Source organism: Lutjanus erythropterus, chromosome 4 (genome assembly GCF_056507025.1).
Source record: "Lutjanus erythropterus isolate fLutEry1 chromosome 4, fLutEry1.hap2, whole genome shotgun sequence".
Lineage (NCBI taxonomy): Eukaryota > Metazoa > Chordata > Actinopteri > Lutjaniformes > Lutjanidae > Lutjanus > Lutjanus erythropterus.
The window spans coordinates 40,242,717-40,386,895 of NC_139320.1; the positions used below are offsets into that span (position 1 = coordinate 40,242,717).

General features: G+C 38.8%; 6 protein-coding genes across 7 annotated transcripts in view; 3 read left to right on the plus strand and 3 right to left on the minus strand.

Moving 5' to 3' along the window:
* Positions 1-13,922: 13,922 nt before the first annotated feature.
* Positions 13,923-65,056, minus strand: traf4a (tnf receptor-associated factor 4a). The gene is made up of 7 exons (XM_084717972.1): positions 64,488-65,056; positions 24,084-24,135; positions 19,229-19,333; positions 18,858-19,019; positions 17,423-17,584; positions 16,004-16,159; positions 13,923-14,950 (listed from the first exon to the last, which is right to left on the minus strand). The coding sequence occupies exons 1-7, from the start codon at positions 64,628-64,630 to the stop codon at positions 14,318-14,320; spliced, it is 1,413 nt and encodes a 470-aa protein (XP_084574098.1). The 5' UTR covers positions 64,631-65,056; the 3' UTR covers positions 13,923-14,317.
* A 1,075-nt stretch (positions 65,057-66,131) lies between these two features.
* Positions 66,132-87,239, minus strand: nek8 (NIMA-related kinase 8). The gene is made up of 15 exons (XM_084717973.1): positions 87,145-87,239; positions 85,532-85,737; positions 84,079-84,311; positions 83,840-83,971; positions 83,154-83,362; positions 82,379-82,458; positions 82,093-82,277; positions 80,456-80,603; positions 79,637-79,713; positions 78,372-78,489; positions 78,095-78,245; positions 75,383-75,546; positions 74,930-75,082; positions 72,284-72,442; positions 66,132-69,908 (listed from the first exon to the last, which is right to left on the minus strand). Exons 1-15 carry the CDS (start codon positions 87,189-87,191, stop codon positions 69,880-69,882), a joined length of 2,091 nt encoding a protein of 696 aa, XP_084574099.1. The 5' UTR covers positions 87,192-87,239; the 3' UTR covers positions 66,132-69,879.
* Positions 87,240-97,920: 10,681 nt separating this feature from the next.
* Positions 97,921-109,617, plus strand: tlcd1 (TLC domain containing 1). Its single transcript, XM_084717974.1, has 4 exons — positions 97,921-98,555; positions 100,738-100,820; positions 105,597-105,679; positions 108,872-109,617. The coding sequence occupies exons 1-4, from the start codon at positions 98,350-98,352 to the stop codon at positions 109,277-109,279; spliced, it is 780 nt and encodes a 259-aa protein (XP_084574100.1). The 5' UTR covers positions 97,921-98,349; the 3' UTR covers positions 109,280-109,617.
* Positions 109,618-113,763: 4,146 nt separating this feature from the next.
* Positions 113,764-123,132, plus strand: LOC146328994 (ras-related protein Rab-34-like). 2 transcript variants are annotated; one of them, XM_084717975.1, is made up of 11 exons: positions 113,764-114,009; positions 115,439-115,517; positions 115,610-115,701; positions 115,799-115,867; positions 118,201-118,302; positions 118,400-118,464; positions 118,597-118,648; positions 119,573-119,654; positions 121,612-121,702; positions 121,873-121,980; positions 122,070-123,132. In XM_084717975.1, the coding sequence occupies exons 2-11, from the start codon at positions 115,443-115,445 to the stop codon at positions 122,135-122,137; spliced, it is 804 nt and encodes a 267-aa protein (XP_084574101.1). In that variant the 5' UTR covers positions 113,764-114,009; positions 115,439-115,442; the 3' UTR covers positions 122,138-123,132. The 2 variants fall into 2 exon arrangements, with proteins under 2 accessions (XP_084574101.1, XP_084574103.1); XM_084717977.1 differs by having other exon boundaries at positions 113,766-114,009; positions 115,802-115,867.
* A 1,565-nt stretch (positions 123,133-124,697) lies between these two features.
* On the minus strand, positions 124,698-129,050 carry LOC146328995 (uncharacterized). Its single transcript, XM_084716596.1, has 5 exons — positions 128,785-129,050; positions 128,540-128,633; positions 128,155-128,301; positions 125,183-125,278; positions 124,698-125,094 (listed from the first exon to the last, which is right to left on the minus strand). Exons 1-5 carry the CDS (start codon positions 128,905-128,907, stop codon positions 124,952-124,954), a joined length of 603 nt encoding a protein of 200 aa, XP_084572722.1. The 5' UTR covers positions 128,908-129,050; the 3' UTR covers positions 124,698-124,951.
* Positions 129,051-137,947: 8,897 nt separating this feature from the next.
* Positions 137,948-144,179, plus strand: part of proca1 (protein interacting with cyclin A1) — a 6,722-nt gene continuing 490 nt past the window's right edge. The window contains exons 1-4 of the mRNA XM_084717978.1: positions 137,948-139,355; positions 140,291-140,423; positions 142,483-142,617; positions 142,725-144,179. The exon at positions 142,725-144,179 is cut by the window's right edge and continues 490 nt beyond it. Of these exons, the coding sequence (XP_084574104.1) occupies positions 138,833-139,355; positions 140,291-140,423; positions 142,483-142,617; positions 142,725-144,179 (2,246 nt within the window). The 5' untranslated portion in view covers positions 137,948-138,832. The remainder of the gene's footprint in view (positions 139,356-140,290; positions 140,424-142,482; positions 142,618-142,724) is intronic.

Sequence of the window (144,179 nt, forward strand, 5' to 3'; positions counted from 1 at the left end):
GGGGAATTTGGAAAATAATGTAGAGGAGGATACAAAGCCACAGGGACGCACAGTACAGTCAGAGTGACATTCTTCTTCTGAAGTTTTGATGTGGATGACCAGGAAGCCTCCAAAGGTTCACATGCTGCTGGGGTGATTTGTCATCATGAATGTCGACTCATGTAAGCAGCGGTCACTGAAGGGCCCTTTCAGGTTCACCGACTCAATCCGCAAACACACTGAACACATGACCATGAAAGTTAAACATGCACTGTTTTATCTGAGAGGGTGCTTATTAAAATGCCAAACCCTGGGAGGGAGTTTTATTCTCAGATGTACACAGAGAAAAGAACTTAAAATAAATTCCCACACTGCATGGAGGTAATCTAACGCAACGGGTGACATTGAATTTTTGGCAATGCAAGAGAAACCTTTGTCCTGGTTTTTTTCTCACAAAATATTTTTGCACGATTGAGCCACAGTTACTAAAGTCTTTAGTTCTGCTTTGCTTGCTATAATAGTTAAACTGAAATTGTGTTAAATTACACAATGCAGCAAGAGAGAAATATTATAGCTGAATATCAGGGATTATTATAACAGGCTCATTTAAAAATGAAAAATTAGTATGTCAATATTTTTCACAGCCGAGAGCCACCTCTGCAGATTTTTTTTTTCTACTTTGGCCTTTAGGTTACAGTAGTTTACAAACTTAACATCACATACACATATTACAGTTTCTGTGTAGTGTTTAGAAAGCAACAGATTTCAATAAACACATCAGAAAAACACACTTTTCTCCCTCACAGTATACAAACAGCGGTTGACAGACTGTCACACCTCTCTGGATGTTTGTACGTGTCAAATACTGGTTGTTTTTATCATTTAAACCCCTTAAAATATCATTGATTTATATAATGTTCTTACATGTGCTGCTAGAAAAAATATATTAGTCCAGTGGATTAGCGATAAGGGCCCTTCTGTTAGCGGCTGGCGTAAAGTGATATTTGAATTGGTCCCTTTGGAATATCTTACATGTATCTTACATGTTAAGTAGAGCAATTCTACAAAATATGGCAGCCCTATCTGAATTATATTGGACCTGACCTCTCCTCCACGATCTTACGAGTCTCCTGAACATGAACTCAATACTATATACTATATATGTATACATATATATATATATATATATATGTATATATATATATATATATATATATATATATATATATACATATATCATTGATGAGCAGAATTTAGTCAAATGCTTTTGCATGCCCTTATATCCATGTGCAATGCATCTTTCGTTAGTAGTTTCTTATTAAAGAAGTGAGAGGACAGGAATAGATAGTGAGATGTGAACAATTATGAGTCCAAATATGAGTCCAAATATGGTTCAAATTTAAGGTCAAGCAGAGAAATATGAAACAAATGCTCATAACTTGACTAAACATAACAGAGCAGACCTTACTTAAACATGTAATAATTGTTTTTCTTTCTTTTTGGACACTTTCGGGTGGCAGAAACAAGCTGCAAATGGGTCAAACAAACAAAGGACTCTGACCCAGGAGACCGCTGTTTGTCTCCCATGTGAAACCAATAGCTGATGTGTTTTTAACTTACATAACATATTACATAAGTTATGTATAATTAACATAACTAACATTCTTATTTTATTCCAAATCATGGTCTTTTCCCAAACTTAAGAATGCAGTTTTGATTTTCCGCTTCATTTCACAACATTAATCACATTTATTATGTTCCTCAGCAGGCATTAATTTTAAAGTCTACTTGGATGTTGCATATTTATTATTGCTAACTTGACCGCAGAGCCATGCACGTGCAAAACTGATACTAGAGCCTCATAGTTTGAAGCCAGGCTGCTGACCAGCCTCCCATATTTGATGAGTTGCTGGATTCTGTTCACCTAATAAATATACAAGTAGAAAATTTACTCTTTTAGCTCTGGTTTTGGGCTCCACTAGATCTGGGTATTGTTTGACTGGAGAAGTTTTGAACATATTTGGTGCAGAATATTTCAACCCATACCTGAAGGGAACTGACTACTAATATCCAGCATTTCCAACGACCCATTCTAAATACAAGTAATCATGCCTCAGACTGTTAGTATAAAACACTGATTTCAGCCACTTTCATTTTTAAAATTACATTATTCAAAATAAAAAGCAAATTTGTCACAGCAAATAATAATGTCCACAGCCCATGTCATTTTCCTGTGATGTGTAATCTTGTTAATCAGAATCTGGTGGGAGTGGATGTTAATGAAACCAGTGACATGTTCGACAACTCCAAGGCGTTGAATTTTTTTTTTTTTATTTAATAAAACAGCAGCTGGAGTCTTGGAGTTTTTGTTAGTGTGTCTCAATAATAACAAAATATTATTGCATATTTTATCTGTTACGTTTGTGTGTTTTAACTTTCAATGCTGAGTTCACTCTGCCACTATAATCCTGTTTAGTAGAACCAACCATTCAGTATTTGTAGCACATTTATTATGATCAGTCAGATGCGTCTTTTTGATGTGTCTGGGTGAACGTACAGCCTGTGAACGCCTCCAGGTTCCTTCCCTCGGGGCCAGCGTGTTACTCCAGTAATCCAGGCCAGGAATTGATCCAGGCCTGGCAGCAGTGTACTGCTGGCAGGTAGTCACAGTGGGTCTGCCTGACCTCTGGCCCCAGGTCACTGCTTCTGGTCTTACTCGACTGGCTTTAAAAAGAAATGAAAACTATCAATCACTTGCTGGATGGATGCACATCAGAGGGAATACATAAATCAATACCTAAGAAAGGCAGGTTTTTTTCTTTCCAAATAGTAAATCAGCTGTAATTTACTGGTTTTTCAGATTCTGTGCAGTCCAGCTGCTGTGTCAGAGACGCCATCTTGGTCAGCAAGGTCAGTGTGGTCAGACAACCTTATCATAAACAGCTGTGGTCTACGACTCTGTGTCATCCTGTCCGTGATCCAAGAGAAAGGTGGGAACTTTGATGTTTATGGAGAATTAAGAGAAATCAAGTCTCCCATATGAGTAACATCTGTAGTCTAAAATATATAATCAATGTAAATATGATGACTCACATAGAAAATAGCATCTTCTGAAGCAAGAGATGCTGCACAGTCACAGTATCAAACAGGCTTCTCATTAAATGTGATGACTCATATGTGGTCAGGGTCTCAGTTCAGCGTTTCAGATATTTTTTAATGATTTATGTATGAAATGCTGACATGCTCTCATTCCCAATATGGCAACTTGGTCAGTGCCCTTATCATTAAAACTATGACACTGTAGGTACCCCTCAAACATAACTTTCCTGAGGCATCCATCCAGCCTTATGTGTGGTTGTGCCATTAAAATCTGGTGACGTATTATAAACAGCAAGAAAGTCTGTGTTTGGAGGAGGTGGGATGGATGGATTGGTCATGCAAACACAAGACTTTCCCAGAGGAGCCTGGGGGTCCCGTCCCGTGTGAAACCAATAGTCAACATTGACCTCTTTTTAACTTGCATGCTTTCAGCTGCATTTCAGCTGCATTATTTCATACATTAACAACGAGGTGGTGGAGGAAATACTTAATTCTTAGATGCATCACAATGCAGACATGGTAGATTCTGAATTGATTCATAAATGTTGAAAATCTACATGTCAATGAATATGATGTTGATTGAGCGAAAGAGGCAGAACTTGGCTGCAAAGGCAACGCAGCACCTGGCCAGGGTACAGCAAGCACACGCTAGAGTTAGCATTGGTTAACGTACTGCTCAGTCTGTTTCACCTATAAAACTCTGCGGCTGCTCTGCATACTGGACAGCGATGTCTTTCATCAGAGCAAATGGTGCAGCAGAGAGGCTGCTCACCACTGCTGGAGACACAATGTTAGTAGCGAAACACTCAGCCCCACCCTCATTTTGTTATTCTCATACAAACTGGAGACTGTAAGATGCCTTCAAATTAATAAATTCATTAATTAATGCAGTTAAACTTTTTGAAATAAAAAGGCTAGGGACCATTTAATTACCAGTTAGGTTTTATATTGTATTTCATTGAAACTGTAGCAAGAGACTGAAAATTGTACCCTCTTTTGTATTCATTCAGTCAAGAACAGATTATGAGTAAAGTCAGACAAAAAGATTCCCATGCCTAAATGCCTAACATGTGCATCATGTTACTTCTAAACGAGGCTGCTGGTTTAGTTTTGTGAGGATGGCTAAACGTGAGCAGCTGCAGATAAATACAATCCAACCGGCACCCCTTGGCTTAAAAGGTTTGAATTTTGATGCATCAAGATGCATCGAGAATTGTTTTATCACTGAATGGTAGCCCTCTGAATCAGAATCAAAAGGTACCCAGAGATTCCCATCCCTATTCTTCTGTATGTTATGTTATTAGGGCTGTGTATCTCACTGACTGAGACTGATATGATACGTATCTCGATACATGTTCAACGATACAATATGTCTTATAAATCTTTAAATTGCCAACGATTCGGTTCTTTCACCCAGGAGACCACAGCTGGAGTCCCCTGTGAAACCAAAATTCAATGCTGACTTTCTTAAAACTCACGTACATTAACTTTAAATTACGCTAACTTACAATACATTAGAATGTTATGCTGACTTATGTAACTTGCATACAATTTATTTTAACCCAAACCTAGACTCACAAGTCCATCTCTTAGTTTAAAAAACCTCCAGTGCGGAACCAGTCCCAAGGTTTGGTTTGGACTAGGTTTGCCTTGGTTGGCAAGACATTACTGCAGCCCACTTGGAGAGGGGTTGGGCTCCGTTTGGCCCCACTCAAGAGTAAGTCTATCTCGAGTGCAGTTCAGTGCAGCTTGGCGTGATAAAAGTCTTAATGGAAATACAAATCAGTGCAGCATGGTTTGACTAGGCACTGCCAACAGTGCTAGTGGATTTGAATTGTTGAATTGTTTCTGGTGATGTTGGAACAATATTGTGCTCATATCACAATATTCACAAATGACATACAATCATTTTACTTCTTTGCAGGTACTCCACTTATTGTTACAGATAAGTGGAATTATATCAGTGACTCACAGGTAATACCTTTTAATTTGGAGGGATGGGTGGGGCGGAGCTGCCTGTGACTAACAGAAGATTAGATTTTGGATAATCCAGGACAGATCATGCAAGAAGGTTAAATTACTTGACAAGGTGATTCTGCATCGCATCAGCTTTCAGACTGACTTGATCATTGTAGAGAATCTGTTGAACATTTAAGCCCACATTTACTTTGAAAAATCTTTTCCTTTATCAAAATTATTAACTTAAATGCTCATGAACATAAAGACACAGAATGACATTGCACTCTATAACGTTTGCATTATTGAGATCTGTGTGATCTGGTGGCTGGGATTTTGTGATGTGAATTGTTTGTCCCGAATGAATCACTGACACTTAGAAACGAGATCGGACAGATGTATGAATTAAGATCACAATTTTTTTTTTTTTACAATTAATCTTTCAGCCCTAACTGTAAATGCAAAAGTTTAAAGAATGAGTTGGTAAAAACTTAAGTTTGGCTTTTTTGAAGTGGAGGTGTATGAGGTACTTACCCATAGTCAGTATATTACGTACCTACAGTAGGTGAAGGGTATCACACCCCATGTTTGGAGAAGCAACGGGAATACTGGTGTAGGAAACTAAGAAATGCACTGCTGTGGACAGGATCAAAAATTTAAAGAAAAAAGTTAGCCACCTAAATAAATCAGTATCAGTGTACACTATATTTAGAATATTTAAATTGTGTTACTTTTGTGTCAGACAGTTTTCCAACAGGAATAAGCCAAGTATCACTCTTTCCAAACCAACCAGACTCCTTTTGGAAAAAGAGTAGTCACAGAACACATGGTTAGTGTGTTTCTGTTATTGTGTGACTTTGGTGAATGAAAACTAACCTTTTAAAACACCAGAGTCACACACTAGACAACTCCTGTGAAAAAATGACTTGTTTCACCAATGGAGCTTGCTTGGTTTGGAGAGAGTGCCATTTGGCTTAAATAACAGCATTTTCCCTTTTGAGAACCATGTCTGATAGCAAGGGAAAGCTGTGAAGATATTCTAAATTAATATTGATTTTTAGGTGGATATCTTTTTTTAAGTGGTTAAATTTCATATTGCTACTCACCCTGTCGACAGAGGTACATTATTTAGCTTCCATGCTGGTACGCTTCTCTGAAGGAGAGGCCAACCTCCATCTACCGTAGGTGATTCACTGACTATTGATAAGGACCTCATAAAACCCCACTTTAAATAATCCGAATTATCCCTAGCTGCAATTAAATTGTACTGAAAGTATGTACTACAACTCAGTAATTACAGGGCACGGTAATACTGTTGCCAAGCGATGGGTAAACATGATAACAGTTTGGATGTAATGAAATTATTTACATTATCAGATATTTTAAACAGCCATACCATCTAATTCTGTCATAAATACTGAGTAATGTAAAATGCAATAATTTAATCTATTATAGGTCTCTCTTAAATGAAAATTTGTTAGTCCCTAATTTCCTGGAATAATTCCCAGTAAGAATTTCATTGTACCCTCCATAAACAAAATATTTCCACTAAAATTTGAGGGCTGTAATCTAAACTCTTTATGAGATTTTCATCTTAATGAAACAGCAATGAGCTTGACAAAAGAGTCTTAACTCAAGGTTTTTCCAGAGCCATCAACCACTTCTCACAGCCTGCCTCAGTGATGCAGGACCTTAAGTTCAGGGTTTTTTTTGTTTCTAGGGTCAATTCTCAAGCTGTGAGCTTCTTGTCTGATGATGAGCCTGACTCATGAGTGAACTCATGCTGTGCAGCTCAGATGTTTCTCTCCTGAGAGTTTTAGGAGACAGATTCACAGATTCACTCACTTATACCACCCCGGTTCAGTTCCTGCACTGAGGCAGAATTGTTTAACTTCAGTATGAGGGACGACAGCATGGCACCGCTTCATAAACCACAGCTCCTCTTTGATGTGTTGGTTTTTTTTATGGGCAAGGAAAGCCTTATGGGTTGGGCCTTTCTCCGCCTCCACCACCACCACGTCCTCCTCCTCCTTTAACCCAGCTGGCATCTGACTTGCAGCATACGTTGACCAAAGGTTGGGTGAGCTCACCACACAGGAACGACTCTGATGTGTGTATGAGAATGTGACTGTACCTGCAAATCATTTACCAAGCGAGCGGAGGGTCATTTGAAAGAGAGCAAAGCCAAAGGGCAGCACTGTACACCGAGCTGCACGTGACTCGGCTCTGCATGGGAAACATGGAGCTTGCTAACATGTAATTAGCTGTTACTATTTTCATTCTGCATCGCCCTGAAGCAGCACAGGGCTGCTGGTTGTTCACTGGGTGCCAGGAAAGTTTGAGGCTGTCAGGCAACTTTAGCTATGGACTCTCTGTTTTGGTCTGAAGAGAGACAGAGGGGACTGTCCTGACCACAGGACCCCTCCCTGAAATTAATGAATGACCCCTCTCACTGTGCGGAAACTTAAAAACAGCTACCCTGAATCAAAAACAAGTCACTAATTAAGCTTTTTTCTTCAAGGATATTGGCAATATCCTCAAAAAGGACCTCTATAAAAATCATATTCAACTAATCTGTTATCATTAACTTAACATAAGAATACACATTTTATTCATTCAAGTTAAACTTAAATTTCTAGAATTCATTTTCAGAACTCACAAACATGAGTTCTTTCAAGTTGAAGTCTTTTAACTTGAAATGATGAGTTGAATGACTGTGATGTACAGAGTTCAGTCAACTCATTAAATTAAGATTCTAGAGAAACAGGATCAGAGAGTTAAAACTCTTCAGAAACCCTTCCTTTTATATAGTTTGAAAAAAAAACATGTATGATGAAAACTCCTACCTGTCTTAGACCTAAAATGTATTAAATTCACTGGGAGCAGTTGTTCTTACTGGCACTTTGGCACACTTCCAAGGGAAAACAGTGTATATCTCCAAGCTTAAATCGCAGTATAATAGTTACTGTTTTGCCACCACAGAAAAGAAATAAAAAGTCTCTGTTTCTGTAACACTTCTACGGGTTCTTTTTGTATTTGTCACAGCAGAGCTGGTCCGTGAAAAACTGACTTATATAGTTTGCAGCTGCAGAAAAATGCAACCAATCACTCAATTGCTTTTGCTATACTACCCACAGCTTCCAGCTCTGAAAAGTATCTGGACGACCTCCAGTTTTAGTCGATTTTTAATTGTCCTGAGCCTGACTCATAGCAGGTAACAAGCTTGCTCACTTTTGAAACAAACCCCTCTAGACCTCTATCATACAGGTTACTCACAAGCCCACCTGCCTTAAAAGGGCTAAGCCAATCAGTGTGCATAATTCAACTAATTTACTTAAGCAACAGTACTAATGCCACACGTTGAAAATACTCCACTACAAGTAAAAGTTCTGAATTCTAAACTAACAAAGTAAAAATCTGTCAATATTATAGCAAAATGTACTTAAAGTGTCAAGATGATTATATTATTTCAAAGCTACATCGGCCAGGCCTACTATGGGGTCTAATTTAAGCCTATTGAACATATTTTCTCAAGTATAAATGAATTAATAACAAGTTTATTGGACTAGAAATTTGTACTTGCTTTAATTCATTACCAAATTTTAAGGCAGCCAGGACACTAACTTTTTTAAGTTAAAAAATACACTAGTTTATTTTTACAGTGATGACATTGTACAGACACAAAGAAAAGCCCAGCTGTATCCCTAAAACAGATGTTGTTTTCATTTTCAAGGGAAAAAAGTGGACTGAGAGGGTTGAGATTATACGTTTTAGAGAGACTCTGACCAGCTATTGTACAGTAAGTGGAAAACAGGACTGTCCTCCTGAGGGACCTCTCAGTGACTTTTACGTTAAAAGCTCATTTTCCTCTTCCCTAAATCCTGCTGCACTGAACATCATCCAAACTGCAAGCTAATGCAAACTCCTGGCATCGCTTCAAAGCAGGGCTGGTGTCTGCCTCACTTCCTCTGCCCCCTTTCCTCTGCTCCTTTGGTTCCCTCCATCTCGAGCAGCGTCGGAGCAGAGACTACAGAAAGGGCAAGACAGAAACGGCTTTCACCTCTGACCTAGATCACTGAGTAGGTGTTGAGATGGAAATAAAACAAATTGGCTCCTGTGGGCTGTGCAGAAAAGAAGCAGCGCCTCTTCTTGGACTTGAGTATACTTTATAAAAGTTTTTCCCTTTTAATAATCACGAAAACTGCCCAAACTTTGCACATCTCACAAGAAAACAAAGTGGATTATTAAGATGGACTGTGAGGCTATTAACCAATCCTTTTACATGCAACTAGCCTTGAATATTAATGAATGAAGAGGACAGGACAGGAAACAGGTTTTTCTCAGATGAGACTTTTAAAGAAGACAAACAAACACTTTAAAGTAATAAATTGGCTGCTCTGCATCACTGAGCTGAATGTAAAATTTTGGATGAGCTTTATAGTTTCTCAGTATCACTAAGAATTCATACTGATAATATATTTCATCAATAATTCAATGATGTTTTAAGTCAAAACACATTCAGTACTTCCTACTGTAGCTAATTCAGGAAAACAGTATACAGCTTCATCAGCAAGGACGTTGGAACCACACGCTGGTACACTGACTGGCAGCCAACAGCACAATAACTTAATTCACCTGCATCTCAACAGGATTTACAGTACAGGAGGACTCGAGGCAAGAAAGCAGCACAAGAAATTCACCTGTATCTCAACAGCAGAGGATTTGCAGCCAATGTACACTCGTTTATAGCCAACAGCTCCTTAACAAAACACACTGCTGTCAACCACAGTTATGAGAAACGTTTAAACCACCTTTAACATTAACAATAATAATGCACACACATAGCAAAAACATTAAGACTTTATAAGCTGTCATTAATCATAAAATAGTCTTATCATGATGTAATACATTTTCCCTGGATCTGCTCTGTGCAAACTCATTCACATGTCAATGGATTTCTCAATTTGCTCTCAATTGCTAATTTTTAATTGGATCAAATAGGTATACCAAGCAAATGGACATAATTTTATCTCTGTTGTAATAGCCCAGGTATGGCTTTTTGGAACTCCATCATATTTTTGAATCAACCTTTTGACTTTTGGTCTTGATTTCATTTCATTTCCCGCATGACCTCTTAAGTAACAGAAAACATAACTCACGTTTCGGCATCAGTCCTGGACCTAGGCCAGCAGTTTATGGTCTGAAAGATGAAACCAGATGACAGCAGAGCAGAAATCCATGTCAGAAGTCTATGAACAGTTCTCAGGAAGCACAAACTGTCCACTCCGGGTCAGCAATGGCGTCCTCTCATCCAGCAACATCTCCGACTTTAGCTTAAATCAGCTTAAATTAGCTTAAATTAGCACCGACATGCTAGCATAAAACGTTCGCTCCAGACCCATGTATGGTTCACCCCAATCAATGTGATTAAGTAAAAAATATGTGTTAATGCCCGTAGCTACCGTTTCCTTCTGTTGACTTAAAAAATCATAGCATTTCTCAGCATTTCTTTAGGTAATACTTTCTCTTCACTCCTGTCTTGTTTTTCTTTCTCTCTATCGTAATTGTTGGCCCCGCCCACTCCCATTCTCGTCTTTACCTACAGCCAATTACAACAGGTGGTTCTGACTGACAACCACAGCAACCAATCAAACAACACAGTTGGACCTAAAGGCACGATGTAAGTTTTTTGTTATGTAGTTTTACTACTTCAGTTACAAGTTCTTGTATACCATAACGCGTGCAGGATTCACTTAAAGTCACAAACCATTATGCAGGTGGAGAGATATTATAACTTCAACGTGAAACTAGCTCTAAAAGACCAAAAGGTTTTCTCTTATATGATTTGTACCTGTTTTAGAGATTCTCGGATATTAATTGTTTTTAAATGGAGGGCATGTATTCACATGGTTCAATTTTTTTAAATTGGAAAATGCACATCTGCTATTATTTCAGATTTTACCAGGTGAGATTTATAAATATGGTGCCAGCCAGTGCTGTTTGACTTTGCAATTTTATCTGATGAAGTTCTGATGATTAAGAAAAGTAGGTGTGCACAATGTGCTGATTTTTTTTCTCCAGAGTCTGCACTGTACAAAATACCAATCAGTAGAACAACTATAATATATGGTATTTTATTTCAATTAAGAAATTGACAAGCACTCATCAATCAACATATTAAAACATTTGTGCCATCTGTGCAAACTCACATGACGGCTCCTTAAAATAAATACTTTTAAGAGGAAATAATACAGACAGAATATGTGAGGCTCAAACCACAAGTACAAACAAATTATCCAAATGTCCAAAGAGACGAAAGGGTCTGAAAATTCCCAAAGTCAACCCCGACTCTCCAACAAAAAGTGTTTGTATAAAACAGCTAAGTATTTTTAAAAATACAGAATCTTACAAAAAGTTTTTTTTTCATCTTCTCACTTCTTTAAATCACTGTAAAATATCAGCTGGTATTATGACAAGAAATCATGAATTTTTCCATGTATAATAATAAAAAGACAGAATGTGCTTCTGCATTTTTACATTAGTATTCACATACATCATGAGTGTACTGTATCATCAAAGTCCTCCACTCCTCTGATGGTGCTGTGATGGAGACAGGTGTATCGCACAGGGCCACGTCCCTCCTTTTTGTCACACTGTCTGCCGAGCTGAAGATAGACACTGGTGACCATGCCAACAACGAAGGTATAATAAGTCCCGAGAACACCCACATATTTGCAGATCTTTTTGAACAGTGCACCGTCCATGCCCGGGCTATATGTAAAACAATACACTTCACAGCCAAGTGTTCATTGTCTTTATAGGTTATATTACCAACAGCGTTCACATTTTCCGTATATAAAAACAAAAAAACTTAAAAAAAAAACCTATTCTTTTTGACAATTTGTCAACTTTCAAATGGTCCAAAAAAAAGAGACAAAATAGCCATCAACGGGAGAGGATTTCAAGAATACAGGTTACAGTACAAAAATGTGGTCCAGGTGGTAGCACATGAAGCATGCATGTGTTTATGTTGCCCTGCTCACCCCTAAAACCCTCATGCAAAGACATACTGTATAAAAAGGCCACATGGCTTTTCCTTCACTATTTAATGCGTGTGTACTCCGACAATAACTGGCCTCTTTGTCTGCTCTGTTCATTCGAAGACCGACAAAAGGTGCTTTTTTCCCCCCTCCACAATAGATACGAAGCCTCACAGGGTCACTATAAAGTTTATGTTTGGTACATCTGCACGCTCCTGAAGCTTTTTACGACTGGGTCGAACTACTGACAGACACAAGTCACAGACAGTTCCTGTGATGGGAACAGTTAACTAGAAGAGACAGATCTGTAACTTCAACGTTTTTAGTGCTATTTTAAAAGCCCAAACATAAAGGAATAGTTTGACATTTTGGGAAATACCGTTATTTACTTATTATGCTGAGACTTAGATGAGAACATTGATACCACTCTCAAAATCTGTTCAATAAGGGTGCCCTTATAGCTCAGTTGGTAGGGCGCGTGCACCGTGTGTTGAGGCTATCAATACTCTGCAACAGCTACCAGTTGGATTCCCACCTGCAGCATATTTGCTGTGCGTCAACCCCCTTTCCTGTCATATCTATAGCTGTCCTATCCTAATAAAGGCAAAAAGCCCCAAAAATAATAATAAATAATTCAAGAAAATCTGTTCAATAAAAGGCAACAACCAGCAACTAGTTAGCTTAGTCTAGCATAAATACTTAAAACAAGAGGAAACAGTAAGCATGTGTCCAAAGATTTTTCTGTGGATTAAACACACTAGATATAAAGTGGTAAATTAGTCAGCTTTGGAAGTGTTGGCTGATGGATTAGCTTGCTGTTTTCAGTCTTCTTTCTAAACTAGGGTGATTTTACTGCCTGTTGGCTATAGCTTTATGATTAGCCTGGCGTACAGACATGACTGTTATCAATCTTCTCATCTAACTCTTGGAAAGAAAGTGAACAAGAGTGTTTCCTACAATTCTTTGTGGGAAACCATTATTTTAAATATTAATCTATAGCCAGAAGACAGTTAGCTTGGCAAGACATAGCATAAAGGCTAGAAACAGGAGGAAACAGCTATCTCTAATTTTTGTATAGATTAATCAAACAAGATGAGTGAACAAAAGTGGCAAAATGTTTAGATGTGTTCATAGATGGATTAACTAGCTGTATGCTAAGCTAATTTAACTGTACATTAAATCTCACTTGTTAAATCTGTAAAAAAAAAAAAAAAAAAAAAAAAAGGGTAAAATTACAATTGGCCACGTTACAGAGGGCTGTTTTTTTAGAGCAGTTGCCTGGCAACCAGTGATACTCCTGGAAGTTACAGCCAATAGATAGCTGCATATAACCCCATGCAAAACAGTAAACTGTACTTTTTATATTTTAGTTTTTATATAGATTAGACAGACAAGATAAAAAGTTTTAATTATTGAGCTTCAAGTTGTTGGTATGTGGATTTTGTTACCTTTGGGACAGAGTCTTTGCACTAAGCTAAGCTAACCAGTGCTGTTAGCCTGCTACTGAAGACACACGTGTGAGCGCGGCATTGATCTTCTCATTCAATTCAATCAAAATGTCAAACTTTTCCGTTAAGACATGAAGATCACCAGAACTGAAGCTGCATGTTTCTCACTTGAAACCATCGATCTGATGCTTGTGTGTACACAAACCTCACGAGTAGTCTCTTACCAGGGGCTCTGTGTTTGTTAAGGGATCAATGAGGGTATACTGTATGAGCATGTAAACAAAAGGCAGTTGGGCTTGAGCTTGAGTCTGTTGAGCTCCCTCTTCTTTAGATCGTCTCTAACCAGCTTCTGACCTTCTCTCTACTCTAAGTGCAGAGGCTTAGCGAAGCCCTTCACCCCTTATTTTTATATCTATTCCATAATCTTTTAACATCTGTACTGCGGAAATAACAACAAAAATATAACTTAAGATAAACTCTCTAGGCACTGTTTGATTTCCAAGGCTTTTTGTTGTAGACTGTGATAAAAGGTCAGCAAACAGATAAAAAAAATTAATAAAAAGAAACACCAGAGAGTGATGGTTCTGCAGACCAAACACTTTCTCCTCTGTGATATATCAAGGTCCTCCGAGTCAGCTCACACAGCCAAACAGACTCGCTTCAAGCTCTGTGGTGGAGAGGCTGGCAGGGCAGTAAGTATCTAAAGGGTAAGTGTGTAGAAGTTTTCAAGGTTAAGTGTCATTTCCAGTCTTTTAACCTCTCTTTCTCCTTCATAAAAACAAAAAAACAAAGATTTTAAGCCATTATCTTCTGGGGGATCTCTATAGAAGCCTTGATGAAGATGCAGTTGTCTCGGATGTAGTTCCTCTTCTTGATCTCCTCGTGTGAGATGAACTTGGGGTAGCCGAAGCCCAGGGTGCTCTCGTCCAGCGAGTTGCGGCTGCTGCAGGGCTTCTGGAAGTTCTTCCAATTGGGGTCAGGATTGAAGGTCTCGGTGATGTGCTGGGGTTTGGACAGCGACGGGTCGCTCTGGTCCAGGATGGAGAAAGTCACCTTGTAGGAGAAGGGCCACTCCAACAGGCTGTCGTACTCGCCGGGCAGCACGCGGATGTAGACGGAGAGGTGAGAGCCCTCGCCGCTGCCGTTGCCATTGAGGAAGGCCGACACCTGCAGCTTGTAGCCATAGCGGTGGGTGTAGAAGGGCGGGCTGAAGAACTCGTGGTTGCTGCGGAGTTTGGCCTCCTGAAGTTTGCGGGAGTAGTCGTTGAGCTTCCAGATGAGAACGCCGTCGTGACTGACGGACAGCTCCTCCATCTCCCTCCTCAGCTCCAGGATCTCCTGCCGCTGACGCCCCACCAGGTTGCACATCATGGTCAGGTGAGACTTGGTGGTGTCCTCCAGGTGACGGCCGATAGCCAGTTTGGGGCACTGCCAGAGAAATGGCAAAGAGATTAGTTATGTCAAAGCAGCTGCACAGTTAGTACTTAAAGATTTAACACATATGTTTTTGAATATGTGAATTATGCTATGTAAAACCAGAAAATCTGTTTATTTCTGTTATCATTTTCAACTATAACTGCAGTTTAAAGACACATAGTTAAACACGGTGGTCTGACCTGTCTCTCGTTCCTACTGTACTTATTTATGTGCCGTGTTGCTTTGCTAGCATCGATGATAAACCAAATCTAGACCGAACGTTAGTGAAAGTATAAAACATGTATTTTAGATGAATGAAATGTCTATACTTTGAAATAACATCATGAAAAAAGGAAACATTCAATACGTTGCTGCCATTAAATTGTACATACATGATACATGGGTTTTCTACCATAAAGTTTTTGTCAACAAACATAAATAAAAATATAAAGAATTATAGAAATAAATATAAATGAAAAAAAAATGTTTCTGCTGTCCATATCTATTCATTTTAGAGTGCATTATCTGTTCAAACATTCCCAATATAGAGCTGACAACTGGACACTGCATCCACAGACTGGCAAGCACTGAACATAATAAACATTTGGACATTTGGATTATTATATTTAATGGTCGCTCTGCTGTGTTTTCTTTCTTTGCATCAGGCCATCTGTAAATGTTATACATCCAGCCTTCCAGATGCTTTGTAATTCTTAACAGACCGAGGAGCCGACAACACAGAGCATGATGCTCATCTGCCGCTCTTCCTCGAGCGTGTCCACATTTTCTCAAATTGACGTCAGTTGCAAAAATAGACAGAAACGCGCTGTCAGAATATAGAAGTGTTGCTCTCATTAAAATAGAGCCTACAGGCACAGCACTGTATGTTCAGAAAGAGAACAATCATCATGTACTGTGGACACAGTGGGGATATACAGAGAATATAATGAAAAGAAGCACATAAACAAACAACTTCATTAGCATATATCAACAGTAGTGTTGCAGAAAGTTTCCTCCAGAGACAGAAATAATCTTTAAAGGTTCAATAAAGCAGGGCAGTCTTACTCTGTGTTTGCAGCCGGCGTCTTTGAAGGGGCAGAGGACGAGTGCGCTGCCGCAGTTGTCCTTCACATGGTTAGCCAGATCCTCTCGGGCGATGTTGGGTGTGCCACACTGGTTTGGGCACTGGACAGGAAACCGAGGGCAGTGGTACTGGTGGTTCTGCAGGGGGAAGTCAGGGACAGCGTTACTGTGTGCTCTGCTGACCGACAGCGTGACTGATATGAACGCACGCTGCACAGAGGGGTCACAAATTAATGGCTGCACAGGGAAAAAAATCTCCTTGAAAGTTTCAAAATAACACATGTGGTATTAAAAATCGAGGCTGCAAAAATAGAGCAGCAAAAAAATAGAAAATAAATAATAACGCAGCCTGAAGCCACAGAACATGTTGGGACCACGCTGCCAATAACATTCACAAGCCCAGTGAATCTTGCATCAACACAAATCTTGCAATCAGTGTTATAAAACACTCAATAACTGACTGGATTGACAGATAATTTGCCAAAGTGATAATCGATTAACAGTTAATGTCTTTTTTTTTTCCATTTCCTTTTCTTAAGTGACAGTAAACTCAATATATTTGGGTTTAATTTTATTGTTTCAACAAACTGCAACAGAAATTTTTCTCAATTATCTGTGATCTGTGATCAACTTATTATTGATTATATGAGAAAAGGAAGGCAACATCCCAGTAAAAGTATCACAACAATTTCTTTGCCTCTCATTTCTTTGTTTTCTTCCCTCCGCCCTCTAACACTGACATGATGAACCTGTGCATTAGTGCTACTGTAGCATTAGACTAGTTGTTGTAGCACTGCTACAAAAACTAGCCGATTAATCAATCAGTCAATGGAGAGAAAATTAATTGGCAGTCACGTGCAATGAAAATGTATCATCTAATATAAACATGAAGTCATATAGAATCCCTAAACATCCTATCAGGAGGTAAAATGCCCTCTGAAAAAGTTATTCCACAACTGTTTTATGTAAAGATAAAATGAGTTTGAAATTAAATGAAAAAAAAAAGAGACTGGTGTATTATATCTTAGTACTAAAATGTAGGGGAGGGGAGAGTGACAGCGACTGTTCAGCCTCTGGCCAGATGTGTACAGAGGCAGGTGCTTTCACATAAAAGACCAGACAGCAGAACAGCAGCTCTCACTAACATCCAGCTGCCACAGGACAGAGACACCATGAATCCTGCAGCTGCAGCTGCTCTGCTGAGGCTGGAGACCCTCTGTGAGCCACACACAGGACGGATGACAGGTACGATCATAGTGACAGGAGGCACATTCTGACAGAAAATACGTCTTGACACTTAACTGGCTCCACCATGCCAAATATAACCAAGTTATTTCATAATTTAAGTGTCATTTGGGAAAAAACGAGAGACCCTGATGGTGGAGTTTGTGTGAAACCGACCTGGATTGTGTCGAAGACGAACTCCTTGCCGCAGTACTTGCAGGGCTGCGTGCGTTTGGGACACTCGGCCATGCCGTGCTGGGACAGCAGACGACGCATCATCCTCGCCCCGCACTTGTTCTCACAGTAAACGCTCTCCTGAGGACACACACCCTGGTGGTTCTGGGAAAGAAAGGAAGCACATGATAACAATTTAGAGCTGGTTTATAAAGTCAACACATAACAAACACCGAAGATACAACAAGTGTTACTGTGACTCAAATGCAGTTTATATACTGCAGGTTTCATAGTTGAGAATCTATTTAAATGAACAAAATACAGACAATAATTCTGACCACAATGAAGCTGAAAGTGAACTTGTCTGTGAGAACTATGATTACATGCAGTAAGAAAGAACAAATATGAAGCAAGTAACAGGCAAAATAATGCATCTCATAATGATGTTTCACCTCAATAATATAGAGGTGCATTGTCACTATCAAACATAAATCTTTCAGTACCAACCAGGATATCTCAGTAAAACAAAGTTTTGCAGTACAGAATATTAAAAGATAAAAATTTGCTGCTGATTTTAGCAGGTGTGTCCAACCAAATGTTTCCAAACAAACAGCACAACCATCTATCTGTATTCTAGTTCCTACACAAACTTCAAATATTGAACTTTAGCACTGAATGTGGACAGATTTATAACCATATTTTCAATCAAATACTGCCTGATTTAAATAAAAGTTTACTTCAGTCTATGTTGTGGCGCTCGCCAATAACCGCATTTATGAAATTACTGACATCGTGAAACTTTTTACCAACCTAAATTTACTCTGATGGCTTTACAATCTTCATTCTGTATTTCTTCCTTATAATTCAATCAGTAAAGAAGTTCAGAAAATGTATCAGTTTAGACAAACTCACATGACAAATGAATCGTCTCATCATATAGATTTTTTACTTGATAATGAGTTATCAGTTTTTTATTCAAGTCATTTGTCAGAGGTATTGAAAGGTTCTGAGTGTAGTAAACATGAGCGTATAATTCCAGTGTGAGAGCCAAAATGTGGATTAATGTCCTGTATCTGTGTGCAGAGGAGGGACCATGCAGGCCAGAGTAAACAGAGGAGGGGGAGCATGGCAGAAATGACAGAGGTGTTAGTGAGGAGACTCTGAGGTCCTTCAGCCCGCTCACATTCAGTATGAAAGAGCCAGTCAAAGCTTCTTTCCTTCTGCCAACACACGTGTTATTTCAAAACAGTCCGGGGCTCTCTGAAGGCGGCGACACACGTGCATTAGTCTGTCCTGCTGCTTTTCACAAAGACTCTTTCATATATGGATGGAAATTATGTGGCCGTGCTCGGGGTTGTTTACGTCAAACTCCCGCTATGTTGCAACAGGCCAAAAAAAAAAAAAGAGGAATAAGAACAGGTTTGAAGTCAGTGTTTACCTCGTAGGCTTCTCCAGTGAACTCGCTGCCACAGAACTCGCACTTGACCTTGCGCTTGGGGCAGTCGTGCTGCAGGTGGTCAGGCAAGTCGCGGCGCGTCAGTTTGACAGAGCAACGATTGGGGCAGGGAATCACATTGAAGGCGCAGGTGGAGAAGTGGCCCTGAGGGAGACACAACCACAGAGAGGCGTTAGACTCACACACACACACACACCCAAACGATGGGCATCCAGCCAGACCGCTGTCAGTAAACAACAAGAGGTAACGGGGAAGGAGGGTGGCAACAGGTATCAGGAGGAGAAACGCAAGTCAGAGTGTTTGATAAGGCAGCAGAGAGAAAAAAAAAAAAAAAAGATGGAAGGGAAACACACCTGCAGCTGCTTCATCTGTCCGGTCCAGCGGCAGCCCTCCTCACTGTGGATGCAGCGGATCGGCAGCGCCAGGATCTGCTGCTCCAGCTCCGGGTCCGGATAGATCTGAAGAAGAAAAGGAGGACCAGGTCACAAAGTGTTCAGACAGGACTGTAATCTACCACTTTCATCTCAGGAAAGCATACAGGAAGAAAAGGCACAACTAAAATCATCAAGAAAGGGTGAAGGTAGCAAGAAAGGAAGAATACAGGGATAAAACAAAGAAAAATTAACAATTGACAATGAGACATATAAATAAACAAAGAAAGAAAAGACAAGAAATAAATAAGAGTAACAGCAATAAATTAAATTATAAATTAAACATTGGAACTGTCTTGTCAGTATTAAAAGACAATAACATAAAAGTTCTTTGGAGCAAATTCCAGGTAATTCCAGATAAACTAAAGGATTAAGTTTTCCTTTATGGGTTAGGAAGTTTATTCCTACTCCATGAGCTATATTAAAAATCCATTATATTAACATAAAAAAGCAAAGTTATGAAGCTTAGCACATAAAAAGTTTTGTCCCATCAAAAACTGAAGCGGTAGTCACTGCTACACTGCTAAGCTAACCTGAGGTTAGTTAGTTTTAAGCAGGACTAATTTCCCTGTTTTTATTTTTCATGACTGGATTTAATTTCTGCCTCACTTATGTAGGATAACAACCTAAATTCTACAGATGACAGTCCACTGAAATTTAGATATTGTTTTAGAGTTTGGGGGACTTTAGTCAAAGCTAGCTGTGGATATCTCTTTATAGCTTTAACTGGATTTGTCCCCCTTACTTTTGCTAGCTGTGTAGTTGACTGTTTTTGTTGTAACTGCATGTTTGATTTTATAGAATGTCTATGACATAAAAGGGTGTTTCATGGTAAAATAAGAGGAGCACCACACAATTTACATTTTACTCTGTTGTCTTTCTAGAGGAAATGTTCCCACACAAAGCTTAATTTTTAGCATTAGACTGCTAGCTTTCGTAGCCGTTAGTGGAGTGTGTGTGTATGCAAATTACCCTATATAACAGTTAACTGTTTACATCCCTAATAGTTTTAAATCATTTTTACAATGACAGTAACATTGATGGATTTCTGCATCATATCAAACAAGGCAGGATGCTGAGTTAAATGAAGAATCCTTCATCTACAAACGCTCTGAAAAGTCAAACTGATTGTGTTAGAAAACTGCAGCAATGAGTTGACCAAGCCACTGCAGTGATAATGAGTTAGTTTATGGGTTTACGGGGCCTTTGAGAGGGAGTCAAAGAGAGATGGAGAGCAGAGGAAAAGATTTATTTTGCCTCAGTCACTGAGCGATGTGGATGAGTCAGTTTTCTGCCCAAACACCCCAAATCCTCCCCTACAGTACGCTGTCCTGAGGATTTACAGCTCTGCTCTGCATCTCCATCCCCCCATGCTGTCACACGGGCAGAGCGCTGGTCAAACAAGAAAAGCCACTTCCTCAAAATGTCACAACAGCCCTCTGAACAAATAACAGCTCGCTAACAGCACCACTGCGCTCACTCACGTGCCGGCGTGCCGAAACATGGGAGCCATTTGGAAAATCATCTACAATAAAACACTTCCGCTTATCTCGCTCGTGTGGTGGGACACAGACGCCTCTGCCAGACTAAATAAGTGCATTAAGGTCTAATCTTAACCTGTTAAATGTACTCTGCAGAAATATATCTAACATTAAGAAACATGCTTGACTTGCTGCACTCCACTTTTTTTGCTGCCATAATCACATTCTTTCAAGAGAGGCAAGGAGGGAAAAATCCTCTCAAGCAAACTGAAACACTCTCTCATTGTTCCAGTCTTGGAATCTGCAGGGAGACGGCAATAATGACCTTTTAATAACTTAGTCCCAGGCAGATCGGGGGGGTTAAGCTCTTTGGAGCTCCAACTTGGGGGTTTATTCTGTCTGCTTTAGCCATTGTTAGTCCCACACTACTACTATGACTACTACAGCAGGCGGCTCAATCCCTTAATGACTGCAACACTTGAGCGAGGCTGTGTTGGTGCATGTTTTCCAGAGGACGGTCTGCAGGCAGCGAGCATTACAATAACCCTGACAGTAGACCACCAGGACGGGGTAATTTGCAGGCGACTGGGAGCCTGCGAGGGTAAATAACAGCGTCTGACAGGTGTGCCATGAGCGCATCCTTCCCGTGAGGAGTCCCTGCTATTACAGGCGCCTTCGTTGCTCTCAGCACAGCATGCAGAGCTGCACTGCTGCCCCGCTGATCTGACTGCTGCAGCTCTGGGTTAATGGCTCAATGGCTAATTCAGGCTAATGCTAACTAACTGCATGGAAGAATTACTGCACAGAGAGCTGTCTACTTTCAATCAATGCCAAAAGCTGCTGAGAAACAGGGCTGATCATTTTTTCCTGTTCGTTGGTCAGTCTCTCATGCATAGCTCACAATTAAAGGGATTGTTTGGATAATTCACTCATTAATAGTCAGTGTATTAGATACAGTAGCTGGCAATCACCATGACCTCAGTTAGGACAAACAGAGGAGTACCAGTTAAGCAACCACCACCTTTAAAAAATAAATTTTATTTTAAGTTTATGCTATATGTAGGATATTTTCGCCACTTTACTTTGACATCAGAGAGCCTTTTCTTAGGGGAAATTGCTTTTAGCCAAATAGCACTCTCTCCAAACAAACCAAACTCCACTGGCGAAATCATTAATTTTACCTCGCAGAATACAGGAGTTGCTCCTCTACCGCTGCCTCGATGTGTTAGATTAGTCATGTTATTGTGTTTTAAAAGGATAGTTCAGATTTGCCGAAGTCACACAATAACACAAACTAACTAACAGATTGAGGCAAAGGTAGATCAGCAACTCCCCTGTTCAATGAGGTAAAATTACTGATTTTGCCTATGGAGTTTGGTTGGTTTGGCAATGCTCAGCTTACATAAAAGGTAAAGTGGTGAAAGTATTGTAAATACACTGTACAATTAAACCAGTCTTTTTAGGTGGACCCTTTTTAAGTGGTTAAAATACCTTATGTTGCTGACCCTGTCCCCAACAGTATACTGTTTAGCTTTAGATAATCCAAACCATCCCTTTAATGGCTTGAATTCAGGCTAATTATAACTAACTGCATGGAAGAATTACTGTACGTACAGCGACCTTCAATCAATGCCAGAAGCTGCTCAGAAACAGAGATGATCATTTACGCACAGCTCAGAATTAAGCTCTTATCCTTGTGTTGCACTGTCTCATTTTACAACAGAGATATATCACGTGAGAGAGAGAGAGAGAGAGAGAGAGAGAGAGAGAGAGAGAGAGAGACATCCTCTGACTCTTAGTCACTATCTGTTTTCCCCCTGGGCACAATCTGATTAACCGCCTTTAAAAAACAAAGAGAAAAAGAGCTCAGTTGAAATTTAGATACAGCTTTCCTTTTCTGGACAGGGAGGGATTTATTTTAGAAAAAAAATGTAGTGGTTCAGATCAACAGTCTGCTTTTTTTCCCCACTGTAATGAAATGAAATCTGACTCCGGGTGAAGGATTATTTCTTATATATTATCCAGAGATTCACCAGTACAAATGTTTTGTTTTTTTTTTATTGTGACATTTTAAATTCACCAGTCAAACATCCTATAATTGTTTTTATCTTTTAGTTTGGCAATTTGGATCTCAAATCCAAACTATATCTACATCTAATGTAGCAGGCTTATATTTATGTCACTATCTGAGCCACTTTCCTCTCTGATTTGCATTTTTCCTGGTTTGACCAGTTTATTTACCTTTTTTCAGCACCTGTAATTTGACAATTTTTCTGTCATTTCTGTCACGTTATAAGTCACATTTATCAGAAAGCTTTTCTTAAATTATAACAATGCTATTAACCTGTTTTGGTTTTATTTTTGTATGTTTGTTCATTTAACTCTTTAACTTTAACTTTATTTTGTGTTGTACTCTTGGTATTTTAAAAAACACTGTAAACAAGGAAGTCTGACTGACTGAGTGATGAAGTTACACCACTGGTCCGTCAAATGTTATTGATTCCCCACTGGCCGTTGGTAACACCTCAGACAAGAGACAAGAAGATGGTAATTATCGTAAACATAACACCTGCTTAGCATGCTAATATTAGCAGTTAGCAGAGTATAGTCTCACAGAGCCAGTGGCATGGCGGCAGACTAGCGGTGTTATTGATCACTGAGTGTTGTTTTTTACTGCTGTGTACTTTGTAATCGTTTATAAAAGTGCTATATGTGATTATTTGCATAGATGGAGTGTTTTTTCAGGCTTTTTGTGCCTTTATTATGACATGACAGTTGTAGAGAAGACAGGAAAGGGGGAAGAGAGTGAGAGGATGACATGCAGCAAAGGGATGCAAGCTGGAACTGAATCAATTTTACCATTGTAGTTATTTTTTATATCTAAATGTGCTCAAGGATCCACATGAATAAAATAAAAATCAAATTAAAATGCCTTCATTTCAATGACCAGTTACATTTGAATACCACCACATCATCCATGCAGTGACATAAAATGTTTTTTAAAACAAAAAAGTGATGTGGTTTGACAACACCATGCCAGTAAAAGCTCCAAATTCTGTGGTGAGGTAATATGACCCTGAATACATTAAATCTGGACTCATGATGGCAGTGATCTTTTCCTTTTTTTTTTGTCATGTTGTGTTTTTTTTCCTCATTTATTTGGGCGAGGGTGGTCCTCAGATATTTCGACCAATCAGAAGCGGAGAACAGTCGAGACCCCCTGCTCTTTAGTTACATATTCTTCAGTTCAAGATGAGGACTGAATGAGAGTGTGTTGTGTGAGAATGAAAAGGTACCTTGGCATAGTCCAGTGGCAGCTGGTCCTCTGGACACTTGAAGACGCCCTCACTGCAACAAAACAGAAGAAAAGTTTTGTTATTACTGGACTCACTCAGAATAAAAGATGACAAAATGTTTACAAGCATCTCGACAAGGACATTCGTCCATTTTTAAATCACACTGAGCGCTCAGTGAGATTACTGACTCTGACCCTGACTGAGAACGACTGGAGCTGAAAGGCTCTTCTCTGACAGTCTGTGAGAGCAGCGCCGCTTTGCCCTGAGTTTTATTCTGTCTCTTCAAACACTCTTAATATGAGAAGTCCTCTGACTCATCGCACTGTGTGACGTACAAACACACACTCTCACACACGCACACACACAATAAAGTCAGATCTTTGAGACTCTGGCTTTAATGACTTTGACTCTTTCATCTTCTCGCCCTCGGAGGGTTCTTCTGCACAGATCTTTATTACTACAGAGGACAAAACTACAAGCTGGAGCCTGATCGGTTTATTTATAATACATAAAGAGTTGATTGATGATCCACTTTCCAGGTACTTTTACCATTTCTCGCACAGCTTAGGGTGAGTGTTTAATTTCTGTTTTATCAGTCTGGATAACAATGTGCTGGTTACGACAGAAGAATAAAGCAGAGTAAACCTTGCCTTCCTGCTCCAGGCTCTTCCTCAGGAAAAAAACAAGAGATTTGCCGGTTTGCTGGTGCAAGAGAGAGTTTTTGCTCTTTTCCTCCTGCAGCAGTTTAACCCAAAATACGACTTTTGTTTTACTACAGGCCCCCATGCAGTTTTTGTGGCGCCGCAGAGGAGCTCTCACCGGCCTGTTTTAGAGCCAGATGAGCGAGTGCCACAGCTCATTAAGGCACTACGTCCCTACCCTGATGTCATCATGAAATATTCACACTTGTAAATAATGGAGGCAGCAGCCACTAGGGGTGAGCTGCTGCTACACTGAGGCTGAGTCTGCAGCTGCATCCATCCAGACTCACAAAGGTTATTTAAAAACATAGCAAATGGTGGCTGATCTCTTGAGACATCAGTGGTGCTTCTGGTTGCTCTCATAGACTTTGATTACTGATTAATTGTTTAAGTAACATTCACTGATTCCAGATCCTCCAATGAGCTGCAGCTATTTATTGCTTAAAGGGATAGTTTGGATTATTTGAAGTGGGGTTGTATGAGTGGGGTATAAATCACAGGTGTAATCACAAAATGCTATTATATCGATTCTTTGAACAACAATACAATATTTACTGATATCACAAAATCTGCCACATAACAATTTCAATTCAATTCACACAGTCGATATCAGACAATATTTTATGTCAATTTAGAACATTCTTATCCATAGTCAGTGAGATAGTCATGTCCTCAGTTTGCACAGGGTCAGCAGCAAAACATATTTTAGCCTCCTAAAAAAAGGCCCACCTTAAAAAAAATCATTATCAGTTTAAGTGTACACTATATTAACAATATTTTCATTGCTTTATATTGCCACCAGACAGCCTTTCACAATGGGAAACCGCTGTTTTGTGAGCCAAATCTCGCTTCTTCCAAGCCAACCAAATTTCATAGATGAAATCAGCAATTTTACCTTGCAGACCACAGGAGTTGTTGGTCTACCACTGCCTCAATCTGTTAGTTTGTTTGTGTTATTGTGTGACTTAAGGTTAGTTTGAATTCACCAAAGTCACACAATAACACAAACAAATAACCAGTCGAGGCTCCTGTGGATCAGAAACTCCAGTGTTCTGTGAGCTAAAATGACTAATTTTGCCAATAGAGTTTGGCTAATTTGGAGACAGTAATATTTTGTTCATATAACGACAGTTATATGGGATTCCTACTGCTTCTCCAAACTGGGAGAAGCAAAATAAGGCCAAATGCCACATAATGTCTATAATATGATGACTATTGATAAGTACCTAAAAAAAAAAACACTTAAAATAATCCAAACTATCCCTTTAATCAATAAAATAATCAGCATTTTCAGAATAATAATCTTTAGCTGCAACCCCAACTTCTTCATATTGTTTTGTTTATAACATAAAATCTACTGAAACAGACAAAAAGGATGCACAGAATTGTGCTTTGTTCAAAAGTCACATGCCCTGCAGCTCGATTTGACCTCCCGTGCAAAGAGGCCTCTCATACCCCCGACCATGCCCAAATTATGTTTAAACTAATTAAGGGACAACAGTGTGCAAACAGTAAGTGTTTACCCCTGGGTGCTTTAATGTGGTTGGCTGCAGCGTCACCTGACCGCAGCTCCCAGAGGCACAGGGACATGTGACAGGACGGGAGAGTGTGTGCACTTCGCCCCGTCCACCCAGCTGCTATGAAACCAGGGAGTGTGTGCTGAGGGCAAAGGAGGGGGGGATGGGAGCAGAGGTTAGGCCTGAGAGGGAGGGCGGGAGGCTTGATGAAATGGGGGTGGAGGAGGGAGGTTAATGCATGACGAGACAGCAGTAATTCTCCTCCATTAGGGTCACTGTGTCAGCAGGGAGCTGGAGACCAATTAACAAGCCACGGCGCACTATAAAAGAGGGTCAATCGATTATCGTCAGCATCTCATGTGTAGTCTGAAGTCATCAGAGGTGGCGAAAGTACACACATTCTGTACTCAGGTAAAAGTACAGATGCTTGTGCAAAAAAGTGCAAAAGTGCAGGCTCTGAAATGTACTCAAGGTATAAAGGAAAAAAGTTGACCCCTGAAGGACATTACTACTGGATGTTTCTGTGCAAAGCCAACTGAACGTCACCTTTTGTTCCTGTCTGTCTGTTTCATCTTGTTACATCCTTTATCTTGCTTTTGTCTTGTTACATCTTTTAACGTCGTTCTCATCTTGTTATGTCTTTTGCATCGTTTTTGTTGTGTTACATCTTGTTACAACATTTTTGCATTCTTAAATCTTTAAGGTCTTTTTCGTCTTGTCATGTATTGCGACATCATTTTTTTCTTATGTCGTTTTGATTTTTGTCTTGTTACATTATATTAGTCTTTTTACATCTTTTATGTCATTTTTGTCATGTTATGTATCGTTGCATTGTTTTTGTTTTGTTACGTCTTGTTATGTCATTTTTGTCTTGTTACTTTCTTTTATGTTGTTTTTGTCTGTTACATTGACTTTGTCTTGTCGAGTCTTTTTTCATTGTTTTGGTCTTATCACGTCTTTTACGTCATTTTTGTCTGATTACATCTTTTTCATCCTCTTATATCTTGTTACGTCGTCTGTCATCTTGTCGCTCCATTTTTGACTTGTTATGTAATTTCATCTTATTTATTGTTCTACTGTTTTTGCCTTGTTATGTCTTTCACTTAATTTTCGTCTTGTTATATATTGTTACATCGTGCCTTGTTGTGTCGTTTTTGTCCTGTTTTCTCTTTCACATACTTTTTGTCCTGTTAAGTTGTTTTTGTCCTGTTTTCTCCTTTACATATTTTTCATCTTGTTTAATTATATTCGTCCTGTCACATCTTTTAAATAATTTTTGTCTCACTATGTGTTGTGTTATTTTCGTCTTCTTTCGTCTTTTTACATTAAGGAGTAGAAAGTTCAGATATTTGTGTTAAAAAGTAAATAGCTGCCAGAAAAAGAAACACTGAAGTATTGGACAGACACCTGAAAAAAATCTACTTAAATAGTAACAAAGTATTTTTACTCAGTTACTTCACATCTCTGTAAGTCATTTAGTCATCGCCATCACAGAGGAATCACTTTGTGGAGGGATGAGCATAGAGAGCACTGCCTGTCCTACAAGCACACAGTGAGAGGAGATAGGAAGCGACAGGCTCTCAGCTCCGGACAGGGAGACAGCCGGAGGCCCCCGTCCAGCTCGGGCCCCATATCTGACGCACAGAGAGGCAGACAGGCGAAAAGAGCCTAGTCACAGACTGTCAGGATAATTCCTCCCCTGGTCGCGGAGAAGCTCCCGCAGCCACACATTCATGTGCTCTGCCCCGGCGCTGATAATACCGCTCGACTCTCTTGGTCGCTCGTGAGACGAACTCGCTGCCGCTTTGTGACAGCACATTAGCAGTGAAAGGTGGAGCCGATGTATACCACAGCTCCGCTTCAATCCCATCCAGCTTCCCTGACTAACAATTCCTCTGACAACTGAGAGCTTTCTAGTAGAGACAAGAGAGCAGCATAACAACAAAATAACTGAACATCACAAACAGGGCTATAAGAAAATTATTCTACATATATTTCAAATAAATTGATTAGTTATTGTCTACAAAATATCAGGAAATTCTGAAAAGTGCTATTTTATGATCCCAGACCTCAAGGATTCAAATATCTTGGTTTTTCTCAGAAAAAAAAACAAAAAAGCAATAAAAACTCAGAGAAGCTTTTACAAGTTTTGCATTTTTTTAGCCATTTAAGTTGTGTCACTTGCTACCTGCTGGCTAATCATCCACATGTTAGCATTGTTATTGTGAACAGGTTAGGATGCTGGCAGTGTAGCTCTAAATTAGCAACTGTTAGCGTGGTAAAATGCTAAAGGTGCAGATGAGAAACACCAGCTAGATAAACACCAGTATGTTAGCGCTATCATTCTGAGCAGCTTAGCATCCTGGTACGTGACTCTAAATTAAAAAATGTTAACATGATAAAAAGCTAAATGTGAACATAGTATATTCCTGCTGGCTAAACTATCACTGATATTGTGAGCATGTCTGCGTTTAGCTTGAAGTGGACACTTAAGTCTCTCACTCATTAGTTGCTTGATTAAATAACAGATTGTCAGAATTCTTTGCAATTCATTTCACTGTTGATCCACTGACTGATTTAATGTTAGCAACAGCATTTTAGTATTATCATTGTGAAAAGTTAGTGTTTTGGTAGCCTGGTTCTGAATTAGCAAATGTGAGCATAGTAAAATGTTAAAGCTGAACATGGTAAACGTACCTGCAAGGTAAACATCAGTCATGTCATTGTGAACAGTTTAGCATGCTGATGTTAGCATTTAGCTCAAAGTAAGTTGGTAGACTGACTCTTAAGTCTCTTGATGAAATGATTAATAGATTATCAGAACGGTTTCCAATTAATTTAGCCGTTGATCCACGGATTGATCCCTTACACCGTAATCATAAATTTGACTCAAGGCTAATATCTACTGAATCAGTTCGGAAACAATTAGTTGATTAATACATTTGTTTAATGATAGTAAAAATACTGGTAATTGATTCGCCTTTTAAGTAATTTATACAGCAAGTGCCACATGTTTGTTGGTCTCAGTTTGTCAAATATGCGGATTTGCTCTCTTATACGATTAAAAGGTCAGACACAACACGCACCTGAAGACGTCACCTTGGGCTCTAGTCTAGATTACACGTAAAGGTAACACGGGTTAATCTGCAGGTATTAATCAGTTGCAGCCTGACCGCAGTCATTTAAGGATAAACAGAACAGTTACACTAAGCCCAAAGGGAAGGAAACTCCTTTGTGTACATGCTTGCAAGTGGTAACTTGCACCTCACAAACACCCTTTTTTTTCAAAACAAGTTTCACACAAATGTTTGTCTACCACTAATCTCTGGTCACAGTTCACACCCTCGTCAATGAACATGCATGCAGGCTGAGGGGCTGATAAACGAGTGTTTCGTTGTTGTGTTGGGATGTCTCACAGGGGACTGGACAGCATACAGTATAATAATACAACCACCTCATTAAAATTTCATCGCCTCCTTCTGTCCGTTCATACTGTGAGGAACAGTAGAGACTCTTATAGCTGCTCTGCTGCAGATACGATCATAGTTAAATCACCTCAGATTCACAAAGCTGTCACCAGAGACAGAAAGTAACTAAGTACAAATACTTTGTTACTATACTTATGTAGAGTCTTCAGGTATCTTACTTACATTTTCAAAACAGACTTGTTTATGAAAAACAATGTAAAACAACGTAAAAGACTTAAGATAAAAATGACGTAACACGTAACAATATGAAAAAGATGTGCAAGACATAAGACGAAAGTAATGAAAAGATTTAACAACCAACACAATGTAACAGATGCAAACAACATAAAAGACAAAAACTAAATAAAAAGACAAACATAACAAGACGTAACACGATAAAAAAGATGTAAAAGACATAAGACCAAAACAACATAAAAGATGTGACAAGATGAAAATGACATGAAAGACGGTGTAAAAGACATAATAAGACAAAAACGACGTAACAAGACAAAAACAACATAACAGACAAAAACAAAGTAAAAGACTTAACAAGATGAAAATGACGTAACAAGGAAAACAACGTAAAAGACATAACAAGACAAAAACAATGCAACAACACAAAAGATGGTGTAACAAGATGAAAAATATGTGAAAGACAAGACGAAAATGACTAAAGACAAAAAAGATGTAACGATATGAAAACAACATGAAAACACGTAAATAACATAAGATGAAAACAAAAAGGAGTTCAATCAGTAATTCTGCTTTCATCGGAGTCATTTTGTTTTCTACTTCTACTTGAGTAACAAATATGTGCACATTGTGTTAGCTTGTGAAAAACACATTCACCCCTCTGCAGGTGAAATGCGCCCACTAGTCAAAACCATCATCGCCTTGGACCCTGAATCTCTCTTCCCTCTTCTTCCCTGCCCTCAAATCTTCTTTTCAGGCTCAGATTAAACATCCGTCCATTCATGCAGCTGATACCACGGGGACAGCCGTCACAACATGCTCCGTCACTCTGCGCACGGCTCCTGACAGGCAGACGGTGAGACGCACAAATCCCTCAGGTTTAATCTCACCGGTGCAGAGCAGGGAGGGGGTGTTTTTCAAGTGACAGCGACCAGCCTGTAGGCCACACGGAGGGGACATGTTGGTGACAAGAGACCACAGAGTTACCTTGAAACCTGCTCCGTATTAAATCACACAGACACTAGAGAGATACCTAGAGATTATCTATCCATACCTGTGGTCTACTAGATATTATATTGTTCATAAGGCTTCTCTGCTTTTTGTGGTGACCATCACCTCTGCCAATAATGACAGGAAGGCAACGCTAATGTCTACAAGTGTCATTATATTGCTGTTATCTAACACTAAAATCACCAAAATATCTGTCTCCAGCAGCTAACACATACATGCTAATGCTATAGAATTAGCTAATGTTAACGTTTTTACAGGCTAAACTAAAGTGGTGAACATGGTAAACATTATATCTGCTAGCCAGCATTTTGGCATCATCATTGTGAGCAGGTTAACATGCTAGCACCATGGCTATAAATTAGCTTGTATTAAATTATTAAGACGAGGATCATGGTAAAAATTATATTTGCTAGCCAAACATCAAACATGTTAGCATTATAAGCAGGTGAACATGATAGCAGGCTTTATTTTTTTCCCCAAGATGTTCCACCTAGTCACCCTACTGAGCTGTGATTGGTTAGTTCTTGTTGCCTTGACGATATGTCTGTGTGATTGCCAGAGATCCTTTTTAATGTTGTGAAAGGGTCTATTTTAACCATAAACCATTATTTATTTATTTTTTTAGTTTTTGTTCTTAAACCTACCGAGTAGTTTTCTTGCCAAAACCTCAACAAGAGCACAGTAGTAGTAGCCAATCACAGCACAATAGAGAAGACTGTGAATTAGCTAATGTTCGAATGCTAATATGCTAAACTACGATATTGAGCAAACAATATACCTGCTTGGGGAGCAGGTGCGTATGCTAGCAGCGTGGCTCTGAATTAGCTTGATGACATGCCAAACTAAGCTGATGAACATGGTAAACATTATACCTGCTAGCCAAATGTCACCATTTTAGCAAGGTCGATGTCAGCATTTAGCTTACAGGTAGTACAAGGAGATTTTAACTAGTTATGAAATATCTCAATTTATTACTGATCAGCTGTTTCTCTATAGTTGTTCTTATTGCCTGTCAAAAGGTCGGAGTTTTCTTGAAATCAGACAAAGGGACCCTGTGTTTATATTTTCCCAGGAAAAGTTACAGTGAGTGGCACGTTAGCCAGTCAAAAAGAAGAAAAAGAAGCAGAAGAAGAGGAAGAAGAAGAAAAGACTAAATAGACTCCTAAACAAACCTCCCAGTGTTTGCCAGTGTAGCGGGCAGACTGACTAAACAAACTGAATCAAAAGCATGAGGCCTTTGGAGAGCACAAGTCTGTGGCACATTAACACTTTAAACAGACCTCTGTCACTCCAGGTATTTTCTCATTGACTCAGATAGCATCGGGAGCTTTGACTCAACTTATCTTCTGCCGGAGCTCACCGCCAGCTTTTATGTTCATCCTCGAACTAAACCCTTTTTGTCTTTTCAAGTTAGAACCAGGATTAAGTTTTATATACACAAACAAAACCTTAAATTCCACCAGCGCCCTCCGTGCAGGCTCTCGGTCTCACAGCTGAAACCAAACTCCCTCCTTCTCCTCTCAGGAAGTTGGGAGAAAACAGGAATTTTGTTTTATCTCAGATAGAGTTCCTATAATCTCCCAAATCCATCTGGTTTTCAGTTTGTGTGTAAGACTGTGTGCAGTTAGGACTTTTTTTCCTAGAGAGGAGACATTATAGAGTTTGGGACTGATGTTCTTCCATGTGATGTTGGACATATTCCAGAAGTTTCCTTGATGTTTTAGAAATCTGAGGGGTTTTTTTCTATGGCTACCCTCCAACTCAAAACATCTAATTTAACTTGAGCTCCACCAGTTAATTGATTATTTGATTGACAGAAAATCAACCTGGAACACTTTGATGACTCTTAATTGTTTCTTTATGCTATTCCTGCATGGAGGCATCTGTAATATGACTCATTTCTTAGTGCAGATTTTATTTAGCACACAGACAGACTAGCTGTTTCCTTCTGTTTAGTCTTTGTTTGAGCTAAACTAAGCTAACAGTCTGTTAAACCTGCTAATAAACATATTTTCCAAACTGTTGAACTATTTTTTTAATGATAAATCTTTTGTTGTTGGCTTAAACTACTCAGAATTATCACTGTCCTGCAAAGAGGAGATCAAGTACCAGTGCATTAACTAAATGATGCATGATTAAGAGGCAAAGCTGATTAATGAAAACACCTGAATACGAATTGTAGTATGGAAACATTTGGGACCAATGTAACCAATTCCACATTGGTTACTAATACTAAATTAAGAACAGTATTAACTCCAAATACTCATAGTATACTGAATGTCAAAGGAGAATGAAAGAAATTGTCTACCTTTAAAATGATCTGTGACTTTGCACAGTGATTGCACTTTACTTATGAAAGAGTTCACAAAGAGAAAGCAAAATGTTTTTCCAAAGATTTAATAGTTTATTTTTATGTTTTCCCAGCTGTCTCTGGAGCTGTCTCACCACAACCCACAATTCATTTTCATTTCTTCCAAATGAAAATTGAAGAACCGCCTGCGAACAGCTCGACATTTCTGTCGCCCCAGCAGTTTGGAACAATAGTGTATAACCCACCCCAGAATAAAACTAATTTAGTATGTGTGCTGTCATCTTTCTGTGTAGTTAATTTTGCACAGTATGAGCACATTAAAAGTTTGAATTCGTCTTCAGTATGGAATTGGGACACAGCTTAAAGGAGTAACAACCCCTTCTAGCAGCCCCTACAGGCTGTGCTGCTTCTTAAACCAACTGACAGTCCCTCCGTGAAACAACTTGGTCTAACTGCCTCGACTACGAAGCTGCAGAAAGTGTTTGGTCCTGCAGAAGCTCTTCCTCTCATCGTCACGACCGACTGGATTAACGCTCTAATGTGAGCAGTCAGTGCTGACTAAAGTGGCCCCTAAATGAGGTCGAGTGACAGCGGGGGCTGAGGCTGGGTGGTGTTTCCACCTGTGCAACCCGATACACCGTCAGCGCAGAGCTCTATTCGCCCACAGCTGATCTGGCTTTGAGCTCGCCGCGGCCCTCTCGTTTGTCTGAAAAGGGAGGAGCAGCTCCTACTTTCACAGGAGTGTGATGACACACCAGCCCACAGGTGGATCGACTGGTCCTTCACAGGCTTCCTGTGTGGGACGTTCACACTGAATGATGCTGTGACAGCTTCTTGTGTGGGATTTAATACTGACAAGATTATCTGTCCATACCTGTGGTTTACTAGAGATTATACTGTTCATAAGCCCTCTCTGACATTTGTGGTGACAGTCTCTGTTGCTAGTGTTGACAGAAGGCAATGCTAATGTGTAAGCCGCCTTCTAACACAGTGAGCTACTCCTGTTTGTCATGTCTTCCAATATCTAACACTAAAATCATCAAAATCAAAATCTACAGTAAGTACTTCATTAAATTAGCTAATGTTAACATGCTAAACACTAAACAAAGACGGCGAACATGGCAAATGCATATCAGCACTGTCATTGTGAGCAAATGAAGATGCTAGCAGCATGGATCTACATTTGTTAATATTAGCATGCTGACACTCTAAACTAAGACAGTGAACATGAAAAACATTATACCTGCTAGCCAAACATCAGCATGTTTGCACTGTCATCATAAGAATGTTATTACGCTTGCAGTGTGGCTCTGAAGAAGCGAATATTAACATGTTAACACGCTAAACTAAGATGGTGAACATGGTGAACATTAGTCAAACATCAGCATATTAGTATGATCATTGTGAGCAGCTGAGTATGCTAGCAGCGTGGCTCTAAATTAGTTAATGTTAGCACACTCACATGCCAAAACAAAATGGTAAATATGGTAAACACTATACCTGCCACCCAAACATTGTATTGACATTGTGAGCAGGTATTCATGCTAACAGCACGGCTCTAAATCAGCTAATGTTAGCATGATTATGCGCTAAACTAAAATGGTGAGTAAAACTGAAGTATAAAAACAAACACAAAACAGTTTGGGGGGGTTATCTGTCAATTATTTCTTGGGGTTGCTGGTAAACAAATTTTGTTAGCCTAATGCTAGGCTAATTAAGCAGTGCTTAGCTAAGAAAATTGGTGACGATATTCTCCTAAATGTCGGAGACTACTAGTCAGCTCAACTCATATTATATCATGTGATGTTCTTTTGAAGAGTTGGATGAGAAGATCGATACTTTTATTTCTCTGCTAAATATGTAGCTATAGTCAGCAGCCATAGTTAGCTTCGCTTAGCACAAATTCTGGAAATGGGGTAAAACAGTTCGCCTCTAAAGCTCACTAATTCACACATTATATATTTTTGTTTAAATGGTACAAGAATAAAAACAAGTACAAGTTTAGGTGTTCACATGTTATCTGCTAGATTATTTCTTGTGGGTGCCAGTACACAAATTTAATTAATGCTAAGGTAATTAAGCAGTGTTTGTGCTTAGCTAAGGTATAGCCTCTGGCAGTATTTAACTGCCTCAATGTTGTACTATTCAGTTAAACTCATTACATCACAGGAATATCACCTTCTTGTCAACAGTTAGATGAGGAGATCAATACTTAAATAGACTCATACCTATCTGCCAAAACATGCAGCTACAGTTAGCAGCTGGTTAGTTTAACACAAAGACTTGAATCTGTGGGAATCAGCTAGCGTGTCTCTATTCAAAATAATAAAATCAACCTCTAAATGTCACTAATTAATGTGCTGGTTTAAGCTGAACAAAAACCTTCTATATAAAGGCCAGTTGTTTCCAGTCTTTATGCGAAGTTGAGCTAATTAGCTGCTGCTGCTAACGTCCTATTTAACAGAATGAAAAAAAGCGCCTGGTATCAATCTCCTCAACTTAATCCATGCAAAACAGCAAATGACCATCTTTCCCCAGATGTCAGCCTGGTCCTCTGACTCATATTATCGTAGGTGCGAGTTTGGGGAAAGTCTTCAACAGGTCTGAACTATGTAAATTCATAAAATCACCAGAAACTAAGAAGAGTTGGATTAGCATTGTCATGTTGGAACCCTCCCCTCTCTGATAAAGACAGTATGTCAAAGCGTGATCACAGTGATGGAGGGAGACTATAAAGATTATAAATACTTGCAAGCACTGTCTCCTCTTCTCACACACTTAAGGATGGATTATGGCATCTCACAGGGTTGCGTTCAGCCCCACAGATGGCTGCTCCTCCTCCCTCTTAACCTCCCTCCATCTATTCATCCATCCATCCTTCCTTCCTTCCTCTCCCGCCCCTCGTCCTCCTCCCCTTTTACTCTCGTTTTTGCAGCCAGCTTGTCCTCTGGCAGGTGGCTCTCTCCTTTATGGTTTGCTATCATGGCAGTGCGTCTAAGCTGCACCTCTGGCAATCTGATGACGCATCGTCTAATTGCTCACAAATTCAAATAGACTGTCTGATTTCGCCTCAGCAGCTACTCAGAGCTACTTTTATAATCACGCAAGCACATATTTCCGCCCAGGAAATGTAGGCCCGTTTTCAGGAAAGAACATCATAAACTAATAACATAAAACGATTCAAGTGTATAATTATTTTCCACCAAACTCTTAGTATAAAGGTAACCTTATCTTTATAACTTTATCATGGAAAAATCATTACATTAATAGGATTATAACTGCAACATATGCTGATCTGATGTTCCTCTAACAGAGGAATAGATCAGATCATTTGATGTAGGGTTGTATGAGGTACTTATCGATGATCAGTCTATTACCTACAGTAGATGGCGGTCAGCATGTTGCAAGTTAGAGGAAACAGAGAGGAGTACCAGCTTGAAAGCTAAGCAGTGAACTCCTGTGAACGGGGTCGGAAACAAAAGGTATTTTAGCCACTTAAAAAAGGCCCACACTTACATGTGTGAGGAAATGCTTAAATAGGATACAAAAAAAGGTATCTGTATTCCATTACAGTTACAAAACAAGTAAAACGTAATCAGATTACTGTTACATTTAGTAAAAATGGGAATTACAAGCAGGATTAAAGAACAATATACTACTATGTGCAGGGCATACACATTATGACACTTCACTTCAAAACTGGTCTCAGTGAAACCAGCGAATCTGACAGCTGCCAATTCATTATCTTACCAACCGCTAACATTAGCTACACAGACCAACTGCTAACTTAAGCTATACAGGCCTCCTGCTAACTTCAGGTGTGCAGGCCAACCGCTAATGTTAGCTACACAGATCAACTGCCAACATGAGCTACATAGTACAACCGCTAATGTTAGCTACACATTACAAGTGCTAACGATAGCCACACAGACCAACCGCTAATGTTAGCTACACTGATATCTAGCAAGCTAGCTAACATGTCAATACAACTATTAACTTTCTGTCAATTTACTTGAAGTTTGAGTGTGAAGTTAAATAACATTACTTAACAAAGTACCTTTAAATGTGCATAATTACTGTTATTAATCTTAATATTCATATTTAACAATAGGAAGGAATATGAACAATGAAGATTAAACATTCTATTAAGCTAAACAATTTCACTATATTTGGTACCAAGTCAATCCAGAAATAACAGAAAGTAATCAAGCTACATTAGTATTAATATTGTGAAACTTTGATAGGGTTACTGACTAAATTTTTAACAGGTAATTAATAATTGTATCAGAGCAGATTTTTAAAATAACCTTCTCAACCCTGAGTATCCAGTGTATTTCATTGATAACTGCAGTCTAGTTTTTCTGTATTGAAGGGTTTTTGCCTGCAGCCTTTTCTGTGTGATGTCTTCATGCTCACAGCCAAAAGTATTTATCCTGTGCCAAAAGATTATCTGGGATTTTGCCCAGGTGTAGTGTAACAAATGAGCAATCAACTTCTCATCCAAATATTTTCATATCTCTCTAATAATCTCTTGCAATTATAAAAAATAATAATAATGATTTTGGGTTGTTGTCAGGTTGAAATGTGTATATAAGCTCCATCAGAGTCCTTATATGACATACAGTACACAGTTAGATTACTCTTTATCTGCTGCCAGTGCTACTGCAAAACTGACATTTAAGAAAAACAAACTGAGAATTTGTTAACCTTTGGAAGCTCTATAGCTGTGTGAACTCGCTCACAGATGGCTTGTGCTCACAAATGTCAGCACAGTGAGGTGAACTGCGAGGAGAAATGAATATCATTACGTAAGTGATGATGGCATGAGCGAGGATGGCCTCAGGTGTCCTGACAGTCAGGCAGGAGGATGTACAGTGTGTGTGTCTGTGTGTGCGTCTGTGTGTGTGTGTGGTCGTAAAATTATCTCTGCGTAGGAACATTACAAAGGAGAGGAAACAAAATCCCAGCAGCATCAAAACCTGCTCTCTTTTCTTCACGTTTTTGTAGTAGGTAGTGTCAGCGTAGATCATAATAAAACCATCATTTTTAATGTTTTTTCTATCTTGGTCCATATTTGGTCCCAGTGAATGTGTTACATGAGGTACTAAAGATGAAGCCAGGGAAAGAAGCCAGACATCCACCCACACACACACACACACACACACACACACACACACACACACACACACACACTCGTAGTAGTGCCTTTCTTCCACTTGCATCATTTTTTTTCCTGCTTTGGCAAAGCAACACAATAAAAAATAGCATTCGCCTGGATAAGGAAGCAGAAAATAGAGATTTTAAACAGCACTTAAAAGTTTAGCTCTGCTTGATTTATGTGAATATGTGTAATCAGCATAGGAAGCCGTTCAATTTTCCGCCTGTCTTTTTAGGGTTGTCTGACACCGAGTCAAATGTAATTTATTTCTGTCTTGTTGATGACCATGACCTGCAGACTGTCAGCCATTGTTACTTCATGTGAAACAGCTGTCAGTGGCTGTTAGTGACGAGCAGGGGATGTCAGATGGGATTTTACAGGTGTCATATTATAGACTCAACAAACAGGTTCCTGAAACCTATGAAAAACCTTACTGTACTAATAGTCTTTACGGGAATAATGTCCCATTTGCACCAGACTAGAATTAACAAGTCATTTAAGAATTTCTCCCTGTTTTCTGTGCTTTTTCACGTGACAAAAAAACTCCATGTTTCTCTGTTAGCCACTTTGGGAAAACAAACTGAAATATTACAGAAATACTAAATCAAATTGAAATAATATTCATCAGATGACCTTGTGTTTGGTGAAATAGGGTCAGTAATTAATTGAAAAAAAAAAGTCCTTTACAAAGGACAGAGCAGACAGAGATTGGAAGAAGATTAAGCTCACACATGATCTTTAATAAATTTATAAAATTTATCAGGACAACTGGATGTTCCAGTCCCATGAAATAGAAAAGAAAGACGCTCTTTTCAGTCTTTTTATTCCCCCACCATTTCCAATAACTGGCTAAAAAGGCTTCGCTTTGTGCTGGAAGGACAGTAATAAGCTACAAAAAGTCTGTTAAGACATTGTTGCATCTAACTTTGTTTACAGGGAAAGTTGCTAAAGTTTTTGTCAATCAACACAATAGCAACCACTTCAAACTACGGATTACTATTTTATATACTTGAAAAGCAGCTTGAGCAATTAATTGATTATTCCATCAATCGACAATCATTACAGCTGTATTCTATTCTATTTTAAGCTAAATGCTAACATCAGTCTGGACATGCTTACAATGACAAGATGTTTGGTTCACAGGTATAATGTTCACCATCTTAGTTTAACGTATTAGCATGCTAACAATAGCAAATTTAAAGCCACACTAGTATGCCCACCAGCTCATATTTACAATGCTATGTTCGTTCACCATTTTCATTTAGTATCATATCAAGCTAACATTAGCTAGTTTAGAGCCACGCTGCAAGCATGATCATCGAACAATGACAACACTAATATGCTAACTGCTATTCTTTATGCTATTTGGCTAACAGGTTAGGCCTATAGTTTAAACAAAAAAGATATAATAGATTTAGTAAGCTTTCTGCTAAGCTAAGCTAACTGGCTGTTAGCTTTACAGATCTTCGCATCTAACTTCTGACAAGAAAGTTATTCAAAAAAGGTGCACATGTGATGTTATGCGTTTAGCTGAATAGTAGCCTACAACATTTAGGAAAACACCACCATCACTAGTTACCTTAGCTAAGCACAATATTTCTTAATTAGCTTAGCATTAACAAAATTCATCTTCTGCCACCCTCAAGAAATAATTCAGCAGAAAACCACCCACCCGACACTTTTTTTTGGCTGTTTGTTCTTATGCTTTAGTTTTTGCAAAGTTAAACAAAAAAGATTTATGGTGTGAATTAGTCACTTTTGTGCTAAGCTAAACTAACATATAATATCAAGAGTTTAGGTTAATAGTGAAGCATTTAAAGAAATAAAGCCAATAGCTAGGTACTTTAACTAAGCACAAAGACTGCTTAGTTAGCTTAGCTCCAGCCCTACCATAAATATAAAAATAGTATCAATCTTCTCATTTAACTTCTGGCAAGAAAGAAAATAACCATATTTCCTGAAATGTCACACTATTACTTTATCGCCCTGGTGAAAGAACTGCTTGAAATGATATGGATTTCAGTCTCAGTTATGCAGTTTCATACCTATACAGATTGTTTTTCACTGCACTTGGCAGGCAATCAAATAAATAAAACCGAAAATGTAATAGAATGCTGTAGGATCTTTTGTTTTGGTCGATTTCATCCGGCAGATTATACGCTGCATGCAGGAGGTACAGGAAAATCAATCCACTTTCATTAACTGCTGCTGATCTGGGTGCAGGGTGGGGGGTTGTGGGAGAGAAGTCTGTCCCATCAGTTATACCGGGAGCTGAGCTCATGCATGCATGAGTGCAGTCACCCTCACCCACGCAGCATACAGCTAAAAAAAAGGGAAAAAAAAAAAGAGAGACCACCATAACGGAGGCGTACCCACATGCACGCCGGCCTGCACTGCGTACATGAAAGGAAAGGAGGGCTTGAAAGGAGATGCTTTACGTTTGATCTGGTTGAAGGGCGGTTTGTGGAGGGGCGGGGTGGGTGGAGGACTGCGCCCTGAGATCAATGAAAGTCCTGAGCTTTAACATGTCGCACATGTGAGAAGGACCTACTGGTCTGTGAAAAGGTGCTAAAAGCTGCTGTCAAGGTTGCAGTAGGTGTGAAATACCCCACTCTCCATTTTACTACCCACTGTCACACATCTGCGAAAATTCAAATGATGCTGAAGAACAAGAGAGTGATCAACCGCTGTTCACCAAGTTAGCCCAAATGGAAGCAGTTAACATGCTATAAATTTCTCCAGACACGTGTGAATTTAAGCTGTTTTAATCACAGATGGCTGGTCTAATTTTAGCTCAGCCTCAGAGGGCAGATTTCTGTTCAAAAGGGTGATCTGCAGCGACGGCGACTGGCTTCGAGGAGCTGCGACGCTGCCACACTAATCCTGTGGAATGCCTGCACTGGACGAAGGAGCTCTGAGATTGCCAAGGCATTGCCTGGCCTATTAAAAGGAGAGCTGCCCGCCAACTGTATGCATATGGCATTGGAAAAGCAGTACCAGACACAGTCGCCTTCAAACAGCATTAATGAATCAGCCATTGGAGTCACAATCATCAAGAAGCTCAGCATGAAATCGCAGCACTAATACAGATTAAGTGTGGAAGCAGCAATGCGCTTCGGGCCATTGTACAAGCTGTCTATCAAAATAAGAGAAAATGGATGTTGTGCATTTTCAGTCAGTGCGTGAATTCTGCAATAATGTGTGTCATCCAGAAAACAAACTTGCTAACATGCAGGTGTTTCTGTTATCCTCAACTCTGAATTCACGCAATTCTTTCCCTGTGAGTTTCATACTTAATCTGCACAGGATGTGTATTAAAACATATGGAATGGTCTGACATTTTGGGAAACACACTTGTTTGCTCTCTTATTTTGAGTTAGATGAAAAGATTATAGCTACCACTCTCATATATGTCTGCTAATTTGAAGCAACAGTGTCTATCTTAATCAGCTTTGCATTAAGAGTGGAAGCTGCAATTTTTTTTTTCTTGCAAAACCCTATTTTCAATCTTTCTGGCTGCTGGCTGTACCATTAGCTTCATATTTAGCAGACAGATATGGAGCTACAGCCAGTTACCATCTAGCTTAATTAGCTTTGCACAAAGACAGGAAGCAGGTGGAAAAAGATAGCTTGGACCTGCCCAACAGTGTTATTAGTACTTCTAAACATCACTTATTCACATGAAATATCCTCTTTGTTTAATCTGTACTGAACTCTGTTCCATTCTTTATGCAAAACTCAGCTATCCGGCTGCTGGCTGTAATGTAAGCTTCTTCTTTAGCAGGCAGATATGGAGCTACAGCCAGTCTAGCTTAATTAGCTTAGCATAAAGACTAGAAACAGGAGGAAACAGCTGCCATGGCTCTGCCAAACGGTGCTGCCAGCAGTCTAAACCTGACACGTTAACATTTTATCTCTTCTTTGTCTAATCTGTACAAATAATTAATTTTCTTTATGCTAAACTAAGCTAACTGGCTGCTAGCTGTAATGTTAGCTTCTTATTTAGCAGACAGATACGGATGCGTTATCATTCTTATCTAACTCTCAGCAAAAACAAAAAGTGTATTTCCCAAAAGTATTGCTTTAAGTTTCAGAAGCTATTTTATATATTTTTTATAAAGTTCTGACTGAGCTAACATACTGCTGATGTCCAGAATATCAAACAGATGGCTCACAGAGAGGTTAAGAGGTTAATACCCTGTAAATCCAGAGATAAGCATATTCTGCATCATAAAGCATTTCACTTTTTTTTGCTGATTAGTTAGGATGTAGCCAATAAATCAGTCGTTTACATAAACAGAAGATTCATACAAGACTGAAATACAAGGAAAGTTGCCATTGAAGCATCCAGAGGGGAAATGCAACCATGTAATACGAAACCTCCATCAGTGAAGACAGGATCAAGCTTTAATGGAGTCTTTCTACTATCATCCCTGAAAAAAAAATCAATCCTGACACAAAATCCCACAAAAGCCATTAAAATTTAAAAGAAGATTTTACATCCAGTGGCTTCATGCTCCTTTAAGACACCTCATATGAGGTCATCCTATAGTAGGATCATTCACAAGCTGTTGCCTAAACTAAGTGGCGTGGAGTTCAGAGTGAATTATGTGTCAAAATGCTTTTTTGCTTTTTTCGTTGGCAAGATGGTCTCAACTCCCGAGCAAGAATGAATAGGAATATGCCAATGGCTTGTTAGCTGGTCCAAACGGCTCATTATTCCAGTGTAATGACCTCCTTTTGCTCTCCGTGGGGTTTGTTTTATGAGTTCCAAAACCACCAAGATCTGTTTCACCCAGCCCAGAAGCCAGGAGGGACAGTTTCTCTTTAAAGAGAATTTACTCGGCTCTTGGCCACCAGAGGCAAAGCATCAATCAGAGGCCACTTAGAGCTAAAGTTTCACGATTTAGCAGCACCTATAGACACATGAGCTCATGGCACCAGAGGAGGGGAGGACGAGCTGCTGCTGCTGCTTCGCATGCCCCCTTCATGAATCACATTTTATAGCGATTCGTAAGCAGAGCACTTCAGCGCGCTTGTTTATGAGCGTCTCCTCTCAATGCCAAAGCCAATAGTAGACAAAGAAGACAGTTGTTTTTAATGCACGCAGATCTACTGTGCTTCCCTCCAGGGAAAGAGCCTCAGAGAAACACAGCTCTCGTTACCCTTCAATTAAATTATTCTTTTATTGCTGAGTGACTGTCTCCGCTTTGAAAATATGCGGCGCAAACGTGAGTGGTAAACAAGCTAAAAGGAAAAACAACAAGCAACAAACAAGTTTTACAGGAAAACAGACCACAATAACTTCTTCTACCAGGTCCGAGAAGAGACTGAGCAGATTATCTCACCTCATTTCTGCATTGCGTCCACCAACAACAGCAGGTGGGCGGTGCAGATAATCCCTCCGACCAGTAAAATCTTGTGGACAACAGATCTTTTAATTAACCTGCACCTGTTCACCCAGTGCCCCGCAAAAGGAAACGAAACACACAAATCTGCAGTTATGCACCTATAATTTAACTGACTTAATCTGTTTGATAAGGGTTCACAAAAGAATTCTTGCTTGTTAGGTGCTAAAAACCTATTAACTAATCAAGTTCCAGGAGTGAATGTCAAAGTTTTTAGTTATGTTGCATTGTCGACTGAGTTTCTATCTGTTTTTTATGTGCATTTCCAGGTTGTACAAAAACCTGAGTGGAAATGCAGGTTCATGATCCAGCACAAGCTCTGCCTGTATACATCAAACTCAAGGAATTCTGAGAGACAAAATATATGGGTTACGGACTATTGGGTATCTTTACAGGACTGTTTGACTCCTAATTAATTCATTTGAGCTCCAACATTTTTGCTATAGGCTTAATACGGCATTATTACATATTCATAATTAATAGATGTTGTCAGTCCAATATCCGATTAGTGATTTATGTCAGTATCGGCACCCAATACCGGTACTGGATCGGATTGACCCCAGCTGGGTAAGTTTTATTTTGTTTTTCAGTTGAGTTTGAACAAAGGGTGTTTTACAATGAGCTGACAAGGCATCTTAGTTCATTAAAGCAGAGAAACTTCAATTCAGAAGGTGTACACTTCTGTTTAATAAGGAAGAAATGTGTGAGAATATTTCTTTTCTTGACATTTTGAGACTAAATCTGCACTCGTTGGTTGACAGTGGCTGGGTGGAAATTTTAATATATCGCCTAATGGAAACACACATTTTCTTTTGTTGATTTTCCCTAAATTAGGTTAAGATTTGCACTACATTTGGAAGAAAAACTGAGAAAAGGATCATCGTTATTTCAGTCAGTAGGTCAATGCCGCTGGTGCTTTGAGCACAAACTCAATCAAACTGCCGGTAACACCAGAAAGAAAGAAAGAAAGACAGAACAGCTCTGCAGTCATTAACCAGCTGCCTTTTCTTCACTGTCCTTCATAGATAAGCACTACACACACACACACACACACACACACACACACACACACACACACACACACACACACACACACACACACACACACACACACACACACTTCTCGAGCTGACCTGCTATGTGTGTGAGATAGCAGGTGTGGGTAAACCATTATCAGCTTTGCAGTGTGACGGAGTTATTTTAGTCCAATCCCACAAGATCACCCTCGGAAAAAAATGTGCAATGCCCTCAGTGACACACACATTAATTAGCTGGAGTCCGATCCCACAGAATCATTAAACGGAAAATGTTTTCATGTGTCGACACAATGATTCAACCTCATTGATTGTTTGATTCAAATGGTGTGAAACTGATAAGCACGCTAGTTTGAACCCTGTCAGAGAGTCTGAGGTCACAGTGAACTGCAGAACGGAGACGGGATAATAATTTGGCGTTTCCCTTGTCAAAGTCCGTGACCTGCCTGGCTGTGATTCACCGTTATCACAGCGGCGTGTAGGAAGCACAGCCACGAGTCGGATGTGTCATGAGTCACTCGTCTCAGGCAGAAAAACTGAAAACTTTTGTTACTCTCAGCAGCATCGTTCTAACTTTCCTCCTCGACGCTGCCGCTTACCTTCAGAAACTACTCAAACTGATGCGTCACTTATCCAAAAAGCAAACAGCGTTATATAACGTGACTTTCCGCTTCCGGCTCATTTGCATTTCCATTGAACTGTGAGCGGAAAAGCTTCTTTTCCTGATTTGTCAGCCTGTGAGGTGTGCACATCAGCGGCAGTGACAATTTTAGGTCCTGTGCTTTTGTGTCCATGGTAACTGGGAGGGAAGGTGAGGGCTTTTAGGTGTGTGTGTGTGTGTGTGTGTGTGTGTGTGTGTGTGTGTGTGTGTGTGTGTGTGTGTGTGTGAGGAGCAGTTGGCAGACAGTCAGTGTGCACACAGACACTAATTCACAAAAAATAAACAATCACTGCTCACTGCTGCTATCATCAACCGCTACACTCTTAGAAATAAAGGTGCTACCTAGAACCATAAAAGGTTCTTTGGCTTGTCTCCATGGGAAAACTGTTCCTGTTAGAACCTTTTTTAAAGGTTCCACTTAGAATCCTTTCATAGAGTTCTCCCTAAAACTCAACATAAAGGGTTATGTTCTACAGCCATCTGAGCAAGGTTTCACCCAGAACCCCTCTGACAGCTTCTACAGAGAACCTCTTTATGGTGTAATGGTTTCACCCAGAACCCTCTCAGGATGTTCTGTTCAGAACCTGTCCACCTTCTTACGGTGCCAACAAGGACAGACCCAGGTTCTACCAAGAACCATTTTAGATTCCAAGGGTTTTATCTAGAACACTACAGAGAGCCTTTTTATTTTCCAAAGGTTTCATCTAGAACCCGTCAAGGCAGTTCTATAGAGAACCTTTTTTATATTATGGTACAAATCTAAAATGGGTCCCTTGGATGAAAAAGGGTTCTTAATGGAGCCCTTAGTCTTACAAAGAAACAATATCAAACCCTTTCTTCAAAGAAGGGTTCTTCAAAAGCAAATTGTTCTTGGTAGAACCTCAGCCCTTAAGGAAGAATCTTTTTGGAAGTCTTATTTCTAAGAGTATGATCAAATCTCAGCCGTGGTCTGGCTCCTGTTTTCTCTCTTATCAGTCTGAATCTGTAAAGAGAAAAACATATAGGTAAAAAAAAGTCAAAAACAAAACAGAACGCCACCTCTAGCATCCTGCACACCCCGGGGCCCCTACATGCCCCTGGCCCCCGTCACACCCCTGCCCTCCTTCATGCCCCTGGCCTCCTGCACGTGCCCTCCTGTGTCTGACTGTGACCATTTGCCTCCTGCTGTTGTCCACTTCTCTGCTTTGTGGATGCAATTTCTTTGTTCGGCGAGGCGAGGTGCTGACGTCAAATCGCCTCCTTTGTTTCAAAACGCCTCGGCTGCATTGTTCATCCAGCATGAATTCTTCAACCTGCCCCTGTTGCCGGGAGCAACAATGAGATAAATGACAAGATTTTTCAATCAGCGCATAAAAGAGCAGCGGAGGAGCAAAGACGAAAACACAAAGAGGAATTAGCAGCAAATAGAGATGTCACCAAATCCTCGTTTAAGAATAAATCACTCACAAAGAGGAGCGTTGTTTTTGGCAATGCGTTTTTTTGATTATTTGGTCTAAATTATGTGCAGTGGTTTAGCTGCAGTGTGAGAACCACTTAGCTGTTTATTTCCTTGCAGTTACAATCTGCAGCAAGTTTGTTAAATAAGCAAAGGTGATCCTGAAGGGCTGCAACAGTGACGTTGCCAGACTGTTCTAGCTGATCTATTATTTGTCTTTAACCACTTAGTCATTATATCCACATTACTGATGATTATTCATTAAGCAAGCAAAAATACAAAAATGGCAACAAAACAAAAGTATTGCTGTTCTTTGTAGTCTAGCTTTCTTTATCTTTCATGATAGTAATCTCAATTTCGTTCTGGTTTTGGACAAAATAAGCAATTTTAAGATGTCAAATTGGATTTTGGGAAATTGTGACTGGCATTTTTTACTAATATCTGAGAGATCGATATTGTACGAGCTTACTGACAGCTTAAAATGTGATTACAAACCTCCCTGCTTCAATTTGTGAATGTTTTAACTGAGTTTAACTGTTTGTTTCCTATCTGTGTCTTGTCCCATTTATTTTGTTATTTTTATTTTTATTGTTTATCATTTATTTGGTTAAATCAACATCATTGTGACTGATTTGTCAAGTCTAAATAAAGGTTTGTGATACAGCACATCACCAATTCCCTGTGTGCAGACTAAGATAATTTGAGATATTAGATTTTAAGGTTGGCAACTGCATTGCACTTTTAGTCTATTTGAGATTTTATTGTCTATTTATTATCAAAAATTCAGTGTTTTTAATGACAACTGTCTTAAAGAACCTGAAAGGTCAATAAACTAAAACTAGGGCTCAACAGTTTTGATAAAACTGACATTGTATTTGCAATATGATTAAAATGATTATTGTGTCAGTTTTTCAGGCATCTGTATCAAAGAAAGATGCTTTCTTATGTTTGTAGAAAACGATGTATAGAATTTTGATTAATTGGTCAGCCTTAACTAAAACTAAAACTATTTTTTTCAGAACTGATTAAGGGGTTAATTAATCAGTAATGATCATTATTTGCATTGTGAGGTGTCCCACTTGTTAATGTGGCCCCACAATCGGCCAATCCTAAGCCATTTCCGTGGCTGCAGAGCTGAGGAAGTCTAGAAAACAAGCGCTCCTTCATCCTGAATGATCCATCTGGATGTGCACCTGACAGAGCGACTTCCTTCCTTTCATGGGATCAATAGTTGGCTGGTGCAAAGGGAGGAAGACGGAGGTTCAGAGCATTAACTCCGTGTTGACATATCTGAAAATGAGCTGCGAGCGAGAGCCTGAGACACATCACAAGGGAGCCAGTGTACTTGACAGACTCATTGAGCTGTTTGGTTAAAGGACCACCACAGTAAACAGAGCAGCTGATGAGAGGAAGATGGAGGAGTCCTGGCAGGAAGGAAGCCCTCGCCGTTGGGGCGGAAAGGCTGAGCGAGGGGCAACCGGGCAGTGACCTTAACAATGATGTGGCCCCGGTGGATAAATGACTATAATTCAGAGTGTGTTCGCTTCAAGTGAAGGGCTTAACTGCTCCACCGACACCTGTTCAGCTCTACAGAGGAGCCTTTCACTGAGGACAGGTGTCTCGGCAGCGAGCCGCCCACCTCCCCGCGCTCTCTGCTCCGCTCCCAGCTGCTCGCCTTTCAGACCTCAGACACAGATTCCTCACATGCCGGCCTGTCAGCTCAGCAACCGCTGCAGATAGTCACCACTCAGCTGCCTGAAACTATGCAGACAACTCCCCAACAACGAGGCCTCCGTCAGAGCATCACAGCAGCATCTCGCATTAACACTGAGAGGGTTTATGATGAATTGTTATTTTCAGCATACAAAGTGTTGAAGCAGAGGTATGAGCTGTTAGATTCAAGTCCCAACTTTGATGAATTTACACTCTACTTGACAAAATAAAAAAGCACTTGCAACTCAACTTGGATTTAAACATTGATGACTTGTTGGACTTGAGCCCTTTGACTTGAAAAGCCCAAAGCATGTTGTTTAAAAAGTGTCCAACGAATGACAAAAGTCAACACTTAATTCACTTTGTTTTAACCTGTCAGCATCCAATCAAGATGCAGGAGGGAATCGTGAGTAGGGTTCCTAAATTCAGGTACTTTTCAAGCTTTTCGAGCACCTCACAGCTGGGGTAAATACTGTCAACAGTACATCTTTAATTCTTTATCACATTAAATCAGAATTACTGTCCTGTAAACAAACAAAATTACGTTTTGTGAGCGATCTCTACTGAAAGGTGACAAATCAAAGAAAACAAAAGAAGTTTCATGTCTCCAAATGAGTCGCCTCTCTGGGCTCGGGCAGCGGTCTTCATTTTGTGCGAAAGGCAAAACTAATTATGACCTATTTTATGTCTTTATCTAAAAAGTAAACTATTTAGCCAGACAGCGATGTATTATGGAAGCACAGAAATGACAATTTCAAGCATTTTATCCAGATGCTGATCCACACAAGTATGAAGAGATGATGTGCTTGACACATTGTGAGATTGAACCTTCAAAATAAAATCTGCTGTGATGACAGTAATGAGCTCAACCCGGCAGTACACATCCCCGCTGCAGAAACTCAAAGTTTAGGACTTGATTTGGGATGGTCACATCTAGAAGGGAACTACTGATTATTGAAACTCTCATGAGATTTGTACCTGTTGTTTCTTCATTGTGCATGTTGTACAAACTAATTATGTTTTATAATGTGACAACACTGTGGTTAAGATCTTGATAAGTTTAGGGACAGAAAACACTTGAGACAGATGATGGTTTGGGGTTAAATTGATCACGCTTTAGACAAGACTCCAGATTTGGAACCTGACTGGAAAGTCTTGAGACTTACTTGTGACTTGCAAAACAATGACTTAGTCCCATCTTTGTCTAACTCTATGCTCAATGCCTAACAAGTTCCCTAAAAGCATAAACTTCCTTATATGAATAATAACATGACCTTTCTTGTGATACAATGAACAGTTTGACGCAGATTCAAGATCTGCATCAGTCACTTCCTGACGTTTTCATTTATTTTTTTATCTTCCTTGGGAAATTACAAGTGATGATTGTGGGCAGGGTTGCAACTAACAACTGTTTTCAGGCCACTGTGAACAAAAGCTGTAAACATATAACATCTAAAATAAAAAAAAAATCCTGCCTCATTTTAATTGACTTTGTCTGGGAAAATATAAACACAGACTCTTCCGATCTGCATATCGTAAATCATTTAATCTGATTTTCAAGGAGAATCAAACCCGGTGGCAGACATTAAGAATAACTATAAAGAAATAACCAGTCTTCTCGCTCATGGTCTAATTTCTTATGTAGGTCATACAGAGGCATCATTATTAAATTGAGACTGTTTCACTATTAGTTTAAAACTCCTTGTGGTACATTTTATTAAATCAATAGAAAATGTCAGACAACAGTGAAGCTCTGTCTGGCCAACAGTCCAAAACCAAAAGACAAACTGTATTATAACTGACTATCCAATAAGGCAAAGAAAAGCGAGTTCATTGATTATCATAACAGTTGTCAGTTAATTTTAGACTAATCAACTAATGGGCCCTAATTGTGGCTTAATGGTGTCTGACTCTACATTCTTCAGATGGGAGCTCATTTAATGCCCAGTTTTGAAAACCCAGTTACGCACGAAGGTTTGACACAAATCAGAAAAACAAAAACCGTCCTGCTGGAATAATTTCTGTGGGAGTGTGAACATGTGTGTGTTGCTGTGCGCTTACGCACACTGAGTCTGTCGGCTGGTTCACTGACCTGTGCACAAGGCAAACAGATTGGAGGAGGGGGTCGGGGTGAGGGGGCAGTTAGTACAATAGCAGAGGCCGAGCACTGAAATAGTTTTGAACTGAAAACCCTCAAATATCTGCTGGTTAACACCCAAACTGCAAAGACTACAAACTTGCAGAGGGGCTCACACAGTTTATGGGAACAGGAAGGAGAGCCTGTATGTGTTATGATAAACATACCTTTATCTAAGCTCTTTCACATAGCATGCATACCCGGGCACGTGTACACACTAGCCATGCTGCTCAGATCTGGGCCAACTGGCTGCCGTCCAGCAGCAGCAGCAGCAGCAGGGCTGGGTTTGGTGGCTTGGTCCCAGCATGCTCGCTGTGTGAGGGGTAAGGTACTTCGCTGCATAGCTGGAATGTTTTCCGTCTTTGTTTGGCCAGAAAGGCCGCAAGATCCGTATTAAAGGAGCTCGTATGGACGGGGACAAGTTCAGGCATGTCTACAAGAGGGGTTCTTATAGTACTGCTGTATGTCGCCGCTGATCATTTAGTGGTCATTTGATTTAAGATATTAAAATAAATCAAATGTTTTCCCACCAGGTCAAAAGAAGTTGTGGCAAAGACACATAAGTAGTCAAATGATCAACAAAATCCACTTGTTAGTTTAACTTAGTTGGAGGAGAAGACAAAGGTTAAACAAGGCTTACTGACTCAAATTTTACCTATGAGAACCAACCAAAATATCTGACATCAGAAATTCATCTGAATGCCTGATGGCTGTTCGAAAGCAGTTGATTGGTCCTCAGTGCTCCTGCACACTGGACGGCAAACGATGCAAGATGAAGTTGAAGTTTAGTCCAACTCTAAAATGAGTCATGATGCTCAAACTTCAGATGGCAAACAGCCTCAAATTGTACAATGTATGTCCACCTTTAGACTAAAAGAGGACAGCAAATAATGAGTTTTCTGGCACATTTACTTGAAAGATGACTTTAAGTGAGACTTTAAAAGATTAACAAAACCTTCTTCCTCTAACAATTAAAAAGTTGAATTCATAATAGAATTACATTCATAACAGAACCTTGCTTAATTTAATACATTTAATTTATTGTTGATATAACCTCACTCACTCTGGTAAGACCAGTAACTTGAACGCAGAGACTAAATTTAACATTATTACACAACCTGACAACAAATTTATATCGACCAACTAATCTATTAATTGACTAATTTTTTCAGGCTTAGTTTTACCACCATTTTAAGTGGTTAATGTGGCTAAATAACGGTTTATTTGATTGCAATCTGTCTGATCATCTGACCTCTCGGGTTGTTTTTAGCAATGTATCTGTGTTCCAAAATCTCTGAGTAAAATGTCGTCACAATCAGTTGAAAAAAACTACAAAAAATTACAAATAACAGTACCCAACCAAGTCTCAAATCCTTTCCCTGAAGGCCCAGAGTTTAAACTACAAAACAAATACAGATGTTCTTTGCTAACTTTCACAATTTTTGGTTTAATTTGGCCAGAAAACAACAAAAGCCTGGAGATACAACATGTCATTCACAACCAAACCAGCTGTGACGATGAGTTCAGCTCTTCACGTAACATGAAGTCAAACAGTAATTGCAGTAATTTGAAGCTGCTTTCTGTGAGTGAATTCAGGTGTCTGGAGGTTGAGTCACGACTTAAAACACTTTCTATAAACCACAAATTGCCTTTGACTAAACTTACACGTCGTTCTCGACCACAAAGACGGCGTGTGTGGTCACTGATTTGGACCAGCAGTCACGGTTCATGTAGCAGTGAAAAAGAGTTTTTTAGGACTCAGAAACGAACAAGTCGGAGCATTTAGGACGTATTCTCATGTGCAGCTGCAGCTGGCTGAACTCTCAAGGTTGCTCTGTCTTGTGAATCAAATCAAATCAGTCACTTTCAAGATCAGTTCAAAAGCGATGAATTATGCCTGAACTGGCTGTCGCTAACAAGCTCCCTCGCAGCTCACAGATGACCTGAAAGTGACGCACGGCGAGCTGCCCCGTCACAACGAGAGGCTCAAACATCTCGATGAGAAAATCCACCTAAGAAACTTTTAAGCGCCGCTCCGTCTTCAGAGAGTTTCATCCCGACGCAAGCGTCCGCTCTCGCCTCTTTACATTCGCGCACGCAGCTGTCACAGCAGCGAGTCTCATAACATATATCTGTTCGGTGCGTTCAGGGACCTCTGCAGCTGTGTGAAACGGTCAGGGCACTTTCTCTCAGAGATGTCATCATCGCAGCTGCATCTCTAAAGCCTCACAGCTTCCTCCCAGGAGACTCGCCATGATTACATTATCCTGAAACAGGATGGATAACATCTATGTGTACATGTGTCTGTCTGTCTGTCTCTGGGTAATGGACTCACTCAGAGGACAACTGTCTCTGAGCAAATTCACAAATTAGGTTAAGCATGTTTTCTCTGTAAAGGCCTTTTTGTCCATCAAAGCCACAACTAATTATGTGATAAAAAGGAAGAAAAATGCAGCATTTTGTTTGTTTTCTTTATTGCAAACTGTAGTGGGAAAGTGGAGTTTTTGTTTACAGGTGAATCAGAGCATGAAAATCACACGGCCATTAGTATGGAAGCTCATTTCCGCCAATGTGATGAAAAAGATGATCCTGTAAGTCATTACAGTGAGAAACTTTCTCCCATTGAGTTTGTATCTCAAAATAATGAGACAGTTTTGCAAATTAATGACTTACATCTCAAAATAATGAGTTGATATCTCAAAATACTGGCAAACTTTATCAAATATAATGACATATATCTCGAAATAATACGATTTTTTTAAGATAATGAATTATAATACTAAGTTGTTATTTTGAGAAGGTTTCTCACTACAGTGATTTGCAGGATCTTTTTTTAAAATCATCAGATTGGCAGAAATGAGCTTCCATATGTTTGTCATGGTGTTAGTAAGAAAAACTGACTGTGATGATCTTTCCTCTCTGGTGTTGTTGATACAAAGTGAGCGCAGACTCATTTTAAACCAGGTTTTGTGGGTCAAAGCAGCAGTTTGACTTCAGTTTTTCATGCTAGCTTTTCTAAACACAGGTAATTACTGGCTATTGAATGTCAACATCCATTTCCTTACACCCATAAAACACAGTGATTTAGGGTCGTTTCCTGTTGTTTGTTTGGGTTACGTTCTCAGGCTTTCATTTTCAGCTTAGTGCAGCTACTTTAATGTGCATCCAAGTTCAAATGTTGTTCACACTAGATCTGACATTAATTTTTGCAACTTTTTAGACGATTAATCATTAATCAAAAACAATGTATAGACTCATATAAATATAATCCCTCTAAATCATAAGTTATGACCTACTGTAAGTGTGTGGTGGTGTCAGTATCTGCAGAGACCCTTCCCTTTGCCTGTATTGTCTTATTTTCTCTTATTTTGCTTTACGTGGAACATTTTTGGCCTTCAGTCTGTTTGGAAGTGAGTGTGCAGCCATCAGCCAATAACCATGAGCAGACTTTCAGGTCGGGACTCCAGAAAAATATAGCAACCAACAGTTACATCTAGTCTCTCAAATGTGAGGATTTACTGATTCTCTCTGTCGTATATGACTGTAAACTAGAATATCTTTGGGGTTTTGGATAAGACAAGCTAATCAAATATGTTGTTTATCACTGTAAACTATTTTCTGACATCTTACAGTCAAAATTATTCATTGATTTATCAAGAAAACTTAGGATGCAGCGATTTATCGGCTGATATTCACCTGTTTTGACTGCAACTAACCCATCAGCAAACAAGGTGACATTCACCGAAGGCAGCGGCTGATGTTTATCTGTTGTGTCACAAAAGTTCTGCCCTCATTAAATGTTGCATGTTGGTTATGTGTTTTTTTCTAATTAAAATATTTTCTTTTCTCTGGCACAAAAGGGCGAATAAATAAAAACAAAAACAAAACAAACAACCACAAAGAAACATCTCAAATCAGCCAAATTGTTATTTTAAACATCATTTCAGTATTGGCCCTGAACTTCATTGTTACATTCCTTAGGAACATCTTATAATAGGCAGATTATTCAGTAATAAACACAACTGTTAACTGCAGACATAGTTCATAAACCATAACTGAACCAAACTCCACAAGTCAAAGTCCACATTTTGAATAAAACAATTGGAGTGAATGTGCTTTTGCTAAAGGGACTCTTTTTCAAACTCTAAATCTAATTTAGAAAGTACTGAGTTTGAAGCAGCAGGAAATAAACATCCATGTTGAACTTTAAATATCAGTGACTTCTCTCATATAATCACTGGTTTCAAAGTCCATGAGTGTGATGACGTGTAAAGTTCAGGAACACTCAGTCACTGCTGCTAGAATCAAGAGAAAAGAGCGGGCAGCACAGCTCGTCAGTCTGTGACTTCACAGGTAGAGCTCATCATGAGGGGAGTGTAGGTACATTTAGGCAGAATATACAGAGCACTGACTGTTCTTTTCCCAGACAAACGCCGCTGTATCTCCCAGCATTTCTTTTCTCTGCACGTGTCCCTCTTCGCCTCCTTCTATGCATTGATGTGTTAAGATTTACTGGGCTCCTTCCAGCTCCGTCACCCCAAATACATCAGCTGACAGCGGAGCTCTGAGAGGCCTTCACACAGCCTGAAGAGCAGAGCGGAGGCCTGAGGGCTTCCTCTCAGCGCAACACAACATCCCTCTGTGTGTGCAGTTCACTGACCGCCACTGTCGTCAGAGAAGGATGGGACAGCAGAGTCCCCCCAAAACTCTCCGGATCTGGACCCAGGATGCCCGCGCAGATCTTTCGGACACCTGCGGGGGACTGTGAATGTCTCTGTGATGGGACTGAGGGACGGGGACGGTAATGAACACACAGTCATTCATCAGCCATCCGTGGCTTTGCTCCCATTCAGATACAGATACCCACTGAGACACAAAGCCCCAGCTGCCTCAAGTGGCAGACTTACACACAACAGTGGGCACCAATGCAACACAGCTCCATTTAACGCTTTAAGAAACGCCCCGTCGCAGTAGCCTCTATACATCCCTCTGCACGGCTGCGCGCACAATGGACAGAAGTGGATCCATCATGTGTTTAAAGGAGTGAAATGGCCCAGATTAGCACATGTTGACAGAACTGTTGCTTGATTTAAATCACTTTTTACAGCTTTACGGTCACTTATCAGACATTAATCACAACAACTTTTGGCTCTTTTTTTTACTCTGGCAGGTGTTTGTCCTCCAGCAACACACTTGTCTCTTCAGCTCTGTAGAGGAGCAGTCTGACATTTCGGGAAAACAGGCCTAATTACTTTCTTGCAGAGAGTTAGATGAGAAGATTGACACCGCTCTCGTGTCTTTACAGAAAATATGAAGCTCCAAGCAGACAGTTAGCTTTGCTTAGCATAAAGTCAAGAGGGAAATCTGTCTCCCAGCGCCTCTAAAAATCAGTATAACCTTAGAAGTCCCAAACCGGAACCTAGGTTATAGCTACTATAGTTACTTTGAATAAATGGGTTTGAACATTGTTAGAAACATTTGGGACAATTTAAATACACAACTAAACAAATTATATAACATATTTCTAGTGTTCTTAGACATTTTTATGCAGAAATGTTACATATTATGGCTTTAAGTGTATCATATGCACATGCAGGAACTTATGCACACAACACAGTCGTTTTCATCAGGACAGGGGACAATTATTTACCGAGTGCATTTTTCAACAACACGGACGCCTTGAGTGCAGCATTTTTGTTGTCAGGTACTTCATGAAGGAAGGAACTCTTTATAAATGAACGACTTCCTCTTTAGCATAACAGCTAACCGTTAGCACGCTGACAGGTTCTGTCAGAAGAAGCAAGCATGTATGAAACCAGTTTATTTTATTTTATTAATTTCACCTTTATTTAACCAGGAAAGTTGTTAAGAACAAATTCTTATGTACAATGGTGGCCTGGCAAGAGACAGAAAACTGGACATTTTATTGTTTTACAGATATTTGTCAGGACTTGGGACACCTGATTTGAAAGTGTGACGTGTGGTTGCTGTAGATTATATGACAGATTATTTTTGTGGCAGCCAGCAGAGACTCAGGCAAAGAAAGTTTTTGTATGGATTAAACAAACAAGAAACAAGGTGTTAATTAGTTTTTAGTGCAGCTTAGTGAATTCTGTTACCTTTGGACAGACCCAGGCTGGATGTTTACCCCTGTTTCCAGTCTAAACTAAGATAAGCTAGCTGTAGCTTTATATTATCTTTATATTATATATTACATTATCCTTTGCTCAATGACACCAAAAAATAAACTGCCTACTCCAACTTTAATAGATTAACAGCATTTAATACAAAAGATAGGACCAGCCAGAGGAATTTTACACAACCTGGCAACCACAGTGTTGGGTTAATACAGCCTTATAACTGATCTGTAATGTATTAGGAAATGATTTCTTGATCCGAAGCTGAAATTAGTTGATTCAATTATTGAATTATTTTGATCCGTGATTAATTGTCTAAGTTGTTTACCTTGCAACAGTGTTTGATCCCGGTTACTCCAATGAGTAAATTAATGATTTTTTGCTTTTTGGGAGACCGAAACGTGACCATGATGGCCATTTTTCATTCATTTTCATCCATTTAATTTTTCTGACATTTTATGCACTAAACAGTTAACCTAAACAGATTTATTGAAAATGAAAATAATTGTTAGTTGCAGCCCTAAATGACTGATTTATGAACCATAATAAACCCTTCATTGCGATGACGTCAGAAAGTAGTGTTGATTCATTTCTTCCTACATTATGAAATAAGACAGACAGCTGCAGGTGGAAGACGAAGAATAAAAGAGGAAGCGAGGCGTTCGACTGTAGTTCTTATAATGCTGGTGATTGAGCATCAGGGTATTCAGACTATCAAAGCGTGGGAGAGTGCAGCGGAAGAAGTGAGTATCACCTACATCAGTGAGGAGAGAAAAGACCACGCTACACACAGGAGATGTATCAAAGTTACGATGAATCACGGCCCATTCCAAAGAAAACACTCCCCTGGCTTTTGGACAGTGAATAATCGAGCCGTGAAAAACTCTCGTATTAGCCCACTTTGGAGTTCCTCGTGACTCCGGGTAAGTCAGCAGTTTGCAGCGCGACACGACTGCGTGGGGGCCTGTAGGAAGACGCTCCCGAGCCGAACAAACCAATTACATCCCTGTCAGGGCCGTGGCACAGCACTGCATCATCCCCGCAGAGACGCCGCTGTCACATCGCATGGCTTTACTGCGGCTCAGGAAGACCCACGACTGATGAGCCGTGAGACCTGGCATGAGTGGCACGGCCATAAGCCCTGCCATTAAGTGTTGATTCTCCTTTATTAAAGAGGCAGTGTTGCAAAACAAAAGGCCTGCCTGGTCAGCACACACTGAGCTGTTGAAGCATGTGACTCATATTTGATTGCAGTGAGTGTTGAAGCTGCATGGACGGCCTGCCGTGACTTTTCCCTCGGAGCTGCAGGGGCAGCAGCCTCCAGGACTGCTGTTAAGTATTTAAACATTCCTCCAGACCCGGGGCGGAAACACAGCCCATTAGCATCACATGCTAACATGCCTGTGGACACAGAGGAGGTGCAGCGTAGAGACATGGGAAACTAAGAACAATTCATGTGTTTCTTCTCAGGAAGTCACACTTTATTTTGACAACCTTTGAAGTGAAGAGATTAAACCTTTTCAAAATAAGTCAGTGTGACTGAGAACTGTGTAACACTAATAAACAGTATACATAAACATTTAATAAATGGTTATAACACACTATAATGTAGTTGTAAGCAGATACAAGCGTTTATTTACGTTCTTGTCAACAACTATTGACTCCTGTGAAGCACCCATAAGTGGAGGCAGATAAAAAATGACAATATGGTAGAACACAGTTAATAATAGGAAATATGTCTTCATAGGAGAAGTTATAACTGTTGACACAACACATTAACACTTAAAATATCTTTATATCCATCTTATACAGTGTTTGTAAAACATATTTTGCATTATTTCAATCTTTATAATGACTTATAACCATTAATAACTATAGCCTTGAGCATTAATAACTCTTAATTAGTCACTTATTGGTGTATAAACAGATAATGAATGACAATATAATACAAATAGTTGTAATAATGTAAATAATGTCTTCAGGAGAAGTTATAATTGTTGACAACTACATTACTGAACATTTTTATCTGCCTAAAACTACATTATAGTGCGTTATAACTTGTTCATGGGTTGTTTATATACTGTTTATATATGCTAAGTTAAAGTAAAGTGTTACACGATTAGGAAATATTTGAACGACTTTTGAAAAGTGATGATTAACACTGAAGCAATGCCGTGCAGCAGCAGCAGCATTCTTGTGCGGCTTGTTGCGACAGAGCGCTGGACTCTGGAGACGTCAACGGAGCTGTCAGTGTAAAAGTGGGCAGAGTCGCCTGGCAAGCCCGGGCTGGATGTTACACAGCCACCAATAATTACAGGAAAGGATCAACCCGGTTGCACAATGGGTGAAGCATTAGCTAACAAACTGTCTGTCAGCCTCGATAAACTCCAACTCTCCTCACAAAAGATGCGCGCGCTGGATGGCCCAGCAGAGAGCCGAAAGTGGCCTCAACTGGCACACTTTGTTAATTAGAGAGGTGAAGATGCAGCCGGTCGCCTCGGCCGAGGTTTTGTTTAGAGTCAGGAAGTAGAAGAAATGCTGAGGTATCACCTGATCTGTTGATATAAATGTTTATTTGAGATATATTCATCCCGACAGGCTTACTTAACTGGAAGACAACTTGAGCTTATGTCAAGATCTTATTGATTGAAACAACTTGTTCAGACGTCTCACAATCTGATGTAAAATCTGAGACAAGTTTTTAATAAGGCACTCTTTATTAAAAGTCCTAAAGTTGTAACTAATGATTAAAAAAAAAACATTTACTAATAATTTGAAGATGAATTATAAGCCTTCACAAGAACAAATTTTGTGTTGCCAGGTTGTTAAAAATCTCACTAGCGGGTGTTTTCCTTTCCATCTGATAATAATGCAGGTATAAACATTATAATCCATTATTCAGTGCTACATGTCTGCACCTTTAAGTCTAAATAAGTCATTAATAAAAAGGTTTAATCATCAAATCTGCAGTTTTAAGTGTACATAACTCAATAATAAAACCATTTAAGCATCAAGTCTGCCATTTTTAGTGTTATTAAGTCAATAATAGACCTTTATTCATCATGGTTACAATTATAAATGTTGATAAGTCATTAATAAAGAGTTTTAATCATCAGATATGCAGTTATAAATGTTGATATGGCATTAATAAAGACTTTAAATCATAATGTCTGTTGTTATGAATGATTGTCATGTTAAAGTCAGCCATTATAAAATGTAAATAAGTCATTAATAAAGCGTTTTAATCATCTAATAAATGGTAATAATGTCCAAGTCGGCCATCATACCTGTAAATAAGTCATTAATGAAGAGTTTTAATCATTATATCTACAGTGTTGATAAATTAATTCTGGTCCAGATTTTTCTAGAAATTAGTAGTCAAACAATCTCACCCATCAAACGGTCTTACTGATGATTTATAGCATAAGTTAATGATTTATTAACCTCAGACCTCAGTTAGACAGTGGTATTGTTCCTCGTAGACGCACACGTCTCACAGCTGTTAGGGGTTTAGATGATGCAGGTCAGACTGGGAGGAATCATCTTCACATCTCCACTCACATCCCGACTAAACTGAAACAGTTGCTCAACAAAAAGTTTCTGAAGTTGGGAAACTTTTGGTAAATTTAGTCAGTCTGTGGGAGTCAAAAAAAAAAGAGTGTAAACTGGAGGACGAGGCAAGGCGGAGGCGGGCAGGATGAGGCAGACAAAGCGTCGGGCCAAACTCATTGATCAGCAGCGAACGCTGTTCCTCCCTCGCCTCTCTTTGTTCATCTGTGCTGCTGCTTTTCAACCACATGCAATTTGCTGGTGTTTAGTGAGCCAGAGGAGGCTTCCTGATGACTCAAGGTGCAAACTGGGAACCCACGACAGAGCTGCTAATGTATTCAGAGCATGAATTCACATCCCCGCCATGTCTCTCCTGTCAAGCAGCAGACTGTTTCTCTGATGCGGGCGGGCTGTGAAAAGCATGAAAAGTTGATGCGGGATAGTTCACGATTAGATCAGATATCCTTCTTTCCTGATTCCAAATGTTGTTTTATTTGCTCGTGAGTTTCCCCTCAGGGTGTCTTCAAGTTTCATCAAGTAAAACCGAAGACGTTTTAAGATCTTTTTCAGAGCCGGCTGCAGTTACAATAACACCGAGACTGAAATAAAACTGCAGAGATTGAGTTGATTTCTCACTGTACAGCACATGAAGAAACCACAGTGTGTTTTTATTATGGGCTGTAAAGCCGACTTTAACAATTACAATGCTATATTTAAGTATATTTGAGAGCTTTGAGGCTGTAATTTCTCCACAGAGAGTGACTCAAACAAACATGAGCAAACATAAAGTTTCTGTTTTGTCTTTTCTTTGTTATCTTTTATCACTGAAACTCTGATTTTCTTCACATTAACATCAGTGTTTGTCTGCAACACCCAGGCTGCTCCTCTATATCAGATCTGACTCAATAATCGGAATACAAAACACGTCTGCTCCGTGTGTGGCGATAAAGAATATCTCCTGATTATCTTGTCCATACAACTATGCCCAGCCTGCATGAACCTACAAGAAACCATGAACTCGCAGGCTTCTGAGAGGAAGTAAGCAAACCTAAACATATCCAAATTCAACACCCAGGGCTGCAACAGATTAATATTTCCACAATCAATTAGTCTGCTGATTATTTTCTCAATTTATCAGTTAGAAATTGTTCAGACAGTGAAATGTCCATCACAGTTTTGCAGAGTCCAAAGTGACAAATCTGAATGTTCATTTTGTCTGACCAGCGCACCAAAACCCAAAGATATCCACTTTACAATGTAATGTGACAACGAAAAGTAAGAAATCTTTATGTCTGAGGGGATGACAACATTGATTATTGATTTCCCTGCCTTGGCTGGACAATAAATTTGTAAATTTGTGTTGTTACATTGCAGCATCGGTGTCTTGCCTTGAACTGTAGGTGAACGATGGGCTAACGTTACTTTTTTGGGAGATATGATGGTGATTTTTTATATTATAGAAAACTTATAATGTACTGCAGGAGGATTTGTGTTTATGTACTAAAATGGGTCACCCAAATACTGTTATTGGAAAGATGCAGCTTTTATATTTTATATTACTCTTGTAATCTGATTTTTTCTTCTGACTGCTTGTTTTACAGTAATCGATGAAAAAGTCACAAATACCATCAAACAGCAGCAAACTGAGGATGCAACAGATTGAGATGCATCTAGAATTGCTATGTATTTGCATCTTTGACAGGTGAATCATTATCGAATCGTGAACCCAGTGAAGATTCACTCCTTTATTCTATATGCATGATATCAACCCCCTCAAAGACCTCTGCACACAGAGAACAGTGTGATTGACTCCTCATAAAATACCACACAAAGAGAGGATAAATTAACCGTCTGCTCCATCTTATAGAGGTTTACTTAATGACAAGGCGACACTTTGCAGGTATGTTGTTGTTGTTGGTATTAAAACTGGGCTTCACATGAGTTTCCTTTGTGTGTGTGTGATAATTATTGACTGTTTCAGGACAGAGGAGTCTTCCGAGAGATACAACAAAGACTCTCTTTCTACAGGTCTTCACACAGACTTCAATGTTCAGCAGATTAGGAGGTGAGGAGGGGCGCAGACTCAATAACACACACACACAGACACACAAACACACACACACACACACTTCTCAGCCTCATCATCCTCAACCCCACTGACCCATGAAGACTCAGCCACCCTGGGGGCAAAAACACAGACAGGATGGGGAGGCAGAGGCCCTCTGCAGGACACCAACACCACGACATCAAAGACATCAGTGCTTGATCATTTCAAACTAATGATCTAATTAGTTAAAACAGACGAAATCTGCAAAAGATACAAACAACAACGTGCATTATTGCAAACCTCATGTTTTGACTCATGGATGACGCAGCAGCCACATCAAAAACCATCTCCTTTGTCAGAACAATGACAACGTCCTCGTCCTTTTTTGCACAGTGTTAAAGATTTCATACAGTCTTCACACTGTTTTGTTTTTTTTATACAAGGACTCCAAACAACTATTTTCTCTATTAATAGCTTTGGTCTAAAAATGTCTAAAAATTGAGAAAAATGTTGGTCGTTGTTTTCCAAAGCCTAAGACTACCCAAAAATATTCACCTTATTATCACAGAGGAGAAAAGAAACCAGAAAATAATCACATTTCAGAAGTTAGCCACGTTTTTTTTGCTAGCTAGGAAACAATTTAATGTTGTTTTAAAAACTTTTTATCTAGCTAGCAAACAAGGCAACATTTTTTTTATCCAGCTAGAAAACATAACTATTTTCAAAATTTTAGCTAGCTAGGAAACAACCTGACCTCTTTTTGAAAACTTTATAGCCAGCCAACAAACAATGTGAGACATTGTTATCTTTTTAGCTAGCTAGCAAACGATGCAATGCTTTGTTAAGAAATACAGAGCAGCGTAAAGTTAACAAGGGGGGCTCTTCTATACTTTCAGTTTTCAATCTGGATTTACTCATTTTAAACCTAATTTCGCTGAACTCTTGGTTTAAATTATGGCAAACTAGCACTCAGGTGTCAGAAGCTAACAATGCTATTTGCACCCAGAATGTAAACAGCCAATGCAGCTATTTACACCAGGGTGTATGTATGTAGCATAGCAGACAGTCACCCATGTGTCTGCAGCCAACAATGATTTTTGCACATGGGGTGTAAAGAGACAGTGTAACTATTTGCACCAGATAGGCTATTTACACCCAGGTACATATATCTTAGCCATGCCAGAGTCAAGTACCCACGTGTCCTTCGCCAACAATGCTATTTACACCCAGCCACATTGGCTATTTACACCTGCATGGCAGAGACAAACTATGATCTTTTTCTAAAACTAATCAAGTAGTTTTGTTGCTTTATTCAAACTGCAACTGAAAACTAAAAATAATAATAAAAGCACAAAAATTAATAAGTCAGCTGGGCTTAAAAATAGTGAGTCAACACTAACTTCTTACTTCACACAGCACTTGAGACCCAGAGTCCTCTGTGTTTAACCCATCCACTCACCCCAAACAGCCTCTTCTCAACGCTGAATTTGATCTTTCGAGCAAAACCAGGCAATCAAGCGCAAATAGCACAACAGCTCTTTTCACTCGGGTGCAAACAGACAATTAATCTTTGACGGTGCCACCCAGTCACCGGCTCATAAAGGCAACAGATCCTTGCAATACGTGTGGAGCAGAAATATCACCTGCATGTAGCAGGAGGAGGGTTGTTGAGTGCAGGAGCTGTTTACCAGGCCTCATGTTTGCACTGTCACTGTGTCATCGTGTCAGAACACACTAAAAATATCTAATTCTGAGGAAAGGTGAGCAGGACACACCTACACATCCTTTATTTACTGTCGCTGCTCGACCGAAACTAGACGAGGAAGGTTGTCCGCTCCGGTATCGCCTGCAGAGAGGTGGATCTCCCTCTAAACACACAGACAAAAACACACACACACACACACACACACACACACACCCTCCTACCTTAGAAATTCTTGCAGACAGGTGTCACAGAACCGATGTCCACAGGTAGACACTTGGACCGGCTCCCGCATCGCCTTGCTGCAGAGCGGACACTGGAAGCGTCTCTTTGGCTTCTCCAGAAACTTGTAATCAAACCCGGGCATGGCTGCACCGTGTGTCTCGGCCTCTCAGCTGCAGGTTAAAAAAAAAAGGTAGAAATGTCCTCTTTAAATCCTCCTCCGCCCCGCTGAAAACGGGGCTATTTAGCTGCACTGCCGCCTAAGCCGATGAGGGGTTCATATCACGTCCCTTCTCCTTCTCCTTCTTCTTCTTCCTCCTCCTCCTCCTCCTCCAAGCAGACACCGACCGATCGGCGAGTCGTGCCCCGGCTTCTGCTCCAGCAGCCCGGCGACAAAGCAGCGACACAGTCCGGGGGGGGTGGGTGGTGGAAATTCTGCAGGGGATGATCGCAGATTCCTCCTGTTTCTCCTTCTGCTGTGTGCAGGTTTGAAACAGCTCAGGGTTAACGTGTGGCCCTCTCCTCTCTGTCTCGTCTTCCTCCTCCTCCTCCTCGGTGGATGCAGCACTGACACACTGAGCACAATGCAATAACCCCTCCGTCTGTTTAGGTGCACCTAAAGAGTCCCGCCTCCTCCTCCTCCTCCTCCATGCAGGCAGGAGGAGTCAAGAAGCTGAAACACTCTGATGATCACACCATTTTATCTCTCTGATCTCCCTTTATGGATCTTTAATGGAGCTTTTGTGCGGCTGCAGCGGCCTCTAATGAAATGCATTGTTTGTTTTGCATGCTGAATTTTTAATATTTATTTTTTTAAATTGCCAGATTCGCGCTTGTATATCTGAGTGAATGCACACAAACAGATCATTAATTCATAAATATTTAACACACAGCTCTAATAAGTAAATGCGTAAATGAGGATGTTTTGTTGTCAAGCTTTAAGTCAAATAAATATAAAAACAGCCCTGCCACAGATGCCTACTGCAGAGTCAGAGGTGACAGCTGCCCTCTGCTGGTCAAACACACACAAAATATACACAAATACAGTATTTTCCTCCTGTATTTCATGATAAAATGTTGCTTTTATACATGATAAAAATGCACTCATTCAATCAAATAAACTGAGGATCATTTAATGGCAGTAGAAATGAAGAGGCACATCCTCACATTGAGATCATTTTTCACCTGCTGTATTGCCACCAGATTACATCATCATTACATCATCATACAAGACAACAATGGTAAACGATCCATGTCCTCAGAAAAGGTGTGGACAGCTTAAATAAGGACCATAAACTTAAAAAAAAGGGAATTATGTTTTGAAGCACAAGTGGTTTCTCACCAGAATCATGCTGAAAGAAATGCATAGCAATCTAAAGTGTGAAAGGAGTTACGATAACAATAGTTAGAATAATTATATCAGCTGATAATTACACGGATTAATGTGTGATTAAAGTGAGGATAATGAGGACTGTGTGGGCAAAACAAAGCAAAGATGATCACACTGTCACTGAGAAATACTATAGGTTAGTTAATAATCTTCTGCAGCTGATGTACAACTTGTTTTATTTTAAGTCTTCCTGATCATGATAATCATGTTTAATTTATTGTTTCCAGACATCCATTAGCAGCTATTAGACAGTCATCACATTCAAATGAATTCAGCTCAATCAACACAAGTTCACCTGTAGTAAAGACTCAGTTTATTATGACAGTCCAGCAGTATCATAAGTTATCACTGAGATGATTTAGATGCACACAAGTGTCTTGGTTATGTTTTGAGCATGTAAACACCATATTGTGGTTTGAGAAACCTGGATAAGACCTGCAGTACTCTGACAGGAACCAGTATACCCATCGCATGTAACCATCTTATCCTGGTTTCTGAACATCCTTTGTTGGAACTGAAAATAGTGCTTTAGATGGAGTGAGATAAAGATATGACTGCAAACAGATAATTATAATCCCAGATACTGTTTGATTCATGTATGCAGGGATATAAATAACCAGGTTTCTCATGTTCCATGTAAACACCATGTCCCAAAGAAGATCAAAACCTGGATTAGGCTGAAAAGCAGGATATTCATGCACATGTAAACACAACGTTAAGTACATACTGATACAGCTATAATAATGCATGCTTCATCATGTTTCATTGTTGGTGGGTGAGTAAAGTTTAATTACAAATACACTTCGCTGCTTTAGGAATGGGAGCATAAAGGGATAGTTCAACCAAAAATGAAAATTCAGTCATCATCAATCCTTCAATCACCCTCATGCTGATCGAAAGTGAGGTTTAGTTTTTTAGTTTACAAAACACTGTTGGAGTTTCAGAGGAAAACAGCGTTGCAGAATCACCCAACAATGGCAGTTAATGGTGACCAGTTTTCAAATATAAGCAAAAAAACCCATAAAATTCCTCCATACTGCTCATCTGGTGTAATCAAAGTCTCATAAAGCCCCGACATGCCAAATTGACTTGAAAGACGTCGTTTACACCATGTTTTTAGCCCGAATCTTTAATTTGGAGTTGCGTTCATGTGCATGTGCACACAGTCTGAATTTATTGTTTGTGGTGTGACAGTGTGTATGTGCAGGTGAACTGCATGATGGGGCTTTAGGACACTTGAATTACACCAGACAAGCAGTGTGGAGGCATTTTATGGTTGTTTTGGTTGTTTTTTGCTTGAAAACTGGTCACCATTCCCTTACATAGTTCTGCAACATTCTGCAACGCTGTTTTCCCATGAAACTCCAGCAGTGTTTTGTCGACTGAAAAGCCAAACCCGACCTTCAATCAGCATGAGGGTGACTAGATAATGACTTAATTTAAATTTTTGAGTGAACTATCCCTTTAAGGTATAAAACTACATGATAAATTCAAACAAAGACAAGCAATGAGTTGGGGTGTTCGAACAGACATTGACAACTGAATGCAGCCATTGTAACAGTTTCTTACTTCATTGTTGAGGTGTGTATAGGTGAGTACAAGTTGTCATAAAGTGTTATAAGCCCCATCAGTCAACCTCTAGTTTATAACAAGTCAAGAGCATCCATAAAACGGCTGAACTTATTTTTTATAAGTCACATCTATAATGTTTTATGACTGTTGATATAGTACCTTAGAAAGCATTATGTGAGTTTATGAGTTTGGTCATAAAGCATTATGAATGTGTTATAATTAAAGTGTTACCCAGGTGCTCTCTGTCTGAATAGTTTACAATCGACTGTGAAAGCATCTTCTCATATAACAGAAGGTTTATGACAGGAGTCATCACAGGCTGCATGTTTTATGCTGTTCAGAGTTTTATCGCAGACACCTGTGAAAAACTTTCTTTTTAGTTGTGACAATAAAAGCTTATAACAGTAAAAGTCTCATGATAACTGATAATAAAAATATACAATATATACTACATTATTACAGATTCAGATTATCAATACAAAATCTAATCAAATTGCACATTACACTGTTTAATTATGGATTACACACACACACACAGATGTTATTAGTGCATTGCTTTTTTTTTTTACTGCCTTTTATATCGCTGTTTTTTATTGTTGTTGCTGTGATGTTGAGGAGCCAAAACTGTATGTAGATGAAACAATAAAGGAGCCTTGAATCCCTCTTGAATCTTGATTAAAGCACCCAGCAGCACATAAAGCAGTTAAAATTAGCTCGACCTTTACCAGCTGCAACATCAGTGACGCTTACACATCAATAATTAGAATCCATTTATATAATATATGTCATTCTGAAAAGGGCTGTTTTGTTTTCTCAATAGTCTTGTGTTATCCTATGAACACAGTCCACACCGATCAGCCACAACATTAAAACCACCTGTCTGTCTGTGTAGGTCCACCTCGTGCAGACAGCACAGCTCTGACCTGTCAAGACACGTACATGGACAAGAGCTCTGAAGGTGTCCTGTGGTATCTGGCACCAAGATGTTAGCAGGAGATCCACTAAGTTTCAAGGTAAAGCGTCCATGAATCATGGATTGAGATCTGGGGAATGTGGAGGCCAAGTGAACACCAGGTCAATACCAGGTCACTTTCCAGCACTGCACTGCTCCATGGTACAGCTGTGACGCTCATATGCACGTCGTGGACACTTTGGTGGTCTACAAGAGTTAACGTGGACACTATATGATCTGACACTTTTCCATGATAGCTAGTATACTTTTTTTTTTTTTTTTGCAAATTTGTGGTAAGCCGCTCTTCTGTGGCATCAGGCCACATGGGCTAGTCTTCGCTCCCCAGGAATGATCAGTCATTATCGGTGTTATTCACTTCACTTGTCAGTGGTCTTAATGATGCGGCTGATGTATATATACCATCCTATTTAAAAATACAACACATTTACAGTGAGTTACAACACAGAATCTTAAAAAAACCACAAAGGTTAGGTCAGAAATCACGCCACCAGGTTCTGCGTCCAAAGTGTCCAAGTGCGATTATTATCTATATATTTATATATTTGTGCCTACAATGGAATAAAAAACAATAAAGCATCCATGATATGTACACTACTCTCTGTTGATAATCCTACAAGGCAATTAGATGACAGTGATGGAGCAAAATATAGATGATTCATTGATTTCCTGCTCGTTATAAACTACTGAGTGTGTGTTATACAGAGAGCAATGAATGAGTGAACGAGGGAGTAATTTCAGACACAGTCATTAAGTCTTAAAGACGCTGTTCAGCTGAATCATAAACAAACAACATGTCGTTATCTGGTTTGAACTCTGCTGTTGAGTTACAAATGTATCAGAGAAGTAATCCAATAAAGCACAATGTGACCACTGACGATGTGATCGAGATTACTGTGTTTGGTTCATTTGACTGACGAGTTACTAAAACATTCAAGTGGCTTTTGTTCTTGTTGTTTCTGTGCATTGTGTCGTCTCATTCATCACTGGTGGCTTAAGAGAGCTCAGACCAGTTTGGCTTTTACTGGCCTTTATCATGCTAACCCTACACGTGACAGAGGACAATAGTTCACACCACATGAAAGCCGCCTGATGACTTCCTGTCATCCAGCTTCAGAAACTGTGTTGCAACATTCCTATTACTAACTAACCTGTTGTGACTGAGATACACCTGCTGCAGCTCACGGGTTGTGACCTTTTTCCTGAGCTTCACTCTGCGATATCAAACCAGCGAATGAAACAAACATTCATTCCTGGAGGAGAAAAAAAAGAAAAAACAGATTGAGAGGAAGAGCGAGAGAGAGTCTGAGGGCCGCAGCTGCAGAATGAAAGGGAATCTTTGAACGGCAGCACAGATGGGCCTCTGGGAGGAGCTATTCAGAGGGAGCTGTCCTTCACCTCACGCCGCTGCCGCCACCGGCCTTCACGACCAACACTGAGCGGGTTCGGTTTCAGGACAAAATCATCTCGGGACAGGTTCCTCGAGCAACGCTGGAACAAGAGGGAAAAAGAGACACGTGTAAAACATCAGTAGAACTGAAATTGCTAGTCGATTAATTGATTAGTTTGAGATTGACAGAAAATTAACTGGCAACTCTCAGTCATATCAGTCAAAGTGGCTAAATTTTTCTGGTTTTACTCATTATGAAACTTTGGGATTTGGGATGATGGTTGAATAAAACAAGGAATCTGACATTTATTAGACAAAACATTTATTAGACAAAACAATCAAATTAAACAGAAAAAACCCCCACTGTCCTGGTTACTGTTAATGGAAAACTATGGTAATTGTCTGACAGTCCAGAAACATCCGAGGCAATCCGAGGCAAGGGTATAGCCTTATACCCTGATAAAAACCTTATAAAGTTTTTTCTGAAGTGCCAACAAAAACCACAGACCTCCACTGATAGTAAACAGGAAAGTCATTGTGTTTTTTCTGTTTTTATTCTACTACTGACTTTATCCTGATTGTTTTACTTTTATTTTCATATTAACAACAATACTTTTTTGAACCTGTGCAGCACTCCCCGTTTTTTTGTTTAGTCAACTCATTAAAAACATAATCAGCAGATTCATCGATAATGAAAATAATCAGTAGTTGCAGCCATAAACGTCAGCACATGATCAATAAATCAGTTTTCCAATAATGAGGCCGATAGTGGCTGATGGTTAATTAAATATCAATACAAACTTGTCATGTTTGTCCAACATGAAACAGGATCCTCACAGTAACATGGTTACACAGCTAAACCGACAGAGGACACACAACACTCCTTAAAGCTCATTTTGAAATGTATGTTTGTTGTATTAAATTCATTCTGTTGGTCAATTTGGGACTGAAATGTCGTACTTTTTCTACAGTAAGAAAATTGTAATTTTAAAGGGAGCATTCAGCAGAGTCCTAGCAAACAGAAATCACAATTACAATTTTTTGGACAAGATACATCTGCGTTTTTGTTCACAGATTGTACCTTTAAATTTATGAGTTAAGTGTCTAAATTATGTTTTAGATGCTTTTGCCCATCGCAAAGAATAAATATTTAGACAAACAAAAAATACACAAGTTGTTAGATTTCAACATTTTTGAAAAATATATCAATTTCATTTGTAAAGTGACAACTGAATCTCACTAGAGACAAAATTCTGCTGCAGCACCTGACAGTGCAGACCTCAAATCAGCCTCATCATCTAACTATGATTTTGCTGTTTGTCAGCTTTAAGTAAGCTCTGCATACAGAGGCTCCAAAGTGAACTGTTTTGCTGAGTTTCTATTGTGTCCTTTCTTTCCAGCACAGCTGCAACAATTAGTAGATAAATCGGTTAATTGATAAGCTGATCAAAAGGAAATTAATTGCCAACTAGTTTACAGTTAACAGTCATTTTTACAGCAAAAATGCCAAATATTTGCTGGTTGTGGGTTCTTAAATGTGAGGATTTGCTGCTTTTCTTTCATTTATGATGTTATTTATGATATTAAATGAAGACTCTTAGATTAGACAAAAGAAGCCATTTGAAGACATCACTCTGCGCTCTGGGAAATATAAATGAGCCTTTTTCAGTTTTCTTTTTTTCAGATATTTTATAGACTGAACGATTAATTGTGAAAATAATAGTTAGGTTTGGGGTTTTAGTGTTTATACACTGCTTTTTAATTCCATAACCTCATAAAAGATATATACTATACATGAAAACATATACCAACATTGTCATTTGGACGGTTCTAAGAAGGTGTAGTATTATTATGTTATTATGCTAATGATCTCTATAAGTGCCCGTCCATGTTGGTCTCAGTGTCCTTGTCACACGGCACAGGTTACAGAAACATTTAAACATCCGCCTGCAGCAAGGATTACCAACATCTCTGTTACTTATTAAATTGTGATGCAGTTTAATCTTCTCTAAATCTGCAGCTATTTTCAATTTTCAGCACAGAGGGACGATATAATCCCACCTTCACTGTTCTTTAGTTTTGATTGGAATCTATGGCTTTTGCACCATCATTGTTGGGAGAGAGAGGTACAAACTGCTGGACCACAGCCATACCATTCAGCACAGTCTAAAATCAAGAGCCAGAGTGAAAGATTGGACCAAATTATCACTTTTGGCATGCAGATAGAAAGGTTCTGATCAAGTTTGCAGTCGAAACAAAGCTATAGTCTTTAAGCCTGTGAGCTTTCAAACTTACAAATGAGTCCTTTCATATTTCTGCATGGACAAACATGCGTCTTTGTTGTTGTTATCAAGAGAAGCTTGTCTCAAGTTCAGCCTGTCTTTCATCTGAGGATTAGTCCTCTCTCAGTCAGATTTCACCACATCCCAACATCTCACTGTGTTTGTTAACAAAGGGGTAATAGGCGAAATATTACGTTTCACTGCCAGCAGGGTGTTGCCATGACAACAAGCCACTGATGTCACCGCGAATGGGTGACTCTCGTCGAGCTGCACCGCCTTTGGTATCCCAGAATCCTCCTCTTTCCTTCCAAGGCGGCCACGGGCCCCCTTTCCCCAGGTGTACACCTCCCCTTCTGTAGAGAGCAGGAGAAGAGGAAGAGGATGAAGAAGACGAAGACAAAGAAGTAGAAGAAGAACATGGAGGAGGAGGAGGTGGTCACCGCTTCCCCAAATTCATTAATCCACAGAAATCTTTAACTGACAGCTCTGTGTCTCCTGCAGTGGAGGCATAATGGCTTCATCTGTAGGAAGTCACAGCTGAACAAAGACGTCCCTCCACAAAGAAAACCTACAGGCATGACTGGCACTGCTGGTGTTCTCCCCAGGGAGCCAATCGCTGCCACAATGAGACGTTTTACCCTCAGATTTCAGAACAAAACACACACTTACACACACAGAAGTAGAAAAACACAGACACACACATCTGTTACTTATCTATTAAAGGGATAGTTTGGATTATTTGAAGTAGGGCTGTATACTTACTGATGGACAGTTTATTACTTGTAGTAGATGGTGGTCGGTGAGCACGGAAGCTAAGCAATAAACAAATATTTCACCGCTTTACCTTGTCCTTAGGCAGCCTTTTCCAACTGGGACAATGCCATTATATAGGCCAAATATCACTCTATCCAATCCAACCAAACTCCAGTGGTAAAACCACTAATTTTACCTCGCAGAACACAGGAGTTGCTGATCTGTCCCCACGTTGATCAGTTAGTTTCTTTGTGTTATTGTGTGACTTCAGAGAATCCAAAGTAACCTTTTAAACACTGAAGTGACACAACAACACAAACGCTCTGACCCTGTCCACAGCAGTACATAGCTTAGCTTCCTATATAGACTCCTTTCTGTTTCTCCTAACTGGGGACGTACCAGGGACATACCGTGCCATCTACTGTAGGTAATACACTGACTATCAATAAGAACCTCAAAGATCTCCACTTCAAACTATCCGAACCATCCCTTTAACCTACATGTTTTAAGAAATACATCAATGCTTTTGTATATTCAGCCCATTAGCCATAAACTCTGTGTAGTTTACATTATCGTTGCCCCTTTTCCAAACCACACCGTAACAAGAAACAACAAGTTTCAAAATTTTAAACTCTCAGTTCGTTTCAGTTTGACATGAAAATAAACTTGCAGAGACTTGAAACTTGTTTGAGTAAGAAAATCCATCACAGTGAACATTAAATCACTTTTCGTTGCACTACTGTTGTGTGGTCACACTGTTCAAAACTGAGGGACTCTCATTAAAATGTACCACCCTCAGTATCCCAGAATCCTCCTCTTTTCTTCTCAAGCAGCTACACCGCAGATATCTCAACAATGTTTTCTCAACTCAGAGCTGAGATGAACCCTGTTGTGTTCACTCATGCAACTCCTACTCAAACATCTCTAAACAACTTTGATTAACAATGAGGGAAAATAAAGACTTTGTCCTTTTTAAAATGCTTCCTTTGAGCACAATCGCTTTGCTATCTTGAGTCATCGGCACGACAGCAGCCGTTTTATGCAAAAGTTCAAAAATTCACATCATGTTTTTGAATTTACAGCAGGTCTATTTAATTACTGTTTTAGAAGGGCCAGATCTGAAAAAAGTAAAGTGCCAAGGGGCTGGACACACATTTCCACTTCATTAGTTTTCACAGTTGGAAAAGAAACATTATGTACAAAAGTACAGAAATACAAAGCACCATTGTAACCTCAGAATTAACTTGTTGTTTTAATAAACACAATGTTGCATTTAGCATCCGATTTAATTTAGTTTGACCCAAGTTAAAACTTTTTAAAATGATAAGAGTTTCTTTGCTTGACAACAGATATAACCAAAAAAGAATTAATTAGCCGACCAATAAAATGATGATCTTTGGTCAGCTGATTAGACTTTTAATGCATTTGCACATTTAAGAGCACCGTCACACATGCACGAATGCAGGTGCAAAATTGTCTCCCATTCACCTTCATTCTATATAAGCAAAGGGGTGAATAAATCCTTCATTCTGGTGGCAAAGCAGATTTGCATCTTCGCTTCATGTGGAGTTTAACTTTGGTGAACTCTGAGCAGGGAATAGCAAAGAAGTGTGTGTGGTGGATCCCACTCATACAAATTTTGGCATTTTAGGCAGGCTCATCTGCATCCGTGCGTGTGAGATCTTGCCCTAAGAACAGTGAAAGAGGTTAATGGAAAGTGTTTGAAAAAGCTCCTGTAGTTGATGTTGAGAACCCTGCCAACAGTATTTTATGCCCCCCCTGCTTTTGGTCACATCACACAAGTAAATTTTGCCATGTGGATTTCAGTCTGAGTGTAGCCTCAGTTCTGTGTGTGTGCAGACTGTCCTTGACCGATATCTTCCTGACTCTCCTGTTAGCTTTGTTGTACCTGTTACCTGGGACAATTAACACCTCTTTATAAGCTTAAGACCTCACATATGTCTCTATCCTTCTTTTACCTGAACAGAGGTCTCATTAGCCAAAATAACTGAAAACACCTATGGAGGAGTGCAGAGCCTTTAAAAACAGAAAAGGTCTGAATGTCAAATACAGTCCTTTCTACTCACCAGATCCGATAGCTAAGGTGAAGGCATCTCCGCAGGCAGCCATGGTGATGCCCTGCAGCCCAGGCACCTGGTAGGGCACACGGCTGCTACGACGGGAACTACAGCCCATCTGTCCATGCTGGTTGCTGCCGAAGGTAAAACACTGACCCTTTTCTGGACAAGGAAAACATGGATGAAAGTGGTGATGCTATGTGGTGATCAGTTTAACACTTTGACACAACAAATGATTGACTAACTGACATCACACTTGTTTGTTTAGCTTTAGCACTTTAATTTTATAGAAGAAGTTTAACATGTTAAAGGTGCTCTTGCCAAATAGCCTCTCACTTGATCTGGTGCTACATGAAACGGGGACCTTCTCTTGTTTCATGTCATTATAGAGGCAATCACACAAAAGTGCATATAAGTCTGCTGCAAATATAATTTAACAGACTAATAATGGGAATATTTTACCTGTAACAGCAACAGAGTGGGCCGTGCCGATGTCAATGTAAATAATCTTCTCACTGTTGAGAGGAGCTGACTGGACAGGAGTGTAAGAATGAACTTCTTCCACCTGATTCATGGGACTTGGTTCCTCTCCGGCGGTTATTTTATCCAGCCCGAGCTTGTTGAATCTGAACACAACAAAACAAACAAACAAACTTATAAAAACACATGATGAATTGCCATAACATCTACATTTAAACACTGATAAATAACAAAACAAGCTATGTATTTAAAATGAATGTGAAATGTATTAATTTCATCATAAATAGACTTCACAGCAGTAAACAAATTTGCTGACTGAAACGTTTCTCACCATCTCATAACAAACTTAACCTGTCCACTGAAACACTAGAGGGCTTTTAATCTGAAAGGATACAGGTATTAAAAGTATTAACGGAGCAAACAGGAACTGATCAAAATGAGACTGTGTATTTAAAGGGATGGTTCAACCAAAAATGAAAATTCAGTCATTATCTACTCACTCTCATAATGACTGAAGGTCAGATTTAGTTTTTTAGTTCACAAAACACTGCAAGAGTTTCACAGGAAAACAGTGTTGCAGAATCTCCAAAGAGAGAATGGTGACCAGTTTTCAAAAGGAAAAACAAAACAAAACAAAACAATAAAGTGGTGTAATTCAAGTCTCATAAAGCTCCAACGTGCTAAGTTAACTTGAAAGACATCATTTACACCATGTTTTTAGCCTAAATCGTCACTGTAGATCCTAAGCTTGGAGACACGTTCACATACATCTGCACGCTGTCTGAACTATGTGTGTGTGATGTGATGATGTGCGCAAAAGTGAACAGCATGTCTGGGCTTTAGGAGACTTGGATTATGCCAGACAAGCAGTATGGAGGCATTTTCTGTTTTTTGTTTTTTTTTTTTAATTGAAAAACTGGTCCCTGGTTCACTTAAATTGTTCGAAAACTAAAATTTGTAATGATGGCACATGTTTCCCATCATGCCTGGACTGAACAATCTGCTAAGTTTTGTTCCAAAATGCAAATGTTCAAGTGTTCTGCTCAGAACATGATGGTTTATGTTGGTAGCCTTATTTTCATGCTGGTTTATAGTTTTACTTATTATTTAGGAGGCTGTTAGATTTCTTGTCCCTGGTGTTGAATCTCATTTGACCTCACCAAGAGCTGCTTTCTGTCTCTCATTCCTCATTGCCTGTCACCGATGAAATACAGGATGCATTTTACTCAAATGACCCAACTTCAGTCACAACCTTAAGTTTGAGAAATGCTGCCTTAAACCACTCCTTCAGTACACAATGTATCTTTATCACAAAGCCCTTAAATACTTTTTATTCCAGTTTCCTTGTTTGCTGCAGGTAGCAGCTGAGCCGCAGGTATCTGAACAATGCTGCTCTGACCTGAAATGAACACTGCTGTGTTTACTGATGCTTCTTCAGCTCAAATACAGCACTACATCCAGCCCAAAACCTCGCTGAGATAGAGGGATTAACAATGAGAGAAAAAGTGTTTGTCATTTTAGGAGAATGCTGCCTCACAGGTTGTGCGCCATGAAAGTATCTGTGCACAATCCTCCAGCATCTTCTTTCAACTAACACCACCCCATGCACATAAACAAGTTTGTCACATAAGCCCATGGGAGGACTTTCACAAAATGCACCAAAACACATATATCATCTCTGGAAAACATGCAGTGTCTTCTCATTAAATGTGAAATGAGGTGTTCACTGCTGATCATTAGCTCATCTCAGTCACATCCCCATTTACATCTGGAATTAAAATGTAATGCAAGGTGTAAATACGTTGTGATCAGAATGTGATTGAATCTGCCTGACCTCATCTGGAGGTAGTCTGGCTCACACTGTATTCAGATCTTAAGGTAGGTGTGAGTGCAGTCTGTACAATGTGCTGGCAGCCGTACTCAACATAACACTGATGCATATATTTGCATTTGGCTAACATAAAATGTAGGTTGTTGTTCAAATTTAGAGACTAAGCAAGAAAAAAGATGCGTTACTCAACAGAACTATGCGAAAAATGAAAGCAACTTGGGTGGGAAATTAATAATAAGCAGTAAGGAATAAATGTGTGTGTGACAGTGTGTGCTCTACATTCATATTGTGCAGCTGATCTGCTATTAACAAGACATAACTGATCTAGTCACACAGTACTGTGACACACCGGGACAAACTGACACAATATTTGCTTTGCTGAATGAGGGGACAATTAAGAATTTGTCAAAGACAGTGTTTCACAAAGTTTATAAAGTTTCTTCCAACTCAGCAACTCAAAAAACTGATTTTTAAAGGGAGTCTAGCGCTGCTTTGCATCCATCTCAAATTAGGGAAAAAGGGAAAAATAAAGTCTGCACACTGGAAAATACAGACTCTACATTCTTTTCAGCACCTTTTACATGTCACATTTGGATGTGTTTGCTTTTATAAACTTTCCGCCACCTCAAATTACTCGGGCACAGGTTTAGCTCTGGAAGACAGATCTGATCTCAATGAGGTTAAAAACAGGGCATTAAAACATTAAAAAATAGCAGGCCTAAAAACAAACGCAAGATCTGATTGTTTATATAATATATCCAGATACAGATCTCATTTTAATACCAGGTGTAAATGGGGTGTCACTGACATGTTTACTGAGACTAACGGTCACAGTTTTGGGTGGGAAACTACAGAATAATTACCGGTTGCTTCCACATGCCACAATGCTGTGCTGGGTGCTGATAATCATGGAGCAGTCGACTCCACACACCACCCTCTGGGCCTCAAACTCCAAAGGTAAACACACCTGCTGTGGAGAGTTGTGGGTGTCTTGGGTGCCGAGCCCGAGGCGACCTTCCAGACAGAGGAACAGACGCAGACAGAGATGCAACAATCATAAATCAGTCACATACAAATACCATGAGATGAATGCTAAGACAGATTGAGAGAGTTGAAAAACAACCGGTTAATTTACTATACCATTGTCTCCTCTTCCCCAGGCAAATACTTCTCTTTCATTGGTCACAGCAAGAACATGGGAAGCACCACATGACACCTGAACCAGCTCATAGCCGAGAAGCGCCTCGACTATCTTGGGCTGATTGCAAAAACACAGAGAGGAAAGAAATGTCATCATTGTGATGCTTATATTACAGATTTTTTCAGGAAAATACTGTAGGGACTACTGTATCAAAAATCTGTAAGGCATGGCAGCCAAGTGAAACTAGATATACAACATTCATTCATTCATTTTCTGTAACTGGGTTGCGGGAGGACTGGAGCCTATCCCAGCTGACATTGGGCGAGAGGCGGGGTTCACCCTGGACAAGTCGCCAGTTCATCACAGGGCTGACACATAGAGACAGACAATCACTCACATTCACACCTACGGGCAACTTAGAGTCACCAATTAACCTGGTGTACACAGCATGTAAAAACAAACTTAAGAACTGTGGAATATTCCCAGTTTTTGCTTCATGAGCACATACAGCATGAAGCAAAAAGCTCCAGTAAGTAAAAACAAAACTTTGGCACATGGTTGTATTAATGCACACTGTGTTGGATTAACAAAGATGTTGATGCTTAAAATTGAATCCAGATGGTAGTGTGACTCAGAATCACATACTGTAAAAGAGCAGTTTAAGTGTTGACTAACACATTAGATCTGTTTACACAGTGGAGAAACATTAGAAATTTACACACTGCTCCCAGTTTATTAGGTATACCATGCTAACAACAATTACTAATTGCTAATAATACCTCCATGGGCAAAATAAGTAATTTTACCTCACAGACCATGGGGGTAACTCATCTGCTGCAGCCTCAGTCTGTTTGTATGTATCATTGTGTGATTTCAGTGAATCTGAACTATTTTACAACACCTAAGTCACACATTAAGACAGAAAATACTAATAGATCAAAGCAGCAACTCCTGTGTCTTGCATCGTAAACTTACTGATTTCGCCCATGGTATCTGGTTGGTTGTGAGAGAATGATGCTTGGCTTGTATAATGTTTCCCATTGGAAATGTCTGTTTAACAAGATAACTATAGCATACATTTACACTGATATTGATTTTTTTGGGTGGCTAAAATACAGTTTGATGCTGACCCTGTCCACAGCAGTACATTGCTTAGCTCGTGATACAAATAAGGTAAACAAAATAATAGTAACACCGGTAGAATTAATTGTAAGTTAAGTGTTTTTCGTGTGACATTCAAAGATTTTCCTTTGAGGACATGTACCTGTGTTACATCATTGAAGTTACTGTGTCCCAGACAGCCGTTACTCCCACTTCCAAACGTCATGATAATGCCCCTGTCTGAAAATTGAAAATAAAGAGGAGGGATTAAAGACACTATTAGTTGATGAGTGTAGGTGTATTCTTATGTGGACCAACAGACTGCTTCTAATCCCTAACTAGGAAACGCTAATCTGCGTCACCACAGTGAAAAGTGATGAAAAAGAGGCAACTGAGCTGAGAGGAAGAGGTCTTTAATCCTGAGTTATCTGCTTTACAAAGCTGCATGGACTGACAGCAGCCTTCTGAAGCACAAAGACGAACGGAGCACCACAGTTTGAGCTCAAGAAACTTCCAAACTGCTACACAAGCATGCAGACGTTTGTTTTGCAAGTGCATCCACACTATCTGATCAAGTCTGGAAAAAGAGCTGACTGTTTCCCCACTTTGATATGTAAGATTCACATGCTGTCTCAGTGTCTTACAGCTGTGTGTGGGAACAGAAAACAGAGAATAAACATTAAAGTGACAGATCATTTGAAGTGGGGTTGTATGAGGTACTTTTCCATAGTCAGTGTACAGTTTGGGGAAGCTGTGTTTTACTGTCATATAAGGCTGTCGGACAGTAAGGTAAAGCAGTGACACTTATACCTAGTGTGCACTTAAGGTGCTAAAATATGTTTTGCTCCATGCTGGTCCTCTTGCTGCTTCTCCAAACTGGGGGTGTGCTGACAGCCTTCCCTTAGCAGAGCTCCCTGCCAGGCTGACCGGGCATGAATGTGATGCTTCTGACTGGTTATACAAAGAAGAATGGCCCACTGACCTGTCATGCAGGTGGTAAAAAGATCGCCACAGGACACAGACTTGATGGTGACTCCAGATTGACCCTCCAGGAAACGTGAAATGAACTGAGGCTGCATCTGCTCCACCACACCGGGCAGACCGGCCTCGCCAGACCCCACTGATGGAGCCTGTGACAATAAATGATTGTTAGAACTCTTAATGGGGGCAAAAGAGTCAGCGTATCTTTTGGTCATTGGATTTTCTTTTCAGAAACAAAACATGGTAGGTTATTTCATTTCATTTTAAAATATAAAAATGAAAATCAATTAATTATTCTTTGTCAAACAGGGATGAGCAAAATTTAAAACTGGTTTGATTTTTATTCTCTATTTAGTAGAACAAAATATACAATCATTAGAAATCAGAAAAAAAGGCCTGTTTTTCCCCATTCTGAGTCACTGACTTGACCAGGTTCAAGTTTTCACAAATGATGGCTCACCTGAGTGCAGTGAGATTTCTGCAGATGAAGGGCCTTGTTTTGCCAACATTATCTAAAATCGTATCATAGCATAGAAGACATTTTAGCCTGGAGTTAAGCAACACTGGCACATTTGGTGCTCTTGTCCTGTAAATGACTACATCTGGTCAACAGCTGCAATGATCAATCAACCATCAAATTAATCTGCAGCTTTTTTGATAATTGATTATAATTCTAATTATAATTGATCATTTTCAGTAATTCTTTAAACGAAAAAGTCAAAATTCTCTATTTTCAACTTCTTAAATTCTTCTTTAAGTAAAACAAGACATCTGAGGAAGTCATATTGACTGACAGTTTTCATCATTTTCTGCCATTTTCAATCAAGAAAATAAGTGGCTGATTAAATGACTATGAAAATAATTGTTAGTTGCAACCCTAATCTGGTCTCAGAATATGAAAAAAACAGGCATTCATTCCATCCTGTACTTGTTCTCTTTTTTAAAATACAAAATAGAAAATGAAAATCAACTCTTTTTTTTTATTTAGCTCATCCTTTTCTGACCATGACAAAGAAAAATCAAATAACCACTCAATTTTGTTTTCTAATGACCAAAAGATACAATGATCCCAAAAGAGTGACAATATAACTAAACATACAGAGCTAAAAAGGGAAATTCTACCCTCTGATGCACCATTAGGGGTCTGATCATCAATCTGCGATATTCAATGCCTGACCACAGTTATTTTACCGTATTCCCTAGCCAGCTTCAACTCCACATTTCCTCGAGTTTCCAAGAGAAAATCCAATCCAAAAAGATGTTGCAGTGGTGGATTTTTGCTTTGAAGCAACTTCTGGTGTAGAATTTACGGTCTCTGCCTCTTCAATACTGGATTTTCCCCTCTGCTCTTTGAGTCTACAGAGAAGCTCTCTAAGGGGCTGACAACAAAACTAGATTTTTGATAGCTGGGAAAAAAAACAAGAAGCTGCATTTGTAAAAATATATATTGGTGTAACAATCACTACAATGTACTTGGCTGGAGAAGAAAAAAATATGTCATCCATCAACAAGTTGATCCAGGAGTGCAGAGTAGATCCCAGCTGTCAGCGTTATATAGGGAGTATTTTTCATTTACAACACATTACGCAGTTTCATCAACAAGTCAGAAATATTATTTAAAAAAAGCTTTATACAGACCTCCCAAGTAATCAGACGGCCTGACTTGGTCACCCCCATCTTCTGAGTGCGACCCAGAGACACTTGCAGCACTTCAGTGTTGAGCATCGGCAGGCGGAGAGGCGCTGAAATACCACTTCCCCACGTGTACACTGAGGACAGCGGGAGGGAATGCAGCTTCCCTGATCCTACACCGACGGACCCGTCTGTTTAAGCCCAGGAAATAATAGTCAAATTTGTAATAGAAGTACTGTGATCAACCTGTTACAACTATTTCTGTTATCAAATAATGATAGGTGTGTCTGACCTCTGGACCTGTTGGTAGGAACTCTCCCTCCTGGTCGACCTTGAGGACCAGTTTGCACAGTAGACAGAGGTTTCTCAATCCTGGAAAAAAAAAACAGAGGAGGTGATTTTTATTTATTCAGAATACAGAAGAAGAAAGAATTCATTACACAAAATATAGGAAATCTTCATCTTAAAGGTGCAATATGTAAGAATTGACCACCTGTTGAATTCATGCTCCCTACAAATAGGAGGCCAGAGTAACCACTACCTGCTGCTAACTGTAGCTGCTGTTTGCTACATTTGTTCTCCAGAACTAATGTTGCCTTTTCGTGTTGCCACAGCGGCAATGTTCACCGAGGGGCTGTTCACAACGCACGGTAAGTGGATGTCTCCCAAGGCTCTGCTATTTTTCATCATTTGAGTCACGCTGACATCTGAAGTTAAAGCAGACGGTAAAAGAGACTTTCAACAGACTTTCAAGGACTTAAAACTTCTTTTCATGACAAGCAGCTAATGAGGTATTTAGTCAATGTCTTTTTGACATATGTCAGTGCTGACCGTCATTTTATATTTTCATTTGTTGTCATGCTCTGTGCCTTATAATTTATTGAGGGACTTTGTACTGTATTCATTTATAAATATAGTACAGTACATTGATGTCTTTGACATGATATTAAAACTGTTATTTCTTCATATTTAATTTTTATTTTTAATATTTTAACTAAAATTCTTACATTTTGCACCTTTAAATCATGTGCATTAAAATGTAGTCATTAGTTATGTATTAAGACTACCTGCGCATTTTGACGTTGCCTATGTCTGTGTAGAGGTTTAGCAGGGGCCTAATGCATATGGGAAGAGCCATGATTTCATTTAGCTGAGGCCGTTTGGAAGGATCCAGATTGAGCATGTTGAGGATGAGCTGTCTGAGTTCGGGACTGTAGCGGTCTGAAATTGGAGCAAAAGTTCCACTCATGATCTTCAAAACGAGGGCGGGTAGATTCTGAAAGCAAAATTAAAGAGTGTTGTAGAGTAAAGGGACATGATGCATTATAAATGTGTGAAAAATCCCCAATCCCCTGCCCAAAATCCCTGCCAAAGGAGTAAGATTTTCTCATTAGCATCCCGCTGTAGGAACTGGTAGTGAAGACAGATTGGAGTGCAAGCAAAATTTATGTGAAATTTTGTGAATTATTGATCTGTGTTAAAATCAAAAGCCTCAGCAATCTGTTTCAGAGTTAAACATGAGATAACCTGAGGTCTTTATATTAAATATTCTGAGAAATTGTAAGAATCCATCTCCCATGGTGTACATACTGTAGCTCTGATGGTTGTTAGGTTTCACAGCCTTTTTGCACAACATCTTTTATGCATTACACATCAAATTAGAGTGAGTAATACTTCAAAAAGTAACACATATTAGCTGACTGACTACAGCCACGTAAGTGAGGATTTTTTGCAAATAAAATGTTTTACATACAGCAGCCTCGAAGGCTCTCTTCAGGCTGGCCAGCTCATACAGCACACAGCCCAAAGCCCAGATGTCACTCTTCTGGTTATATGGCTTTCCCTCACACAGCTCTGGGGAGATGTAACATGGTGTCCCAACCACCTGCACAGTGACAAAAGCAAGTATTGATTTGTGGCAACACGTCTTAAGATTCAACATATCAGGAAATGTATGAGCCTGAAGTGACTGCAGCAGGTCAGTAAACCAACCGTGTAAGCTTTGCTCTTGCTGACAAGGATTTTGGAGATGCCGAAATCTCCAATTTTGACGATCATCTGGTGCTTGTCAAGAAGAATATTCTGTGTCTTCAGGTCTCTGTGCAGGATGAGTTTGTTGTGGACATGGTACAGGGCGAGTAAGATCTGTACAAAGAAGTGAAGAATGGTGTCCTCGTCCAACAGAGAGTTACAGCGCTTCTGTATGTAATCAGCCAAGGTTCCACCTGCATGAAGAAAATATTGAGGAGAGAATAAATAATTCAGATAATTGATGTTCTTTAAAACTGTAACAACTTAGAAATCCACCAAGTTACAGGGGAAAGTGAATAGCAGTGAGATGATAATATCAAAACCAATAAGTGATGGATTTAACAGGCTTTAAGAATACAACAGGTGCTCTTGTTGCCCAAATGAAATGTTAATGATAATAAAAAGGGATCAACAGAATGATCTAGTTTAATATTATTTAATGCAGAAGTTCCTAAACTTTTTAAACCATGCACCCCCTTTTATATACCATTAGGAGGATGCACTCCTAATCCCCAAAACCTTAAAAAAAAAAGCAATATAACCTATTTATAGCTGCCACCATGGTGAAGGCAGCACATTTAGATGCTATTAAAGATATTACAACAATTTGAAATAAAATGCAAAAAATGTACACACAATCCACCACATAAAGAAAGAGGAGACTGACACATGCATGGGCTCAGAAACAGATACACTAGGCTGTCCCACTAACTGAAGACAAAGAGAGAAGGAGAGAGAGAGAGAGAGATGCACAACAATATCAAAATCTGACTATTACACCACCGCCGCCGCCATTGTTCGGATGACGACTGGTGCATTCATAAAATATTTACACAGTGAGATGTTCGATAAATAATAATTGGTAATGTGGATATAATGAGTAAAGGCAAATAGCAGAACAGCTAGGACGGACAGATAAGTTTGAAAAATGACATTGCTTTACTGTCATGCAGCCTTTAAAACCAAGAAAAGACAACACTTATGCCACAATAATGATATCCAAGATCTAAGACAGTCTCTACTCTCATATCACGATATTGATACGTTGCCCAGCTCTACTTTAAAGATATCTGTTTGGAGTCTCAAGGAGTTCATTACTTTCCCCATCAGGTGAATTTCCCATACCTTCTCAGTCTCCATATCATATGTTGGGAGTCAGATTTTAACCACTTAACAATCTCCCGTTTTTTGGGGGTTTTTTTTTACATCAAATCTTGTAATATTATAGAAATGTTACCTGATCACATTGCATCTCAAAAGGCCACCACACAGACTGACATAAGTAGCTCTCATTTGGCCTGACATGGGAACCAGAAAAGATATGGAGGCCTACAGCACTAAACCCTGGGAAAAGTGAACTGTTAGACAATGAACAAAAGGGGGATCATGTAATAAGATATTACAGTAAGCTTACCTGGTGCATACTCCATGGCTATCATGAGGGCCTTGTCTTCCAGGAAGTTCTCATAGTACTCTATGATATTAGGATGGTTGAGCAGTTTCAGGACCTGACACTCATTCTGAGCTGCCAGGCGTTCGTCTCGTGACATCTGCTCCACTGGGATCTCCTTCAGGATGACAAAGGCCCCATCACTGCGCCTGCGGCACAGGTGAACAATCCTGACGGGAAAGGAAAATTAGGTGCATATTTTGTTCTTTAAACAATATAGTAGGATTGTCTTTGGTAGTTTTCCAGTGTTAATGAGCCCTGATACTACCTTTGTTTTTGACAAACAAGCATTTTTTGTGATTTGAGGAAAGAAAATATATAAAGAAAAGTTAATGAGCATATCAGTGGTATAAAAGTACCTATGCCCTTATGTATTCCTATTTGCACAAATACTACAGTCCAAATAAACTGAGTTGTGTAGAAAGAACACATTTATACTCTGAAATGTTGTAGTATATACACATATGAAACCACTTTAAAATGTACAGTACAGGACCTGAAGTTCCTGAAAATTTTCATGCCTAGGATCCCCACAGTTGGAGTTGCAGCGATCAATCAATTAAAAGATAAGTAAATTAGAAGAAAATAGTTGACAACTATTTTGATAATCGATTAATCGTCTGCCATTTTTCAAGCAAAAATGTCAAACAATTGCTGGTTCTGGCTTCTTAAATGTAAGGATTTGCTGCTTTTCTGACAGACTTTTGAGAATTTGAACTGTTGGTTGGACAAAAGAAGCAAGCTGAAGACGTCACTTTGGGTAAATCCAGTTCCAGTCTAGGGCTGCACAATTAATTGCAATCGCAACAAAATCGCAATATGACCAAGAGCAATGTCAAAACTTCAGACCCAATTCGCTCTTTTTTTGAAAAAGGAAAAATGTGTGCGAAAACAGCATTTTAATGTTGTACTGCAGAGATGACCTGGCCAAAAAAACTTTGTCTTCAGACAAAAGATAACATGTTTGTTTAGAACAGACTTCAATAAATATCACACCATCACTATTTTAATAGGTGTAATAGGTGTTATTTTATATATATAATTTCCACTAATTGTATTGCATATCGCAATTTCAGTCAAAATAATCGTTATATGACTGTTCTACAAAATCGTACAGCCCTGGCAGCAGTTTGCTGTCTTTAAATAACAAGTCTGCGTTTCAAATATGAATAAATAAATGCTAAGTTGCTAATTTAGTTACCCTATAACTAGCCTAGCAACAACATCTCAAGATACGAGCCACACAAACAGTTTTGACAAGACTTTGACAAGACAAGAATGTTTGTTTAGAAATGAGAAACAACGAGAAGATTTATCACACAGATAAACAGAGTTTGTTTTTTAAATATGTTTTTTCATAAACACTGCTCAATGTTTTTCCAGACAGCCCTTGTCTTCTTCCGAAGGCGGCGCACATTTGACGCATCCCGTTACATTTTTGTGGAAAACCAAAGGAAAACCGAGACTTGACGGACTTCTAGCTCCGTAAGTCGACGCCTTGACAACATCGTATTTTCAAACATACAGCAGGGATGATAAATGTGTGTTATCAAAGTGTTTAAAAACTCAGAGTTTACCCGAAAGCTCCTCTTCCAACAACTTTGATTTTCTCATACTTCTCCATCGCTGCTGCTCACAAACGTTTCCGCCGTCTCCAGGCAACCCGTCCCCAGTACTACAGCAAGGAACGAGGGACAAAAAAGGCGGAGGAGAAACTCTCAAACAGAGAAAAGATGATTACAGCACTTACAATAATAACTACTGCCTGATGACACGTGACATGTTTTTATTTTCTGTTACAGAGGAAGAGATTTAAAGTTAGAGATCAAACCAGCCATGTTCTCTAGATTCAGCAAAAGAAAACAATATTAAGGAGAGTAGCAGACCTAAATTATAAACAGAAATGTGAAACAGAGTTATTATACATTTGTATTTGTATTTATTATTTTTACTTCGATTTGCTCATGTCAGTTTAGTTATTTAAAATGTTGCGTTTTAGCATAGTTTTTTTTATAATTTGTTTCAGTATTAATTTGAGTTGTTTGTTTTATATGCTTACAAAATATACATATACCATGGAGTCTCTTTGTCTAGGGCAAGACAAGGACAAACACATGAACAGTTTTTATATTTGTTCTTTAAATTATGATTTAAAAAACAATAATTTATTTATTCATTTTTTGATAATTCAACAAATAATGTTTTAAGTTTTTCAATTTATTTGTATACACCTTATAATCTAACCTAATAATCTGTAACTCTTACTAATTATGAATCTTCCCTAAAAAACTGCTGGGTTCAAAATTACCCAAATATACCTCCCTGACTGGGTAAGTACATGACACAGAACAAGTGCTGGACTTTATCATCTAACTCAGAATTCTGGGTTGTTCATTTGACCCATCTTAGTAGGTAAAATCAACTCAACAACAACCTAAGTTTTAAGTTTAGTTTGAGTTAAGTATATTTGCCTCTATTGAACAAGACAGATGAAGGTAGACTGGAAAGGTGAGAGAGACAAAGGAGACGACAGACAAAAATAAAACAGCATAAATTACAATTATATATTCGTTCTTAATTAAAGCTAGAAACATCTGGTGGGCCAAATCAAATATTATGGTGATCCAACTTTTGTCCGGGCGCCCCATTTTGGGCCGCCCTGATCTAAATAAAGACGAACAGGCTCTACAGAGGCCAGATGAGTCTGTTTTTTACTTTCAATAACTGGATGGTTTGAGACAATTTGTTTTAGAGGCATTTTTCATTCTCACTTATGTAAAGTGCCTCTAATTTGTGGACTACTTAAGTACAGGAGTACTTAGTACTTAGTTGCATTTCACCACTGAAAAAAGCATAACATCGAAGTACTTGTTTTTTTTAAGTGAACCCAAATCAAGTACACTGAGTTTGGCAGCTTTTTCAACCTCAAAGTATAAGTAACTTATTTAAAATGAGTGTAAATAATAAGTTGATAAAAAGCTGAGTTAGGTGAACTCAGTATTTGTATTTAAACTTGATATATCTAGTGCTCATGATAAACTCGTCAGAAGTCCACTCTTCATCACATTATATGATCTTCAGCCATTCCTTCACCACCACCAGTGTCTAGACTCCATGAGGGTGTTTCCTACATTAATCACAACTTCACTACCCCCTCACACATGATGATGTCACCATGGGGTCTAATTGCCAAAGACTTTTCACATTTCTCATCCCGATTGTGCACATGTCAGTTAAATTTATTTTTGCTTTATTACACTCAAAGTGTTATTTAGTCTCATTATATTGAATTTCCCTCCAAAACTCTGCAACTCACACCAAAACAATCTGGACAGATAAAGAGCTCTGCAGGCCAGGGGGAAAAATGGTGTTGTGTGAACTGTCCATTTAAAGAATATCCTTGTAATTATAAGAAAGGAAAGATCACATAAAACCAATTTTATATCTGAGAAGTGACACAACATTTTAGATTGCAACCCAAATTACCATAAAGTACATTTATATGATTTTATTTGTGCTGACATATCATAAATATATAGTGAAAAAAGTGTATTATCTAGCAAATGTGACAGGAAACAAATTAAGTGAAGTGAAAACTGATGTAGAGACAGTGAGAGAGACAGTGAGACAGATGTGATTAGCGTAACGTCTTGACTTCATGGACTTCAGATCTTACATCTAGACGCCAGGTGATTATAAAGCGCCTTCCTCTCATTTGAGATTAGCAGGAAGGAGGCTGCATGAGCACTGTTTCCCCTCTCTGCCACGATGACGGGGATAATAAATGCTTTGTGCTGTGACAAAGCCTGCTCTGTGTTGTGCCGAAACGCATACCTCCTCTACCATCATCAGTCTGAAATAATGACATATCACCACAGACAGTGATCTTCACGTAATTGAACCTTTTCTCTACAATTTGCATTTTTTTTAAATGAAGTTTGGTGGAGGGAAGATAGGTGAGTAGGTGGTTTAACAAACAGTAGTTTTCTCTTTGTCAGGCATATATTATCTCAACAATGAGCACCAATGAGGAGCCCTGGAGCGTTTATTCTACTCCTCAGACCAGCTTTGTGACATATTTGACCTGTCTGCTGTCACCATTAGATCTGTCTTCAGACGCACAGTCAGTGAGCAGGAACGTGCCGTGTAGGACAGTGAAACTGATGCTGACACCCAGGTATGAACCTGTGCATGAGGAGACATTAATCTCTGGCGATTACTCAAGACATGGCAGGAAGCTGTGGGTGGCACTGCTTTGTTACAGAGACACTTTCACCTCTTACAAACCTGTTTCACACAAGACATTACGACATGTCAGAGTGGGTGGTGCACAGGTGGAAATAATAAAATTAATTTAATTATTAATGTTAGTAGAAACACCTGTGCTCATCCTATGACAAGTCAGACTGTCTGCTGTGAAAAAGACCTACTGACTTGAGTCTGTGTGGATTTCTGTCTGACATTTCAGCAATATCTCAGAAAATATAGTATATGGGGCACAATATCAAGCCTGTTGGTAAAAACAACAACAACATTGTGCTGTTGTTTTTGTCATAAAATTGACCAAGAAAACATAATTTGAAGAAATAAGAATATATTTTTTATGGTACACTTTATGGGACGCTACCTTAAAGCAACACCATACCATAATGGTGAGGAATGAGGACCGCAGCCCACACTTTGGGAAACTCTGGCCTATAGGAATGAATACGTTGAAGAATTTTATCAATTTTCAGCAAACTTTGCATCAACAATCAAACCAAACCAAACTTTCATAACCCCCCCTCAAAACAAGACAGCAAGTCACATTTCACTGTTTAATCATTTGTGTTGCATTTAAATGCTTGTTTTCAATCTGAAAATTTGGCCCGACTAAGCCCTCTTTACTGAAACAAATGAAATTAGGATCTCTGGAAAAGCTTTTTAGTTTTTACCAAAAGAGTAAATTACCTTCCCAACAAAGTTTATCAGAGATCTCTGGCCAGGTTTCAGGTGTTTGGTTCAGTTTTTCCACACAGAGTAAAACCTCTTCTCAAATAAATTAATAATTTTGTGAAGCTTGTGAAAGAAGAAAATAAATGGCAAAAAAAGGAAAAACGAAGACTCGACTTGTGCCAACTCACCGTGCCGTGGAGAGGGAGGATTGATCGGCTGAAGCTTTTCAGAGGACGGACTTGGCTGTTCTTCACCTGCCACCACTGTCACACCATTCAAACATTTCCCTCCCATTATAAAGCAACAAACACGGGCCCAGGTACTCAAATCAGTGTAAATTATTGTCTCTCGGGATGGACAGGTGATAGGTGTGTGGAGGTGAGTGAACAAAAGCACATCATTGTATTTCTAATCATTTTTTTTTTATGTGGACAGTCGCCACAACATATTTGTATTGAACACAATGTAATGTATGTAAACACAGGATGACTTTGGTATGGGATGCACCTGTAACAGTTAAGACAGGATGAATTGGGGATTACAAATGCAGTATTGACATGATAAATGCATCTAATCAATATCAATAGTATTAGAAATACATAAATTATCATTAGCACACACTTTTCTAGGACCTGCAGTGGAAAAGTCAATGAAAGAAATAAAACTGAATCCCTCTCTGACCGAGACAGACCTATTTCTGTTTGGCTATTTACGATGCACTCGCTGGAAATCAATTAACACCAAGATTTTCTCTCTATTGGCTGCTTGCAGAGTCTCGACAGCAGCCGTTTCTCAACAGGGCCACAGGGGAAAGAAAAATCACCCAGAGATCAATACGGTTTAGTGCTGAGCCAGGCAACAACGATTTCTGTCTCAAACACAAACACATGATACTGGGAGACCTTCTGGTCTGGATACAACAACAACATCAGCAGCTGCAGCTACAGAATTAAACCTTCAGAGGTGAGAAGCAGCTAAGTACAAATATTTTGTTATTGTACTTAAGTAGAGTTTTCAGGTATCTGTACTTTACTTGAGTATTAACTTTTCTGACAACTTTTTACCTTTACTACATTTTAACACAATTATCTGTACTCTCTACTCCTTACACTTTAAAAACAGATTTTTCACTTAAGTTTTAATGCATTTGAGGGGAATTATTGATTATTCTTGTTTTACAACATTGTGCTCTGCCTTCCCAACATCAAGACTGATTTCAACCTAAATGGATGAACAATAATGCATAGAAAAGATGATTCCTTGGTGCATCACACACAACAGACATAACAAGACAAAAAGTATATAAAAAAGACATAAAAAGACTTCAAACAATGTAGCAAGACAAAAAATACATAAAAGACAAAAAAAGTAACAAGACAAATAAATGTAATAAGACATAAAACATAAAAGACCCAATACAAAAAAGACATAGTAAGAAAAATGCAGTGTAACAAGACAAAAAAGATGTAACAAGATGAAACAAAAATGTAACAAGCAGAGAAACAATGAAAAAGACATAACAAGACAAAAAACAATATCCATACGTCCATTTTCTGTATCTGCTTATTCCCGCAGGGTCGCGGGGAGCTGGAGTCTATCCCAGCTGACACTGGGCGAGAGGCGGGGTTCACCCTGGACAAGTCGCCAGTTACAAAAAACAGTAACAATACAAAGACAACAATGAAAAATACAAAGACAAAAGAGACATGCAGTAAAAACACTGTAAGATGAAAAAGATGTAACAGGATGGACAACACTGAAAAAGATGTAACAAGACAAAAAAGACATAAAAAGGCTAAAAAGATGCAACAAGACAATAAAGACGTAACAAGACAAAAAACAACCTAAAAGACATGAGACAAAAACAATGTAACAAGGCTACAAAACAACAAAAAAGACATAACAGGACAAAAATGACGTTAAGTGTCAGAAAGGACTTAACAAGACAAAAGAGACATAACAAGATTAAAAAAATACTTGAGAAGACAAAAAAGAAATAAGACAAAATAAAACGTGAAAGATGTTCCAAGACAGATGAGACATAACAAGATGAAAAAGAAGCAACAAGACAAAAAAGAACACTATGAAAAACAGCAAAACAAGACAAAAAACAATGGAAACGACATAATAGGACAAAACAGACATAACACAACATAACTAAAAATGATAAAAATTGTGTAAAAGACAGCTTCTTTTCATTTTATACTTTGAGTGCATTTCAGAGCCTGTACTTTTTCACTTTTACTTGAGTGAATAAGTTAAATCAGTACTCCTACTTTTTACCCAAAGTACCCAAACTTCTACTTGAGTAAAGAATGTGTGGTCTTTTGCCACCTGTGGAAACCTTGTGCGTCTTCTGTCAGAACTCCCGAGCTGTGAGGAACTGCAGGTTTCTGTGATGAAAGCATGAAACCAAATACCTCTCGGTCTCTCACACAACAACAAAATAAGCAGTCAGGCAACCAGGAAACACAAGAAATGGTATTAAGTTACATTTCTGTCTCTAACTGCAGGGAGTTTTGTAACAGAGAGTCCTGCACTCAGTGGATGCACACATTAATTATATGGTTCATGTTTAATGCTTTTAAGTGTCATACTTTAGCAAAACAAAGGAGAATTTTAGACACATTGATAACACATATCCAGTCCTCTCTTCCTCTTTTGTTTCTCTCTCAGACACATAAACACACACATAATTAAATTCATATGCAGTTATTACTGGAACTTGACATAAAAGGAACTGCAGCCTTAATTAATCACAGGGAATTTTCTAGCACTTCTCAACAATCACTTCCCTTGAGATGAGGATTTTCCTGCAGGTTTTATTGGAGAGAGACGCCCTCATGTGGTTTGATGAAGAACTACGAGTCACTGAGCTGAAAATCAGAAACTGTGTGGATGAGGTGCCTGTTCTCCACATGAGGTGCTGCTGCCATCTGGTTGTGTCTTTTTATACTGGAGCCATATGCTCTGCATGACGTATTTTACTCTGGGTATTTTCGCCTGGATTTGATGCTAGAGGTTGTGCAGAGAATTGAGAGATAACAGACCGTAAAACTGATGAGTTAGTTCAACTTTGCCTGTTTTAGTAAGCTGATTGCCTTAAACCATTTAAGTTTATTGATTGATAAAACTATTGATTAATTAATCTTGTTATTCACTGCGGATCCTTAACTTTGAGCCACGTTCACATTCACACTGTCTGAACTGGATAAGTGTGGTGTGACGGTGTATATGTGCAGGTGAATGGCATGTCAGGATTTTAGGAGACTTGGATTACACCAGACAAGTAATTTGGAGGGATTTTATGTTTTGGGGGTTGTTTTCTTATGTTTGAAAACTGGTCACTATTCACTTCCATTTTTTTGTGAGATTCTGCAATGCTATTTTCCTGTGAAACTGCAGCAGTTCTTTGTGGACTGAAAAACAACAACCTGATCTTCAATCAGCATGAAGGTGAGTGGATAGGTTCTCTTCTCTTCTCTTCTCTTCTCTTCTCTTCTCTTCTCTTCTCTTCTCTTCTCTTCTCTTCTCTTCTCTTCTCTTCTCTTCTCTTCTCTTCTCTTCTCTTCTCTTCTGTCAGTGCTTCAGTTTAGTTGTGCTACGCTGACCTCTTTTATGATTTATCACCAGAACAGATTTTTCCATTTTTGGGCTTTTTGTAAATAACCAAAAAAAAAAAAAATCTCTTTAAGTAACTACCCATGTCTCTCTTACCCCACCAGCTCAGTCTCTAAGAGATACAAAGTCAATATTTTGAGATACTGAGTCATGCTAAGCAGTTATTTTGAGAGTTTCTCAGTATTTTGAGATACTAGGTCATTATTTTGAGGACGTTTCTCATCAAAATTACATGCAGGATTTTATCATGTTGATGGAAATGGGCATCCATAGGTGCTCATATTGACTTACTAATCTGATATTGATTTGTTTTTGGTGGCTAAAATACATTTTGCTGCTGACTCTGCCCACAGTAATTCATTGCTTAGCTTCCCACAGTGGTTCTCCTGCTGCTTCTCTAAACTGCTGACTGCCATCTACTGTAGGCAATACACTGACTATGGAGTAACTCACACGACCCTGTATAAAAAAAAGCCCGAACTATCCCTTTAATGTATCTGACTTTTGTTATAGTGCATGAAGGTAATGTGGACCAGATGCATGTAAGCAACATGTGAGCAAAAGATGTTTCATTTCAAAGGAAAGAAGACAAACATACAAAATACAAAAAAAAAAAAAAAAAAGGAGGATTAAAGAAATAAGTGAACAGAAAAAACTTCTTCTAGCAGGTAAAGAAAAGTAAACTCCTCATGTATGTGGGGGGGGGGGGGGGGGGGGGTTGTATTTCACAGACAGCTGTGGTGCAGGTGGTAATGAAGGGTCTCTGCTGCTCACTTCCTTTTTCCTCACCGGGCAGCGGAGAGGCCAACTGTGGGGGAATGAGAGCCTCGCTGTGTTTATGGAAAGAGTTATGGCCGAGGACGGAGGGCGTTACTGTGAGGCTGCATGTTTAACATACCAGATTTATATTGTTATACTCCAAACATATACAAAGATGTGTATGGTTACATCATCAATCATACTTTGTACAGTATTTACAGTAACAGCACTTACTGCTGACACAGTTTACATAGATAAAAATTTAATTCCGTATTTGATTATCGAAGTTATTGCAGCCACTATCTTGGTTGGTACTCACTATGAACTTTCCTAAAATATTATAAAGGTCAGAGTGAACTTTACTGTCCCTTTGGGGGAGTGCGTGAGGTCACGTGAGTAAGAAATGAATAAGGCCTAAAATATGTGTGACGAACAAATGAATTACAGTAAAGTATGTGCAAACAAATTCTATTAAACCTGAGAATTAGATCAATTTACTCAAAATTCTAGCAGCAGGATTTTGGATCTGCTGAAGGCAAGTAACTAATTTTTGGCACAAGAATTAAGATATCTGCAGTTGCCCCAAGTATCAGTTACTTTCTCAAGATCTCACACTGTTAAAAATGATTTAATTTAAGTATTTTCCCCAACTGACAGAAACACCCTGGACACTTGTTTGTCAGACTAAAGGACCAGAAAGTCAGTTAGACTTTGAGAACCCACTTTAAGGGGAAAATGTAGTTATTTATCATCAGTATAAAAATGGGAATTTATGTCATGTTCATGAAATACACATGTGGCCCAGTTCCAGCATGCAAATGGAAAATTAAGACCAAAGATTGACCTTTGGGGTGCTCCACCTCCAAATTCAACAGTCAAACTTAATCAAGAGGACAGGAGCAAAACCAACCAAGAGCCTCAACAATAAATAATTCATGGCCCAGAGCCCCACATGGGCCCCAACAGGCAGTTATTTCTGTCAGCCGCAGGTAAAACTAACAAACCTAACCCAGCTGCAGGCTTTCTCCCGTTGTCCTCAATGTATAAATACTAAATAATCATGTCGCTTGTATATTTACATAGAAGGAAGTAGACTTTCCTGTTTACTCAAATACTGTACTGTAGAGAAGGTATTGGTACTTTACTGAAGTATTTCTGTTTTATGCTATTTTATATAAAACATAGGTGTAGATTTCAGGGGGAACCAAGGGGACATGTCCCCTTCAGTATGCAGAACATGTGCATTTGTCTCCCCCAATAAAAACGTGGAGGTAGCAGAAGACTTTTATTTTGACGAACCACTAAAGCAAGACTCATAGACACAATAATACCCCCAGTAAAGTATGTGGTGGCAGTATATAATCTCAAAAGGAATGGTTACCATCTGCTGTAAAAAAAATTTTTTTTGTTGTTTTTGGAGTTTACTTTTGTTGCTGTTTGCTAACTGGCCTTAAAATAATAATTCCCATAATTACAGCTTAACTAAGCTTAGCTTTGGTAGCTTAGGCATAAACTGGTGCACAAAAATTTACCAAAGTGCTGGAATCAAATGAATTTCCACTGGGAGGATCCCCAGACCCCACACTTGATGTGTGTGTGTGTGTGTGTGTGTGTGTGTGTGTGTGTGTGTGTGTGAGCTCCACCTCAACAACATTAAAATTTTGCTTATTCATACATAACAATACAATTACATAAAATTAGCAAGCAATTTATATGAGTGCTTTTATTTTGATACTTAAGAACATGCGGCATATAACAGGCTACATCTGGACTTTTACTATAACAGTTTTAAATGCAATAGTTTTATTTGTAATGGAGCATTTTAACGTTGTGGTATTGCAACTGTTACTTGCAACTATAGTGTTGTTAAAGGGTCTGTATTATAACCTGTTTGATAGATTGATCAACCGATATTATCGGCTCAATATTGGCCTATATCAGTCTATATGGGTATCGACATATATGTTGTCTGATATGCACCTATATGAAAACTTCATTTTTAACAGAACATAATGCAGATTGTTTTTATTTGTTAGATTTGCAGGCAGCATCCTGTGTATATTTAATTTTTCTTCTTAATTTAGGTTTAATATATATACAGGTTCTTCTTTATTTGTTTTTTTTAAGTTATAGTTATTTATTATTATTAAAACTACCAGTGAAAGTTTATTGTTTCATTGCCCTAATATCTTTTTGGACAATAGATTTAATGTTAAACAATTAAATACTCTTCTATTATATATCTTTGTCACAAGTGTAAACCATTTATGCACAAAAAGTGTGTTAATGCATATATTATATATATATATTATATATAGTTAAAAATCCCCTATAGAAAATATAAGAACAGAAATAGAAATAGTAAGTATGTAAAAAATATGTAAATACATGTGCATTATACTCCTATATACAGCAATATGGAAAATTATTAAAAGTTATTGTAAGTATTGTAAAAGTATTGTAAGTTATTGTATTCCATATAAAGAATGTCAGATGATATATTGATATCAGAAACTCCCTAATATTGGTATCAGTATCGATCCCAATAGTCCAGAATCAGGTGGACCCTAATCTGTGTACTTCAACCACCACTGGCACAGAGCAAACAGATTTTTTTCTGCTCCAAACACCAAAACTCAAAATTATAGGCAATGGTCTGTAATTTTTTTTTTCAGTCTTCTAGGCTAAAGAAAAACAGAGGTAATTGTGGTTAATTGTGGATAATTATTATTAGAGCTAGTTTTGTGTTTGTTGTTGTTGTTTATTATTAATAAATTCAATGCATGACGCAGTGAAAAGGTGCCTGCACGCGCATTGCTTAACACGCGCTGGTAAACATAAACATTACAGTGCAGCTTGTCCGCGAGCTAAACCCAAAATCACGTCTCAGCAGTCCTCTGCTCTGCGCTCTGAGATTTTGTTGATTGCGTAACCTGATCGTCGTCTCTGCCCCTCCTTGTTTCTATGGTTAAAGGGAGCAGCAGCACCACCCACCCCGCTCCTTCCCCTCTCCTCCCCACTCCTCTCCACCACTCCCCCCGTCAGTCTGCACAGACAGGCGGGCTGAGGGAGCTGAGAGCGGCGGCAGCACAACATTACAACACAAGGCTCTGCGCGAAGACAAACACCGTCGCACTGGAATGAGCCGTGACGGGAATCCCCTCCACCTCCACGCCGCCTTCTTCTTCACGCTCGGGACGCTGAAAACGTGAGAAGGGAAGGAGGACAAAAAAGTACTCCGGGATCGGTCGGACATCAGCGCTAGGTTTGATAAACACTCTGACAAAAATAAAAACAAGAGGATCACCTCCCTGCAGAATCCCCCTGGAGAACACGCCTGTCACATACCGCGCATATCCGTCCATCACCGCCGAGGAGACGCTGACAGGAGCGAGGGAAGGGACGAGAAAAGCGCGCAGAGACACAGGCAGAAACAGGGGGGGACAGCTTGGGTTTGTTTTGGGAGGATGGACGCCCTGGTGCCTGTGCTGAAGAGTCACCCGGGCCCGTCAGTGCTGCTCTTCTCCCTGCTCTTCAGGGTGGTGCACCAGTTGCTGCGGAGGCTGCCTCTGCCCAAAGTGGTGAAGCAGAATGAGCTGCACTCGTGGAAGTGGAGGAACCTCTCTGTGTCCATGGTGCACTCCCTGCTGACTGGAGCCTGGGCCCTGACCTGGTGAGTCCGTCCATCCAGACGTCAGCCTGTCCGCACTGGGACACCATTGTCTATTCACTGTGCACATGATGTGTTATGTGTGGGCGTGTGTGCAGCAGTGACAGTCAGTGGCAGCCAGGAGAAAGAAGAAGGGCATGTTCAGACAGCAGGGTGAGGGGACGGGGGAGACAATGGCATTTATAAGTGGGGAGGGAAATGCCACTGTTCAGTATGAGCTTGTTACTGCTTCTACTAGTGAATATGTGTCTTTTCAAACTCAGCAGAGCCACTCAAGCAACCAACGGCGGATATATCAACTGGAAAAACCTGTCGGCTAAACTATTGTGAAAGCATCATGAGAAACTATTTTTTGGTGCAGGGACAGCGCCTGTGACTCATCTTTTAGCATTAAGAAGTGGGACCTAGGTCACATTTTTGAAGCAGTCTGCACTCTCTCTTGACAGCTGCTGTGTTTAACATGTGTCAGTATGAATTAGTCAGTTTTCACATTCAAAAGTAGGTTTCTGTGCACTGAAACCTGCTTCGCATGCCACAGAACGACCCACAGGGCATTTATCAGCAATAATTCTGTCTTGGTGTGTTTATACAGGGAGGGGACACGCAGAAATACCTTTGCTGTTTGAGGCGTGTCCCTTTTACTAAGCAGCAGTAAGAAGGGACAAAGAATATTGCAGTTTCAGTCTATTTTAGAAAAAAAACAGTTGAAATAGTGCTATTTTTTCTAGATACATAGAAACTAGATAGTAAATAGTACTGAAGGAATAGTTCAGATTTGTTGAAGTGGGGCTGTTTGAGGTGCTTATTCATAATCAGTGTTTTTCTTACAATAGATGGTGGTCAACACACCCTCAGTTTAAAGAAGCAATAGTGTAGGAAGCTAAGCAAGGTACTGCTCTGGACAGGGTCAGCAACAAAATGTATTTTAGCCACCAAAAGAAACTCGAGATCAAGTTTAAGTGTACACTATATTTAGAATATTTTCACTGCTTTACCTTGCTGCCAGACAGCCTTTTATAATGTGAAACCTTTGGTATGTAAGCCAAATGTCATTTTCACTCTTAGCAAAAATAGTCATTTTACTTTGCAGAACACAGGACTTGTTGGTCTAACAATACCTTGATTTGTTCATTTGTGTTGTATGACAAATCCAAACTAACTCTTTAAAACACAGAAGTCGCACAATAACACAAACTAACTAACTGATCGAGGCAGCAGTAGACGAACAACTCACATGTTCTATGAGGCAAAATTACTTTTTGCCACGGATTGTGTGCTATATCTACAATATTTTCACCACTTTACCATGCCGTCAGACAGCCATTTACGACAGGAAAGCACCGTATAAGCTCTATATCGCTCTCTGTTCTGTATTGCTCTGGTTGATCAACCAAACTCCATTGGCAAAATCAGTAATTTTACCTCATAGAATGTGGGAGTTGGTGGTCTACCGCTGCTTCGATCGGTTTGTTAGTTTGTGTTATTGTGTGACTTCTGTGTTTTAAAGAGATAGTTTGTATTCACCAAAGTCACACATAACCACCAACTTACAGATTGACGCAGCGTTAGACTGGAAACTCCAGTGTTCTGTGAGGTAAAATAACTGATTGGGCGACCAAAGAGAGTTATATTTGGCTTATGTAATAGTGGTTAAAGAGCATATCTTCTGGACCATATAGAATAACTGAGAAGAATCATGTATGAGTGTCTTTACAGCCTGTGACAACTGTTTCTGTTGTATTTTTCCAACGTTGTACCGGCATGGAAGCTAAGCAATGTACTACTGTAAGGAGTCAGTGGCGAAATTTATTTTAGCAACTTAAAGAGATCAATAAAAATTTTACCTCACATAACACGAGTTGCTGGTTTACCGCTGCCCTTATTGGTTAGTTTGTTTGTATTATTGTGTGACTTCTGTGATTCTGAACTATTAAAAACAGCTACGTGTCACAATAATACAAACAAACTCTTGTATTTGGCACCGTAAAATGACTGATTTCTCCAATGGAGTCTAGTGGCATTTGAGGGAGCAATATTAGGCTTATAGAACGGCAGTTTTCCACTGGAAAAGGCTGTCTGATGGCAAGGTAAAACCGTGCCGATCTCCATATACTCTAATTAAGCTCATGTATGTATATCAGAGTGAATACAGACCCACTTATCTATAACATGTATCCCTCTACAGTGTGGTGGTTTGGCCAGAGACGCTGAGAAACATCCACTCTTACCACACCCCTCTGTCCTACCTGCTCATCTGTGTCTCAACAGGTCAGTGAACGCATCATGGACACTCCTCAGGGAGAACAACTAAAAAATACCTGTGAAGTTAGGTTTTGGTGTCTAAATGAAGATGCAAATGTTTGTTTTTGATAAACATAGAAATTAGAGAATAGTATTTTATGCATGTTGATCAGACTGCAGTTTAAAGAAAAATTCCCTTGCTCACATTTTCTTGTTATGTAAGTTTTATTTATTCAAGTTAATCAACCCGTCCTATGTCCCACCCCTTTTCACTCTGATGATGATGTTAGGTGTAAGGCTTGTTCATGTTAAAAGGGAAAGAATTGAAGATGGTTAAAAAGTATTGCTTGGGGACTTATAAAAGTGACATATATTCACATTTCAAGTTAACTAATGTTAGCAAAATGCAAGCTAACTAGCTAGCTAATCTACAGCAATCATTAACTTGCTAGTTTGCAAGCATTTTACAAACATTAGCTAACTTAAGATGTGAACCTATATGTCACTTTCACATGAAAAGGAAAAAGTTGGCCCAGGTTCCAAGTTTGCTTAACTGCTATTGTTGCTAATGTCAGCAACATAGGGAAAATGGGCGGGGCTTAGGAGGGGTCAGTTGGACTTAAACTTTCTAGTATTTACTTTCAGAATACTTCAGAACTTACAAATGTGATTCCTTTCAACTTAACTTACAAAGTCTTTTGACTTGAAGTGATGAGTTGAATGAATGTACTGTACAGAGTTCAATCAACTCATTACATTAAGTTTCCAAAGAAACATTATCAGCATATTAGCAGACCTCCCAGCATGCACTGTGTTAAAACTCTCCAGACTCTTCTTTTTTATAGATTCAAGAAAACATGATGAAAACTTGCTGTGTGTCTCTAATACACTTAATAATAAGTTATGATTGTTTGTTATGACTCTAATGTAAAAACAAAAGGAAGAAAAACCAAAGGATTATTTTCATTTTCAATTAATCTGTCAACAGTTTTCAAGATTAATTGTTTTGTCTGTAAAATCTCAGAAAAGGAAAAGCTTGTCTTTTCAAATTCAGTCAACTTAAAATTTTAAGGCACCCCGGACACTAACGCTTTGAAGTTAAAATATATAGATTATTTAAAGAGGGCTGCAAGAAATAATTATTTTCATTGTTGATTAATCTACCATTTATTTTCTAGATTAATTGTTTTGTCTGTGGAACCTCAGAGAATAGTGAAAAGTACTTGTTATAATTTCCCACAGAGCCATCATAATATGTCATTTCACAATGCAAAACTCAAAAATATATGACGTATGACAAAGAAATGTCATACGTGACATACATTTTTGCATGGAAATTGACTGAAGCAATTCTTCAATTATCAAAATTGTTTCTGACAATCGATTAATCAATTGCAGCTCTAGTTTAAAGCACGTGAGGGAAATGTGGGAGCGGTCTTGACTGACAGAATTAAACCTGAACCCTCCTGTTTCAGGGGTGTAAAACTTTCACCTTTCCAGTTGCTGCTTTTCAAAGAAAACAAGAAAAAAAGATCCTCCCCTCTTGCCTCACCTGATTCTCAGAAGAAACAAATGGAAAGGCGTTGCCTCTAAATCACCATGGAGACCAAACACAATCCACCAAGGAATCAGTGGTCTGGTTTGGTCATACGTGCATCTCTGTGTTACCATGAAGACACAAGTCATCGGAGATCTTCCCTAACGACCGCAAACAGATATGAGCTCCACCGAGACCTGGAGGTCATGTTCTTTAACATAAAGGCTGGTTGTGCTGCGACAACGTGCCACTCATACAGAGACACACAAGGTCTCTTAGTCACCGGAATACCTCCAGCTAAATGAGGCCTACACAGTTTAATACCCGTGTTGTGAATCGTTTAGCTGCAATCCTCTAGAAATAATGACGAATAATTAACTCCGCTGTCACAGTAGTTCAATAAACAGACTCCTAATGTCTCCTGATGATCCGCTGTTTAACAACAAGTGACACAAGGGAAATCTTCCTCTTTAATGTCAGATATATTTAGGGCTGGGAGGGTAACTTTAAAAATATGTTCTGAGACAGTTACCAATTACCTGTTGAAAATGTAGTTGATAACCTAATCCAAGTATCACAATGTTAAAGTAATGTAACTTGATTACTTTCTGTTACTTTTGGATAACCTCGGTATAAAATATGGAGAAGTTTAGCCTAATATGTATTTTTTTAGGGCAGCAACTGATGCTTATTTTCATCATCAATTAATCAGTTAATTATTTTCTAAATTAATCGATTAGTTGTTCAGAAAATTGTGAAAAATGTTGATCAAAGTCGAAAATGACATCCTCAAATTCTTGTTTTGTCCGCAACTCAAAAATATTCACTTTACTGTCAAAGAGGAGTAAAGAAACCAGAAAATATTCACATGTAAAAATATGAAATCACAGGTCCAACCATGTGGAGCACACGGATGAATGTATTTTTCAAGTCTTTCCCGTAATGATTATTTTAATTATTGATTAATTTGTTGACCATTTTCTCCATTAATCATGTAGTTATTTGGTCCCTAAAATGTCAGAAAATGGTACAAAATGTTTCCCAAAGCTAAATGTGACATGAAAAAATGTGAAAAAAAAACAGGAAATATTCATATTTAAGAAGCTGAAATCTGAGAATTTTGACTTTTTTTTTTAATTAAGAAATTAATTAATTATCAAAATATATGCAGATTAATTTAATAGCCAATTAATAATAGATTAATTGCTGCAGCTCTGATGGTTTTATGTTTATTGTTATTGTTATTAGTTTGTCCAGCTGTTCTTTCCTTTGTTAGATACAATTTGATTGACTGACTGATCAGTTAAAAATCAGTCAGATAAAAATTGTTAAAACAGTGTAATATTTACACTTACACATGAATACACAGCATATTAATTGATTCACTCAACTCAAAAATACCCATACACAGGTGGACAAATGAAGAAGAATATTTAAATGCTCTTCGAATTAACACATAAACCTTTCCTGATGCCAGAGTATAATACTACGTGCTAAAAATAGCAATAGCATTTTATAACAATGACAATGATGTATTTATAGTCCATATTTTGATGGTGCAAATTTCCTGAAAACCCGGCTGGCTTCTTCTCTAATTTGAGCATTACTTTTTAATGGATGCTCCTTCATCAAACCAAACTCGACTGTGATGCACTGAACAAAGTAAAACAAGCGTTCACAGAACCATGTGTATTAAAGTCACATTATGTGTAAACAATACAATTAGAGTGACCACCTGCAAACTTCTACATACCATGCTGGTCCATGCAGAGACTCCTGTGGGGCGAGTGAGAAAACCGGCCTGGAGTGTTACTTTCGGTTTCTATGCAGGGAGCTTTTGTTTTCTATACAGGTTCTGGGGCACACAGCTTCAACCCTATCACATGAATGACTGACAGTTCATCTGCCACTTACAGACTAATAATTCCCATTTTTAAATGTATCTGTAATCTGATTACATCTTCTTTTTTTTTTTTATCTGTTACTGTAATGGAATACAGCTACCTTTTTTGTATCCAGATTACATAATCCACCGAGCCTGATCATATTCAGCATTGTCTTGAAAAAGTTGATCTTTAGGTACATGCTCTACGAGTTTAGTAACATAAACAAGACAAACTAATTTGTTTGAATAGTCTTGGGGTGATACTAACAAAAAGTAAATGTTTGCATTTGTACTTCATAAATAAGACACTTGTGAAAACCCTCCCCTGAATTCAAAGCTGCTCTAATTTTGGATAAAACAGGAAACATGTTGAAAATCATCATATCTAAGAGATTATTTCATACATCTGTTGTCTCTTGAAGCTGAAATTCCTCATTTTCATGGCGAATGACTTGTCATTATATACATTTTTATGGTGAAGTGAGGTGAAAAAACAACACAGTCTCTGTGCTTGGAAACCACACATCTGTCTGGTTTATCGAGTCACACCTGTCTTGCTCGATGGTGCCATCTAACGTCATCTCAGCCAGCCTTTAACAGGACAGACTTGGAAAACTGGACGAGTAGAATCTCCAACACACAACCTGAAAGGAATATTCAGATGTAGCCCCTTTATAATCACCAACATTTTGATCACTAACTGAAATTGAATTACATATTTTCTTTCCGTAACTGTAACAGATTAGAATAACATTCATTTTGTAATTTAATAACATGTACACACAATGTAATCACACATAAATAGTTATTACCCAACACTGATTTTAGGGCTGTAACTGATGATTATTTCCATTATTGATTAATCTGTTGATTATTTTAGCAATTATTCAATTATTTGCTTGGTCCATTAAATGTCATGAAAAGGTGAAACATTTTGATCACTGTTTCTGGAAGGCCATGGTGATGTCCTCAAATGTCTTGTTTTGTCCACAGCACAAAAAATCTCATAAAGTTTTCATATCAGACTGAAGAAATCAGAAAATACTCACATTTTTCTTTTAAAAAAAAGACGCAGTAAGATTCTGAATGTTTCATTTAATAGTAGTTTATAGTTTTTAAGTAGTTTCCCCAACACTGGAACTTCTATGCACCCACATACATCCGGTCTACATGAACTCACAGGACACTACAGAGGCAAAAGAAAACAAAGCTGCAACTCGTGCTGCTGCTCCTCATGTGTCAAAACATGTCAGATCATAAATTAAACATGTAATATGTTGCTGATAGGCTTTAAACAAAAACTGAGCTACAGTAAATGAAACACCTTGCACGTATAAAGATACTATATTCATCCTTTATGTCCTTTTGTGTCCCCCTGTAGGATACTTTGTGCAGGACGCAGGTGATATTATCCTGACAGGACATGCAAGAGCATCATGGGAATTCTTACTCCATCATGCCCTGGTAAGACTGCGAGCCTGTGGCCATATTTTCTCTGTTTTTTTAATCTATGAAGTTTAAATTTCTGGTTCAGATAAGCTATCAGAGTCAGGAAGTTAGGCAGGTAAACAGAAGAAAGTTAATTTTCAAGGTGAGTTGAGAAGAAGTGAGGTGTTATTTTCAGAAAATATCATGTAGGCAGTGCCATTTGTTGCACATCAAGACTTAAAGGTTTGTTGTATATGCTGTTGTTGATTTCTACTGATTGAAGTTTAATTATTAATGAGGTATCGACTGAACAAACACATCCAGAGTGTGGAGAATAATCACAGGAAAATAACGTGGGTTGTTTTTGCAGCCTGAGTTGAATGCAGCACGTTGCCACTGAGCAGAAGATCAGTGTAACTCATGTGATCACTGGGCAGACCTGTGATATCTTGTTTATTGAGTGTTTATTCCTAAACTAATTTTAAAAAACAGTTTTCCTTTATTTGAATTTCTTTAAGAAGCTTTAAAGATAAAACATGTCTGACAGTACATTGTTTATCAGTTTGTTCATTAAAGCTGTGTGACATTAAAGCAAAGTAAAATATTTGAACCAGGTTTGGTCACATCACAGTTTCTTAATAGAATACATAGAGAGACATAGAGAGATTATAAGGAAATAGAAAATAATTTGTATGTAAAACTATACTTCAGTGATTAATGAACTATAAAATTATTTACATTTATATTTATACCAATGACAGATCATACCTTAGATACCTAAAGCTAATCTTGACCTTTTTACATTCACATAATAAATTTTCAGCTCATTGAAAGTACTTTTTCTACATGTCAGCCATTGGCTTCCATTTAGTTCCATACACTGTAATAGTCTTAAACTTGGACTTATTTTTTGCTCAAAGTTGTGTTATAGTTTCATGCTAATTAGTCCAGGCCAACCTTGACATTTATTACCCTGTTTGTGGTAAGGATTTAAGAATAACAAAGCTCTTTTTCTCTATTTTCCATCCAACAACAGTTGGTTAAATGAGCTTTACAATCTCAGAACCACCAGCTAGACTTGCACTTTCATTATAGCTTCATTCAGCTGTTTAAAAGGGTTTATTCACAAATTATCATATTGTATATCAGCAACAACCTGTATTTTGAGAAACCCTGGGATTCACATATCTCACTTTGCATAGTTCATTGGAACATCAAACCAGTTTTTTTACTGATGAAATAGTCCCTGAAAACTTTTGTTGAGGGTGAGGTTACTGGATTATCCAGTTATAACTGGGACATTTGTGGTGAATGCCACAAATTAAATTCTTTTCAGCCCACATTGTCAAGATCTGGGTCCTGATTTGTTTGTTTATGATTCAACACAAGCCAAGGCCAAGAAGTGACTCCCTTTCTTAGACGTATCATGACTACTTGTGATAAAATCATGATTCTAGATACAGGCAAGTTATTGAAAAAGTGTAATAATAAGAGATGCATGACCCATTTTTTCTGCTGATATCAATAGTGTTTAGATGTCATGTGGATAAATTCATGCTTGGACTTGTGTGGTGGCGTCCTCCGACCGCTGTGAACCGCTGTAGCATTGTTTAGGATATTAGCAGAGAAAATAAAATCCCAATGGAGCCAGAAAACATAGCATTTAATTTGACATAATTTAATTATAATAAGTATAATTAGGTTTATAAAATGCAGAGAATACATACACATAAAATGTAACATTTCCATATTAAAATGCATAAAATCAACTACAGCTATGTGATTTTGTTGAGTTGTGTACTTAAATTATCCCAGAAGTTTCCAACTATTAAAACCCAGAAAAATCCACAGTTTTATTCAAGCTTTTGTTCCTTTGTTTTCCTTATTAAATACATTTTATCTGATTTTACTCTACGGTCTGCATTTTTGGATCCTTCATCTTGTTTACCTTTGACACACACGTAACAGCAATGGTGGTTATTTAAAAATAAAGATAACTACTCCCATGATCCTACACTGCTTCCAGAGGTGGGAAGTTTCCTGTACTCGTGTAGATTTTTCAGGTGTCTGTTCTTTACTTGAGGATTTATTTTTATGACAACTTTTTACTTTTGCTCCCTACATTTTAACTCAAATATCTACCTTCTACTCCTTACATTTTGAAAACACGCTTATTACTTTAGTTTTAATGCATTTTAGGGGAAATATTGATTAATTTTACTTTGCATCATTACTCACCATCTTCCCTACAACAAGACTGATTTCAGACTAAATGGATGGGACAATAACACATAATAAAGATAACTCCTTTGTATAGACATCAGTGCAAAACATGAAAGACAGAAGTAAGCAAGAAACAAAGTGAAAACCGTGGCTAAACGTAAGATGTAAAAAGACAAAAATGTCTTTAAAGACGTAACAAGGCAAAAAAAATGTAATGAGACAAAGGACATAAAAGACGTAACGACAAAAACTGAAAAATACACAAAGACAACAAGACAAAAATGTAATGAAACGAAAAAGATGTAACAAGACAAAAAAAAGTAACAAGACATAAAAGACGAAAGTCATCGACAAGACAAAACTGATGTAAAAGGCATAATAAGATAAAAACTGAAAAAAATGTAAAAGACATAACAGGACAAAAATGATACATAAGATGTAACAAGACAAAAATGTCAAGAAAGACAAAATGAGGAAAAGAAAGATGCAACAAAAATGTGAAGCATAAAAGACGTAATAAGATGAAACAGACGGAGACGGAGACTCAACCACAGAGGAAAGGTGATGTTCATTTAGCTTTGCACAGAAACAGCTGCTACTTTTTACTTTATACTTTTCACTTTTACTTGAGCTTTTACTTCTGCTTTCAATAGTCTTTTTTTTTTTTTTTTGATAAGTGTCTGTACTTCTACTTGACCACAGAATGAGTTGCCACCTCTGACTACTTTACAGCAGAAGTCACAGACTTTGCATTTAAATCTCTTTCCTTAAGATTCATTACGAAACTACATCTGTTCCATGACAAATTTTAGGAGGGTTTCATGTCAAGCTTTATTTGTATTGCACTGGGTTTTTTAACAAAGTTAAAAGTGCTTTAGGGGTGGAAGAAAAGAGCAAACAATAGAAAAAAAATGCAAATAAAAACAAACAATGAGATGCTGAGACAAGTAGCTGTTACTGTACTGTTGCTGTAAAAGCTCGTCTCTTTGTGTGTCTCCTCTGCAGGTGATCTGGTGTTTCCTGTACACCCTCTACACTCAGCTGTATGTAGCCGGCGCTGTAATCGCTCTCTTTGTGGAGGTCAACAGCGTCACCCTGCACCTGAGGCTGATGCTGAAGCTGGCAGGTGCTCAGTCCTCCTCCGCGTACCACATCAACAAATTCGCCAACCTGCTCACCTACGTGTCGTTTCGTCTGGGCACACAGTTCTACCTCACCTGGTACATCGTCCAGAACTACTCCTGGCTGGACCATGGCGGATACTTCCTCACCTCCATGATTGTGATAAATATTATGATGGTGATTTATTTGTACCGCCTGCTCCGCGCTGACTTCTTCTCCTCCCCGAGTAAGGGCTCTGTGAGACAGAACGGGACACATGATAAGAACTCTAGAAAGTTTCTCAGTGATTGACTGAGGATAGTTTACGGGACTACACTACGTTTTTATTCAGGGTGGGAGTTTACACATTTTTGTCTTTCTCCAGACCATTCCTTGTGACGTCAGGTTGTTGTGTCGCACTGCCAAAGAACAAACGCCCCAGTACAATTTTTAGTGGAACAAGTTGTAGCCTTGTTCAGAAGCTGCGCTCCAGAGATGTCAGAAAGTTGGACATTTGGGTTTTTACGAGGGAAAAATACAATGCAACACTACAGTGACTGAAGCCAAAATTCTTACTCAATATTTATCAAAGCCTTGGGATGTTACCACATATATAAAATTTATTTTCAGTATCATGAAATATTGATGGACTAGGTAAAAGACTTAATGGCTTACTTGGCAAGAGTTACAGCTAGCAAACGGTTAGCTTAGTTGAGCATAAAGACGAGAAATAGAGACAGCTAGCCTCTGTTATTCTTAAAAATCCTTCAGTAAAAAAGCAAACCTCCATAAAACCACAACTTATTTTTTACACTTCATTTTTGTGCAAATTAAACAAATGATAATAGGCTAAAATTTATGTTAAGCTAAGATAAGTAGACATAAGATTCAGTTAACTCAGCAGCAAAGTGTAATTCTCAAAATGTCAAATTATTACTCATAGATTACATATCAGCATCATGTAACATTAGAGAAATAGTTTGACAATTTTGGAAATGTACTTATTGACTTTCTTGATTAACACTGCTCTCATATGTAGCCTTCATTAAATATGAAGCTACAGCCAGCAGACAGTTAGCTCAGCTTAACATAAAGACTGGAAATGGGGAACATTGATGTCATACTATCACTTATAGATTATTTCAGCATTGTGTAATATTAAAGGAATATTTTGATGTATTGGTTGATACCATTTCTGGATGCAAAATATGAAGCTACATCCAGCACACAGTTAGCTTTGTATTATCACCAGAAACAGGGAGAACCAGCTAGCCTGGCTGTCGAAAGATTAAAAAAATCACTTCAGCTTTTGAACAGCTTAAACAAACAAAATATATATTAATTAGTAAGGTTTAGAGGTATTAGCGGGTTCCTTTGGACAGAGCTGTTTCCATTTGTTTGCTTATTCGCTTTCTTGATTGATACCACTGTCTTATCTGTATACTATATATGAAGCTAGCTAGCAGACGGTTAGCTCAGCTTAACATAAAGCCTGGAACTTGGGAAACAGTTAGCCTGGCTAGCAAAAATCCACCTTCGGTTTTTATACGGATTAAACAAACAACATATAACATTTCTAACAGTGAGCATCAGAGGTGCTGTAGGTATTTTTGATGCCTTTGCAAAGCGCCAGGCCAGTTTATGATTATTAGCTGTCGCTATAATTCGCTTTTGTGAAGCTAAGATGTAACATTAGCTTGTTTGAGACAAGACTGGTATCAGTCTCAGTGACAAAGCATATTACCTTAAAAAAAGTCAAACTATTACTTATTGATTACATTTCAGCACTATGTAACCTTAAAGGAATAGTTTGGCATTTTTGTAAATAATCTCTTTCACTTTCTTGATTGATACCAATCTTTTCATATACTAAATATGAAGCTAGTCAACACTTGGTTAGCTTAGCTCACCATAAAGACTGGCACAGGGGGAAATTAACCTGGCTCTGTCCAATAGAAAAAAACTGCCCTCACTTTCTGAAAAGATTTAATAAACAAGAACATATGAATACATGAGCTTTAGAGGTACTTGTTGGTTATTATAAGCAGCTTCCTTTTGTTTCCAGTCTTTTTCGCTTAGCTAGGCTAGCCAACTGCTGGATGTAGCTTTGGTGCACAGATACAGGAGTGGTATCAATCTTCTTATCAAACTTTTGGCAAGAATACAGATGACCGTATGTTCCAGAAATGTCACACACTTTCTTTAGTCTGTCAGAAGGTTAAATTAAAAAATGACCAAGCTATATGTTGCCATATTTTTATCGTTTTTAAGGGGAGCAGTGTTTTTATGTAGACCCCTTACTGGGTGTATGAACAAACTGCCAGCTGGCATATTCTGCAACGTTTTAATAATATGTGTATATACAGTACATCCTGTCTCTGTCTCTATGAAGCCGTTTGCGGCTGAAGAGATACTGAGCTGGGAGTGAACTGGTACATACACAATGCTGTCAGTTTGACTGGTATAATAAACAGGACAATGCATTATTTATGGTCCTCTTATGGTCCTCCGTCGGTATTTAATACGAGTGAGGCTGAAGCTGGATCTTCCTGCCATCTAACAGTCGGATACTTGAGCTCGTCAGGAAGTGGACACCGTGAGAAACCCTTTCACAATAAGAGCTGGCAGCAGCACAATCAGTACTGATATTGCATCACCAGTACTTAGACTTGATGTAGAGTAATAGTAGTTTCCCCACCGTGTGAACCTTATTTGCTCGTTTGCAAAATAATAACACTTTAAACAGACTAGATTCCTGCTTTTTAGGCGATTGAATGGCAACCTTCAGGTGAAGATGTGTTTCCTCTTTGTCCTCTTTCCTCAAAAATTGACATTTTGTAAATAATGTCCTCAAATCTGCATTCCTTTTTGATATATTTCAAATGGTGAACACCATTAGTGGACTTTAAATGCTTCCTAATCATGCCATGAATCATAAGTGCTGACAGTGTCATTTAAAAAAAAAACCTAATGATCAGTACATTTCATTTTTTCAGCCAACAGCAAGAAAGTCCAAACAGATGTGGACAGAGTTAAGATGAGCCTCTGTGCTTCAGTGCCTTTACCACAGTGCCTTTTCTAAAATAAGAACAAAGCACAGATGAAGATGATGTATAAATAAGAAAATATAGATTTAGCGTAGAATGATATTTGTATGTTTTTGTATAAGTCGGACAAGTAAAGAGATTTTTGAGACAAACCTATAGTAAATTCATTGGACCATTTTACCACAATGTTTTTTCTTGTGCTAAAGTGACAACTTGTTTTTTAGGAGCCCCGTATTTTTGGATGGTTGAGTGATACCATGAAATAAAAGAGTGTTTAAAAATACAGGGGTGTTGATGTATATTTTTTGAGTATGAACTCTACTTATGAGAGGTAGTTTGATTTTTGTTTTCTGAATGACAAAAACAAAAATCAAAGTTCGGCTACACGTTTGTTTTCTTTTGTCCTTTCTTTTTACTTTTCTATAATCTCTGCTGTGACATATTGGATACTTTTATATTTTCTTTGGAGGAACTGCATAGACATTTGATATATGACAAAGATACACAACTTGAACACTTTTTGTGACGAGTCAGAAAACAAAACAGCTGGAAACCACTGGTGTAAAGTACAGGGTCACACACTGGGGCAAAGTGGATTCTGTGATTGTTGTATTATGGTAGACTCGTTGTTCTTTAATCTTTAACAATGCATTGTGTTTTAAAATTATCATGTTTTTTATGTAAAATCTTCTAATCTAAAAAGTAACTAAGAACTCCTGCTGTCAGATAAATACCGTAGAGTAAACTACTAGACTATTTCCCTCTGAAATGTAGTGGTATAAGTCTCCTAAAATACTCAGTACAATATTTTACTAAATATACTTAGTTTCCATGAGGAGTGTAACTGGCAGTAAAACCTGGGGATTGTGTAATGAATTAACTTTTTGACACGAATAATGAGAATAATCATTATTTTGCAGCTCTGTTTTGTATAGTTACAAATTCAGCTGGACCAACTGTAACAGTGAAATAATAATCTAATGATATACTATATAACAGTATAACTTTTAATACTACTATGTATATTTTCATTTTACAGTGTGGTATTAGTACTTTTACTCAAGCCAAGTATCTGAATACTTCTCCCACCACCGTCTAGGAGACAGATGGACATAGATGGACAGATATTAGATGGTTTAAAACCATCCAGACAGCAGTCAGAAGAGGTTTAGAGCGCCCTCTATAGTCGACATATTTAACTGACGGACAGTTGTCTCTTTTCTTTATTGCAGAAACGAGGATATACAGACAAATATATTATCACAGAGTAACTAGATTATACTCTAATTATTATGCTACTAGATTATAATGTAATTGACATTAGATGTTTTATTTGCAGACGAGTCTACTGATATTTTTCAAAACATTACCTAATTTTTAAAGTATTATTCTTAGCCTTATCTCTATTGTTTTGATTTTCAAAAAAACAAAACATAATACAATTTTTAAAAAATGTGTAGAGATGAAGAAATTGGTATAGATACATAGAATCTCATGATTTTGACTTTTTATCTCATCATTTCTACTTTTACTTTATAATTTTGACTTTATTATGTCATAATTAGGACTTTTTATCTCAAAATTGTAGATATTTTTTCTTTCAGTGTCGGAAATGGGCCTCCATAATAGATAGATAGATAGATAGATAGATAGATAGATAGATAGATAGATAGATAGATATTGTTCCCTGTTATTCCTCGTTTCCTCCAGCAGGGGACTGAGCTGCAGAGAAAATGTGGGAGGAAAGAAGAAAAAGAAAATCCAGCAGGGATCTGAGTCAGCAGCGGGTCTTCAGTCTGTTTCTCCCCCTCAGCTTCCGTGGATCGACTTCAGCTCTGATCGACACAAACTCAACCCTTTACCTCTCAACCAAGAGCCTGAATGGGTTTAAATCACAATAAGAAGCATCTCCAGGAAGAAAAAAACACCAACGAGCCGCAGTAACTCAGAAGAAAAGAAGAGGAAAACTTGAGCGGATCATCTTGTCTCGTTGAGGTATTTTCTTTCTAACAGTTTTACAGTTTCAACACGCTGGTTTTTTAAAAGTTTTAACCTTCCAAATCCTCAAATGTGACTTTGCCGACATGATAAGAAACTTTATCCGGTGTTTGACTGGAAGTTTTAAAGTTGCCTGGTTTCAGTTTTCTGGTTGGAACAAACAAACCAAATCTGGTAAATTAGTCCTCTTCTTCATTAGCAGGAGCTTTGATGAACAATAGGATTAAAACAGATCCACACAGTAAGTGGATCAGCTCTGATTACAGTTGTCTGCTCTGACTCTATGTGGTCATGGAGCTGCACAATGGATGACAACTATTCTTTCTCATTACTGTTTGTTTGACTTGGGTCTCTGCTCGCACGGCTCTTCATTGCCGGGCAACTGTTCCCTGAACTCTGACTGACAGGAGGAGGACGTGTTTGCGCATTGTGAGGTTACAGTCTGGCTGCCAGGGAAAATAAAGCAAATATGAAGCCTAAGGCTAAGATCGCCAGTTTATCCCTAATTTAATAGCCTAGAGACAAATATATATATGTTTTTGTTCATGGATTTGCGCCTGGGTTGGAATAGCTAATGTGGCTATTTACACCAGGGTGTATTTAGCAAGCAGCAAGGCAGAGACAAGCAGCCAGTAGTCCTTAGTCAATATTAGTATTTGCAACTGTGGTGTAAATAGCCAATGTGGATATTTACACCAGAAACAATATATACAATACAACATACTATACCTAACCAAACTGTGACTAAAACCTGAAAATAATAATGATTAAAAAATACAAAAACAATGACAAATGTCATCTTTTCAGTACCCATGACAAAAAAAAAGTGAATAATAAAACAACAAAAAAAAATTGAGTTGGTTCATTAAGATGTACATGCACGATGTTTGTATGGGGGCTGCTCTGATTGGTAGAACTCACAGGAAGCTATCGTGTTTGGTCAGATTTGCAGAAAAGTTGTTTAGTTTGGACAAAATTGCAAGGTCACACAGAATTCACGGGGACTGATTGAGTTTGTGTGAATTGTTGTGGTCGCAACATCGCAACTTTTCTGAAGAGACTGATTATTATGAAGTACTGTAGTGCTGCGGAGATGCCCCGGCCTATAAATCTTATTCTCTAGATGTACAAAAATGAGTGTTTGTTTGCTACAGACACCAATAATTGTAACATAATAATGATTGAAATAGTCTGTCAAAATAATATATGATTATATATAATAAATTATTTTATCTGCTATTTGCACCTGTGAATGAAGCCTGGTCATATAGAGGCATCAGTAATGAACGGAAAGTGATTCATAATCAGTTAAAAAGTTCTTGTTATAACTTTAAAGGAAAAAGGCCTGATGACCGATCAAATATCAGGTTATTGATTGATCCCTTTCTCTCCCCACATGTCCCTCTGCTGGACGTTTACGTTGAAGCTTCATGTCTGTGCGAGTTTCAGCCATGAGTGTTCTTCCTCCTGTTCGAAAGGACCGGATCATCGCTCAGCTCCCTCAGGTAAAATCACACGGTACAGTCCCGTCATACAGACAAGTCCTGTCTGCCTAAAACAGCGTATAGCTTTTTAAATCCTCCCTCCTCTCTTGTAGTGTTTCAGGAAGGAGGCAGCTCTGCACACTAAGGAGGATTTCAACAATAAAGTGAAGACTGCCTGCCAGGAGCAGCGCACAGGGACTGTGGGGTGAGCTCAGGAACCAGAACGCACATCATACAGGAGGTGGTGTTTGATATTGTGCCACTTATTAACTCAGTGCTTCTTCTTCTTTTCTTCCTCTCAGCAGATTTAAAATCTCTAAGGTCATTGTGGTTGGTGACCTGGCTGTGGGGAAAACCTGTCTGATTAATAGGTAAACTGTGAATGCAGGGTGAAGAGGTGCAGCTCTGGGAAATAAATAAATTCAGCACAGAACACAGAAAACATATACATCACAGAAGTGAGCACATGTTATTTTATCATTTAGATGTATAGAAATGTAAATCTGCATCCAGTAACATCTTGATTCCACTGGGCAAATTGCGTCTGCACTATAATTTTTGTTTTCCATCTTCGACATGGCTTAATGTCCCACCAGCAGCGTTTCAGAAGCATTTTGATTATGTTGATTTGGCTATTTTGCCTTGATTTTACAATTTACAGTTTCATTTAGCAGATGTTTTTATCCAAAGCGATGTACGTAGAGGATTCAGATTCCAGCTGAGACATGGGAAGGAAGCCTCGAAGAGATTAACTCATGCTCAATCAACTCAAGGCCGTGTCTCATTCAGCTCTGTGATAACCACAGACTCCAGTACTCTAAATTAAAGCCCCACAAAATATTTCCAGACATATCCTCGCAGTGTGGCAGATGCAATATAACACAGGCAAATCTCCTCCACAGCTTCACCCTAGATAGAGGACAATTTTTTTTTTTTACAACTCTCTCTGATATTCTTAATATTCACGTTGAACCTGATCCTGTCTTAATTGTACTGGGAACCTCAGAATTCACAGCTGCATTAAGAAGAGCACAGCGGCAACTTCTCCCCTATGGTCTGATTACAGCCAAAACTCCTTGTAGTGGTCTGTCAATTATTATTTTACATTACATTATCTCCAGCTGTTATTTTTGTATTATTTTCCTTTAGAATCTTTAACATTTCATATTACATACTGAGCTGAAGGATGGGTGGGTCAATGTGTGTGTGTTTGGAACGTGTGTTCCTCTGTATTTATGTTGGATACCATTTGTCTTTGTTTTCCTAAATGAAATAATAGACTGCCGATAGATTGGCTGTGAGCAAAACCGTACAAATAGTCTTTTTTTTTAGACTTCCCAAAAGTATTGAATGCAGGTATTGTTTGACAGGGGACATTTTGATACTACTTGCATTATTTCAGTCGATATCTGATTCTCAGCCCTAGTGAGCATTCTACATATTCAAATAGTTTGTTTTTTTGTCTGTTTTTATGGTCATGAGTCTGCACAGGGTCTTTTATTTTGAAAATCGACTGGGTTCTCACTTCTGTTTCCGTGTGTGACTTCCTGACCATTCGATCTGCTCTGTGCATCTTGACGCCCCGTCTGTCAAAGGAGACTCAGTTGGTAGAGTGTTCGCTCTGTGCACCGAGGCTGCGAGTCCTCTGCAGCAGCCCAGCAACAACAAAAAACAGATGTGCCCAGTGGAATCAAGCTGTAATGGACAATCGTGGGAAACACATACCAAAGCTTTTAGATGCAGCAGTTTCATTAGAAAATTATGAATATTTCCAAAAATGCCTTCATAATCTTGTTACCCTTGAATTGTATAGGATTTAGTGGCAGTGACAGGTGTACCAGTAAGTCATATTGTGTAGTTGTGTGTGGTATGGGTTAAATTAATTGTATTATATAAGTTATATAAGTCGTGTATGAGTCATAACATAGTGTAACTTAAAACTTTAAATAAGTCAACTTTGACTTTTGGTTTCACGTGTTACACAAACCCCGGCCTCCTGGGTGAAAGTCTGTTTATTTGAGCCGTCCATCCACACCACATCCTCCATATACGTCCTTTTTTACTCTTTGTACTGCTCCTGTCGTAATTAGTATGACCTCTATGGTCCTAATAAGCTGCTTGCACAGACAAACTGGACATCTGTTTTTATGGTAAGGATGGGCTGCGTAAATCTTACTCACTGCATCTTTAAAACATTTAAGAGGCTCACATATTTTTCCAGAAACTCTGTCCCTGTTGCTCTGGATAATCCACTGAACAGGCTACAGTTTTCAGTGTAACTGTACTGTGTTAGACACTTAAACAGTCCCTAAAATAATGTCCTGTTGGCTTTTCTCTAATTTGAATGAACCAACCCTGCACCCAGCAAACATATGTTATAATATTGCCTCTTTCTTTTTTTTTTGCCCTTTAATAAATTGGTTTGACAACAATGTTTTAACTCCTTGGCTGGAGATTGAGCAGAAGCTGGTGGCCCCAGTCTTATTACAAGACATTTTGTTTACCAGGATTTCTCTTAGAAAGTGTAGACAGAAATATGGTCAAATAATTGCTTATGGAATTCTAAATTTTCAGAAATTAGAAAAAAATGTATGACTAGAAATCAAACTAGCATGCTAATACACCAATATTTTATAATATCTTTCATTGAGTGACTTCACATGTCTATTTCCTAGATTTTCTGAAGACTTTTTTATGTTTTCAGATTTTGCAAAGATGCTTTTGATAAAAACTACAAGGCAACAATCGGTGTGGACTTTGAGATGGAGCGGTTTGAGGTGCTGGGTGTTCCTTACAGCCTGCAGCTGTAAGTCTTCATTATTGTGCATAAAACAACGACAATAAACTCTGAACAGAGTCTGTCTGCTGTGACATTCACTCACCCGTCTCTGTCTGTGTCACAGATGGGACACTGCAGGACAAGAGAGGTTCAAGTGCATCGCTTCTACGTACTACAGAGGAGCCCAGGGTGAGACGTTAGTGCGGTTTAGAGCAGAAAACCAATAACAAATATTCTTAAGATTTTTTCCATAAACAGAATGTCGGGGGAGAAAACCAGCAAAGCAATAAACTGTTGATGTAATATTTTCTTTTCTTCCAGTTGTCATTATCGTGTTTGATGTAAACGATGTTGCCTCTCTGGGACATGTGAGGTAAGCTTATTCTTTGAGCAAATTGTTTGCACCAAGAAAGATAAATATAATCTCAGTTTACTTCTAATTAGACTTCAGCAAAATTAGATTTAAATGTACTAAATCGTAAATGGATTTAAAGCTAAGCAGAGCTCTGCTGTACCATTTAAATCTCATCTCAGTTTTATAAATCCAAGGGATTTATATTCTAGAGTTTAATCAATATGGAGATGCTTGTTTACCAAACTAAAATATGTGGAATTTGTATTGATCATATTGTTGTGTAATGAGTGTGTGAATCTGAAATAAATAAAACATAAATTTGAGTTGCTGTTTTGAGCTAGTAAGTGTAAAAGAGAGAAGAAAAAACTAGCTTTCACCTGCCCTGTAGTCCTTAACAAAACATGGCATTGTTTGCCAGCTGGTTAAAAAGAAAAACAGTTAGCAAAAAAGTAAAAAAAAAGCAGTTATTGTTTGCTAATTATCTAAAAAGTTAAAAAAGAAAGAAGTTATATTCTTTACTAGCTAAGAAGTAAAAAAAAAAACAAAACCTCTAATTTCTGGCTCTTTTGAGAAAATCTGTTTGTCAAATTATCAATTGGAGTAAAAAAAAAAAGAGGAGATGCATCATAAAACTCAACTGGGTTGAGTCCCTTAACTTTCTTGACTTGATTATTTTGCTCAATCCATCTCAAAAAGTCCATTTTCCAAAGTTAAACCTCCCCTAGTGTAGGATTAAAGTTAATACTGGATCAGTTAAAATTGGGCTGTAAAGTTTTTTTTTAAAATCTTTCTTAATTTTAAGCTAATTTCACAGTTTGGGGTGACATAATTTAAAGGTAAGCTATGATTTAATTAGGTTTAATTTAATTAACCACTGTCTGTGCCACCCAGCCGATTTTTGTCCCACCTAGAAGACTTAACATCATCTTCTTGTGTCTGCAGGCAGTGGCTCGAAGACGCCCTGAAAGAGAACGACCCCACCGCTGTTCAGCTGTTCCTCGTCGGCACAAAGAAAGACCTGAGCGTACGTCTTTACACTGTTTAAAGTGGACATGCCTGTGAACGTTACTGTGTCTTTTACTGGAGTCAGATGTCATTGGTTTGGATCGGAGCCAGCAGCACAAAGAGTTTGTGTGTTAACTCAAACCTCAGGAATGTAGTTCCCCCGATCTCCAACACGGTCTGAGAGAGGAGGGTGAAATGATGGACGTGCAGACATTTCTGAGACATTTCTAACTGTGAGAAACACACTTGTTTGTCGTTGTTACTTGGGCTACTTTTCTATTTCAAGAAGGTTGTAATTTTCTTCGACTTGGTTGTGATTTTTGGTGAAACAGTTAATGAATAGTTTCTCGTTCTGGTTTCTTTGCTGTCCTTTATTAAATCATGGATAAACCAATGTGCTTTGACTCAGAGAGGTTTCATCAGGGTATCAAATTCTTCATACCGTTGGTTTATCCACGATATAATAAGGGACTTTTATATTTATAATCCTTGGATGCCTCGGCACCTGGTGTTCTTATAAGATTGTTCATGACCCAGTGCAGCGCTCCCTATTTTTCATAGTTTCTTAGAGCACAAGGTGTTATCAAAGGTATCTAATTTACAATGTTATAAGCAGAGAAAAGCAGCAAGTCCTCACATTAGAAAAGCTGGACATGTTTGTCATTTTTGCTAAAAAATAACTCAGTTAATCAGTTATCCCAGTGATTAGTCAACTAACTGTTGCCGCTAGTCACAGTGTAGCAACAACACGTCGGTGCATGTTCACTGCTGTAACTTAAAATACTTTTTAATTGGAAAAACAAGGACAAGTCTGAAAATGAAAGTTGAAGTTAGACAGAAGTGAGTTTAGCAGATCCTCTGTAGCCTGCTCCTTATCTCAAGGCTACATTTACCACTCTAAGCATAAAACAAGCAAACTGAGTTGCATTGTGGGTAATGTAAGGGCCAGGTTTTTTTTTCAAGAAAGATTAAATCAGTGTAGTACTCTTTTACAGTTCTATTTCAAGAAATTTATCATTTTGAGCTCTTAGAAATGTCTCTTCGCTTATTCTACTGTGATTTTTGCAGAGATGGTTTGAGCATGCTGAGATTTAGTATTTATTTTTTGTCTATTTGGATTTTAAGTTTTATTTGCTGTGCTTTTTTAATCCACCAAAAAATGAGAAATAAGAATATTGATGCGATGTACTATTTTATTATTTCTAGAGGGTTTGAGTCATTTCCTTGCAGTGAAATACAATATTCCAGTGTTCTTTCTAGGGCTGCACAGTCAATTACGCATTATGCATTCACAATAAAATCGCAAAAACACAATTTCTTTGAGAAACGACAAATGTGTGAGAAAATAGCATTATAATGAGGTACTGTAGAGCTGCAGAAATGACCTGGCCTAAAAATCTTCTTCTCCAGATGAAAGAAAACGTGCGTTTGGTACAGACCTCAATAAATACCTCATCACTATGATTTTAGTTGTTTTTTTTTCAGTGAACATAGAAAATTGTAATGCAAAACTGATAATTTCCACTAATCGTATTGCATATCAAAATCGCAATTTCAGTAAAAAAAAAAATCACAAAAAGACTTTTTACCAAATCATGCAGCCCTAGTTCTTTCTACCTCTGAAGAATAGAAAAACAATACACTGTATAAAGTACAAATAAACGATTAGTTGATCAACAGAAAGTCAACTATTGTCAACTAGTTTATTATTAATTAATAATTTAAGTGATTTTCCAAGTAAACAAAATGAAAATTCCCTTTCCACGACTTCTAAATGGTGAGAATTTGCCATTTTTTCTGGTCGTATGTCGATTTTTGGATCATTTTATAGACTGACTGATAAATGATTTATCAGTTAAGCAAGAACATAAGCCTCAGATTAATCGGTTCTGAAAATAATAAATAAGCAGTTGACGGTTGTATTTATCCTGATTAGATTATAGCTAACATGGTCTCTCCTCTGGTTTCTCTGACAGTCTCCTGCTCAGTATTCTCAGATTGAACAAGATGCCCTCAAAATAGCAAAAGAGATCAGTGCAGAGTACTGGGCTGTGTCGTCACTCACAGGTGAGTTCAATACAGAAAAATAAACAAAAACACCTAAAATGCAGCAGAACATGTTACCTGCCTCAGTATACGCAATAATATTACCTGTTTTACCACATTATCATTAAATCTAAAAGTAGATTAGTAGGAGTAGATCATTATTTACTGATCTATATCTCTCCATGCTGCAGGGGAAAACGTGAAGGAGTTTTTCTTCCGAGTTGCATCATTGGCATTTGAGACCAACGTTCTCGCTGAGCTGGAGAAAAGTGGATCGAGGCAAATTGGGGAGGTCGTCAGTGAGTATCCGAACGATCTCTCTGTAATAATAATACAACCGATCACATTTGTCGCGCAGTTTTAACGCCCAGCTGATCATTTGTTTCAGGGATCAACAGCACCTCTAACAATCTGTACACCACGTCGAAGAAGAAGCAGCCGAACTGCTGCCAGTGAGGATGGAAGCAGCAGGAGTTTAAAGTCTGAGGCACAGACTGAAAATGAGGATTTCTCTCAGTGGAAAAAGACTGTGGCTGCTCTCAGACTCATGGGAGGGATTTTCTGTGGTCAGAGCAGGAGGGGGGGCGCTGGAGTTCAACTTCCTGACATGTTTGACTTCAGTTTTTCCTGGACTGGAGAGAGTTTTCCTCTGTGGGATGTGGATTCTTGCGGTGTTGCTCAGTTTAACTTGTCTGGAGTTGCAGGGTGACACAGCGATTACACAAAAATGACTGTTCTGGTTCTGCTGAGATGCCAAAGAATGACTGTGGATGTTTTTAACATGGCGTATGTGTGGATGCTTACCTTAGGGCATGAATTAAATACAGTATTCTGTCTTGCTGCTGTAGTTTCTTTAACAATTAAGACTTTTTCTCACCATAATACTTTATTTTACCTTAAAATCTGCTGTTTGAAATGACTGTTTTTACTCTTTTCATCATATTGTAGGTCAGGTTCCTAACCTTTCTATGAGAAGTAAAAAAAAAAAAAAATCAGTAAATTAAAACTAAAAAAGCAAGAATTTGAGGAAAAATAGACAGAATTTTGTATAATAGGAATGTGTCATCATCATCATCATCATCATCTCACGACCCCTCAGATTCATCTTGTGACTCCTTTTGGGGGACCTGACCTTTATGTTGGGAACCATTGTTGTACATGCAGACTTGGACTGTTGTTTTTTTTGTTTTTTGTTTTTTCTTTCTTTGTTTTGTTTTTACCTACAGTGCATGCTTCATAGGTACGTTTTGCTGTTTGTTTACAATCAAATCAATGACTGAATTTGGATTTTTAACTTTTATATCAAAAACTGAAACAATGTGTATGAATATTTTGTCATTTATTTTTATTTTAAAATTTTCCATGGTATGTTTTCATGTAATAAAAATATTTAAAAAGAGAAGAAAAACATTCCATAGTGTTTGTTAAATAATAAAAATGTCTTTTAAGGGGATAGTTTGTATTCTTTGAAGTGAGGTTGTATGAGAGGTCAGAGATCAGTGTATTACCTACAGTAAATGGTGGTCAGCACCCGCAGTTTAGAGGAACAGAGAGCAGTACAGGTGTAGGAAGCTAAGCAATGTACTGCAGTGGACAGGACCAGCAGCAACATGTATTTTAGCCACCTTTAAAAAAAAGCCAGCCTAGAAAAAAAAAAATCAATATTATTTCAAGTGTACGGTATATTTAGTGTATTTTCACAGCTTTACCTTGATGTAAAACAGCCTTTTCCAACAGGAACACTCAACCAAACTCCACTGGCAAAATCAGTCATTTTACATTGCGACACAAAGAAGTCGCTGGTCTACACCTGCCTCGATCTGTTAGTTTGTTTGTGTTATTGTGTGACTCTGGTGAATCCAAACTAACCTTTTAAAACACCAACGACACCAAATAACACAAACAAACTAATTGAGGCAGCGGCAGAGCAGCAACCCCAGCGAGGTAAAATTACTCATTTCACCAACTGAGTTTGGTCGAGTCTGAGAGAGTGATGTTTAGCTTATATAATGGTGCTTTCTTGTTTAAAAAATATGTTTCATGGCAAAATAAAGCTAAGAAAATATTCTGAATATAGCATGCACTTTAATTGATATTGATCTTTTAGCTGGCTAAAATGTGAGTCCATAAGAATGTCCCTCCCTTGTGGTATTCACAACCTCTTAAGTAGAAACTTTATGAAAGCTTCGAGTGTATGAGTCATGTACACGACTTCCCATGTCGTAACCACAAGTTCACACGTTCCATTTCAAGGCAGTATTATACACGGACTTCTGAAAAGTAACTCATACAACCCCACTCCAAATTATCCAAATTATCCCTTTGAAGGTACAGTGTGTAAGATTTATAGTGCAGTTACACATGCCCCACTTCTTGTCCTTTCTTCAGGTAAGGGTCAACTTTGGTGGACTTTGAGAGGGAGGAGTCACAGAAAAGGCACCAAGACATGCTAAAATGTGCTATGATGCACATTTTAGCAGAATATTAAAACTTTTTTTTAAAATTTGATGCAAAGGTTGTTCATTTTTACAGTTGGTACGTTGACTGTTACAAATAGTTAAAATAGTTGAGACGACTCAAATTTTCAAGACAACATACCGCAATAGATCTTTGAGTTTTGAGCCCAGATCAAATGCTTAATTTTTTAAATAAAGTTTGAAAAGTTTTGCAGATCTTAAGTTTAGTTAATTTCCGATTCTTATTTAGATAAACTTGAATCTTTGAGTTTTAGAAACTCAGAATTTGGTCACTGTGAACCTGATTTGTCATCATTTTGGTGCTTTAATTGAATATATAAACATTTCATCATTCACTTTCACTTGATATTTTTAAATACAGGTTTTTTTTTGTTTTTTGAATTCCTAAAACTCAAAGATTTAAGTTTATCTAAAGAAGAAAAGTAAATGATCTTAACAAAAGGCCTTTTGCTTTTTTTTCTTTTCACATTTTGCGTCCACCATAGTTTCTCCTACATGCTTGGAAAGGGAGGGTGAGGCGAGTGGTATTCAGCTAGTTGCAATCCACAGCCTCTAACCTCCCAGCCTCTTAATCTTACACACTGGTCCTTTAAAATAAATTATTAAGAACAGTTTAGTTGAATCACAGTATAACTTGTAAAAGCGTCATTAAATGGGGATTTCACTATTTTTCTTTAAAAAAACAAAACAAAACTGAAAAATGCTAATTATTTCTTGACCCTCTAAGCCTTAGAAAATATCTCTATTCCCCTTTTCTTCTTCACTGAAGTTATAAGAAATCCTGCTATTTTGTTCAGTTGTTAAAGTTTTTGAGGGAATCAAGATGTTTCCTGTCAATTTGGCTCTGGAGCTCTTCAGGGATGCAGTGAGAGAATTTGTAATTTTCTTTAATCCACTTCCCCCCTTCAGTATTCTCGATGGCAACAGCTGCCACACCTGCAGGAGACAGATATTTGATATGATATCATATTCACATTAAGATGATTAATTATTATGGCGCTGCAATGTAACCATCTGGACTGACCTACAACAGTGGCTCCCAGCCGCTCCACCAGCTGGATCGCAGCCGTCATGGTGCCTCCGGTCTCTATCCATTGGTCCACAAGCAACACCTTCATACCTGCAGTGAGAGGACACGTGTGTGTCAGCTATTTATGAAAACAAAACCTTCATCCAAGTGTTCATATAACAAAGTCGAGGCATAACAAATATGACAAACTGTTTAGACAAAAAAAATAAAATAAAATAAATAAATAAATAAATAAAAATTTAAAAAATGCAATGTGCAGTTTGTTATACTGTATCTAGTGCAAATATAAAACAACCAACAATACAAATGATACATTGTTACATAAAGTGATACTGTGTATACATGTACATATGTAAATATGAATAAATATAGATAAATCTATGATTGGAGTCTTTTTGGGCAGATAAAATGCGTATTAAAAATTTAATTAAAATAGAGCCAAACCCCAAACTGGCCCTCAATGATACTCAAAGATACCAAACCTTAAAGCTGCATCTGTTTCATGATTTACACAGTGACACTAGAGGGCGCTGTGATACTGGGAATAAATGGATATAAAGCGCAGGGACCTTGTGGTTTAAATCGTTTGGGTCAGATATTGTTCAGGGTTGATTTTTACAGCGGAAACAATTGTTCATTGATATATAGAATCTGCAACCATTTTCATAATCAATTAAATATTTTAGTTTTTTTTTTTAAAGCAAGAATACCCCATTTTTATTTGGTAATGTCAGCTTCTCAGAGGTGAGGATTTGTCACATATACATATTTGTCTTTTCTTTGTCACATATTGACTGAAATAACTTTGGGGTTTTGTACTGTTGGTTGAATAAATCACATTTTCCTACTGAAACTTATTATGGTTCATTGTTTACTGATATCTTTTTAGGTTAATTGATCTAACTGATTAATTGACAAAAAAAATCGACAGATAAATCAATTATGAAAACAACAGTTGATTAATTGGATTTTTCTACATAACAAAAATAAATGTGTTATAATTTGCTCCAAGTCATCCTCAAATCTTCTGCTTATTATCTCAAATTTACATGTAAACACAGCTGTGAATCACTTTTTTGTTTTTAAAAAAACAATAATATTATAATAAATAGTAAAGACTTAGTATTAGTAATGCAACAATTTATCTTATGTTATCATTATTTTGTGTAATAATTAAAAAAATTGTATCATAGCTGATAGGAGTAGATGATATTTACATTCTATTTAAATTAGTAAACTATTTTATTGTTGCACACGAAACAAAAACATCTCAAACAATGTCAGTGATAGCATTAATTGCCCCATCCTCATTGTGAATCCCCAATGAGGATGGGGCAATGTGAATGTGATTCTGTCAGCTGTTACCAGTTAACCTGTTTACCGTTCATTCAGTCTTTTGTTGCCCCTGTCACAACTTTGTTTGTAACGTGTTGCAGGCATAAATTCAGAATGAGCAGTGGTGGAAAGAGTTCTGAAAATATGTACTCAAGTAAAAGTACTGCTACATTGCTAAAATAATACTCAATTACAAGTAAAAGTACTAGTGTTAGAAATAAAACACTCCCGGAGCTTCAGCAGAAAACAGTGTTGCAGCCAAATCCAGTACAATTGAAGTGAACGGTGACCACTTTTAAAAAATAAAAAAAAGAGCGCAAAAAACCCACAAAATGTCTCCATACTGCTTGTGTGGTGTAATCCAAGTGTCCGTAAGTTATGACATTAAGATTTGACCCAAAAAGATGCCATTTACACCATGTTTTTAGCCTAAATTGCAACTTTAGCATCACTTTAGCATCACTTTTGCACCAGCATCCGCATGCACACACCTGAAGCAGGTACACAAGCTCTCATGGCTGCAGCAAAGAAATTATGTCTATGTCGAAGTCCTCAGACATTTTCTTCTTTGTTGAAAGTTTGCAAAGTCAGCTGTGCGCATAACAAGTCACTATTTCTGAGCAGATCTCTCTGTGTTGTCTGAGTCGTTTCCATGTAAACACAGATGTGAAGGTATCATGAGGTCTCGTATATCTCACATTGTGCTGCTTGGGCCAGAGTTTGTGTACCCGCTTCAGGCGTGTGCACACAGATCCAGTCTGAGAGGCTACAGTTGACATTTAGGCTAAAAACATGGTGTAAATGGCGTCTTTTGGGGTCAAATTTTAATGTTGCGGCTTACAGACACTTAATTACACCACCCAAGCAGTATGGACATTTTGTGGGTTTTTTTAATTAATTAATTTTTTTTTACATTTTAAAACTGGTCACCATTCACTTCAATTGTACTGGATTTGGCTGCAACGCTGTTTTCTGCTGAAGCTCCGGGAGTGTTTTGTGAACTGGAGATCTTCACCCATCCTCAAATCAGCACAGGGGTGAGTAGATACAGAGTGAAATTTCATTTTTGGGTGAACTATCGCTTTGAGTGAAAGTACAAGGTATTCATCATAAAAAACTACTCAGAGTATTAGTTATTTTAAGTTTTAACACTTTTAACTACGGCTGCAAATTTTGACAAATTTCTCATAAAAGTACAAATACCTCCAAAAACTGCTTAATTACAGTAATTTGAGTATTTGTAATTAGTTACTGCCACCCCTGAGAATGTGTGTGTTTACAAAAAACAATAAAGCTGATCAGTTTGAACATTAAATATCTTTGTGCTGTACTCAATTGAAAAGGTATAGAAAAGTATTTGCAAATCACTGCATTCTGTTTTTATTTACATTTTACCCAACTTGTCACAACCTTTTAAGAACTGGAGTTGTAGGTGGATAAATACCACCACAGGTAAGAGGAAAGATATGTGTGCTTGATTTGGGGTTGAACTGTCCCTTTAAATTGTGGCTCTCACAATCCTGGGGTGTCACCAAACATTGACCAGCTGGATAAACATTCATCTTCTCAAAACAGATAACTGACATAGTTAAAGTGTAAAAAAAAAAAACAGCAAAGAAAGTTTAATTAACCTGGTTTTAGCACATCCAGCCGTATTTCCATCGTCTTTTCTCTGCCTGTGTAGTCGGTATAGTTTTGGTTTTGTGTTGCTACACACAGGTGTCCAGCTTTACGGATAGCCAGGAAACCTTTTCCCAGAGTGGTGGCAACAGACGCCCCTGGAAAAACATTAAATAATGACATTTCAGAAGTTTGAACTGGATGACTGAAAGATGTCGTGCATTGTCACATGCAATGAGGCAGCATTCAAATATCTAAATTTAGTACGTTTGCTAGAGGGGTTAGGTTTCCTGAGTAACTACCTCTTAAAATAAAACTAATGTGAGGCACCAAGTGTGGTTGCTCTTAACCTACCAGTTATTCCTCTTCCTAAAATTAACCGGTTTGTTTTCTTACCAAGAATGAATCCCATTGCATCTATCCCGGCAACCAGGTCGATGGTGTCGTTGAGGAATGGATTGAGGAGGTCTCTGACACAGTCTGCAAGAGCCTGGAAGCACAAACACAGTACATGCACAAAACACACGCACACAGCTTGTGCTTTTCTGCAATTTTAAAGGAGTTTTATGCTATTTTCAGTGAGATGGAGGATTCTAGAAACAGTATCAACACTTAGATGTCATCCTTTGTTGCCACCCGACCTGTGAGTTGCAGTAGAGTCTGGACGGGTCCAGCCAGGCGTACACTGGTCCTTTTGTGTTGGGTGCCATCAGAGAAAGGTACCATCCTTTATGTCTGTCTGCAGGAACGGCCAACGTGTCCATTTTCAAAACAACACTAGCGTCTACTCTGTGCTGTTGGAGGGACAAACTCGGGTGAATGAAGTGAACTGTGAATGAGAGAGAGTGAGGGAGGCCCGCGTCAGTGGTGGGTGGGAGGCGGCTGTAACAGTAAACCTAGTTACTTACTCTCCCTGCGACTGGTGAAGTATTTCTGATCCAAGAGAGCGAAAGGGGAGGAAAAGGTTAGGTGGGTATTTATGCCCGAAGAGCCGCGGTTGAGGTGTGGTCCTGCTCCTGAAACTCTGCTAGAAAGCTTCAGTTAAACATGGTGTGTTTTGGACAAAACATGAAATCAGCCCATCAGTGTCATCTCCATTCCCTTTAAGAGCCAGGCGCACTTGCACTTGTCATGTTGCTATTTAAACTACGGAAACTGAAGAAGTGAATGGGTGTTTAAATGAACCACTTGCAGAGATTTACAGACCACAGGTAAAACCGCAGGCGTTGTGGTTGATCCACAGATTGGACAGGCCAGGTCATAAAAAATAAAACTCTGAATAGTGGTTGGGTTGCTGGTGGGTGAAATGAACTGCAGCATCTACCCATTAAGAGAAAAACTGTGTGCATTTACACAGATGGGCGCCAGTACATGTACTAATTGCACAACATGGGCGCTGGGCATGAGATAGGGCCTGCTGTTTTCATTGTATAAAAATATTAGTAAAAACTATGTACACTGAGATAGAGAACAGTGCAAATCAGCTGTTTGCTGTAAGCGATGAATGATGTGACAGACGCACAAACATGCTTATGACATGCTGGTGTTACAGAGTCTGAGAGCAGTAGCGTTCTTTCTTGCATTATGGGTGCAGCAGTCTGCTGCTGAAGGAGCGGCCGAGTGCAACGACAGTCTCACGCAGGGGTGAGAGGTGCCGTCCGTGACTGATGTCAGCTTGGCTAACATCCACCTCTCACCCACCTCCTCACTGGAATCCAGAGGGCAGTTCAGGACAGAGCTGGTCCTGCTAACCAGCGTGTTAAAGTCTTTCTCTGTCCGTCTCAGAGCTTCCACAGCCCCAGTGGGACGCTGCAGAGAAGACTGAAACAGAGTATTTTCACACTGCAGTATTGCTACTTTTTACGGAGCCCCTCTGGTGACATTAGATGAAAAAAAAAAAATAATGCGTGGCCACGTATTAGTATCTCGTGGCCACGAGATAGTAATGCGTGGCCACACATTACTATCTCGTGGCCACGAGATAATAACGCGTGGCCACAAGATAGTTAATGCGCGGCCACGAGATAATTAATGCGTGGTCGCGAGATAGTAATGCGTGGTCACGAGATAGTTATTGTAGCCATCCCATGCAGACTGTTGGATTTATCATGGACAAGTTTGATTTAATTTCATTTTATTTTAATATAGGAATGAATTACAATGACATACTTCAGTCACTTGTGGCAAGGCATGGAGTAATTCTTAGCGAGAGATTAGGAGCCCCTATGGTGACATTGGATGAAAAAAAAAATAATGCGTGGCCACGCACTACTATCTCGTGGCCACGAGATAATAATGCGTGGCCACGAGATAGTAATGCGTGGCCACGCATTATTTTTTTTTCATCCAATGTCACCAGAGGGGCTCCGTAACTTTTACATTGCTTTACTCACTTAAAAGATCTGAGTACGTCTTCCACCACTTTCCATTAATTTACTACAGAGTAATAATTTATAAACTTGCAGAGACTGAAAACACTGGCATTGCAGTCAGTAATTGTCACGCTAATGCTATTAGCAGCAGGGGTGTAGGTAACCTAAATAAAGTAACTTAAAAATATTTAATTTACTGTAATTAGGTGTTTTTGGGGGTAGCTGTACTTTTACTTGTACTTAGCTATGCATTACAGTCAGTGTTGGGCACGTTACTTTGAAAAAGTAATCAGTTATAGTTACTAGTTACTTCTCCCAAAAAGTAACTGAGTTACTCCACTATAAAAGTAATTAGTTACCAGGGAAAGTAACTATTGCGTTACTTTTTTTTTTTTAATCCAGCTTTTGCTGCTTGGACGGCGTGGCTCCGTGTCCTTCTTTGTTAGCGGAGCTCACATTAACAGCACCTGGCCTGCTCTCATCATTACCGGTGTCAACAGTGTTTTTGGCCACTAGTTTAGTAGAAGCGCGTGCCGTCGAGAGGTGCTTCATTAAATTGGAGTTGCTCACACCGGACGTGGACAAACTCTTTGCTCTGGGACATAATGTACACTCGACATGTACATTTTTACCTTTTACCTCGATGAGATCAAAGTAGTGCCTGTATTTCCACCTCGAAAACGCCGTCTTTCCCTGCGACTCCGCACGCGCTATCTCTGATAGTTTGTGTGTGCGCGTGCTGCTATGTGTTGGGTTTGTGTGTAAACACCCGCCCACCTGATGTCTCGGTTGGCTTAACATGAAATCTTACTCTACCTTAGCCAATCATCATTACTTAGGCGGTTATCTCGCCCCTCCCCTCCCCCCCTCACCAAAGGGAGAAAAAAACACACACATTTGCAGCTCCTGTGTCTGTGTGAGCCAAGTCAGCTTCAGTGAGTAGCTTCAGTAACGCGCAGTAACGGCGTGTTGGTAACGGTAACGGCGTTGTAACGATAGAAAAAGTAATTAGTTAGATTACCGCTTACTGAATAACGCCGTTATTCCCATCACTGATTACAGTATGTAATATAAATGATTAATAAGGTTATCTGATCACAAACAGGCCAATGAAAACCAGAACAAATGGATGAAAAACTAACAATTGCAGGAGCACAAGTTTGGGGTAAGTTTGGTTTTTGACCCATTTGTTGACTACAAAAACTTAAAATGAGAATAAAATGACAAACAAAACAAAACAAAACAAAACAAAACAAAACAGAATGACCAAAACATATGCTTTGTATCTTATAAATGAATAATGATTAATCAATCGAATTATCAGTTAAGAAGAAGTTGCAACCCTAGTTTGGAGAGGTGGCTGTGGTTTTTGAGACAAAAACTTAGGTATTTTTCTAACACCAGTGTTTTTACTTGTAACTGAGTAATATATATATAATATAATAGTTCTTTTACTTGAATACAGATTTTCAGTATTCATTCCACCACTGATTATTAGTAGGATAATAATACAGCAGTCAAACAGCAGATTGGATGAAAAGCTGTGCAATGCATTAACACACAGTATAGCATGATAACTTTGATAGATGTAATAATCTGTGCAAAGAATTATCAGAGTCATCTCAAGTTTTTGAATGTTGCTTGGTCCTTTAACTGAGCAACATTGTATTTCAGTGTTGATTATCAGACTAAATGAAAAGACATTTTGCAGTGTTAACTGTAATAATCAGATTAATTGCATACTGGCTGCCACAGACCATCAAAAAGATAAATATTCTTGTGGTTTGATCAGATGTTTGCTATCAGTTATGCATAAAGTACAGCCAGCGTTCACATGGGGTCAGTGTTGCATACTTCACAGAGAGATTTACATACAGCTGCAGCTCATATGTGGAACACATTCTTGCTCCTAAGTGATCACAATTAAATAACCATACCATGATTAAATATGATTGATTTCCATATCTGATGGTACTTTTTACAGACTTCTACCCTCCCAAATGCCAGGTCTTTTTGGATTTCTGTGAACAAACGTTCAGGTGATGAAATGTAGATCTTCAAGGTGCATCTGTGAGATTTTGCGCAGACAACAAACCTAACTCTGGGGTCACGTGGTAATCAATGCCAATCAACCTTGGACTGGAAGAACTCCTCAAAAAGAGTTTGATGTTTCCCCTCGTGCACACCTGAGGTTGTCATTCCAAGTGCTGCTCAGAGCTGTGTCGTCAGACGATTTGCCTTTGGGTGTTTAGAATCAGCAGAGGTTCGGTGTCTACATACGCTCAGGTTGCAAACATGTTCACTGCAGGAGCAACAGAATCCGTCCTCTTATTGTCAGAGCGGCACATTTCCCAGCTCTCAGACTGGAAAGATCCTTGCAGTTATTAAATAAACTGATCTGGAATTTCATCCCAGTTTTGTGCAACAGAGTTCAAGCTGAGCTGAAGACTGATCGTTCAACAGTGACTGTACTTTCCCACAGTTTTGTCTTATGTGTATTTTGGACCAAACGAACTTACAGTAAATGTGACAGGAATGTTCAGGTGCTTTCTGTTTGCATTTTGTCTGCACAATAACAAAAAAGTAATAAATCTCAGCAGATGTCAAAGGGATAGTTTCCGTCCACAGCCTATACATAAAGTAGATGCTGGTTGTCCCACCCTCAGTGAGAAGCGAGGCAATGAACTGCTGTGGACAGGGTGAGCAGCAAAAGGTATTTTAGCCACTCTTAAGAAAGCCCACCTAAAAGAATCTGTATCAGTTTTATCTCTGCCAGGCGTAAGCTAGAGCTTGTCCACAGCTAATCTCATATACTACTGGACTAAGCAGGCTCATTTGTTTTGTGCAGGACCTCTCTGATTCACAATTTTTGGAAAACCTTGAAAAACCTTTTTTATGAATCCACACCTGCAGTGGCTGTGGCTATAGGCATTACATTCTTTGGTCTGCCCATTCATATGAATGTGATATCTCGAAAACGCTGAGACGGAAATTTCTTTGGTCATTTGGCTGTATCTCAAGAATTCATACACTAACTAGAAAAGGGCGCTCAGTGGAGTGCAGATCCCTGCCAGGCAACAGATGGTAAAAGACTACTCTGACTCACCGGATGCACACTGGGGTATAAATCTGCAATGGATCGCTTGTTTCAATCATGGCATCCGGTATCTATGTTTTCAAAGTCCCTGGGACACAAGAACAACCTCAGAGCTGCAACCTATATGCTGAAAATATCAATAAATAATGGTGTGAACGTAAACAAGCTAACAGCTGTTATCTTTTCTTTTGCAGTGATTTAGTCAGTTTAACACTGGTGCCAAACTCCACCAGAACAAGTTCCCCCATTCCCCCTGTTTTGCAGCACCATCACTGCATCCTGTTCTCCCAAGATGTCTGTGATTGGTTTAAAGAAATTAAAACAGAGCAGGGCATTTATTTTCCCCTATGGCAGAACGTGTATGTGTGGAGCCAGACTTTTCTCCAGCACTGACTGCTGTGGTGAAAGTAGACCACAACTGTCAGATGTAGCCAGCGGAGATTTTGAAAAGTTCCACCAACATTAACATGACTCCCACATACACTGTCGTGAGCTGAAACAAGATTTCAACCTGCAGAAAAGCAGTTGTTGATCCCTTGTGGTCCCTAGCAGCCAGTTAGAAAGAGTGAGAAGTCAGCTGTCAGTGGTCGTTTAAAACAGAGCAGTCAAGAAATAGAATTACTTCCTCACAGTTGTTTGTCTCCACCAACCAGTCAAGTTACAATTTACATCCATGTCTGTCCAAACTGACATGTCTGTCACTGTGACCTTGACCTTTGACCTTTGATGATCAAAATTTAATCCGTTCACCTTTGAGTTAAAATAAAGAACAATATACTACCATGCAGAATGCACAGAAATAAAATAATAAACCAATTAATCAATGAGGAAACAATTTGTTAGTTGTAGTCCCAAAAAAACCATATTAAACTAAACAATTTCAGCATATTTTGCATTGAGGTGGTCCAAAAGTAACAGAAAGTAATCAAGTTACATTACTTTAATATTGTGATACTTGGATAATGTTACTGACTACATTTAACATTTGGTTTTAATTAGTTATTTGATGTTTTTATGTCGGAGACTGAAAATGAATGTTTCTAAAACACTGCAGTTGTGCCTCCAAATGGAACTATTATGAAGAGAAGTGCAGATCAGGAGGAAAATAAATAAATAAATCCACTGTGTTAAACATTATGCCGAACGGTGCAAGCCAATAAGGTGGTACTTGAAGAGCTCCGAGGTGATACATGGCATAAAAAGTTTAAGAAACACTGAATTAAAGAAATTAATAGCATTTATACTGATGAGGTAACTGCATTCATTTTTAACTTTGCACGAATCATTTTGCATCTGTAAAGAAAGATGAGCTGAGCACACTGAAGTGTCTTCAAGTCACTGAGTCCTCAACTCCTCCAGGGGGGCGCTGTTCTGCAGCTGACCTGTCTGAGGACGAGAGCACCTGAAAGGAGCTTCACCCAGCAGGAATCTATACAATAATATATATTTGACCAAGTGTCACCTTTCAGGTTCAGTGTGCCGTGTTAGTTGACTCCAGATCTGTCCTGCTGAACAGCAGGATTATTGGTCTCATTGTGCTCCTGCAGTGACTGCTCACTTTAATTCATGAGAAACTCTTTTCTTTTCTCCTCCTCCTCCTCCTCCCTCCCTCAAGATGTGGTCGAATGTTGCCTCTGGTGATTTTACATCATTTCTCTCCGCCTTCCAACAATCCGATTTCAGTGCCTTGAGTAGGCTGGATCTCCGCCTCTAGAGCTCCCTGTAAGACCAACCATGTGACAAAACACTGGGCTGATTAGAAACCAACCTGACAACAGCTTTTTCTTTTCTGCTGCGAGCAGCCACTTGTTCATAGGACTCTGCTGTGCATCATGGGTCAGACTGGCATTCATCAGACACAGACTGTCTGACAGCAGTTAATTATATAAAATGCAGCAGCACTGCACAAGTCTATCAAAGTGGACAAATCAGAATAAATACTAATCACAGTTGATATTTCCTTGTTTTCCAGACTTTTGGCAATGAGTTAGTACACATCAAATCTGAATAACATTTGATTGTTGATTGTGATTTTTTTTTTAATGCAATTTTTTTTATAGAGGCCATGTCTTTATTTGAGCAAAAGAAAAAAGAAAATTCAGGCATCAGGTGACAAATCACAATAGAATCAGAAAAAAGAATGAGATTAGGGTTTATTGTGGTGCATAACAAGAAACATAAGACAAATATAAATAAAGATGAAAGTCAAGAAGTATGAAGCATAAATAAAAAACAGAAATTTGTAAATAACGTGAAAAATAGAAAAACAATATAAGGATATATGTGCATATGTTTGTTAATTTTGACTGTTGGTTTCTATTATAAGTAAAAGCAGAAGATGAGTGGAGTAAAAGCAGAACGAAGATCAAGTCCAGGACAAGACATTGCAGTGGGGCTTTTAATAATAGAGTCAAAAATTAACAGCTTGAAAAGTACCCGAGTAAATTTTAACAGCATGAAAATCACCGGAAAATACTGACTAAATGAAAGGGCTAAAAGATAGGAGGTAAATGGTTAAAGACAGGAGTTTTATAAACTAATGGAGGAAAAAACACAGTATTTGATTCATTCAAAATTACCTCATGAGAGATTGAGAGCTCAGAGACCTTGAGAAACAGTTTGTACTGACCAGTTTGGTTCAGGTGGCGTCACAGGTGCACCCACTGGAATATCCCATTATTTAATTAAAGGTTAGTGAGTTTTTCTTTAACAATTTAAGAGGTTTTGACGACTTTGAAAAGAAGTGATGCTCTGGAGGACCAAACCATCACTGCCCCAGTTTAGCCTTTTCCAGGGGTATAAAGGAGCCTTACAGGATGTGCAGGAATATGCAAAATATTGTCCAAGGAGTGTGTAAAAGTTCACAGTATGAAGTATAAAGGTTTTTTGTACATTGGTTAATGCAGTGCTTCACTCATTCATACTGAAATGGAATGCATCAAGGCGTTAGGGCAAGTTTTTCATCAAAATCAAAGTCACCGCTACTTTCATGTTTTTACTGGGGTTTGACAAATATTCATATCTTCTCTGTCCTCCCCAACATCTGCGCCTGAGCCATAATGTGTCAGGGTTTTGTTCTGACATTTTATTTTGTGCAGTACACACGGATGGAAGAAACTAATTACAAATACACACGTTACTGTATTTAAAATGTTTTTTGGGGTACATGAGTAGATTTTCAAGTCTGTACTTTTGCTTGTACTTTAGTATGCATTGCACCATGTAATCTACTTTTTAGTTCCTCTAAAATCATAGTTGAGTAGAATTTTAATAAATATCTCAACCTTTCATCTGTATAACCATGAGGCTATCTGCTCACAAATAGGTCAATTAGAACAAGGACATACAGAAGAAAAACCCCTAAAATAACAACTAATAAGACTAAGACTACTAATAATAAATAAGACTAGCAGTAAAACCATGAGAGCAGTGAACTGAACAATAGTGCTTTTTATTACTTTTTTTTATGACAATAGACTTAAGCGCTTTTCAGGTGCTCCAGTTCTGAAGGTTAATTTCCTGTTTATTCACTGCATTGATGTTTCAGACAATCCCTATACTCAGAGATTAAATCCTCAAACCAAACCAACAAAATATGAGATGAATTATGGCCACAAAACATTAATATGAAGAGAAAAGGTAATAGGGCAAAAATGTGTTGGTACACAAGACTTCTTCACAGAATTGAATGAAATACTGAGATATATGGATATATGTTTTCTTCAGACACCCTGTGAAGGTTTGGAGACACCTAGTGGGGATGACACAGTGACACAGAAACCCCTTTGATTAAATGTATTTAACAGTAGTTAAAAAGTAACAAACACTCTGAGTAGTTTTTGAGAAGACTACTTTGTACTTTTACTCAAGCAGTTTTCTATCACCAGTATCTTTTACTTGTAATTGAGTTGTTTTAGTAATGTAACTACTCAGTACTCTTTCCACCACTGGCAGTACAACAAAAATGGATTCGCTTATATATTATTATAATTTTTCTGAATTTATCAGTATCTTGGGGAAAATACCAGCTGTCAAGATGAATGAGTTGGAACGTATTATTTTATTCAGTATGAGCAGTGTTGGGGAAACTACTTTGAAAGCACAGTATTGCAAGTTACCAAAAGACTTTTTTCACATCAGCCATTTTGATATGAAACAATAGTGTAAACACAGATGTAACCAATGAAAGCAGGGCTGTGAAATTAATCACACAATGATCTAAGAGTAATACCCAAATCACAGAACCAGAACCAAACTGCATTTTATTTTGATTAAGGAAAAATGTTTGAGAAAACAGCGTTACAGTAAAGTACTGTAGAGCTGCAGAGGTGCCATGGCCTACAAATCCTGGTCTCCAGAGTAAGAAGCATGCTTATTTGTTACAGAGTGTGTTCCAGTGTGTTAAATTGTAGACACACAGGCAATGGCTTATTGGTGAAGTTTATCATGTTTTAAAAACGACTTAGAGAAATAAAAATATCACCATGAAGAAAACAATAAATCTGGACAAAGTAGGTAACCCATGGCATCCGCTCAGGACAGGTTGCCAATAGATGTCTCCATTATTTTACCGTTTGCCTGGATGCGACAGTTGAGTCTGAGTCTTTTGGTCCTTCAGTGGGTCAGTGGAGGTTTGCGTGCGACAGCGCCAACCTTTCTCCACATTCCTCAATGAAAGAGTTTTGTCCCTACATTGTGATTTAGGTCATCACCGATTCACTGCCTGTTTTGTGGCATTTGAAAGATGTCCAATCTCCTGGGTTGGCACAATCACCCCATGCCTGTTACCATGGGAAGAACCTCCTCCTCCATGTGTGTTCCCAAAGTAAATCTCCACTTTCTGCATGAGGGCTGAGCTGAGGGGGGGTGGGGAGGTAACTTTCGGTCATCTCTCTCTCTGCAGTGAAAGATGCTGGAGGTTTATGCTCTTACACACCCACAAATTAACCCCCTCCTCCCCTCCTGCACGGTCAAATCCACAGAGGTGGCGGGTATCTGCTGCGAGTGTTTCAGCGCCGTGCCACAGTGTAATAGATGAAGATACTCTGCCCAGGTTGGAAATATTAACAGGTTAACTCGTGTGACTCCTCCCAGCGGTGCCATTTATCGTATTAATAATCACACCACTCCAGCCTCGGTTTAAAAGGGGGAGGGCTGCAGGAGAGCGCCGAAAACCCGGCGAGGAGCTGTCTCCGTTGCGCGTGGTGCTGAAAGCGCATCATGTGGTCGGTCTTCTTTGTCTTTCTGTCTTATCTGGACAGAAACCTGGTAAAGGGCGACTTCCTCAGAGAGAAGGAGAGCAAAGAGATGTTCTCCATGCTGAATGGCACGTTTTGCGCAAAGATGTCCACGGTGGGGGAGAATCTCCTCTACCAGGTGTCGGACGGAGCCGAGGTGCTGCGCTCCGTCGTCAGTCCCGCCGGGAAGCTCGTCACCTGCTCTGTAATCTTCAACCAGATGCAGGTAAAGTCGTTCATGCATGAGTGCAGGCTGGGACTGAAGGAGCAGAGAGACGCGCTGCAGCTGGACGCGCGTTTTGCGCGCATGGATGAAGCCAAAGTGACGTGCCGGGAGTTTACAGAGAGGTCGGAGCGCAGCGGCGGCGGCAGGGTGAGGAGGGAGAACGGAGATGAGTCTGCGCTGCAGGTGAAGAGGAGTTTAAAAAGATCCAAGAGAGGCTTCACTTATCCCGGGACTCTGTGGTGTGGAGCTGGAAACATGGCTGATAACTATGACCAGCTGGGTATGTGATATAATTCCAGTATTTCACAGTTCACCCCCAAATACAAAAGACATATTTCTCTGCTGTTTATGCATCTAGATGCAGAGATGTCTGCCTTCTCTCAAATATAATAGAACTAGATGCACTGTATACTTGGATAAGTTAGTAAAAAAAAAAAAAAAAGCAATCAGCTGCTACATTTTTTGAGTTAATAAACTCAAGTTTTAGGTTATTAGAGCTTAAATATTGTCTTTGGTTTCAGTTAAATTACATTATTTATCAAGCGAACTCAAATATTTTTTTCAGTAAATGTATCTCAGACTTTTCATTCACCCCTCTCATTGCAATAAGTTAATGGAACGGAATAATTTTAAGTATAAAAACCCATTATTTCATGTTCAATAAAGTTCATATTAATCCAGAATTATTAGGTTAATAAACACAAAAGGAAGGAAAATTCTACTGGTGCTCATCTTTATTCATTTTTTAAATTAGTAAAACTTATAAACGAATTTTAAGTTCTTCATACTTCATGCAGCAGTGTCTCTTTCCAGAAATCATGACTTGGTTACTCAAGATAGTCCAAAGACCTTGTAGTGAGCAGTTTCATGTAGGAACTACTTTCTTTCTAGCAGAAAATAAGTAGTTCTGGTAGATGCTATCCAAGAAATAAAATAGTTCTGACATGAAACTGCTCACTACAAGGTCTTTGGATTATTTTGAATAACCGGGTCATGACTTCTGGAAAAAGACACTGCTGCTGAGTTTTTCAAATGTATTTTTGAAAACCACAAACCAAGTGCCATCCAGATAATCAAATGGATAAATAAAACACCAGGTAGAAGGAAAATATATATTCCTGCTTTTGGCATGAACTGTCCCTTAAATTATCCATGTATTGTTTGAGTGTGCCTTAAATATCTTTCAGTTTATTAATTTTGATTTCTATGTTGTAGGAGAATTTGCAAGAACTGACAGCTGCTGCCGAATCCACGACCACTGTCCTCATGTCATCCACGCCTTCTCCTCAAAGTACGGCCACACTAACTTCAAGTGGCACTCCATCTGTCACTGTGATTGTGACAACGCGTGAGTACAAACACTTCTTTATATTAATGCATTCTCACATCAAGACTCACCTCTATGTTGGAGGCCAGAAATGACAGTTAACTGGAACCTTGTTAAGTTTTTAATGCCAAACTAACTCTGTTTTTAGGACTCTCGTGAAGAGTTTTGAATACTTTCGGTTACTGGCATGCAAATGATGTCTGACAGCATGCGGAACAATGAAAACATGCTTTATTTAAAAAAAACCCAAAACAATATAATATTATGCATCAGCCTTTTAAAGAACACACCCTCAAGTACAATCAACATAAAGAACTGCATCAATATTAATTACTGATATCAGAGCTGTTAATCTTTCAAACTTTCTGGAACTCGTAAGAATAAGAATGAGGTAACAGTTTGCATTGACCATCAGCTTCAGGAGTTTTAGAAGCATGATTAACATAGAAAATTTAAAAAATGCATAAGAATTCACTAAAATTAAATCAGTTCAGTTAATTCAAGCATGTTACAACTTAATGGTAGAATAGTCAGGTTGGTAAATGCACCAGAGAGATAACTGATTGTTGAGTCTCATTCCTGGAGCGTCAAATATGGACATTTTGAGTTAGTAAAGCGTCTCGAGCACAGCAAAATGAGAAAAAAAGAAGGTACAAGAAGAGGTCACAGTCTCTGCAGATACAGAAACCACCACACATTTCATACGTGATGATATTTTTGGGTCTACATAATTGTTTTGTTTAAGGAAAATCCTACATAATATGCATTTAAGTTGCAGCTTTTAAATCATTTTGACAAATGTTACCAGTCAAATTTTCTCACCAGATCACACTAATGATGAGTGATGCAATGATCATCTGTTTTCCATTAGGGATCTTACTATATAATTAATGGATATTGTTTTAATAAACAGCTTCTGCGTCAGGGAGCTTGCCAAAAAGGTCAATAGATAAATAATAGTAGATAAATAATAAATAATAAGATATATTGAACACATGATTCTTCTTCTGATTCTTCTTTTGGCTGTTCCCCATTAGGGGGTTTCCACAGTGGTTCATCTGATCTTGCACCCAACTTGGTGCCATATGATCCTTTATGCTCTGAATATTTGATTTGGCCAGATGCCCTTCCTGATGCAGCCCTTCCCATTTATCCAATCAGGAATGCAGTTGTGCACTTAAAAATGTGGACAGGAGGAGGAAGGAGGAGGAGATGAGGTTTGAACCGCTGACCCCTGTGATCAGAGAATGCCCCACTGTACCTCCTAAACCACAGCTAGCTCTGTGAACATACATGGCTAATGTCAGAAAATATCAGGAGGCGCAAGTGATAAATTACAACAAAAGACAAGAATAAAGTAAGAACTGCATCTTAACAATGTTGCAGTGATAATCTAATTATGACGCCTGATTTGACACTTAAAAATTGGGTTTATAGGTGAATGCAAAATTTTGAATAACTTTAAACTAAATTTTGGAATACTTGATGCTGCAGACACCTTGCAAATGCATAACATCCCAGGACAAGTTGCAGAGTGTAGTGAAAGCAGGGATTATCTGCAGGAGTGGAATCATTGCAACGAGTCAAAATAAAATATGATTATGTCCTTCTTTGGGGTTACCCTTATGGGTCAAACTACATCACCAGGGCTCCCTGAGTTCGGCCTTATGCCCCTCAAAAAATTAAATGCCCTGCAGCCACAATGGCCTTAGCCCCTGCCTGCAGAGCATCAGCTGATTTCAATATTTTCTTTTCCCACTTTTTTAATGCCACCAGTGTCTGTTCATGTGATCAAGTGAAACAGAGCATACATAACCTGTAGTGGGTCCAATTTTGAGCCTGGTATTAATCACTGGCCCACTGGGCTATTTTTGGCGATAGTTTGACATAAATCCAGCACTGGCCATTAGAGATGTTCTGATACCATTTTTTCCTTCCAAATACCGATTCTGGTACCTGAAATTTGCTGATATGTATGTTGATGTGTAGGACATCCAATGAGCTAATTTTGTGCCCAGGAAAACCTACCCAGACATTCATTTGAAGACTGACTTTTGGTTTTCTCTGCTGGTCTCTGCAGGTTGAAAGACTGTCTGAGGAAAGTCAACGACACGTCTTCCAGGGTCGTTGGTCAGGCGTTTTTCAATGTCATCGGTGTACCTTGCTTTGATTTCGTCTATGAAGAACAGTGTGCAGAGCGGCACTGGTACGGCATGTAAGTATCAGTGTGATCTGGTGTTAAACTTTTAAGCAGATTTGCAACATACTGAGCTGTATTACTTTCTTAAATCACCACACACAAACTCCTTCCTCTTCTTTTAGGTGTAAACGATATGAGAAGTTGCCCATTGCTGTGCTGAGAGATGCGGTCCCGTATGACTTTGGTGGCATTGATGTCATCGATGTGCTGACGTTGGCTCCTCCCAAGAACACAGACTCCAAGAAAACTAAAGAAGAAGACAAACCGGAGACTACAACACAGTCTACGATGTCAGGCCCTGAGGAGCCCTCGCTCAGAAACGTTGTCACTGCTGCAGAGGACTTCATTAAGGTCCTTGCTACTGTCTCCACGTCCCAAAGCTCCACCACTGACTCTGAGAAAGGTGAGACGCAAAGCTTAGAGAAGAAGAAGAGGAAGAATGCAGAAAAGAAGAAGAAAACCGGCAAAAAGAAGAAAGGAAAAGGAAAGTGGAGGAGGAGGAAGCAGAAAGCAGAGGTAGGTATTAAAACAGAGGAAGGAGCTGCAGTTTCGACCTCTGGTGGCAAAGCAGAAGAAGCCAACGATCTGAGTAACTTCATCAGCGAGTCAAATAAACTTGACCAATCAATCAGAGACACAAACAGAGTCGATGATACTGAATATGAGCTTGGAGGAAAAGATGAGCCCTCCAACGAAGTCATGAAAGATGAACCAGCCATAGATAAGGAGACTGTTTTAATGACATCGCCCACAAAAGTCCAGAAGAAACCAGCAGAAAAAGTCACCCTGTCTATGCTCACAAGCACGACAACTGTTGCTCCAGAGGAAGGAAAAACCAGAAGGCTAAGGAAGCGTGGGAGAAAGAAGAGCAAGAAGACTCCTCTTCCTTCTTCTGAAGAGCTCGAAATGAACACAACAGATATCGCTGTCCCCACCACAGACACACTGCAGGAGCAACAAAACTTTGGGAGTGACCCTGAAAAGCGGCCTGTTGTCAGCACTGCCAAAACCCCCATTGTAATCCCTAAAGTCAAAAGGAACAGGTCAAAGGAGAGAGGAGACAGAGAGGGAAGGAAAAAAAGGAGGAAAGACGGCTCAGCTTCTCTCATTGTGGCCGCTCCCAGTGAAAATTCCTCTGTGGACAGTCTGAAAGTCATCCCTCCCACTGGGGCTCCCACGGTACCATCGCTGCCAACAACAGAGCGGCAGGTTTCACACAGGCTGGACATTTACGGAGGGAAAATGACCATCCAACGTACATCTGTGAACTCCTCTTTTAGTTCTTTGAAGAGGCAAAAGTCGCAAGGGAGAGGACTGAAAAGCAGGAGGAGGAAAACTGCTTTGCCTCTTTTGAGTGACAGTGCACTTCCTTTTCTTCCGACTCTGGAGGCAAGTTATTCACTGAGCAGCCCAACTGCTGGTGGAATTAGGCCCACAGTGGAAACAGAAACTCACACTGAATGGAGGCTTTTTAGCACTATCACAGCAGCCCCTTCAGTCATTACAAAAAGACACAGGCAGACAATCAGACAGCAGAGAAAACCAAGAAAGAACGCTGTACCTGCTGCTCTCAATGA

Coding starts and splice junctions, on each gene's coding strand:
- tlcd1 (XM_084717974.1), top strand. CDS start 98,350: ATGGACGCCCTGGTGCCTGTGCTGAAGAGTCACCCGGGCCCGTCAGTG. Junction 100,821..105,596: donor GCTCATCTGTGTCTCAACAG/GTCAGTGAACGC, acceptor GTCCCCCTGTAG/GATACTTTGTGCAGGACGCA. Junction 105,680..108,871: donor TCTTACTCCATCATGCCCTG/GTAAGACTGCGA, acceptor TCTCCTCTGCAG/GTGATCTGGTGTTTCCTGTA.
- LOC146328994 (XM_084717975.1), top strand. CDS start 115,443: ATGTCTGTGCGAGTTTCAGCCATGAGTGTTCTTCCTCCTGTTCGAAAG. Junction 118,649..119,572: donor GCCTCTCTGGGACATGTGAG/GTAAGCTTATTC, acceptor TTGTGTCTGCAG/GCAGTGGCTCGAAGACGCCC. Junction 121,981..122,069: donor GCAAATTGGGGAGGTCGTCA/GTGAGTATCCGA, acceptor CATTTGTTTCAG/GGATCAACAGCACCTCTAAC.
- nek8 (XM_084717973.1), bottom strand. CDS start 87,191: ATGGAGAAGTATGAGAAAATCAAAGTTGTTGGAAGAGGAGCTTTCGG. Junction 83,363..83,839: donor AGAGAGCCTTCGAGGCTGCT/GTATGTAAAACA, acceptor TTTTGCTTTCAG/AATCTACCCGCCCTCGTTTT. Junction 69,909..72,283: donor CACCCTGCTGGCAGTGAAAC/GTAATATTTCGC, acceptor CTCTTGTTCCAG/CGTTGCTCGAGGAACCTGTC.
- traf4a (XM_084717972.1), bottom strand. CDS start 64,630: ATGCCCGGGTTTGATTACAAGTTTCTGGAGAAGCCAAAGAGACGCTTC. Junction 19,020..19,228: donor GACAGATGAAGCAGCTGCAG/GTGTGTTTCCCT, acceptor TGTCTCCCTCAG/GGCCACTTCTCCACCTGCGC. Junction 17,585..18,857: donor TCACTGGAGAAGCCTACGAG/GTAAACACTGAC, acceptor TTTCTTTCCCAG/AACCACCAGGGTGTGTGTCC.
- LOC146328995 (XM_084716596.1), bottom strand. CDS start 128,907: ATGGACACGTTGGCCGTTCCTGCAGACAGACATAAAGGATGGTACCTT. Junction 128,634..128,784: donor GACTCTACTGCAACTCACAG/GTCGGGTGGCAA, acceptor TTGTGCTTCCAG/GCTCTTGCAGACTGTGTCAG. Junction 128,302..128,539: donor TGCAATGGGATTCATTCTTG/GTAAGAAAACAA, acceptor ATGTTTTTCCAG/GGGCGTCTGTTGCCACCACT.